This window comes from Carcharodon carcharias, chromosome 16 (genome assembly GCF_017639515.1).
Source record: "Carcharodon carcharias isolate sCarCar2 chromosome 16, sCarCar2.pri, whole genome shotgun sequence".
Taxonomy (NCBI): domain Eukaryota; kingdom Metazoa; phylum Chordata; class Chondrichthyes; order Lamniformes; family Lamnidae; genus Carcharodon; species Carcharodon carcharias.
In genome coordinates this window covers 1,228,047-1,372,225 of record NC_054482.1, presented here as the reverse complement: position 1 = coordinate 1,372,225, position 144,179 = coordinate 1,228,047, and the positions used below count along the sequence as shown (strand labels likewise).

Below are 144,179 nucleotides of genomic sequence, written 5' to 3'. Positions count from 1 at the left end.
GAAAGAGAGTCAACCTTTCAGGTCGATGACCTTTCATCAGCAACTTTTTGCTTCATGTTGACTGAACTGCTGAATGTTCTGTAGAATGATGGAATGATTTTTTTTTCAGTAATGGTAAATGAAAAAGCCTGCACCTCCACAGCATTGTTACATTGGAAGATGACATGGAAACGCAGGGGGGATCTGGACTGATTGGATAGCTCTTTGAAAGAGCTTCCCTAGGCAGAATGGGCTGAATGGCCTCCCCCGTACCATAATATTCTACAATTGGCCCTACCCTGATGTATGGTACTGCCCAATGCAAACCTCACCTGAATGGGAACTAGAAAGGAAACTCGTGCCTAGATGCTGCTTCCCTAGTCAGGAGCAATGGAAAATAGGTTATTTAAAAACAGTATTCAACAACTACAGTTCTTCAATTCTCTTTCCTTCTCACAGATCTATCCTGACATTTCCTGACAAACTTACTGTCTCAATCCTAAATTTAACTTTGACCAGTTTGAACATTTGACCCCTCCCCTCTATCCTATTTTTAAAAAATTAATTCATGGGACTTGAGCTCCACTGGCTAGTTGCCCATCCTTAGTTGCCCTTGAGAAGGTGGTGGGTGAGCTGTCTTCTTGACCTGCTGCAGTCCATGTGGTGTAGGTACACCCGCAGTGCTGTTAGGGAGGGAGTTCCAGGATTTTGTCCATGTGGTGTAGGTACACCCGCAGTGCTGTTAGGGAGGGAGTTCCAGGATTTTGACCCAGCAACAGTGAAGGAACGGTGATATATTTCCAAGTCAGGATGGGGAGTGGCTTGTCCTATTTCTCTGGATTGTTTTGTAGTGGTGTTCAAATTTACCTTTCCTATAGCATATAATTTTTTTATATTTCTCCATGATCTCCTAGCACTTGCTTTCTATCAAAGATGAAGAGTCCATTTTCTCACATTTCAATGCTCTGGCCTGTCCAATCAGCCAGGATGCCTTTCTCCCTCTCTACTGCCTCCAGACAGTTCCTGTCTATTCCTCTCACTGCAACCATAGACAGAAAGCTAGGGTCCCCTGCCGGTGGGTTTGTGGGAAAGGTGTGGCCGTAAAACTTTTCAGATGACCTTCCCATGGGGCTCCCACCTACCCCACCCTCTCCGTAATTTTACTCTGGGATGGGCGAGGCCTAGGACAACCTGCCTGCCCTTGCCCCAATTGAGGCCATTAAGTGGCCAGTTTCCCATCCAGGATCAATTTTGTGGCTGGCAGGAGGAGTTCAGAGATTGGGGTGGGGGGCCTGAAAAATAACCCTGTTCAGGCTTCGGGTGGTGGGGATAAAAGCCTCCAGCGACAGCCTCCTTTTACAATCGGGTCTGTCCCCTGCAGGCACTCCCTCTCCAGCAGCCTCTCCACCAACATCCCATCCCACCTCTGCTCACACCCCCAGCCCTCACCTCCCTACCCTGCCCTGAGGACCCTCCCCCACTTACCTGGACCTAAGTCCCGGAACTTAGGGCTGAATGTTACCCATGTCGGGCAGGCTGAACAGGGGCGCGCACGGATAGGCGCAGAGCTGGTCGCTGCCCGTGATTGGCTGCGCGCCGCCATTTTAAGTGGGCGGGCCAATTAAGGCCCGCCCAGCATAACATGCGGGTGGTAGTGCTCAGCGCTACCTGTGCGGGCTGGGGGTGGGGGAGGGAGAGTCGGGGCCTGCGCTCTTTTGCATGTGCATGCCGAAGAGCGCAGCAATCTACCTGAGGAATGGAGCTGCCTCAGGCAGATTAAGTTGACAGTAGAACTTAATTAAGGAAGAAAAATTATTTAAGCATGTCCCACCATGTGACAGTGTCACGTGAGCTGGGAAATGTTTGTACGTTTTGCAAAATTTATCCAATGACTTTATAAAACCTTCAGGAAATGTCATCCCGCCTGTGGATGAGGTTTTCTGAAAAATGCGAAGACTGCTTGGACTTTTCGCCTGCCCGCCAGCCTTAAGGTTAACAACGTCAATTACTTTCTTAATGGCCTTAATAGGCCTTCGACAGTTCGGCGGGTGCACAGCCACTTCTGTCACGTGCCCGCTGAACGCAATATCGAAATGACGCGCAATGACATCAGGACGTACACCCAATGCCATCTCGCATCATTCTACATGTCAGTGTGTTGGGCCCTCCCCCACATGCTGACAGTAATATTCTGGCCTTAGAGTCTGGGGACTGCTTGCAATCCCAGTCTTGTCCATTGCAGCTTCTGGCGTTGCAGAGACTAGAAAATTACTGGCCAATCACATTGATCAGCAGCTCTTCGAGGCGGGACCTCCTCCCAAGCGAGGGGCAGAATTCCCAGCTCCAGCCAATTAACGCATGTTGGAGCATTAAATGGCTGTCGGGCAGACAGTATTGGTGGGGACATGTTCTCCGTCAACTACTCAGGTGGCAGGAAGGGAAAGAGGGAAACCCTGTCATCCAAAAAATCTTGGCCCACGCTTCATAGAAACAATGCAAAGAGGCAATTTGGTATGATTTGCAGTCATCATGATATGTGCTTGCAAGACAAAGAAAATAGGAATAGCGAAGCACTTATTCATACAAATGGTCTCTCTTTGATAATAGAGCAATACTGGCAGTTCCCACATGTTCAAATCCAAATGCTGAAGATGACTGTGGTAAAATGAGGTATTTGTCCCTTTAAGAGAATACCAGTGTACTGATCATGTGACAGCACTGACGAATCACTGCACAGCGCGGGCAACTGGGAACTGTAAACCAGCTCTGGAGGTTTCTGAGTGAACACATATGATCTGGAGCTCTTCCCTATGTCTCAGTAAACCACCACTGTCTGTTCTTACATCAGCCTCTTCCCATTATTGATTGCAAGCAGCAACTGATGAGAGCATAGGAAGATATTCAGCTAGAGTTCAGTTGGCCAAGACATAAAAGTGGCAACAAGGATAAAAAACAAAAGAAAATAAATTTCAAGAAGGGTGAGCAAAGCATTAGAAAAAGCATCTGTACTTAACTTATAAAATAGGTGACAGCCAGAAATTGGAGCAGAAAGCAGTGCTACAGATTAAAATTGTTTTAAAAATCCCTGTAGAATTGCATTCACGGGGATCCTGCCAAAACCCGAAAAGAGCACAAAACCCAGCAGAGAAAAGCCGACAGCTGCAGAGATAGAGTTAAAAAAACGGTGACTGCTCTTAAAGTGGCAATACATTTAAAAGGGTAAATACATGAAAAATGGCTATGGACGGAAAATTATAAGAGATCCCAGAGAGAGGGTGACTCCGCAGTAAGCTAAACACCTAAATTCGCCATTACCTGGAAAGCCTATAGGAAGTGCAGTTCCTAGCAGTCGTTCACAATGCCACAGTTCAGGCGTGTCTATTCTTTCAACTCCATTTCAGATGACTGGTCTCGGTATATCGAGTGCCTAGAGTTCTTTTTTACCACTGACGATATCGCGGGGAAGAGAAGAAGAGGGCGATTCTTCTGTCCATATGTGCGAGCAAAACGTACAGAGCTGATCCGCAGCCTTACGTCACCTAGCGCCCGAGACTCAAAGGCTTTCGACAAGTTAATAAAAATTGTACACAGCACCTGAGACCAAAGCCCTCAGTTACTGTGCAGCGCTTCAAGTTCAATTCAAGGAACAGGCTTCCAGAGAGACAATATCTGACTATGTGGCTGTTTTAAAGGCCTTAACTGAGCATTGTGAATTTGGAATGTCCATTAGTGATATGTGGAGAGACTGGCTGAGATGCAGGATTGGAGATGATACTATCCAAAGGCATTTGCCAGGCTTCAATGAGGCATTAGAATTAGCTACCGCGATAGTGCGTGCTGTTAGAAATTCCCAAGTTATAAAAGATACACAAAACTGCATCGAGCGGGACAATCCGACAACAAAAGGCACGAAAACTTCAGACTCCACGGAAAGACGGGAAATCTTCTGTAGCTCCAGACCATTGAGAAACAATGTTACTGCAGTGGAAACCCACAAAGTGAACGAGGGAAATACATTCAGGCCTCCAGTGAGTGAACAACTGAAACAAGTTGAGTACTTTTTCTGCCTCCACATAATGTGGCACTGCAGAAAAAGGGTAAAACAACACTAAAGAGGCAAAAGGAAAAATCATGAAATATGCCTCATGGAAGAGTCAGAAGAAATAGAATCAGACACCCATTCATTGTGTAACCTCAAAGTGGGTAGAACCGAGCCAATCCAAGTAGTCATTACAGTTAATGGATAACCCATTAAGATGGAAGTTGATACAGGAGCATCGCTGTCTGTCATTGGAGAGCATACATTTAGATATCTGAGTAAAGGAACCCATCCTTTGAACTTAGAATTTTCGGACACAAAGCTGAGGACATACACGGCTGAAAGAATAAGACCGAAAGGATTGTATCATATCTCGGCAATGTATGGAGATCAATCTGAAAGATTGCCCTTGTTGGTGGCAGCTGGAGAGGGCCCCAGCTTAATAGGCTGCAACTGGCTCGAAAAGATTCAATTGAAATGGGCCGAAATCTTTCAAATTATAACAAAAAGCTTACAGGAATTGTTGCAGAAGTATGCTTCTGTTTTCAACGACGAGTTAGGAAGGATTTGAGGGCCACAAGCCAAGATCCATGTAGACCCAAACGCAACCCCCAAATTTATAAGAGCCAGACCAGTCCCTGATGCTCTATGGGACAAAGCTGAAACCGACCTGGACAGAATAGAAAAATTGGGCATCCTGCAACCAATACAATTTTCTGAGTGGGCGGCACTCATCCTATCTGTACTGAAGCCAGACCAAAACCTGCGTCTATGTGGTGACTATAAGCTAACTGCCAATATGGTGGCCAAACTTGATGGACACCCAATACCCAAGATTGAGGAATTGTATTTGAAGTTGGCAGGGGGCACCACATATTCAAAATTAGGCATGAGCCATGCCTACCAGCAGGTAGGGTTGGAAAAGGACTCTAGGGAATTTGTCACCATTACTGTGCACAGAGGATTGTATCAATGCACACGTCTACCCTTTAGGTCTCCTCAGCGTGTGCTATCTTCCAAAGAATGATGGAAAACTTGGGCCAAGGATTGTCCCATGTTATCGTTTACTTGGGTGACATATTGATCACGGGACTGACTGATGATGAACACTTGGCAAATCTAGAAGAGATGCTCAAACGCTTCACGCAAGTGGGGGTACGTTTAAAATGAGAGCAGTGTCTGTTCCAAGCTAAGGAGGTAGTTTACTTGGGCCACAATGTTGATGCGCAGGGCCTGCATCCTGTGGAAGAAAAAGTCTAGGCCATTCGCAAGGCACCTGCCCTGAGAAACACCACACAGCTTAAGGCCTTCTTAGGCCTGGTAAATTACTCCGGCCGATTCCTCCCTAACCTCTCGGCTGTGCTGGCCCCATTGTACGGCCAGCTTAAGAAGGACCAGAAATGGAGCTGGCAAGCCCCGCACCAGGATGCCTTCCTGAAATTGAAGCGATTGTTAAAATCGCCGACCTTGTTGGTCCACTTTGACCCCAAGAAGGAATTAATTGTAACATGTGATGCGTCCCCTTATGGAATAGGGGCTGTCCTTTCACATCGGATGCTGATTGGCGCCAAATGACCCATCGGTTATACACCTCACGCAGAGTGTCGCAGAGTGACGATATTTCCAGGTTGGAAAGGAGGGCTTATCTATTTTGTTCAGTGTCTGGAAGTTTCATCAATATCTCCACGGTCGCCATTTCCATATTATAATCGACCGCAAGCCCCTACTGGGATTATTTGGCGAAGATAAAGCGATGCCCTCTATCGCATCGGCTCACATCCAGAGATGGGCACTAATATTAGCCGCCTACGAAAACACTTTTGTTCACTGTTCGGGAACTCAAATCTCACAGGCCGACTCACTAAAGCCACCTTCCCCTGTCAGCTAATAACAGGGACGCTCCGATTCCCCAGGGACTGGTCTTAGTGCTAAATTTTCTGGATTCCTCCCCTGTTCAGACCAGACAGATCCGTGAGTGGACAAGCCGGGACCCACTACTGCCTAACTTCCAGGAGCAGGTCTTGAATGGTTAGACAGGTGGATCTAAATCCGAAGAGATGAAGCCCTATTCTGATCGCAAATCTGAACTCTCCTGCCAGGACAGCATATTACTCTGGGGAGCAAGGGTTATCGTGTCCCCGAGGGGTTGAAGGCCGTTATTAACCGAGCTACATAGCGCTCACCCGGTCATTAGCAGAATGAAGGTGCTCGCACACAGCTATTTGTGGTGGCCAGGCATGGACTTGGATATCAAAACTCTGGTCAAGAGCTGTCCTCGATGCCAGCAGGTGCAAAAGCCCCCCACCCCCACCCCTTTAGCTCCATTGCACCCATGGGAATGGCTGGGGCAGTCATGGGTGCACATCCACATGGGTTACGAGGGAACCTTCTTGACTCCCACTCCAGATGGATGGTCCATGAAATCTGGTTGCCCACATCAGCTGCCACCGTTTGCGGCAAAGCTTTGCAGTGCGTGGTTTGCCGGAGGTGTCCGATCATGGGACTGCTTCCACCCAGCATCGAGCGGCAGGGCTGGATGGGCAGTTCAAACATTTAAATCCGGGATGAAAAAGATGAAAGGGGATTCCACTGGCACGAGATTGGCCCGGTTTTTGTTCACATACCAGACCACGCCACAAACGAAGACTGGTGTTCACCCTGTAGAACTACTAATGAAGAGATGCTTCCACACCCGCCTGACCCTTACCTGGATGAATTTAGAGGGGAGGGTGGAGAAAAGCCAAGAGGTGCAGAAGACCAGGCCCGATGGTCATGGTCATGAAAGAACTTTCACGGTGGGAGATGTGGTCCTCGCGAATACTTTGGAGATGGGTCCAATTGGCTGTTAGGCGAGGTGAGTGCAGTAACTGGACCCCTCTCCTATAACATATTGGTAAACGGCCGAATAACTAGATGACACATGGATCATCTCCTCTAAAAAAACACCAGTCCCACAAGAAGAAATGCAGTCTTCATCGATGCTTGAGTTTGTGCCGCATGTAGAGGACAGGTCACGTGATTTGGAAGCAGCGGTGGGGCCTGTTGGACCCGAGGGGGTCAGGGAGACAAACCTGCCAATTTCCACTGAGGAACCCAGTGGACAACTGTGCCCTGAAAAGGGGGTCTCGGAAAAACCAGCAAAGGTTGTTGAACTGAGACACTCAACACGTCCAAGAAAGCCCCTTGAGACTCTTGACCTATAAATAGCTATTGTGTAAATAGTTAATGTGTTTAAGCTTGTTAGCTGTACTTTTAAGCGAAGGGGAGGAATGTGGCAAAGTGAGTTACCTGCAAGTGTACTGATCATGTGACAGCACTGACCAATCACTGGACAGTGCTGGCAACTGGGAACTAGCTCTGGAGGTTTCTGAGTGAGCACATATGATCTGGTGCTCTGCCCTATGTGTCAATAAACCATCATTATTTATTCTTACGTCAGTCTCTCCCCATTATTGATTGCAAGCAGCAACTGATGAGAACATAGGAAATCATTCAGTTAGCGTTTGGTTGGCCAACGTTCTCATTTACCCAAGACACAAAAATGACCATTTTCTATAAGCAAAATACTGTGGATGCTAGAAAGTTGAAATAAAAACAGAAAGTGCTGGAAATACTCAGCAGGTCTGGTTCTGAAGAAGAGTCATTTTTGACTTGAAATGTGAACTCTTGCTTTTCTCTCTCCACAGACGCTGCCAAACCTGCTGAGTATTCCCAGCACTTTGTGGTCATTTTCTACATTTCCACCAGAGGGCACCAAACTCATTTCTTTGTTCACAGTGAATGCTACAGCAACAAGAGGTCATGTTATTGGGCTACACAATCACCAGGAAGTTCCAAGGATGGGTCAGCATAACCCTGCATAAAGGTCACCGAAAACCCAGATACACCGCAGCTCCTGTCGAGGTTAGGAACATCAGGAACAGGGGTAGGCTATTCATCCCCTTTGGCCTGCACCATCATTCAATTAGATCACAACATGATCAAAGGTACAGCAGCTTGATGGATTGGATTACCCCCCTTTCTCCCATCCTGGAAATTCCAGTGAATTTTCCAGAAGGAAAAAAACAGTAAAACCCGGGAAATGACTGGTACTGGTCCCCCAATTGGTCTAGTATGCCTTAAAATGGAACTCCAGTTCAGACCAGTACCAGTTATTTGCAAGTTTTACCATCTTATCCTTCTGGGGAACAGTTGAGTTATCTTGGAACCGCGTCCCACTCATATTTCATCTGTAATACAGGTCCTCTTGAAGCAAAAAGAGCTTGGTTAATAAGAACCAAAAAACACATAAGAATTAGTAGCCAGAGGAGCCTGCTCTGCCATTCAGTATCATGGCTGAACTTTTACATCAACTCCACTTTCCTGCCCTTTCCCCATATTCCTTGATTCCCTTGGAAACCCTTCCCCCCAACTCCCACAAAAAAAAATCAGTCGATCTCTGTCCTTGAGTATGTCCATCAATCCACAGCCCTCTGGGGCTGAAGAATTCCAAAGATTCACAAGCCTCCGAGTGAAGAAACTTCTCCTTATCTCAGTCCCAAGTGGCCGACCTCATCTTGAGAATATGGCCCAGATTTTCATGGAGTCAGTACGACTCTGGATCCATTTAAAAATGGCGGACCTGACCCGATTCCAGGATTCCCAACACCATTCCTACGTACGAACATACGAATTAGGAGCAGGAGTAGGCCACAGGGCCCCTCAAGCCTGCTCCGCCATTCAATGAGATCATGGCTGATCTGATTGTAACCTCAACTCCACATCCCCGCCTACCCCCAATAACCTTTCACCCCCTTGTTAATCAAGAAACTATATAGCTCTGCCTTAAAAATATTCAACGACTCTGCTCCCACTGCATTTGGAGGAAGAGAGTTCCAAAGACTCACTACCCTCAGAGAAAAAGTTTCTCCTTATCCCTGCCTTAAATGAGTGACCCCTTATTTTTAAACAGTCACCCTTAGTTCTAGATTCTCCCACAAAAGGAAATATCCTCTCCCCATCCACCCTCTCAAGACCCCAAGGATCCTAAAGGTTTCAATCAGGTTGCCTCTTACCCTTCTAAACCCCAGAGGTACAAGTTTAGCCTGTTCAACCTTTCCTCATAAGGTAAGCCTTCCAATCTTTGTATTAGTAAATATTCTCTGAACTGTCCCCAGTTTTTGTTGGTGTTGGTAGTAAGCCTGCACCCTGCACTCCCAACCTGCCCGGCTCCACTGTGTAGGGGGGGGTGGGGGGAGAGAATGGGGGCGGGGATCTCCTGAGCCCTCTCAATTTTCATGGAGTCGAGCCAGCTCCTGGATGACTCCCGGTTCATGGCCTCCCAGAGGAGCCGTGAAACATAGTCTGGATTTGGGAATCTTTTGTTCTCGGTCCTTCCACTGATAGTAAAGGGATTTTCCCTATCTGCTTTGTCAAGACTCCTCATGCTTTTGAATACCTCCATCAAGTCTCCTCTCAACCTTCTTGTATCCAAGCAGAAGAGTACCATCTTCTCCAATCTATCCATGTAACTGAAGCTCCTCATCTCTGGACATATTCTTGTGAATCTTTTCTGCACTCTTTCTAATGCCTCACATCCTTCCTAAAGTGTGATGCCCAGAACTGGAGGAAGTATACCAGTTGAAGCCTAACTGGTGTTTTATACATGTTTAACATAATTTCATTGCTTTTGTACTCTATGTCCCGATTGAAAAGTTCCAGATCCCGTACACTTTGTTAACCACTCAACCTACCCTCCAGCTTCAATGCCTTGAGATCATACATACCCAGGCCCCTCTGCTCCTGCACCCACTTGAGAATCATACCCTTTAGTTTATATTGTCTCTCCACATTCTTCCTGGGGTGGTTCTCCCATTCCATCTTCTTCCAACCAAAATGAATTACTTCACACTTTGCTGTATGAAATTTCATTTGCCACTTTAACACCCACTGCACCAATGGACTACTGGGGTCCAGTGTAAAACATCCTCCAGTCCGTAAAATAACCGTTCACCATTACTCTGTTCCCTGTCAATCTTGTATCCGTTCTACTACTGTCCCTTTTTCTCATGAGTTATAACTTTGCTCACAAATCTGTCAAATGGCACTTTAGCAAATGCCTTTTGAGAATCCGTTCCTTTTGCTACCTTGTCAGGTGGGAGGTTGTGGCTCACGCGATAGGGTAGGCAATGCAGCTGTTGGTCAGTGGGTGGAGCGGAATTGGCAGGATGGGAGGGATGGAGGGCAGACAGAGCAACTGGTGCCTACTGGATGGGAAAGGATCTGGTTAGAGGCAGGTGGTGGTAGGAAGGAACAGGAAAGGGGCGGGTGTATGGGAGCAGGGCAGTTGAGTCCTTAGATTAGGATGTGGAAGGCACAAAAAGAAAGATTTTTTTTAGGTGAGAGAGGCAGTAAGCTTAGCATCAGGAATTAGCGAGGAGGAGGAAGACTGGATCCATGGCAGAGTGCAGTTGGATACTGAGGGCAGGAGAAGTCAGGGATGAGAGTGTGACAATAGTTGATCACCATTGCCCCATTCCCCTCACAGGAACGTTGTAATGTTGATTCTTAGTACTTAAAAGTAAATGGCTGCTCCCCACAAACTGCTTCAGGGACAGCCTTTCTCATCGTGTCTGACATCTTGGCCAAGGTTTCTCCCTAAACAAAACCATCAAAGCAACCAACAGTAAATTGCGTGTTTTTGAATGAAGAAAAATATATTAATCTGCCATTTATTTCATCGCTGTTTACAGAATTTTGCTGTGCACAGCAATACCACATTGACAAAATAACAAGTCACTGTATGTCAAAGAAATAGGTGAAGTACTATGGGAGTTTCAGAGAATTGCTAGGTGAATGAAGACTGGATTTATGTCGAAGGGTCATGAGGACTTGAAACGTCAACTCTTTTCTTCTCCGCCGATGCTGCCAGACCTGCTGAGTTTTTCCAGGTAATTCTGTTTTTGTTTTATGACACCCACATAGCTGAGAAGACATTGTTCTTATCAGTCTTGGTTATAAATACGTTGATGTCCACATAGAATGAAGCATTCTAACATTGCATCACAGGTAGTGGGCTGCAGGCAGACACTCATGAAAACTGACCTGTGGATCTCCATAGGTTTTTATTTTGAGAAGCCAAGAAAATTAGTCTCCCTGAGATGCTCTCAAATAACTTGCAAAAATTAAAGGTCACAGGGGTAGTCAGATCAGCGAGTAGTTAGGACGGGTTGTGGGGGGGGTGGGGGGTGGTTGGTGGGGTGGGAGAGAGATTCAGGTCAGGTCGGGCTGGGGTAGTCAGGTCAGGGAATAGTCAAGTTGTGTTGAGGGGGGATGGTGGTGGGAGAGAGTGTCAGGTCGGGCTGGGAGTCACCGGCAGGGGGGGGTGGTGGGGGTGGCGGGGTGGGGGGGGGGGGGGCGTGGTGTGGGGTGGGGTGGGGGCTCGATTGTGGTGCTCAGTTCAGTTCCACTGTTAATCACTGAGTTGCACCAGAGATTAAACTGTGTAACATTTTCAGGATAAGTATCCAGGTAAGTCCGATAATGAGACAATCACAGGCTCAGAAGCAGTGGAAATCTGCCCATTGGAAGTGTAAACTTCCCAGGCATTTACAGTGCATAAGTGTGCACCAGGCCCTCTGCAACATCTCGATGCACATCACAGAATTAAGTCCAGGTTTCGCTGCTCTGGACATCAGAAGATTCAGGCCATGGTCACCAAGGAGTCAAATAGGGAATTCAAAAGAACCTTTTTATCCCCCAAAGAGCGGTGAGAAAGTGAAACAAATTACCACAGGAAATAGTTCCGGTGAATAGTCTAGATGTATTTAAGGGAGGCTAGAAAAGCATTTAAGGAAGAAGGGAATAGAGGGTTACAATGATCGGGTTTGACGAGGGAGGATGAGGGGAGACTCGATTGGAGCATAAATGCTGGCCTGAACTTGTTGGACCGTTTGGTCTGTTTCTGTATGAAATATTCTGAATAATTCTAAATAAAATAAACTTAGAAGGAAACCTGACATGTGAATAGCTTCTGTTTGGGTTCTTTATGTTAAAAAAAAACTCAGTGGCTTTTAAGTCTTTTAACCATCTCCACGTGTGAATAATGAGCCAAGGAATCTTCCCAATTGTTAACACACCGATTCTCAGCTGGCAGTACCATCTTTTCTTCCTAATCCCATAGTAATGATTTATGTTCAAGTACTTTAATGTGCCAAAAAGGCTTTCATAGAATCACGTTTTATCAATTGACTAAACACAACTATCACCCTAAAGTCCTCCGACTGAAGTTACCATTATTGTGGTATCCACGCACACGACACATTTCAGCAGATGGATTTTCCAAATTACCTGACTCGTAATTTTAGTGGATTAATGGAGTTCGGTCAGGTGTTAACTTCCTCAGGATCCAATGAAAGGCTTGTATTTAAGGAGCACTTTTCCTAACCACCAGACTTCTCAAAGTCTCAAAGCACTTTTACTGCCGAACAGCAAAGCAATAATGACCAGAAAACTCTTTTTTGTGTGATGTTGATCAAGGGGTAAATATTGGCCAGGAGATCAGACATAATTTCCCTGCTATTCTTTTCAATAGTGTCACAGGGCCTTTTACACCCAGCTGAGGGGGCAAGCTGGGCCTCTAACATCTCACCTGAAAGACGCTACTGAACTCTGTGTTGCACTGGAGCTTTGATCTTAAATTTTGTGCTCAAGTCCCAGAGCAAGATTTGAACCTAGACCCTCGTGAATTGGAGGCCTAAGTGCTACCAACTGAGCCATGGCTGGCATCATGCCCAGAATGGATGAAGCATCATCAAGGGGCCAGTACTAGCACTTAGATGATAATAATCCTTCAAGCTCCAGCAAAAGCACCACATTAACTCAAAAAATAAGCATATTGGTGACTGCTTCTGTAGTAATGATGGTTTTATTTAGTGTAATGTACATTTAAGATCACATGATCTGTAGTAACCAATAGAAGAGTATTGCAGGCTACTTCCACAGTCAGTGAAGAGATAGAGTCGGAGTTGAAAGCACACGTGTAGTTGCTGCTGAGTATATTGTAAATAAACTTAATGTTTCTACCCAAGGAGTGTCTGCAGTGTCAACTCTATCACTAATGGTACAACTCGGCCACCCTACAACAACTTCCTTCTTCCCACGAGGTGTTCTGCAGCAAATCTCCATGTCATAGGGTGATGTGTAAATAACCCAGGACCAGAAATACAGCTGTCAGGAAGGCATCACTCAGGTAGAAGATGGTGGTTTACCAGCTTGCTGTAAGTTTGCCCTCATCAGAAGATCCAGGCCCGCAATCAATCAATTTAAGCCTGCATTGGTCCACAAGCAGTAAAATTTGTGCCACAATCAATTAAGTTGGAGTGTTGCAATGGGAATTTGTGCTGTAGAGTTAAACTGGCTCAAGAAACAGGTCTGACCTTCTGGGGGAGACCTGAACCACTGAGTTGAAAACAAAATGATGCCATTTTTGACAAATATAATTTTCTTCGGGAATAGAAAACTTGCTGAGTTATAATAAATTCAGGTTTTATTTGGCCAATCTCTGTTAAAGAATTGGAGGCGCATATGCTCAGAGTGGAAAGGGAGTGATGTTTCCATGGAGTTCTCCCAATCTCCAACTGTAACTTCAGTGGAATGTTAACAGAAATCCTGCAGAAATAGCAGGAATAACCATTCACACTTCTTCTGGAGTTCAGCCAATCTTCCAGCAAAGCTGGAGTTGAAAATCAGGAGCAGCCCTGAGGAAATTTCAAGTTGAAGTATCCTTCTACATATATACTGGAATTTGCTTACCTGAGTATAAGCTTCCCTGCTTGAATTCCACATGCCAAGAGAATGACTCCCACATAATGTCGCTAACCAAGTCAACAAAGTGTTAACAATTTGGTTTAGTTGGTGGACAGAGAAACAACTCCATTGCATAACTGGCTCAGCTTTGCATGGTGCAGCATGGTGTGCGAGGAGTCTATCGCTCCTCTTCAGGCTCCAGCTTGAGGCTGCATTCACACTATACCGTTTCTCACACATAATATAGGAATAGTTTGAAGGCAATGAAAGAAAGGGTAGGTACAGTGATGAGTCCTTGGATGTATATCTGCATCTCATCTCTGATAGTGGAGAGTTCAGTACAAAATCCAACATCCCAAGTAGTAACACTGAGGATGCAGAGATCTGTGCTCTGGTCACAATCAATTTTGCAAATACTTGACCTACAAGGCTAAATTAGTTCTGGTGTAGATCTATCCCCTGAAAGGCAAGCATGTCTGTTCTCTCCACAGATGCTGGGCTTTCTGTCTTTTGTTCTGCATTTCCAGTATCTGTAGTGGGTTTGTGTTTTCCTTTTTCATTTAAATCCAAAACGTTTTCCAAAAATTTCAAACTCACACAACTTATAACCACAAAAAATGTCAGAACGCCATAAAAACCATTCATGATACTTGTCAAAAGATGGTATAACAAGGGAGGCCAATTTTACTTACTGCAAGCAAAATGGTTGACTTACTTTAATTGTATACTTTAAAGAAAAACATTTCATACATTAGCATCACTGACCTTAAAAAATCTCAAGCTTACTCTAGCAATTTAGTTCTCTCAGCATTATTAAAGATGGCTAAGCTAGCTGGCCCTCATTCCCTATTCAGGATGCACATGGTTTTATTTATCTTGCTTTGTCTGCCCAGTTATATCCCTATTATACCAAGATGACTTCCTCTCATGTAATCATCAGGTGATTCATGTAATATTGGCTATTAGCAATGAAGAATCCTGCCTGCATTCTACAAAAGGTTACCCAGGCAACTGAATAAAGGCAGACAGGAAAAGATTCTCTCACTTCTTGGAAGAATGATTCATATATATTCACATCACTGAGAATTCAGGAATAGGAAGAGACCCTATTTTTTAAAATTAAAAACTGATCTGACACAATGCTTTTTACTGATCAAGAAGAGATTTATTCTCTTTGTCATTTGGTAGTATAGAACTCAAATATTTCTGAAAGGAGACATGTTAAAGCTTTTCATCTTGCGTTCATCAGAACACTTTGCAAGAATAGTAATACAGTGGGAAAAGAACAACTCCAGAGACCACTTGCCAACCAATCAGCACTCTCTTCACTTACAGTATAAATTGTTGTTTTCCCCTTATATTAGAAATTTTGTGAAGTGTCCTGATGAGTCCAAGACAAAAAGCTTTGACATGTCTCTTTTTCCAACAGTATTCTCTGTGCGTTGAATAAATGTGAAGAAAAACAAGCATTTATCTGATTCCAAACACTTATATTTGTACAATTAACAAAGAATCTCACCTTCTGATTCAGTAAGGCTAATACACAATCACTGCCCCTCGCTACCCACCTGTGCCTTTTAACTCCCCGGTTTGTCCCCTTTTGCTCTCTCTAAAGGTGCCAGAGGTTGTTCATATGTGACGGTATGGGAGTCTACTGTCCTCCAACAACTTGTGGGAGGCAAAGCAGCGAACTAAGCAGTCACTGTTTGACCATTTGAGGCTTCGCAACCTGAGATACCTATTCAGGTTCACTGCTCAGTTGTCCCAGCTCAGGTCTAACTCAGTCAGCAATTCTACAGCTGTGTGTAGTGCACCAATTCTCTGAATTTTGATTCCATAGGTCCTTTGGCCTTGGCATCATTACCTGTTAAACTTTTGAATGGTATGAACAAAATTCTTAACTCTGACCCTTGTTTAACCAAAATATTTCAGCTGAGCTCTGGTTGCAAGAGGTTCCCTGGTCACGTACAGTCCCTGGATGTTGGTGGGTTCTCCTGTTCCATTACTGACAGTCCTTCAACAGGAGGCCTGTGAAGTAGCCAGTGTCTTACAACCCACTTCCATTTGCTCCACTCACTGACCAGCTGAAGGCAAGGAGTCAAGGCCTACATTGGTGCTCACCACATAACTGTCTGTCTCATATCTCATGAGCTCACATAGCCTCAGCCTGACAGAATTTTGCCTCATAGCCTTCCTGCCTCCTCACATAACACCTGATCTCATTGTCTTCACGCTCCTAAGCGCTATTTGTCTGCCCCTTCCCATCCCCCTTCACCACCGACCTTTCTCCCATCCTCATCCAGGGTGGAAGGATCAGCAGGCTTGGTAACAATGCATGAGATGGTCTGAGCTGTTTGGTCTCTCATCTGCGATCATGAGGCCATGAAATGACCAGCAATTGTGCCTAACTGTTTGAGAGATTCTCCTGATCGATAAACAGATTCTTAAATCAGAAATTATTGCCAGAAATCTGTCCTGTGCAATTTACAGAGCCAAGACTTTTCAATTTATTCAGCCTCTTTCCTGACATATTAACCACATGCCTATAGTTTCCTATTGGTACTTTACAATTAGCCCACAGCTATCTTAATTATACTTCCTAACACCCCAATTCCTGTAGGGACTCAATTCCATTCTCCCAGTTTCTCTGTCACTGTTGCATCTGTTCTGATGGTGCCACCTTCCGTACCAATGCTTCTGCTAGGTTTTCCTATTTCTCAGCAAAGGATTCCCCTCCCCCATGGTTCACAGGCCCTTCAACCATGTCCATTCCATTCCCTGCAGTTCTGCTCTCACTCCTTCCCCACCAGCATCACTAAACCATCCACCCCACCAACTTCCACACAATGGGTTACCCTCCATCATTTCCACTACCTCCAGTGTGATGTCACTCCCCTCTTCTCTTGACAGCATTCCAATGGCACTATTCCTTCTATGAAATCCTGATCCACTCTTCCAATGTCCCCAACATCTGCCCTCCTTCCCATGGCACCTTCCCGTGCAAGCACAGGACTTGCAACATCTGTCCTTTCATCTCCTCCCATCCTAACATCCAGGGCCCCAAACACTCCTTCCAGGAGAAGCAATGATTTACTTGCACCTCTTTCAACTTGATTTTCATTGCCCACGTGATCTTGGCTACATTCGGGAGCAGAAGCAGTCCAGAAGTTAATGAGCAGCGCAACAAATGGGTCACCAAAACGAGAGGACGTTAGAGGGAACATCAGTCAGGACATCTTGCTATAATTATATATGGCTTTGAGAGACGACACATAAAGGAGGTTCTCTAGGTCAACTCCTGGGATGAGTGTGTTAACTATGGTGACAGCTTCAGTAGAATGGGCCTATATTTTCTGAAGTTTGGAAGAATGAGAGGTGATCTTATTGGAATATATAAATTCTTAGAGAGCTGGACAAGGTAGATGCTAAAGAGGCTGCTTCCCCTGGCTGGGCATCTAAAACTAAGGATCATAGCCCCAAGATAAGGGGACAGCCATTTTGGACTGGGATGAGGAGAAACTCCTTCAATCAGAGGGTTGTGAATCTTTGGCATTGTCTACCCCAGACACCCGTGGATGCTCTATATCGTTGATTCAAGGCTGAGCTCCATTTTCTTTTTGGGGTGCTAAAGGATTCAAGGGATATGGAGATGGTGGGAGGGGTGGGTTTGGGGACAAGTGGGATTGAAAAGTTCAGCCATATCCTTGTTAACGTTGGAACAGGGTCAACGACCACATGGCCTACTCTTGTTGCTCTTATAGTCTTAGATGTATATTGGGTCATCACTGAGTTTCCGGAGGCTTACCATTTTTAGCTCTGTCCCACTCCCACGCTGATCTCTGTCCTCGGCCTCCTTTACTATTCCAATGCAGCTCAGAAACTCAAGGAACACCACCTCATCTTTGATTGGGCAACTGTGCGATTTAACACCTGAAACATACAGGCAGACTATTTAAGAAACTAGCAATGACGCATGAATAGTACCAATAGGAAACTAAAGCAAAATACTGCAGATGCTGGAAATCTGAAATAAAAACAGAAAATGCTGGAAAGTCTCAGCAGCTCCAGCAACGTCTGTGGAGAGAGAAACAGAGTTAATGTTTCAGGGTGATGACCTTTCATTAAAACTGGAAGAAGTTAGAGAGTTAACTTGATTTATAAGCAAGTACAGGCACTTTACCGTCTCCTGGATAGCAGTTATTGGCAATGCTGTTGCACAGGTGCTCGCCCTATTACCATCATTTACCCTATTACCATTCCCTTTTTGCTTGTATCATCATCGTCCCTCCTGCCATTTAATTTTTCCAGCCCACCCTACCACAGGCTCTCTTTTTTTCTTTTACCCAATAGCATCCCCGATGTAAAGTATCACTATGATAACTATGAATCCCCGTCAAGGGGGATGGATTACATTCCTTCTGGCACAGTTTACACCTTTTCTTGAGCAGAGGCTGTTAGTGAGGCCACTCGATCTCAGCTGAGGCCTTCAGAGGCTCTGAGGCAACTCACTGATACAGACCCGGCCCTGCTGGTGGTCCAGAAAGATCACTGACCGAGCCTCAGCCCAGGGCTTTAAGTAGAGTCAGGGTCTCAGGCATGGGAGATAAGCAAAGGTCCAGCAATGCTGAGGCTGCATCTGTATAGGTGCTGGGGTTAAGTTGTCTCCCCAACACCGCCTCCCCCACACCCCCCTCCCACCCAGTCCTCCTGCTTTGGGCTGACCCTCACCCACCAATTTCACATCCATTCTAGTCAGATTCCAACCACCACCCACCCCGGCCCCACACCCCATTCCCATATTAATAAATAAGGAAGGAATTTTTCAATACTGCCGCTGGAGGGAGATATAGTATCAGGGTAGCATTCAGCTCTTAGTGGAGCCTGTAAGGGCCGACAGTATTGTGTGGACATTATTCCTAGCCAATATACTTACTCTCAACCGCATTACCTATAGAGGGTGGATATTGTGGCGATTAAGGATTGGGCATCTTTAGCTGGAGCCCAATAACTATCTCAAACAGGATGTAAAAATGCACAAGTAACTTTTTGCCACAAATGAAATCTGCCCGGAAATGAAGGTACATCTCCTACAACTTTACAGGTTCCTCTCCCAGTGATTAAAATGTATAGGCAGGAGCATCCTCTTTCTCAAAAGATAAATCAGCTTTGGGGCAGGTTTAAACAGCACTGAGGCCATGTTAATTTTTTAAAATCCAGGCTTGTCTCCAAGCTGGAGTTACATACCTTGTCTTTGGAGACTCTCTTCCAAGGCTTGCAACTGTCCAGGTCCAGGTCCAGGCCCAGGCTGCAAGGCTCCAACTAGACTCCAAACATTTACAAGCAGGGACTGCTGGACAGTCACTTCAACAACAGTAACTTTGGAAAAATAGGAAACCACACTCAAGTCTGTAAGCTTAGAGTAACCAAGGGCTTTATTTACACGCATATGCTGGAGGACACAGCCTGATTCTACAGGGTGTCTCTCCCCGAAATAAATATGTTACACAGCCTTTGTATCTTTTAGTTATCACATTTCACTATACTGCCTAGTACAACCTGCAGTTACATACTTAATGAGCAGAATTATTCAGGCTGCCAATGTCCTCTGGTTGTCTCACTGGGAGGCTGCGAATGCCTTGAATCGAATGCCTCCCTGTCTGTGCTCTTACCACCCCAACATTTGTTTACCCATCCTGTGAAAGTCATTACGTTTTATGACTTATGTTTGTTAACTAGGTTCCCACAGTACTGGCTATATACCCATCATGCCCACATTGTTGGCTATATTCCCCCTCATGCTTAGAAAGAGCTCTCACCCACATTCATCTGTTCTAAAACTATGAATACACGTCCATCCTCACCAATTACCCCACTTCACTGTATAATCATACTCAAAAATGGAGGTCAACTGTAGAAGTTATGATGTAGTTCATGAATGGTGATAAGTAATTCTCTTAAATAATTGCGAAATCTTCCTTGGATTGGGGGAAACGATCAGACACAAGCAAATTTCAGCAAAAGTTCTAATTTTAAAGGTAGACATTAATCAAATAGTGATTTGGGATCTTGCAAAGTGCTGCTCTGTTGAGGTTTGCTGTGCAGCTCAAATTCAGTGCACTTTATTTCCATGCAGGTGGTTTCATTATGACCAACAGCTCAAGCCTGAACATTTTATCATGAAGCTTCAAAGCAGATCACTTTGGGAAGATACAACAGTGGAGCTGCTAGATTTGCACACATGATGCAAGCGTTAAATAGTATCATTTGCTATCAATTCCCATCACAACATTTTAATTAGATTTTTCTTATTTTTAAATCTGCAGGATGTATATTTACTTCAAGGCTGTTGCAAAATAGACTTTTGTTAATATATTGCTTTAATCATAGGAATGTCTTTCCAGAGGAATTCACATGCAACTATACGAACATGCTTGCTACATTTAACATGGAGGCAAGCACCAGTTTGGGCACAGCAAGATTCCACAACAACATTGACCAATTCATTTATTTTTGGCATTAATGGTTGAGGGAAGAATATTGGCCAAGGCACCAAGAGAACTCTTGCTCTATTTTTAAAGAAAGCTTATGCAGATATACAGTGCTCGGAGAATGTCCCAGAGCTTGTTACAGCCAATGGAGTACTTTTTAAAAAAGTGTGGTCACTGTTGTAAAGTCAGAAACGTTGCATCAGATTTTCAATCTCTTCAAAACTAGCAGAGCTGGCCAATTGAGGTCTTAGTTTGACACCTCTGTCAGGACACAGCACCTGAACACATTAATCAGAACCCAGGTAGCAAACTCATTTCCCTTTTCCTGCAATTGGGATGCTCCTGAGTTAGTGTTCCAAATGGAATAATAGTGAAGTGGAAATGGAAACACAGCCTCACTCCCTAATGATGCAGTCTGTCACCTTCAAATGCTGCAGATAAACATTTCACAATAACATTCCTACACAATAAGTGAGTCATATTGAGCAGTGACTGCAATTCCAGCTCTGTAGAGATTCACATTCGTAATTAATATCTCAATGCAAATAAATGGCTGCGTCTGGTGTGCCAAGATAATGGAAGTGAGTGAAACATTTCTGTTGGGGAGGTGACTGGGGTACCAGTGACAGTACAGATGGAATAAACAATAATGGTTTTGTTTCCCCCCTCCTTTTCTCAATGCTGTTATATCCTCTTAAAGCTGGTGCCTTCTGCTCAGGTCCAGCTCTACTGGCACTGACAGATACAATGTCTATTTTGTGTGTGTAAATTTAGGCAGTAAAGTCATCATTTTAACCCAACTCGCCAGTGGGAGACCGTCACGATTGGGTGGAATACCAGCTTCACACTCCTGGCTTTAGTTTCCTCCTGCCCAGCAGCTCAGTTCAAATTTCTCCCAAGGTGTAAGCAGATTCTTTAACTACCTAAGGCAATTCTGCTGAGTCTTGTCCCTATCAGTCTCCACAGGTGTTGAATTTCTAATTGGGAAAAATGATTAGAGAACCCAGAGTCATTGTTCGCCACCCTAGGGCCATTCACTCATAAATCGATACAGATCTGGAATAATGTTCAGGGTTATCAGCCTGTCTCAATTCATCTCCTCTTCCTCCTGACATTTTGCTGATATGCTGCAGTGCTGTAAAAGTACTGAAAATTTGTGTAGGTTTCATTAAAAAGGTACATTAATTATAATAAAACAGCTCATAAATATCTATTTAATGTAACTCAATTTGTGTTTGAATTAGAACATCTACATTCCTTTTTGTTTAGTTTGTATAAATATCACAAGGGTAGTGAGGGGGTCGAATTGGGGAGAGAGAAGCCAATGCCTTTAACATCGCTTTAAATTTTGGTCCTTGCTGATTCTGAACAATAAGAGCTGCTATCTAAGCTTGACCAGCAGGTGGAGCACTTTGCTATTTATGCAGGTGGTGGGATCTGGATACACTGTTCAGGGCTGGTGAAACTGTTCAATCTTAAAAGGCAGCATTAACAGTCATGGTTAAAATTAAATAAAGAAAACAAATTACTGTGATCTCTTAATTCTTTTCATTCATTCTTCTGTTTTTTGAAATAACTTTGCTTAAGCAGCACAATCTAAAATACTGGCTTGAAGAACTGATTAAACCTGGCAGTTTGAAGGAACTGAATTTATAGCATAAATGTATTTACATTGTCAGTGACCTTATCACTTTTCCTGTATGTTTAGAAAGCAGCTCCCACACACTGCCATGTCCTGTAACTTGCCCACTCCTAGTCACAAAAATCGAAAAGCAAACTTGTCAAAATTAGTTCATATTTTGAAAATGGTTTCTAAAAGAGGATCTATTCTTCAATTGTGGTGAAATTGTGAAAAGCTAAAGTGTAATTAAGTCCATATTATAATCACATTAATTGCCAAGCAATAGTTAGAGCTGGTAAAGAGTTTCTCATGGTGTGACTGGTACTCCTGGTAGCGACTGCTTAATGTTGCCTTCAGCAGTTACAAACTAAATAGCATTGAAAGCATTCCCTCTCATCAATGATTCAAGTGCATAGCCTTAAGCACATAACTTTAGCTAGTGCACCAGTGCAGTGCTGAGGGGGTGCTGCACTACCAAAGGGTTCAGCTTTCAGATGAGATTTTTAAACTGAGGTTTGGTCTGCTTTCTAAAACTGAGGCTTGGTCTGCTTTCTAAAGTGTACATAAAAATTCCATGGCACTATTCAAAGAGCAAGGGAGTCACCCTGGTGTTCTGGCCAACATCACTGAAACAGATTATCTGGTCATTATCATAAATGATAACAATGCTGACATTGCCATTTGTGGAAGCTTAGTGTGCAAATCGACTGTCTCTTCCACATTACAACAGTGACTTCAAAAGTAGCTAACAAGCCATAAATCACTTTGCAATATCTTGAGGTGGTGGAAGGTGCAAGTCTTTTTTTAATCTTTATTTTATTGCTAAAGTGATCTTGCACTGGAGCATGAATGTTGTGACAGCCACTCAGACTGTGAACAATAGTGGGGGGCACCTTTTAGTTCAAGGCCATCATGACAGACACTACAGAGAACTTCAGCATCTGACTAAAGCAAACATACCTGGAAAACCTCAGGTCTGACAGCATCTGCGGAGAGGAATACAGTTGACGTTGAGTCCATCTGATCCTCGTATTCCTCTCCGCAGATGCTGTCAGACCTGCTAAGTTTTTCTAGGTATTTTTGTTTTTGTTCAAAATTTCCAGCATTCGCAGTATTTTGCTTTTATCAGCATCTGACTACCCTGGAGCTAAAAGGGAAGAAGGATAAAGGAAGGATCCTGTCACCAGTCCTGGTAAAGTGGTGTATTCAACCACAAACCCCATAACTTGAAAAGCGGATTCCATTAGCCAACAAAGTACAGAAATGCTATACTGTGCATATCGAAACTGAACTTTTCAGAGAACTAACATATTACTGATACCACATTGTGACTAACACACCAGATACAGCTGACCTCAAATGGCTAAAGTGAGGTGAAGATGCTATACCAATGCAAGTTGGTCTTGTAACAGATTTTGAGAAGACATTTGTGACTTACCGTCAAGATCAGGAACTCAGAGGATGAAGGCAATTAAACCTACCTTCTGCAGTGCTGTCATATCAATATAAGGTATCATAACTCTGGGGAATTGATTGATTGGACTATGGAATCTCTCAATCTCTGGTAGAGTGACCATCAATGATAGGAAGCTAGTTCTCCCAACAAGCGGATGTCAGATTAGCAGAATTAAGTATTGCAGGAACATTCTGCTTACATGACAACAAGTTTCTATCTCAATGCAACCATTACACATTTCTTAAGACACAAACAAAAATGGAGCAATAAACTGGGTATAGATGCTAGTCACAATAAGAGGCTGTGGTGGAAGAATTAATCCCAGCAGGTCTCTTGGTTAGAGGTATACAACTCCCCAATACCAGTAATTGCCACACAGTGTTCCAGCTGTATTTTTTTTAATTATATATTTCCTCCTTAGGGAGGGAGAGAGGTAGAAATAACCTCCCCTCTTTTACGCAGGAGAGGGGGGAGAGGAGTAAAGGACAGGGAGGCCTAGGAGGGAAAGGGGTAAAAAGTCCAGGTGGGTGTCTCCGATGGTGGATGGAAGTTGGGTGGGGGCCTAATGGTCTTCAGGCAGGGGGAGGCGATGTCTTCACCAGCTACTGCTGGTCTTACCAGGAAAGGGCTGGGTGGTGGCAGAAAGATGGTTTCACCACACACACACCCGCCCCTCTCTTCCTTCCCCAAACCCTCTGGCAGTCTTCTTGCCTCCCCCTACAAATCACAGTCTTTAAATGCCCCCACCTTAGACAAACAATAGTCTGGACACCCACCTAAGATGCTTTTTTTTTTTAAAAGACTCTGTCCTGGCCTCCTTGTCCTGTAGCAGCAACAGAAGCTGTTCTTTACCATCAATGATAGGAAGCTAGGAAGATAGTTCTCCCAACAAGTGGATGTCAGATTAGCAAAATTAAGTATTGCAGGAACATTCTGCTTAACTGACAAGTTTCTATCTCAATGAAACCATTACACATTTCTTAAGACACAAACAAAAATGGAGCAATAAACTGGGTATAGATGCTAGTCACAATAAGAGGCTGTGGTGGAAGAATTAATCCCAGCAGGTCTCTTGGTTAGAGCTATACAACTCCTCAATACCAACAACTGCTACACAGTGTTCCAGCTGTACATCCTTATTCTATTCAGTTGGGATAATTAATGCCCATCACCTGTTTAATTACCAATTCATTTTAACAAGATGATTGCAGTATTAACAATAGAAATGAGATGGGAACCATTCACTGCTTGTCCGCCGCCCGGACATGCCCTGGCGTGCCTTGTTGCCGTCCGGCGGCGGAGGCCCCCAATGGGAGGCCCTCTACGGAGGTGTCCTCCGCCTTTCTATTGGGGACCTGGGCTCGAGGGTGTTGCATGCAGCAGTCCCCTATAATAGGAGAATGCATAGGTTCACGGACTCCCAGGACACATGCCTTTTTTGCGGTCTTGTGGAGTCCATGGACCATGTATACATAGGGTGTTGTAGGCTGCACTCCCTTTTCAGTTATTTGAAAAACCTTTTATTGATGTTTTGTTTGCACTTCAGCCCCACACTCCTGATCTATGGGCACCCGGTGCGGAAGGGGGTCGGGAAGGAGGAGGACCTCCTCGTGAACCTGCTCCTGGGCCTGGCCAAGTTGGCCATTAACAGGTTCAGGCAGCGGGCGATTGACGGGGGAGTCCTGCCCGATTGTTTGTCCCTCTTCCGCGGCTACGTTCGTGGCTGGATGTCCCTGGAGAGGGAGCACGCAGTGTCTGCTGGCACTCTAGAGGCCTTCCGTGCCCGGTGGGCATCGCGGGGACTGGGGTGTTTTGTTGACCCCTTTAATCACATTTTGGTTTGAAGTTGTAAGTTTCCTTTAAATTTTGTCTTTAGTTTTACAGCTGACCTGAATTAGGGGCTGTGCTTGATTTGACCTCATTTTGTTGATTTGGTTTAATTGGTTTCACCTGAAAGATTATTCACTGCTAGGCTGGTATCTTCCTACTGTAGCCCTTTTATCTTACAGAGCAACACTCTCATCTGGCTGCAAACAAATGAGTCCTTTTTGTGGAGCGTTGAACAGGTATTAAAATCTTAATATAATAACATTTTTACAAATTACACAGGACCTAACAATCATCTTGGATTAAAACAATTACCCAGATGTGACAACTGTGGTGTTCCACTGAGTTTTAACAATATCGACAAGTGCCATATTACTCAACAGCTCATAGGCTATTGTATTTCTGAGGGCATTAGAAATTGGTGGATAGCATGTATAAATAAGTTGACCTACAGAAAAATGCCAATACACAGAGGTTCAAGAATGTCATTACCAAATCCTCATGAGGGCAATTAAAATGAGGCCTGGTCATTTCATTAAGCAGTTGAAGCTACACCAGAGGACCTGTTTATAACATAATACGTGACTTACAGCATGATCACTGATTTGTTCTCTCCCTGCACAGTTTGTATGAAATAGTCATGCTCAAAGATTATCAGAGCACAGACTGAGAGAGAAATAAAGATCTATCTACTATTGAAGCATTGAAACTGAATTCACCAAATCATTTCCAATTTATTCCCATATCATACAGAACTCTTAGTTCAGAAGTTGTCCTCTTGCACTTTATTATCTGGCTGTTCTCAGTTCAACACATAGTGCATGAAATTGTGGCAATGTGCATTTTAAATGAACACACAATTTTCTTGAATTCAAATGTGGTACAAGGCATAGGGGTAGGTGGTGGCCCAGTGATAATGTCCTTAGGCTGATAATCCAAAAGCCAGGCTAATGCTGTGGGTGAACGTGAGTTCAAATCCCAATACAGCCTGAGCCATTAACGCTGCTTGTTCCTCCACTGAGACTGCCAGACCTGGTGAGTGCTTTCTAACGTTTTCTGATTTTAAAAAAACCTGCTTGGATAATTGGCATAGAATATAATTCATTTTTTTTCAATAGAGAGATACCAAGGTAGAGCTCTCTTTGATAGGAGTATATTTTGTGTAACCAGCTCAGTGCAATCAGACCTCACAGACCTATCTGCTGATATCTGGTGTCCCAGAACAAAGCTGAGCTTGTGAAGGCATAAAATTTGCCCGATTGGAGTAGCGTAGAGAACTTTTCCAAACCCGCCTCATGCCATACAATGGCTTTTGATCCTGTGACAAAACTTCTACCTGCATGGAGAATGGATGTGGAATTCAAAGGCCGAGGGAGGGAAATATTAATGAGGAACACACTGCACCTTCTCTATAGAAAGCTACAGAAAAAGCTTGTTATTAATGATATATTTGTTGAAGTTTCTCTTCCACAGAGGAAGTCATACATGTTATACTGGAGATTGTGGTGTTCCATGTGCTGATGGTTCAAGTTGCATTTTATATTCTTGATTTTTTTCCCTCCACCTCCATGTTTTATTTGCAGCAAGACGGGACCTTATGTGTGCTCAGTCGTTGCTGCACAAAAATGTGTTTTTAAACTTCCATGTCTTGGACAAAGAAGCCGATACTCAGTTATCACCTCCCCACTCATCCATTTACACTCTCACTGGTTTCCAACTGTCAACAACAGATGGAGCTTTCCAATGCCTTTTCACTTTACTCCTGTGGACTTCGCATCTGCTTTTTCAGTTTATGCAATTTGTGCTCCAAACCATTTTGTAGATATTAATAAACAACCCCACCCGCCCCAAAAATGTGCACTAATAGCCTGGAATTGGAGTACATTTGTGATGTTTAACTTATTGTCCCTTTAAACCTACTTGTGTTCAATGTTTCCTGTGGGAATCCAGTTAATTGGAGTCACTTGTCAATTGTTAACCATTGTTGAGACTAATTAGAAGTCAATAAAATGCTTGTAACTTTCAAACTTCGGGCCAGGAGAACCAGAGTTGAAATATGTTGCTTTCTTAATTCTCTTTAAAATTGAATTCATTTGTAAAAAGGAATGACAGCAGGCCAGAGTCAAGAATCTTATTTGTGTAGTAATGAAGCAGTGCTCAGAGCGAGGTTATGTTATTGCAATGGTGACTGCTTGATTATGGAACTAGTGTACAGATTTGGAAAGGAGTTTGAGAGAGAGCTCCCTGTTAGCAGTAAAGCAAGGGTTTTTTTTTCATTCATTCCTATAATAAATAATATTTTCTTATTCTGTGCAGTGGGTAATATAAATGCCATAAAAACAAAAAACTTGCCATGTTTGTTTAAATGTTTGAACAACCAAGTAGAAATATAGACCATATTACAAAATATTGGTCTATCTTTCATGTTCCCTCTCCATTTTTCTACTGTCGATCAAAAACATTGCTTGAAAATAGGTTGCCTGTTAAAACTTACCTCTGGGCATTTCCTAAATTCACACTAAACTGCTTGATGCTGTTGGGAAAAACAAATTCATTGTTAATTGTTATAGCCTGTACTGCACAGCACAGGTCAAGCAGAGAGAATCATACCTACGAATGTTGGGCTTTCTTCATGCCCAATTAAAATAGTTTCTTCAGCTGGCAGTGGCAATAAGCCAATAAAATCAAGCCCGGGCATTTCAGAAAAGCTGAGATCTCAGCCAAAAGCATTAATGAAGGAGCTCAAAGATACAAAAGGCAATTCTAATAGGTAATGTTAATCAAATTGCTGCCAAGAAACATTTTCATGAGTTTATCTTTGAGATTTTTTAGCAGAATGGAGTTCAATTACCAAAGAAACAAAGATGCCAGACAAAAAACATTTCAAAAAATATTTGGAGCAATTTGTGAAAGTTCAGAAATATGCCTATCAATTAACTGTTTAGGAATTTTCCTACATTCAAATCAAGGGCATGTATGACACAACGATCTTGCCAAGGCATTTGCTTCTAATCAAGTATGATTCAGAGGTGTGGCACAGGAATTGCATTAAAGAGCATGACATCAATTGATTTAGTGTCATTCTGGGACATCTCAAGGTGCTTTACAGCTAATGCAGTACATTTACAATATCATCACTATTGTAATGTGTACTGATGGGTCCTCCAGTATAGCAAGTCAGATAATATTGTTTTATAACAAGGAAAATGGTGCATTATATACTATCCTGCTCTTAAATTGGAACTATTTGCCTTTAAGATCACAAAATCTACTTGTTGGGTGTTTAGGTCAATCAATTAATTGGTTGACAAAGGTCAATAAAATGTAATAGGTATAGACGTTCTGACTCTTATGATAGTAAAGTATTCTGATACTTGCAAGTTTCTCTGTATGTTCCAAAAGGTTAACTCTCCCTTTAAAGAAAATATTTGGGAAAACCAGATATCCACAGAAACGTACAGTACAGGAGGCCATTTGGCCCATTGCTAATGCAGTTCAGAACTAGCCCCACCGCCGTGCTCCCATGCTCTTTACCCCCGCAGCCCTGTATCTTTTCTGTGCCATTGGCAGTCTGTCTCAAACATTCAAACATAAAAGAGCTGATGGTCAGCACCTCAAAAATCTTGAGAAACTTGCAGGCAAGGCAAATCACTACCAGGAATCTGCCTGCAATAAACTTGCAGTTAATTCTTACACTTCCATGTTGTATTTGAATTATAACACAAAACGTGTGATGTGGCAGACAGGGTGTGTAGGGAGACGTACAATTTTTATTCCATTTCTAGGAAAGCTCCCATGCCCATGGTACATCTATAGAAAGTGAGGGTGTTATGACCTTCGTTACTGTACAAATATTGGCCCAGCTGTTCTGAGCCCAATAGTGGCAAACACTGTGATGTTTGCTAATGTTGAGGGTCAGAATAGCATCGGAATGGCTCCCTGGGACCCCTCACTGCTGCTCTCCTGAGACTTATGAACACGGTCTGGAACTTCCAAGCAGCAGCAAAGATCTTCAGATTGCCGCTGCAACTGAAGATTCCTTCGACTCAACCAGCCCGGGCCTTTCAAACCCGGCTTTCCCGGAAGTGGGGAACACTGTCAGAGAAGAGGAGGGTCAGGGGAAGACAGGACATGTCCCCTTACTGTATAGTAAGCTTAAAGGCCCAGTTTCAATGTTAGTGGGTGGGTAGGTAAGTATGTAAAGAGTGTGAGGTGACAGGGTGGGTGAGGTATTGGTTGAGCCAGGTGGTGGGTGTAGTTGGGTTGGGTGTGTTGTTGGATCAGGAGGGTATTTGAATCAAGTTGGGAGGTGGGTCTAGTAGTCAGGGGAATAGACAGGTCGAGTCAGGAGGGTCAAATTAGGTTAGGAAGATAGTTGAATTGGAGGGGGTAGTTAGGGTCAGGTTGGGAGGGTGGTTGGGTCAAGGGGTAGTTGGGTCGAGGGTTAGTCAGGTCACAGGATAGTCGGGTGGTGGTAGTCAGGAGCAGGGGTCAGTTGTTTAGTTACCCAGGTGTTAGAATAGGCCTTAATCTGTCTAACATTTCCTGGGTAACCATCTAGGTAAGTACCGTGGAACTGTCTGAAGTCTCCGACTTTAACTCAGAGTTGGAGACAATTGCCCAGAGAGCAGTTGAAACTTCCCAGACAATTCCCAAGTAGGTCTGTGCATCAGGACTTCCACAGGATCCCGACCAACATCTTTGGTCATACACTCGGTCTCTAATGGACTGGAACATTTGTGCCCACAGAAACTTGGGTAGTTGCCCCTACACTTGCCCTGGTTTTTATATTGATTTACTTAGAGCTGTTTTTCACTCTAAAAATGGGAAAGAATCAAAAACAAATTGAAAAGAAACCCAATGAGGAGAAACTACACAGATGCCATAGGCAAGTGACGGAGCAGCACAATACATAACCCATTATTTAATGGCTAGTTAAGGACATGTTGCTGTATAAAATGGGCACAAGAAGGAATTCCTGTTCGATATTTCAGGGAGGCTTCCTTCCAGAAGATAACAATGAACCACTTCTTCTGACAATTGTTGTTGGGTTCAATACAAGGCACAGTGCTGGCAGGACCAGTTCAAAGGTGTAAGGGATGATGGCAAATTTATAGGAATCCAACAAAAGCAGAAATTAAAATGAAACCCATAAAAATACACACTCCTCTGACTTTAGCGGGCTTTCGGGGGTTAACACTTAAGACCCATGGCATCATCCCCACAGAAACATCAGTAAAAAACTTTATTGGGGGGAAAATAGCCACCGAAAGAAGGGTTGCACAAGTAGGATACCTGTGCCTTTTAAGCAGTAGGGTTCAGAGTCAGAAGTGAATTATAAAGTCTGTTTGTACTGATTACTACTGACAAGGTCATGACCAATGCCAACTATCTTGCATGAGGTGAGTAGCTTTGTCATCATTCATTTCAGCTCTTGATGAAAGTGGATGTCCTTGTTGCTTCAATGAGACAGCTACGTTTGCTCACAGCTCTACTATGAACACCACAAGCCACTCGGCCCATTGAAGTTCGACTGTCATTGAAGCTCGATTGCTCTGACTCTGTCACAGTGGCCTGCATATTTGGGATATTCCTGATGCTCTTGGCTCTACTACCCTGATGCAACAATTCCTGACCAGTCACTTCCAATGCCCAATTTCCCTTGGCTGAAGCGATTTGAGCCAAGTAGACAAGGTTTCCTTCTGTCGAAGAATTTACTCAGGCAGATGTCGCAGGAAAACTGTCCAGAGGACTGAGTGTTCTGGGCGGAGCTGTAGAATTAACTATTACCTCAAAACAAATGGGTGAAGGAGGTGCAGGATTTAAAGCATTGGGCAGAGTGATTTCTCACAGATTCAAGGTACCAACTGACTCAGGTCCAGGTCATTACAATGAAGGCAAACGTGATGAGGTTGATAGCAATCTGATGAAATAATCATGAATGGCATTCTGGTGACGTGTTTCTAATCAGCACTGGTCTCCCTTAAGTCAATGTACCTTGTGCAGTTTGTGAGATTTGCAGCTGAGTATCTCAGTCATTAAGCCTCATGGGACAGGCCAAATCCCACTGCAGAAAATGAAACACATTGTCAGTGGAACTCTTTCAAATTGGTCTTCTGGAGTATATCCAGAGATGCCTCATGATAGATTCATTTGTCATAATCATGTTTACAGTTTAATGTTCTGCAGAAAATCAGTAATGAAGCTATAATATTTCTTCTCTATGATTTATTCAAACCAACATTGCAAAGGAGACATTCCAATGCTTTCTAACAGGGATTCAACAGCAACACAAAATATGACTGCCTACCAAAGGGAAACATGCCAGACATTGACTAAAGAAGCTCAGAGTTTGTGGAATTTATTCATCTGAATTGCCAAAATCCTTGTCTTAGAGAGCAAGTTATTTGTGCATGTTCTACTGTAAAGGTGCTATTTACTACAATTACTCACAAGAAACTACTTTATCTTAGTATCACTGCTTCACTGCCACCTAAACTATTCTTTTCAACCTTGCATAATGCTCTTTGGGCCTCCTGCTTGATTTCCCAGTTAAAATAAACATTGGAACAGGCTTCTTTTTTTTCATCAATATCCCCCTACAGTGACATTATGAATAGGAACAATGGGCTGTGTGCAGCACTTTCCAATTAGAGTCGCTGGACAGGATATTGCAATCTCACTGCAGGAGAATGTCGTACAAAATCTTCCCCTCCAACCTTTTGTTTCCTTTTATTGAGAAACTAGGCTGAAGGCCCATGGTGCTGAACACCACCAGAGACTGAAAAGAATAAAAGAGGCAACAAATGGTGGGTAGCATTTATACACTGATGTGGCAGGCTATGATGATTGCGGACTAGTCATGAGAAACAATTGCCTCCTTCCTGACCTTCAATAGCGTCACCACCACTGAGATTTCCAACATCAACATCGTGGGGATAGCCACTGTTCGGAAGCTTGACTGGACCAGTCATATCAGCACCCTTGGCTACAAAAGCAGAGCAGAATCTGAGTATTCTGTGCTGTGTGGCTCATGTCTTGACAATACAAATAGTCTCCATTAAGCACAAGGCAGGACTGTGCTGGAATGCTCACTAATTTCCTGGTTGGGTACAATCATAACAACACTCAAGAAACTCAACAGCATCAAAGACTGAGGAGTCAAATTTTAGGAACAGTGTATGTTAATTGTATTGTTAAGGTGTTAAAAATATACACATGGAGGGCATTGACTGATTAAGTATCTTGACTGCATATAAAGAGAGACTTAACAGTGGGTGCCATGGGCTGGAGAACACCCGGAATATTATTGTAATTTGATAAGTTTCTGTTCACGATATTGGTTTTCATATGAAAGCTCCAGTTTAAGAGGTTGTTCATTTGTACGTTGGTCTATTTGATTATTATTCTTTTCAAAAGGGTATAAAAAGAGAAGTCTGGACACTAGATGTTGGCTTAGTCGGGGTGTGGGGGGCAAAATACAACATTATAAATATCAGTTCTGTAAATAACTCTGACATTGAGCAAAAGAAAGGTGTCTAGTTTCCTACTTCACCACCTGGCTTCATGATAAATTGATGTGGTAACAGAAGATGATTGCCTAAAGGCGAAGGATGGAAATTGAGAAATTTATTTTTTCGATAGATTTTAACCTGAGTTACCCTTGTGAAGAATAACTGAAAAGCCAGTGTAAATTCGGGGATGATTACCTACTGATGTTCTCTGAATCTGGACCTCATGACCAGTGTAAATTCGGGGATGATTACCTACCGATGTTCCCTGAATCTGGACCCCATGACCAGTGTAAATTCGGGGATGATTACCTACTGATGTTCTCTGAATCTGGACCTCATGACCAGTGTAAATTCGGGGATGATTACCTACTGATGTTCTCTGAATCTGGACCCCATGACCAGTGTAAATTCGGGGATGATTACCTACTGATGTTCTCTGAATCTGGACCTCATGACCAGTGTAAATTCTGGGATGATTACCTACTGATGTTCTCTGAATCTGGACCTCATGACCAGTGTAAAAATGAAGTGGATATGTGGATGTAGTTTACAGCATTATCAAAGAGAAAACAAGGTATTGCCTTGACATTGTTGCTTCCTAACATAAGTAAAATCAGTAACCCAAGTATTTTCTGCACTGGATCCCTAACTATTGGACACTGAGGAAGGTTTGGCTCTTCTTGGAAATTTCATCCATGAAAGCTAATAGAAGATGATCTATTGGATCAGGTATGGTCAGACTTTGATAGATTTCGAAAGGTGGACAGTCATTCTACAGAGGAATATGTCATGGACTTTAACAGACATTTTAAGAAATTCAATTTGGAGATTCCTTATTCAGTGCTGACATTTAAATTGCTGGATTGCAATAAGGTGTCGCATATGGGTAGGCTCCTGCTCTTAACTGGCATTCAAGTCTCAGAAAAAGGATCACAAGTCTGCTGCTTTGAAAAAATTCCTGGGGGAGCAGTCATTTCCAGCAGCCTTGATGGTGAAAATGAGATATTCTGTCACAAAGCATGAAGGATGCAGATGCCAGCACATTAGAAGAGTTACAGACAAAAGGAATGAGGATGAGGGCATTTTTAGCAGATCTGGCAGGCAACAGGATTGGAGTAGCAATAACAGACGAATGAAAACCTGTTCTCTGACCGTTCCCGGTAATCAGGTGCTTCAGATGTGACCCAAAATATCCTTATGCAATGAACTGCCCGAAGCAGAACATAAGGGTTTTCGAGTGATGCAGGACAGAAGGGATTTGGAAGTTGATGTTGATGATGATGATCAGTCTGAGGGAATTATCCTTGTCACAAGAATCTTGAGATAGGAATGAGTGTATTAGTCACGGATTCATTTAATTCTGTCATGATAGATAGTGGTTATAGCTCGATGTGTGGAACGTAAATCATACTTTAACCGCTCAGAAATAAGGTCAAGGGAGTATGAAAGTTCTACTTGTTTCAGGTTTGGGGATGACAACACATTGAGGTCACTGAAAAGAATGGTGATTCCATGCAGAATAGCTGGAGTAATCCACTTTATTAGTACTGATACCCTTGTTGCTGAGCAAGTCTTCCATGAAAAAGGCACAAATTAAACTGCACATGGAACATGATAAAGCAATAATTTTTGAAAAATCAGTGGATCTGTAGTTTACCCAGTCAGGGCATTATTACATCCCTTTCACAAAACCAGAAATTTCTAAGCCGAATGATAAAGAAGTGTTACTGGCATCAGGTGATCAGAATCTGAGGGGGGAAATAAAAGCAAATGGTCTTAAAGCTACACAGACACTTTGCTCACCCTTCTTGCCACAGATTAAAGACCTTACTGAAGGATGCAGGTGTGGGAGATGATGAGTGTACAAGGGTGATTGAAGAGATTAGTGAAAGAAGTGACATAATGTAAAAGCTATCAGGGGCATCACCACGTCCCATTATAAGTCTTCCATTGCCATGAGACTTTAATGAAGTCGGATCCATAGATTTAAAGGCGTGGAACAAAGACACATTTTCATTTTACATTTTGTAGACATGGCAACCAGATTCAATCTTTCTACAGTAAAGCATGGTAAGGGCAAAAGGATGATTGTAGATCAAGTTATTTAAAAAATGGATAGTGATTGCACTGGGGGCGCTGGCTAAATTTCTGACAATGGGGGAGGGAAATGTACTAATGATGAGTTTAGAGATGTGCAAAAATATGAATATTGTAATTATGAAAACTGCAATTGAAAATCCTTTCAACAATGGACTCTGTGAAAGAAATCATGCAATTTGGTTCATCAGCTAAAATCTTATGGAGCATCTCATCGACCACTGCAAGTTAACAACTGCCCAGACTTGGGCAGTGCATGCAAAGAATTCCTTTAAAGATGGTTGAAGGCTATAGTTTAGCAATTGGACTATGGAGGAAACCCAAAATACCTTCTGTGCTGTGTGATAGTCCCCCTCTCCTAGAGGGCCCTACAATTAGTTCCATTTTTTTTGCACACTTTAAGTGTTTTACATACATGGAGAAGACGCTCACTAGCCTATCTGCCCTTAGGCCTATTGAGGCCCTTAAATAGTTAATCAATGGCCACTTAATGACTTCAATCCGCTTCTACTGCCTTAATATGCTGGGCAGTGCAAGGCAAGCAGGAGTAGGAAGGCAATCCAAGTTGGTGAAAAGGTGGGAAGTAAGTGGGGTACATCCTCTTGGGGTGCCCTTTGTGCACCAGGGGTGCTCCTCAAAGATCTTATCCCTCCCTTTGTGCCAGTCCCACTTCCCCACGCACACCACCCCCCCCTCCACCTGGGCTCCAAATCCACCCCCTCATCGTCCTACACACCCTCCTGGGGATGCCCGATCCCTCCCAGCCCAGAAAGGCCCAACCTACCTGTCTGATTTCTCCTCTCTCCACCCATCTGTAAATAAAACCTATTTTTGATTACCCCAACCCCTCAGTTTTGGCTTGATCCAATTCTCTATTAATAACCCCATAGCAAACTTGAGATAGGATGAACTAAGACGGGTTAATTTATTTGCACACACTCAAATGTAAGAGAACAGTGGCAACATGGCCTCCTCTTCATTCATACAATAAAGGTGGGATCGAGACCAGAAAGAGGTACAGGGAAAAGACCACAGACAAAATAAGAAATATTGTTTCATGAGAGTCCAGAATCAAAGTCCAATGATTTATTTTTTCATAGAGTCAACAGGCTGCAGACAGATGCTGGAGAACCCACTTTTCCAGTAGTAATGACTTCCACGATGGGATAGGCACAAAATCATGTCGGTGCTGGTACAGAAGATCAAACGTTCCAGTAGAAACAGTGTAGATGGGGGACAGAGCTCTGGTTCTGCTGCTGCTTGGCTGGTGGAAGGTGGCAGACTTCTTTTGCAGCTGCACAAGGCAGGATAGCTGGTTCTCCCAGCTAGTGGGAAGGCGGGCCAATCATGTGATATGACTCCTACTTCTCCACTTTGGTTTGGACAAAAGATGTATATTCCTTTGTCTATGTTCTTGAGACAGTTAGCATTTCAACCATTGTTAATTTCAAAAGGGATTTCAGAGTCCTTTGTTTTATCAGACAGCTAGTTTCCATTGGCTGGGTCTGGCCTTAGAAATGTAAATGGCCTTTGTACAATTCGTTTGGAGTTTGCTCTCTGCAAGCACAGGGTTGTTAGTGCCTCTTCAGCGATACAAGGTTCTTGTGTTCTGAATGCCAGGAAGTTCCTGGTGTTTGAGTCATAGCTATGAGATCTTAGCTCTGGGATATCCCTTGCTGCCTTGGGTTGGGGGGGTGGGTGGGAAGGTGCAGCCAGAGAAACAAATCCTATTTAATTTTTCGACGTTGTCTTAAGAAGGAAGAGTAGGGTTCTCTCAATATATTCTTTCTTTCATAGCAGCACATCAGACACACAGCTTGCAGGGACAATGGCAGTTGTTGCATTTCCTTTTTGAGGTTTAGACCTGGGACAGTGCATCAACAAAGACATTGCCTGGTCCTGGGATTTGGAAGATTAGGTGAATTGAGGGGATTCAAAGTTCATCTGTATGGGAAAGTCTCTTCGGGGTTGGAGTTCTGAATTACCTCTGCTGGGGATCAGGCATTCCAACCTCCTGATTAAATATCCTCAAAAGGGTCTGGGGGTTTTTCTGAGTGTTTGGCACTCTGGGGGTGTGTGATGGTCAAGCTGCTCTTGGCGCTTGCAGAGGAATGCTGGGCATCTCACCCCTGTGTGTGCCAGGCCCTGGGGTCATTGGGCTGAGCTGCTCTTGTCCAGTTTAGCTCCTGCCCTGTCCACTTCTGTAACCTGTGGGCTTCTGTTGTTCAGCCCCAGTGACTGTGGTTAGGCTGATTGTTAGGAGATTGAGGTGCTTTAAAGGAACTTTGGCCTCTTTAGGGAATTTCAGTTCAGAGTCTGGTTCGAGCGCTAGCACAACTGGGGAGTTCCAGCCTCTGTTGTTAGATGCTTTGGGTTGGCACGGCAACAGGTAGGCAGTTTGCTCCTGAACTTGGGCCTGGATGTTAGGAAGGTGGGCCTCTGGCAGGGGCCTCTCTCATATCCATACTGGATAGGGCTACAGTGCTGTGGCCTGGTGGGTTGTGATGGATCCTTTTACCTGAATGGGATAACCTGGTCCGATCACCTTGTGATTCTGCATTAAGGTGGGTGAGCATGGGGTCCCTCTGCTGGTCAGTCGGAGGAGTAGGTGTTGTCTTTTGAGACACTACTGCCCACTGGTGCATGGTCAGCTTTTACTGTACCTCCTGGTTGCTATTGAACTAAGTGAGGCTTCACCCTCCCCTTCCTGGACCAATTTGGGAACTTTTCTGGTCCACATTTAAATTCGCCATAAGGCTACTGGGCAGGATGATCAATGGCTTCCTAGCTGGGGGCTTTGACTTTGGTGGGAAGATGTGAACTTGTCCTCTCTGGCAGGAAGAATAGAAAAGCAGTATATACTGTTTAAATGGAGAGAAATTGCAAAACTTAGTGGTACAGAGGGATCTGGGTGTCTTGGTACATGAATCCCACAATGTTAGGCTGCAGGTACAGGCAAGTGATCAGGAAGGCAAACGGAATGTTGGTATTTATTGCAAGGGAGGTGGCATATAAAAGTAGGGAAGTTTTACTGCTGCTGAACAGGGTCTTAATGAGACCCAGAGTATTGGTTTCCTAATTTGGAAAAGGATATAACTGCATTAGAAACAATTTAGAGAAGGCTCAGTTGACTCAATCCTGGGGTGAAGGGCTTATCCTACAAAGAAAGGTTGAACAGGTTGGGCCTATACCCATTGGGGGTAATAAGGATGAGAGGTGATCTTATTGAAACACTTAAGATCCTGGGGAGACTTGACAGGGTGGATACTGAGAATGTTTCTTCTTATGCAGGAGACTAAAACTAGGGGACACAGATTACGAATAAGAGGTCTCCCTTTGCAGACGGAGATGAGAATTTTTTTCTCTTATGAGAGTCATCAATATGTAGAATTCTCTCTGCCAGAAAGCAGCTGAGGCTGGATCACTGAATTTATTCAGGGCTGAGTTAGATAGAAAGGCTCAGCGCTGCCAAGGTGGGAGGCGGACGAGTGCTGAAGTCAGCACAGGCACGAGGGTGCGTGGAATGAAAGCTCCCTGAAGGCAGAGAGCTGCCTCAGGGAACTGAAGAATTTAAATGCAATAAAGAGAGATTTTAAAATGCCCACGCATTAAAATCAGTCACCTGAAAATTCTGTCCATATATTCTGTCCATGCATCTGTCCATGAGTGACCACCACACAATCCTTGTGGAGAAGAAAACCACCTTCACATTGAGGATACTCTCCCTTGTGTTGTGTGGCACTACCATCGTGCTAAAGGGGATAGATTTCAAACAGATCTAGCAACTCAAGACTGGGCAAACATGAGGTGCTGTGGGCCATCAGCAGCAGCAGAATTGTACTCAAACACAATCTGTAACTCATGGCCCAGCATATCCCCCACTCTACCATTAACATCAAGCCAGGGGATCAATGAAGAGTGCAGGAGGACATGCCAGGAGCAGCACCAGGCATACCTAAAAATGAGTTGTCAACCTGGTGAAGCTACAACACAGGACTACTTGCGCACCAAACAGCATAAGCAGCTAGTGATAGTCAGCCAAGCGATCCCACAACCATCAGGTCAGATCTATGATCTGCAGTCCTGCCACATCCAGTCATGAATGGTGGTGGACAATTAAACAACTCACTGGGGGAGGAGGCTCCACAAATATTCCCATCCTCAATGATGGGGGAGTCCAGCACATCAGTGCAAAAGATAAGGCTGAAGCATTTGCTACAATCTTCAGCCAGAAATGCTCGGTGGATGATCCATCTCAACCTCCTCCAACCCCCAGCATCACAGGTGCCAGTCTTCAGCCAATTCGATTCACTCCACGTGAGATCAAGAAATGGTTAAAGGCACTGGATTCTGCAAAAGCTATGGGCCCTGACAATATTCCGGCAATAGTACTGAAGACTTGTGCTCCAGAACTTGCCGCACCTAATCTGTTCCAGTACAACTACAACACTGGCACCTACCCGGCTATGTGGAAAATTGCCCAGGTATGTCCCGTACACAAAAAACAGGACAAATCCAACATAGCCAATTATCAGTCTACTCTCCATCATCAGTAAAAGTAATGGAAGGGATTATCAACTGTGCTATCAAGCGGCACTTGCTTAGCAATAACCTGCTCACTGATGCTCAGTTTAGGTTCCACCAGGGTCACTCAGCTCCTGACCTCATTACAGCCTTGGTTCAAACATGGATAAAAGAGCTGAACTCCTGAGGTGAGGTGAGAGTGACTGTCCTTGACATCAAGGATGCATTTGACAGAGTGTGGCATCAAGGAGCCCTAGCAAAGCTGGAGTCAGTGGGAATCAGGGGGAAAACTCTCCACTGCTTGGAGTCATTGCTAGCACAAAGGAAGAGGGTTGTGGTTGTTGGAGGTCAGTCATCTCAGCTCCAGGACATCACTGCAGGAGTTCCTCAGGGTAGTGTCCTCGGCCCAACCATCTTCAGCTGCTTCATCAATGACCTTCCTTCCACCATAAGGTCAGAAGTGGGGATGTTCGCTGATGATTGCACAATGTTCAGCACCATTCACGACTCCTCAGATACTGAAGCAGTCCATGTTCAAATGCAGCAAGACCTGGACAACATCCAGACACTGGCACTTGTGTGGCACAAATGACCATCTCCTACAGAATCTAACCATCGCCCCTTGACATTCAATGGCATTACCATCACTGATTCCCTGACTATTAACATCCTTGTTGTTTCCATTGACCTGAAACTGAACCAGATTAGTCATATAAGTACTGTGGCTGCAAGAGCAGGTCAGAGGCTAGGAATCGTGCAATGATTAACCCATCTCCTGACTCCCTATAGTCTATCCACCATCTACAAGGTAGAAGTCAGGAGTGTGATGGAATACTCCCCATTTACCTGAATGAGTGCAACTCCCACAACACTAAAGAAGCTCGACACCATCCAAGGCAAAACAGCCCATTTGATTGGCACCCCATCCACAAACATTCACTCCTTCTACCACCGATGCACAGTAGCAGCAGTGTATATGATCTATAAGGTGCACTGCAGCAACTCACCAAGGCTCCTTAGTTAACACCTTCCAAACCCATGACCTCTACCATCAAGAAGGACAAGGGCTGCAGACAGATGGGAGCACCACCACCTGGAAGTCCCCCTCCAAGCCACTCAGCATCCTGACTTGGAAATATATTGCCGTTCCTTCACTGTCACTGAGTCAAAATCCTCCCTAACAGCACTGTGGATGTACCTACACCACATGGACTACAGTGGTTCAAAAAGGCGGCTCACCACCACCATGTCAAGGGCAACCAATGATGGGCAATAAATGCTGGCCCAGCCAGTGAATCCCATATCCCATGAATGAATTTTTAAAAATATTTATTTAATACCAGAAACCTGTCTATGGCCACACCAGTCTGAAAACGCCCGATCTCCTCTGATCTGGGAAGCTAAGCAGACTCAGGCCTGGTTAATATTTGGATGAGAGACTGCCTGGGAATACCAGGTGCAGTAGGCTTTAAAATATATAAATAAATAAATAAAGGAAACTTCATCCTGCCAGTAGATGAGGTTTCCTGAAAAATACAAAGGCAGCCTGGCTGATTTGCTCACTTGCCAACTGTAATGTTGGGCTGGCAACAAAAAACCTCTGTTAATTACAACTTTAATGGCCTTAATGGGCCTCACAATTGTCAGCAGTGCACTTCCAAATCTTGCATGCGCCCACTGACTGAAATATCATGCGAGTGTGCGATGACATCATCATGCGCTATTTGACGTTTGAGTGGATCAAGTGGGCCCCAAGCGAAACATTCTGCCCTTAAGTATGGAGACCAAAACTGTGCATTCTACTGCCCTGTATAATTGTAGCATTTGGTCTCTAGCCCTGCAGGTTATGGCACTTTAGATGCATATCCAGATGTTTTTTAAATGAGTTGAGGGTTTCTGTCTCTATGACCTTTCAAACAGTGAGTTCAAGACCCATCCAACCCTCTGGGTGAAAGTTTTTTTCTTCATCTCCCCTCTAAATCTTCTACCAATCTCTTTAAATCTATGGCCCCTCCTCACTGACATATCTGCTTAAGTAAATGGGCCCTTCCCATCCACTCTACCCAAGTCCCTCACAATTTTGTACATCTCCATCAAACCTCCCTTCAGCCTCTGCTGGTCCAAGGAGAACAATCCCAGCCTATCCAATCTTTCCTCATAGCTGCAATTTTCCAGTCCTGGCAACATCCTTGTAAATCTCCTTTGTTACCTTCTCCAGTGCAATTACACTCTTTCTATAATGAGGTGACCAGAACTGCACAAAATACTCAAGTTGTGGTCTAACTAATGATTTATTTGATTCCAGGGTAAACTCCCTGTTCTTATCCTCTCTCCCAGGTTAAGCTCCCTGTTTTTATCCTCTAACCACCTTAATCAACCTGTCCTGCTACCTTCAGGGACCTGTGGACATTCACTCCAAGTTCCCTTACTTTCTCTACACCTCTCACCATCCTCCCATTTATTGTGTGATCCTTTGCCTTGTCTGGCCTCCACAAATGCATCACCTCACACTTCTCTGGGTTGAATTCCATTTGCCACTTTTCTGCCCACCAGACAAGTCCATGGAAATCTCCCTGCAGTCTACAGCTATCTCTCTCGCTTTCAACCGCAGGGCCAATTGTTGTGTCGCCTGCAAACTTCTTGATCATTTCCCCCTACATTTATGTCCAAATCATTAATATATAGCGCACAAAGCAGGGGAGCTAGTCCTGAGCCTTGCAGAACCCCACTGGAAACAGCCTTTCAGTTGCAAAAACATCAATCAACAATTACCCTTTGTTTCCTGCCGCTGAGCCAATTTTGTACCCAGCTTGCTTTATTCCCTTGAACCCCATGGACTTTAATTTTTTTTAACCAGCCTGCCATGTGGGGTCTTGTTAAAAGCCTTGCTAAAATCCATGTAGACCACATCAAATACACTACCCTCATCAATCTTCTTAGTTACTGCCTCAAAAAATTTAACCAAATTATTCAGACACAACATTCTCTTAACAAATCCTCTTCAATAAAGGCCAACATGCCATTTGCCTTCCTAGTTGTTTGCTGTACTTGCATGCTAACTTTGAGTTCCTTGTATAAGTACACCCAAGTCTCTCTGAACATCAACATTTAGAAGTTCCACCCCTTTAAAAAAAATTCTGCTTTTCTAGTCTTAAAACCAAAGTGAATAATCTCGCACTTCCCCACATTCTCCATTGGCCATCTTCTTGCCCAAGCAACCGGTCTATATGTTTTCTTGCTCTCCTTTTTTGAATAGTGGTGTCACATTTGCTAACTTCCAATCTACTGGGACTGTTCTCGAATCTAGAACATTTTGGAAAATCATAGCCAGAGCATCCACTACCTTCTATCTATCCTTCTGCTCATCCACACAGGTTTTAAGCAACTCTATGCCTGTTAGTCAAAGTCAAGGGCTGAGGCTCCTCCATCACGACATGTTGGATCCCCATACCTGCAACTCGCAGCCACACCCTCCTGTCCCTGACCATCGACTGATTCAGAAGTTCTGCCTAACCTAAGGGGTGTGACTGCCTCCTGGAACAAAGTGTCCAAGTATAACTCTCCCTCTCCCTGATGCCTCACAACACCTGCAACTCAGACTCTAGCTTAGCAACTCTAAGCCGAAGTTGCTCAGGCTGCCGACACTTAATGCTCAACCACGGATATGGTTGTACGGGGGCTGAAGTGCATTCCACAGATTCCTACATGGTGCAGTCACAGCGTATCACAATCTCTGCCATGTCTGCATATCTAACCTTATTTAATTACCCAATGAGTTATTAATTTACACAGCTGAAGTAAAAGCAAGTCTTTTAGCTTGGAGACAAAAGAAGATCACTCACCAGCTCCTGGAGGTTGAGAGAGGATGTAAAAAACAGGAGCTCTTTCCCAATCTTGCGCTGAATTCCCGGCTGTACCAAATTCCTGACTTAGCACTCATTCCTCATCAAACTCTGCGCTCCCACCCCCACATATAGTACAAAATTTTCTATGTTTGATGAAGATGGAGGCTTAGCTCACTGAACAAGACCTGATGTGCCATTGTGAGAAGCTAACAATTTTAGGATTGCATTGAGGTGGATAGTGATTGCTTCTTAGCCCAAACCAGGGTCTTGATCAAATAATCCAGTTGAATACTTCAGCACTGTGGCAGTGCCACTTGTCAAGGGTGTCAGATGAGTCGTCAAAATCAAGGGCCTGTCTGCCAGTTATATGGATGCCAAAAAAGCTATGGAAGTCCCAGTGTTCTGGCCAAAAACCTTTCCTCAACCAACACCCACAAAAGAGTAACAGGTTTTAATCTGACTTGCTGTTTGTGGAATCTTGCTGTGTACATATTATGTTGCATTGATTTATGTAACAATAATGACTATACTTCAAAAAAGTAACTATTTGGATCTAAACCATTCTCTTCACGTCTTATATTGGAGCAAGTAATTTCTAATCAATGGACGGACAGATTTTTCCTTCAAAAGCAGGTAGTGTCTCAGAGCTCTTCGGTTCATTGATATTATTTGGAAAAGTAAGATTTCCTTTGAGCTCCATTATGTTTCTTTTATTTGGTGTCGAATAATGATATCATGTCAGATTAAGGGTTTGAACTCTGACAATGTCAACATCTCCACAGTGGCCATCTTTCAGCCATCCAGAGTTACACATTTTTTGCCTCGTTTTGTTTTTTCTTGTCCCCTCAGTGGTTTTTATCTGTACACCAGAGGTGACAGGACATGAAAAATGTAATTTTATAACTGGAGTTAATGTCCAGAGAGACTCAAATGGTATTTAATGTGGCAACGTGCTGTGTTTAAAAATGGTGGGATGTGAATACATGGTCATTTGATGGAACTGCAGTTATGAAATGATGAATACATCTTTTCCAGTGGATTCCACTCAAGAGAAATGGCCACCACAAAAAAATCAGTCTGGTTATGAAAAATTTTCAGAATCATTGAAATATCGCAAGGAAGATACCAGACATGAGAGAATGTCGATGTGGCAAGAGATTTGGGGAAAAACATGCACCAGGGCTGAGAAGATTAAGGGGATCTAAAAGGTGCCTTCAAAATTTTAGAAAGGTTTGAGAGTGTAAGCAGTGAAAGACTATTTCCATTGCATTTCCATGTTTGTGTATTGATCATCATTCTTCTGCTAAGTGCATAAGAAGGGTTCAGGAGTTCATTGCTAACAGGGTTTGGGGGAGATCAGGAAGCTGAGCAGGCAAGGCTCAAGGTTTCCTTATGAAACACTCTTACTCCTCCTGCCCAACAAAAAAACGAAAAATAATTAAAACAACTAAGTTCTCGAAAGCCCTCTGGCTCCAGATTCACATGTCATGAGGTTAATTAGAAAGACAAGTCACGATTGGCATCTTTCCACCTCTGGAAATGATGGACTGCACCCAGGGTTTATGTCACTGCTGTATCGAACATCATCTGTTTTGCCTCTAGAGACCGATTCATGAGTACCAGTTCCTTCCTCACCTGGCACTGATGAGTAGCATTGGCCTGAGGTTGACTGATGTTTTTTCCTTCTGGTAGAGTCTCGTTTCCACCATCTGGTCATTTCTATTATTCTCTGCTTGTTCTATGCCCTTCCTGTCTTCTTGTCTCCAGACACTCTGGGTCAGCAATGAGGACTTCCCATGCATCGACCCTGATCCCGGTCAACTTGAAATCTCACTTGCTGACATCCTTGTATCAAAGATGTGAATCAGCTGTTGGTCTCGTGTCAATAGCAAGCTCACCATAGAGCATGTCTTTGGGGATGTGGCCATCATCGATTCAGCTCACATGACCCAGCCAACAATGTTGCCACTAACTCAAGAGGACAAACATGCTGGGGATCCTGCCAGGACATGCCCAATATTCTTCTGAGGCAGTGGAGGTGGAAGCTGTCTGGCTGCTTTTCTTGACTGCATAAGTTGTCCATGCTTCGCTATTGTAAAGGAGGGTGCTGAGAGCACAAACCTGGTACACACATAGCTTTGTATTTTTGGTTAGTTTGCTGTTGGTCCACACTTGGTCTCTCATCTTTAACATGACAACTGGGGCCTTGGCAATCCTGGTGCTGATTTCGGCATCAAGGCACAGGTTGCTGCTAACTGTTAATCCGAGGTATGTGAATCTGTTGATGACCTCCAGAATGAGGCTGTCGATGTTGATGGAATTTGGAGTCTTTCTGTCCTGGCCCATAATTTTGGCCTTCCTGATGCTGATTGTCAGTCCAAACTCCTTGCAAGGCAGAGAGAACCGATCTACAAACGGTTGCAAGTGAACTTCAGTATGGTTTGCCAGAGTAGGGTCATCAGCAAACAGCTACTCACAAACTGGGACATTACACACACTAGTCTTAGCGCACAGTATTGTCAAGTTGAACAACGTGCCGTTGGCTCTGCAGGTGGACACCCTTGTTTGAGTCGCTGAAATCATACAATAGCAGCAGGGAGAAAAATATGCCAAAGTGAGTTGGCACTAGGAAGCAGCCCTACTCTACCCTGCTGCTGATCTTCAAAGTCTCTAACAATGCTCCATTGTAATTGATGAAACTGTCCATGTCCTCATGGAAAGAAGAAATGATGTCCAGGTGGGCAGCCTAGTTTCCGCAGCAGTCTAAAGAGTCCACCTCTGCTGACAAAGTCAAGGGCTTTGGTGAGATCTATGAAGGCTATGTAGAGTGATTGAAACATATAATATCCAGAGGCATCATGACAGGGTGGATGTGGAGAGGATGTTTCCCCTTGTGGGAGAATCTAAAAGTAGAGGTCACTGTTTAAAAATAAGGGGGCACCCATTTAAAACAGTGATGAGGCTAAATTTTTTCACTCAGGAGGGTCATGAGTCCTTGGAGCTCTCTCTTCCTGAAAAGATGATGGAAGCAGAGTCTTTGAATATTTTTAAGGTAGAGGTGGATAGATTGTTGATGATAAGCAAGGGGGTGATAGGATATCGGCAGCAGGTGGGATGCAGATTTCATGTTACTACCAGGTCAGCCATGACCTTATTAAATGGCAGAGCAGGCTCCGAAATGAAGGAGCTAAATGGCTTACTCCTGCTCCTTGGTCATATGTTTGCGGTCTGTACTGTTCACGGCATTTCTCCCATGACTGCCGAAGTGAGAAAATCATGTCAACTATCGATCTACCAGGTCCGAAGCCACACTGATACCCAGGGTGGATGTATAGAATCTGTAATTTGGTCAGAGCAACATGAGCAAAGATCTTCTCCACAATTCAGAACGAGGAGATGCTTTGGTAATTGTTGCAGTCACTGCGACTCCATTTGTTTTTGCACAAGGTGACAAGTTTTGCATCATGTATGTCTTGAGGCACAAATCTTTACTCCCAGCAGAAATGCAAACCTTCACAACGGCTTTACAGATCATGCACACTGCAACGTCTGCAACCTCCTCAAGCCCTTCAGTACGCTCTGGGAGCTCCCTCACTAAAACTCCCTTCAAATTCCTTGCTTCCTCTCTCTCCCCCCAATTTTTAAAAATTTCCTGTCATTCCTCCAAACTCTCCGACTGTGGCTTGGTCTCCATATCTGTGTCCCTATCTTTTCTACATAACAATGCTCTATATATACAAGTTAAAGCTGTCTGCATCAAACTGAAAAGCCTGTATCAACCATTTTAAATAGACTGATGCTAAAATTAAGTCAAGGTGCGGCACATTCCAGCCAGCTCTTGATTTTGCTGTGTATAGAGTGCTAGAAAATAGTTGCAGACCAAGAATTGGCCTTGCAAATTCCACCTTACTGGCATTGGTGGGGAGAAGTGAGGCAATGGTGGAATTCTATCCCATTGAGAGGAAGGAAAATCAGAGACCAGCCCTGCACTGCACGCGTGGAATAACAGTGTTTGATTGTGTTGGTGGCACTGACCATACAGGAGATTCAATGCTTGCCTCCCTAGCAATCGGGCATTAAACCCAGTAGAAATTTGAAAAACAGGAAACCACTAGACAAAAAAAGAAACCTATCTTTGCAGTTGCACAGAGAATAAACTCACTGCACCAAGTTTTACTGCCTGAATATAATGTTGATGAGACTGCAGAAACTAGTTTTCCTATTACTGAAGTTGGGATTTATAGCCGGAATATGGGGCTGCCTGATGACTTGAGTATCAGTCAGTATTCCAGCCTCCGGCTGATGAACAAGTTACAGGTATTTTTACTGCAGTGCAACCCTTTCATCAACTGAGTCAAAGAACAACACCTCCATTCTGAGCAAGATCCATCACTCCCAAAAGTGTTTCCTAAGGTTTACCCATCTAGTGGCCCAAGTAAGGATTAGTGAAATGAAAGCAAAATACTGCGGATGCTGGAAATCTGAAACAAAAACAAAAATTGCCGGAAAAACTCAGCAGGCCTGACAGCATCTGTGGGGAGGAATACAGAGGTAACGTTTGGAGTCCGTATGAAGAGTTCTGATGAAGAGTCATACAGACTCGAAACGTTGACTCTGTATTCCTCCCCACAGATGCTGTCAGACCTGCTGAGTTTTTCCAGCAATTTTTGTTTTTGTTTAAGAATGAATGAAACTTCTCCACTGATTTGCTGCCAGTGTGAAGGAACTGCCTTCAACATAAACGTCTCTTGGATTAGAGATCTCACAGGCATATTCGCACAGTGACTCCATTTACTGGAAATTTGGACTGTTTATCTTCTCAATTTCTGAGTCCATCCAGTTTTATTTCCCATCAGGCCACGCTTTTTTTTTAATATTTTTTGGTCAATGCCCTCCTTCCTTCTCATCCTTTTTGTCAACTATAGCCCCGCTGCAGTCTCCCCACTACGTCCTTCTTTTTACCTCACGCTTTTGATACCACCTACTCTGATTCTCCGTCCATCCCTGTTCTTTGCAGTCAATTCTTCCCCTATTTTCCAATTCCCTGCCCAGCTTCAATTTCTTCCCTCTGTTGCCTCTAACCCCATATTCTTCCTTCATTGGTTTCTATCTTTGCCAGTCTCCTTTCTCTGTACATTCCAGTCCTACTTCAGTGCTTCCTGCTGACATTGTGTGTCAGAGCTGTGGCTTAGTGGGTAGCACTTCCTGGCCCATAAGTAACTCCCAGATCCACGACAATATGTTTGACTCTTAATTGCCCTCTATAATAGTCTGGTAAGCCATTCGATTTCATTCAAGAAGGTGGTCCACTGCCACCTTCTCCATGGCAATTAGTGATGGGCAATGTTGGCCTTGTCAGTGATGCTTACATCATGTGAATGAGAGAATGAGTAAAAGAAAAGGAAGGGAGTTCCACGATTTTGAACCAGTGACAGCGAAGGAACGAGGAGAGAGCTCCAAGTCAGGTTGGTGTACAACTTGGAGAGGAACTTGTTGGTGTTCCTAGGTGCTTGCTGTCCTTATTTCTCTTAGGTGGCAGAGGATGTGGGTTTGGATGGTGCTGTCAAAGAATTCTTGGTGGGTTGCTGCAGTGTATCTTGTAGATAGTAAACATTGCAGCCATGGGAAAGCAGTGGTGGAGGGAATAAATGTTTAAGGTGGTCATTTGTGGTGTCAACCAAATGAACTGCTTTGCCCTGGAAGGTACCATGTTTCTTGAGTGTTGTTGGAGCTGCACTCGTCCAGGTAAGCGGAGAGTATTCCATCACACACATAACTTGTGCCTTTTTAGTTGACAGACAAGCTTTGGGGAGTTGGGAACTGAGTTACTTGCTGCAGAATTCCCAGCTTCTGACCTGAACTTATGGTCACAGTATTTATGTGGCTGGTCTAGTTGAGTTCCTCATCAGTGGTGACCCCCCATGGGACTGATGGTAGGGTAAGACTTATGCCAAGCCAAGAGGTTACAGATCATGATGCAGGACAATTCTGCTGTTGCTGATGGCCCTCTGCCCCATGGATGCCTAGTCTTCAGCCGATAGACCTGTTCTGCATCTGTCCCATTTAGCACGGCGGTAGTATCACACAACACGATGGAAGGTGTCCTTGGTGTGTAAACTGGAATTCATTTCCTTAAGTACTGTGCAGTGGTACCTCCTAACACTGTCCTGGACAGATGCATCTGCAACCAATAGATTGGTGAGAACGGGGTAAAGTAGAATTTTCCCTCTTTTTTGGTTCCCTCACCACCTATCACAGACCCAATCTAGCTGATATGTCCTTCAGGACTCGGCCAGCTTGGTTAGTAGTGGTGCTGCCAAACTACTTTTGGCGATTGAACATTTAAGTACATTCCGTGCTCTTGTTACCCCTCAATTCTTCTTCCAAGTGTTGTTCAACATGGAGGAGCACTGACCGTTAGGCGAGAATCAGCAGGATGTTTGCCTGCCCACATTTGACCTGTTGCCATGCAGCTTCTTGGAGTTCGGAGTCAATGATCCCATCTTCATTGCAATGAGCCCCCGATTTAAAAAATATATACAAAATATATCAGTCAACATTTGCAAAAGCCTTGCTTGGAGAAGGAAGGGAGTCATCTTGCATACTGGCACTTGTTAAAAAAGAACAGCTTGTTTGGCATCTTGCCCACACTTTCAGCCCCCACAACGGCAGGATTCAAGATGAGCCAGTTATGCTTCCAAGTAGTTGTATTTTTGCATACATAAATATATTAAAATGAAGAGCATCACAGTGCTTGGAGTGATGCATGTTTTCCAATCAAATAATTCAGCCGAGGTACGGGTTTGCTCTCTGTATTGCCCACCACTGGGTTACTGTGATCAGGTTATGTTCAATGTAACTTCCGGTAAACCAGTTTTCCACCAATCTTTCCCCCTTTGTAACTAAAAAGCTCCTTAACTGAGCACAGTTCCAAAAGTATTAGTCGCCCTACTGCACCTCACCTAAAATAGCCACAAGAGGAATTCTTGGCAGGCTGGCCTGCCTTTTAGGGGCATGGAAATCACAATCAAGCTTGATCCTGGAAGTCCCTGGAGCTCAGCCCAAATGTACTTCCAGCAGAGCTCGGTTGGGACAGAGCCATGAAGTGATTTAATCGCAGGGGTGAGAATTTCCAATTTGTTAAACCTTGCAGAATTTACCCAACCTATTTCAAAGGGAGCATGGGTGAGATGTAATGCTCCTGCCATTAGCCTGGCTGAGATCAGCTTAAATTAGCAAAGGCTGGGTTATCAAACCTGGGGAATTTTGTGACACATGTGTAAGAGTTGAATCTGATTGTACTTAGGAGATGGTGATTTTGAAATGGTTTGGAATGTTTTTCCAGATATTTTATGAATAAAGTATATTTTTCAAAAAAAAAATCTTTTTCAACTTTGCTGTCCATATCCTATCCCAGTGAGTCCCACTCCCCCATCACTCCTGTCCTTGCTGACCTGTGTTAGCTTCTGGTTTTCTAATGCTTCAATTTAAAAGGCCTCATCCTTGACCGAGACTTTCTGGACTCGCCACACATCGTGGACAGGACAGAAAATCCAAACCTCTGTTGACTCTGGGCGGAAATTTACGGTCCAACAGCAGGCTGGACCAGAAAATCCCAGCCCTTGAGTGTTAAGGAAGGAAAGATTTGCATTTACATAGCACCCTTCACGACCTCAGGACCTCTGACAGCACTTTACTGCCACGTACTTGTGAAGGGTAGCCACTGCTATAATGTAGAAAACATGGCAGCCAAATTGTGAATAGAAAGATCCCACGGACAGCAATGAGCACTGTCGCTGGGTCAAAATCCCGGAATTCCTTCCTTAACAGCACTATTGGTGTACCTACACCACATGGACTGCAGCTGCTCAAGAAGGCAGCTCAAGGGAAGTTAGGGATGGGCAATAAAAGCTGGCCTAGCCAGTGACACCCACATTCCATGAAAGAATAAAAAAAGAGCTAATGACCAGATGGATGTTCTTTTTTAGTGCTGCTGATTGATAAATATAAGGACACCCGGGATAGCTCCCAGTTCTTCTTCAAACTAGTGCCATGGAGCATTTTATGTCCGCCTGACAAAGCAGACTGAACCTTGGTTTAATGTCTCATCCATAAGACAGCACCTTCAACTGTGCAGCACTCCCTCAGTACTGCACTGGAGTGTCACCCTAGATTATTTTTTAGCTCAGATCACTATAATTAATCACTATAGTTAAACCACTATACTAAATCTATTGCCATAAAACTGATTGCCCCAGGGTGAGCTCCTACAATCTCTTGCTTCCCTTAATGTCCCCATTAGTACATCCTTTAGATAATATCACCACCGTCAACGCCCCTTTGTCCTTTTGTCTATGACACCTTTGGCAATCTCTTCTTGGCCTCCACCTACCATTGGCCCCCGCTTGAGCTCTCCTGTCCCGCCCCCTCTTACCAGCTTATACTTCATCTCATTTCTCTATGTCTTAGTTCTGATGAAGAGTCATACGGACTTGAAACGTCAACTGTATCCCTCTCCGCAGATGCTGTCAGACCTGCTGAGTTTTTCCAGGTATTTCTGTTTTTGTTCTAGAGTTCCAGCATCCACAGTATTTTGCTTTTAGCCTACAATCTCTCTCTCTGATTTGGATAAAAGATTTGAAATGGGTAGAAGCTGGAAGAGATGCTCATGACCCAGATAAGTGAAGGATCAAGTCAGATGCCAGAAAAGGATCTCCTCTGGAGCAAGTTACTGGAGAATGTGTGAATTTGCTTCTGTTCTTTGAGAAAGGAACCTGAGAAATTCCTGAAGAGAAGAAAATGTGTATTGGGCTTCCTGGGTTACTAAAGTTGCTGACTGATGTGTCACGAAAATTGTCTGATTGCCTTATGGAACCAGGAAGGAATTTCCCAGAGCTGTTCCTAAAATGAGCCAGAGCCAGAGGTAGAGTGAGCACTGATGTTCGTGAAGATTTTTTTCTCTTATTCACTCCCCTACCTTGTGAATGCATTTATTTTCCTGGCCCACCTGTCATGCTGTTGTTCACTCGCTTCCCTCAGGGATTCATGCTAAAATAAACACACAGTCACTCTGACCTCCACCCTCAACTTAAAGCGAATGTGAAACGAGCAGCTCAGTTTTCAAGTCCTATTTAAATTATTTAGAGTTAGCTTAGTTCTGGACCCTGTCTTTAAAATCCCAATTATTTATTTGTTAACAAACAAAGCGACCTCACAACCAACGGACCAGGTCAAAGTTCTGCAATCCTTCAGTTGTGAATGGTGGTGTACAATTAAACAATTAACCGGAGTGGGGAGGCTCCACAAACATCATCTTTCTCAATCATGGAGGAACCCAGCACATCAGTGCAAAAGACAAGGCTGAAGCAGTTGCAACCATTGCTGTCCTTTTTGACAAATAGAAAGATTTTCTTTCAATAAGAGGGTTTGGTAGCAAGCTTATTGAAATTCAGCTTTCTCATTCTTGGGATTTGAGTTGAATGAAGTGCAGAAAGATATGGTTTGAATGACCAGTGCACAGTCCTTGTGGAGACCAAGTCCTGATTTCACATTGAGGATAGCCTCCACTGTACTGTGTGGCACCATCACACTACTAAATAGGATGGATTCAGAACGAATCCAGCAGTTCAGAATTAGGCACCGATGAGAATTTGTGGGCCATCAGCAACAGCAGAATTTTACTCGACCACAACCTGTAATGTCATGACCTGACCTATCTCTGACTCTGCCATTACCATCAAGCCAGGGAACTGACTCTGGTTCAATGAAGAGTGCAGGGGAACATGCCAGGGTCGGCATCACCTTGATGAAGCTACAACACAGGACTACTTGCATGCTAAACAATGAAAGAAGCATACAAAAACAGTCCTAAATTATCCCATAATCGATGGATTAGATCACAGCTCTGCAGTCCTGCCACACCCAGGGATGGTTTGAATGGATAATTAAACAGTAAGGAGATTCTACAAACATTCCCAGCCTCAGCGATGGAGGAGGCCAGCATGTCAATACAGAAGACAAGTCTGAAATGTTTGCATCCACATTCAGATAGAATTGTTAGGTGGCTGATCGATCTCAGCCTTCTTCTGAGAACCCCTGCATACAGATGCCAGTATTCAGCCAGTTTGATTCACTCCAAGTGATATCAAGAAATGACCCAGCACTCTGCAAAGGGTATTGGCCCCAACAATATCCCAGCTGTGGTGCTGAAGACTTGTGCTCCAGAAATAGCTGTGCCCTTAGCCAAGTTGTTCCAATAAAGCTACAACACTGGTATCTACCCAACTATGTAAAAAATTGCCCAGGTATATCCTGTGCACAAAAAAGCAGAACAAATCAAATACAGCCAATTGCTGCCTCTTCAGTCACTCTCCATCAGCAAAGTGATGGAAGGTGTCATTGATACTGTTATAAAATGGTACTTACACAACAATAACCTGTTCATTGATGCTCAGTTTGGGTTCACCAGAGCTACTCAGCTTCTGATCTCAGTACAGCCTTGGTTCAACCATGGACAAAAGAGCTGAATTCAAGAGGTCGATGAGAGTGATTGATCTTTATAACAAGACAGCATTTGACTAAATGTGGCATCAAGGAGCAAAAGCGAAGACAATGGGACACATAAAGCACAAAGGAAAATGGTTGTGGTTGTTGGAGGCCAGTTATCTCAGCCCCAGGACATCAATGCAGGGCGCTGTTCTAGGACCAACCATCTTTGGCTACTTTCCTCTATTATTAGATTAGAAATGGACATGTTCACTGATGTTTGCTCAGTACCATTCAATGTTCAGTGCCATTTACAACTCCTCAGAAACTGAAGTACTCTGTTCCCACACGCATGACCCCAACAACATTTGAGTTTGGGCTGATAAGTGCCAAGTAACATTCGGGCCACACAAGTGCCAGGCACTGACCATCTGCAAGGAGAGAGAAGCTAACCACCACCACCCCACCGCCCCCACCCGCAAAATCCGATCTGTCGGAAATGGGGGTAGGTCTATGTCCTAATTGCAGAAATTTGCTTCCTGTAGTATCATTGTCTTTTCCATTCAGTGATTCTTTTTATGGGGGTTGGATTGAGGGGGTTGGGGTGGGGGGATGGGGAGAGGGGGGGGATGGGGGGGTGGTGGTGGGGAGTGTGTCTATTCTGTAAATTCCAAAATTGATCAACAGACTTTGTGTCCACCAGCACGGATGTTGCAATTGTTCATCAGTGCAAGTAAGTCAATGGAACTATAATGCCACATGCAAGATATCATACAAAGAGAAGGAAGAGATTTACAGACCTTGGCATGTCTAATAGCATTGCTGTATCATAACTTTTCATTCAAATCAGAGGGGAGAAAAGATTTACGTTGACACAGAAGTCAGTATGAAGAATTGTGTGTGTCTAATCCTACATTAAACCTTGCTGATTAATGTTTCTTTCCCATTACATTTTGTAAAATCCTCACTTGCGTGATTCTGTGTAGACTGATACCATATGAGCAAATTTTCCATTTGTTGCTCCAGTGCACATTGGTACAATGGATTTTCGATTTTGTTTTGAACTGTTTAAAGTCATTTTCAGGACGTGGGTGTCACTGATGAGGTCAGTACTTATTGCTCATTTCCAACTAGGCCACTTCAGAAATGAGTTTAGAATCCATCTCATTGGTGGGCTCACATAGGCCAGATTGGGAAAGTCTGACAAGTTTCCTTCTCTAAGGGACACTAATGAACCTTTTTTAGTTAAATATAGATATGCACTAAAGCAATCACAGACAGTTAAGTCCTGTCATTTCAAGTGTAAGTACAAGTTTTAAATAATTTATCACCAAAAACTAATGGATGTGTTGCTGACATGTGACATTGACAGTAAAGATGTGAGATTTATCCAGACTGTATATTGGTACTAAATAATGAGCATCAGGCTAGAAGAGGAACAATCAGACATGCTTCAAGTGAAGCGAGGAGCGCATCAAGACGATGTACTGTACCATGATCATCCAATCTGTACATAGAGAATTGGATGTGCTTTCAGGGGTAAAAATTGGAGGCAAGAACATAATAAACTTGCAGTACACTGATGACACAGCACAACACACAGTATCAGATGAGGCCCTACAAGATATTGTAGATTAAGCAAAATTTAGAAGTTTAGAATATGGATTGAGTATGAACACCAAAAAGATAAAAACAAAGCAATTAGAAGGAGTACATTAGAAGAAGCAAGAGTGAAGACTGAAGTCACACTCATACAAGTAGATGAGTTTGTCTATTTGTGACAAATGATAACAAAATTTGGTAGATGTGATGCTGAAATTAGAAGGATGGAGCTAGCCAGAAGTAATTTTGTGAAGGTGAAGGATGTGTTAACAACAAGAGAACTCAAGCTTGTAATGAGGGGAAAAAAGTCATAAGATGCTACATTCTATCCACTTTCCTGCATGCCTCAGAAACATGGACAATAAGTGAAGATCTGTGGAAGAAAATAGAGACCTTGGAAATGTGAGGCTAAGACATATGCTAAAAATTCCAAATACAGACCATAAAACAAATGAAGAGGTACTTGAAATGCCAAGAGCAAAAGGAATCTTAAAAAGGGACTTCCAGAAAGAAAAAGTCAGTATTCCGGCCATTTGATCAAAGCTGAAAAGCTACAGAGATCTCTCTAGAGGGCAAAGTGGAGGGCAACAGAAAGAGGGGTCAATCTAGGTGTAGTTGGGTGACAGATATCACAGAGCGCTTGCAAGAGGATCCAACACCCTGCCTGCCTAAAGCTGCCAACCAATTGGGCCAGCAGCTCTTGCACTTGGCAGCACCACAGAGGAGGCCGTGGGTATTGCTGGAACAACACCACCTAGAGTCCCAGGATCATGGAGCAAACCAGGAAAAAGGTAAGCACTGGGGGTCTCACTGGGTGGGGTCTTGGGGGGAGGTGATCCATGGGAGCCAGCAACAAGGGCATGGGTTGGCTGTCAGCAATCACCACCCCCCCACCCCCCGCCCCATGTCCATCCTGTCGATCATGCACAGATTAGTGCCGATCGAGGGATTCTCCCTCCACTTGACATGCAGCCCACACAGCTTTACCAGTCATGCAGGCCACGTGTCGGCAGGCCCCTTGGAGCTGTGAAAATTGCAGCAGAGGCAGGAGGAGGCCCTTAAGCAGTCGTTAATTGGGTGGGAAGGTCAGACACGGGCCATCCCACCCAGAACTTACTACTGGTGGAGGCAGGAAAGTGTCAGGTATCCGTCCCGATGGCAACTCACCTCATTTTCAGGCCCACTTGTGTCCTTCGTTGTCTCCTTCTGGGGGATACAATTCTGCTCATGATTTCTCATCCCTTCAAGTTTTTTTTTTAATTTATCCTTTCATGGGATGTGGGCATCACCCTAGCATGGTTGCCATCCCTAATTGCCCTTGAACTGAGTGGCTTGCTAGGCCATTTCAGAGGGCAGTAAAGGATCAAGCAGATTGCTGTGGGTCTGGAGTCATGTGTAGGCCAGACCTGGTAAGGATGGGAGATTTCCTGCCCTGAAGGACATTAGTGAACCAGATGTGTTTTTACGACAATCGATGATTTGTTTTTCTTGTCACCATTACTGAGACTAACTTATATTACAAATTTATTAATTGGATTTAAATTCCACCAGCTGCTGTGGTGGGATTTGAACCCATGTCCCCAGAGCATTAGCCTGGGCCTCTGGATGGCTAGTCCAGTGATAATACCGTATGCATCTCCCCCTAAATTTCAATTTTAATTGAAGACTGAGATTTTTAAATGGTCCAATTTAATTCTGATTAAATTTCATTTTTCCTTTCTCTCTTGTGTCTTGTCTTCCTCAATTCAATCTTGTCCCACTCTACTTATTTTCCTGCATCTGATTTGACATTGAATTCACCAACTCTAACTTACATTATCATCTCAGTCCTTGCGCTATTAATTTCACAGTCCTTGAATCTGATTGGCTAAGGAGATACACAATTGCTTGCCATGTTCACTCAAGTCCCAGATGCCCAGTTTTGCTCACTACATTATCAGCTTGCACTTCCAGCAACTTGTTATGCCAAAAAATAGCTAAGTGCGTACTGGCAAGTCTAACTAATGACATTAGATGCCCTACTAATGCAAATTATTGTGTGTAGTGACCACAACTTTAGATTAACGTCCTTGAGTACGAACCTTCCAAACTGCAACCTCTACCACTTAGAAGGACAAAGGCAGCAGACACAAGGGGACAGCACCAGCTGCAATTTTCCCCCAAATCGTTCCTGACTTGGAAATATATCGCCGTTCCATCACTGTCACTGGATCAAAAAGCTGGAACTCCCTCCCTAACAGCACTGTGGGTGTACCTACACAGACAATGCAGGGGGCTCAGCACCTATTAAGAATGGACGACAAATGATGACTTTTCAAGTGACATCCACATACCGGAAACAATTACAAAAGCAAAATCACGGTAGATTCACCATTTCTCACACTACATACCCTTTTCACCTCCTGGAGCATGATTGACAAATTATATTTTCTTTTGAGGCCTAAAGCCCACCAGGAACTGAGCTGACTTCACCCAGTTTCCCAGCAGCATGTTAGTATTGAGGTAGTGGTCTAATCATTTACAATGTAACCGATGTCTGTGTCTCTGTGAAAGGCCTGCACAGGTACAGCTATTTTTAAGATCAGAAGACAATCGTGGACTTTGTGAATTGAGCTAGTTGTTTAGTTTCAGGAGGAATAAATAGCGATGTGCTCAATTAAAGAATGACTTGGATGATTGACGCGGTGAAACAATACTTGCAATTTGAGCAATTGGATTCACTCTTACAGTAGATTATGGCCCAATGTACTACATTATGAGCAGGCAACCTTCATGGTGGTAAATCTTTCCTCAACGCAAGATGGCATGACCCTTAACTATTCATCTGAAAATATGATGCCTGTGCCTCAGTTTTAAAAAAGCATCATAATGAGGGAACTATCACTATTATCACAGTTCTGAAGTTTAGTTACTTAGCCTCAGAGCTCTCCCCTCCCACTCCAGTGAAGTCCCAGGAGCTGAACATGACTGTTGAAAACACAGTTCTGTTCTAACCTTGGAAGTCTAAGATATCAAGGAGTTTTTTAAAATTTATTTATTCATTTTTTTTGTTTACAAAATTATCGAGGGGGTTATTAAAAACACGAAAACATAAGAAATTGGAGCAGGAAAAGACCATTGGGCCCCTGGAGATAAAACACTTTAGATCCCTATCCTAAAGTTTTTCTTTAATAATTTCAAACTGGATTGGAGTTTGAGATATGAAATTAATTTTAGTTATACTTTTTTTTAGGCTTGTGGAATGTATTTTAGAAAGTTCAACTCTCCCTCACAATGAGGTCCTGTGGTTTTACTGATTGAATTGATTTTGCCAATCCATCAATTTACTCCTTCTGCTGACTATAGATGTTGTGATGGAATCAGTGGGCAAACTTGTAATTTTTGAGACAGACCCTAATTGAAAAAGAAAACTGAGAAAGAAAACTGACTTTCCTAGTGGCTAAAGAAACTAAAACTGAAACTGAGATTGGAAACCAAAACTCCTGATTGAAACTATGTGAAAGGAGACTGAGCCATCAGAACTCAGTAGATGATGAGTCCAGTGGTACAGTACAGGCAGGCTGAAGAGGATAGAGGCTCGATCCAGAAGCTGAGAATAAGCAAATATAGTTGTTGTAGTTGTTTCTTCCCAGGGTTTTCTGGCCCCGCCTTGGGGAAGCGTTGTGCCAGCCAAAAGTCCATTGACTTTCAGTGGGACTAGAAGATCCCAGCCTCTGTTACTTGAAGATAACATTGGAGAATCTGTGCCATCAGACCGGTATAAACAGAGTTGAGGATGTTCTGTAGAAGTGCGCTATTGTTGGTAAAGACCATGCCTGTAGAACTTGAGTTGGTTGTGCGCTGCAGTCAGCTGAGGATCAGGCTAAATCCTAGAAGAAGAGCTGAATTTCTTTCTGAGGAATACAAGGTGTTGAAGGACTTTGTGACTGAGGTTAGGACCTACATGCTGATTCAATTCTCAAGATCTGTCTTATTTGTATCTGCCATTTAATATGAAATTTATAGTTTATAATTGACCATAATTTGCCTGTTAATTCATGTTTAACTTAAGTTGTTTCTTGGCTTTAGTGTGTAGGAGGTTATCTTGTGTTTGCTTTGTTTGACTATTGTATAGTAGAAATTATTTCATTTTGAACAGTGGAAACTTGTGGCTCCTTTCTTTCAGTAAATAATTGGGATTTCACATTTCTTCTTTTTCAAAAAAATTGTTACTGGTCTCGTCTGGGATTGTAACAGTGTAAATAATGGACATTGCTGTCTCTCGATAATGGACTTGAGGCAGAGTCATGGCCCAAGAAACTGACCAATTAAAGCAACTTGGGCCTTGGAGTAAATTAAGTAGGGACGGTCAAAATGGGAATTTTGGACATGGTGCAAAAATGTTGCTGCTATTCTTAAAGTGGGATTGCCTTGTTCTCCATGGGGACATGGCTGCACACTAAAGATAGATGTGTTTAAGACAGAGCACAGCAAAGAAGACTATTTTAGCTTGGGAAGATAAACATTATCTGCCTTCTGTTTTGGCTTGGGCATGAGTATTCCCAGACACAGGGATCATTGACTGTTTTATGCTTTTTATATGCCTATCAAGATGGATTGAAGTCAGTCACAACATTTACAGCAGGTGATAAAATACCAATACATTAGATTTTTCTACCTCATATTAGATATGCCATTCAATATGTCTCTATCATTTTATCCTTCTCTAGTGAAGCTTTGGTGAGGAATACTATAAGGGTATGCTCCTCTGGAATCATTTTATTCATTTAGCTTTCACACAATTGTGAAACACGTTTGTGAATTTTGTAGGTTGTTTTTCGGGAATCTGGGGTGAAGTGGGGATCCCTGTTCCTGAATGGGGGAGGTTCAAACTATTCCCCTCCCCCCCCAAAATTATTGGGCCTTGGGCCTCATTTCCATTGAGCCGGCCAGCTGTGGGTAATAACACGCAGCTCACCATGGAAATGAAACTGAAGAACAGGTCGCTGTGACACTAGCAGCAGTCCTCAGGAATGTAATGAAAGGAGATGACTGGAAAAGGGGGAGATCCATGGTATGGAGACAGCAAAGCATGGAAGCAGGTAGCAATGGTCTAGGTGGATGGGGAGAACACAAGAACACAAGAAATAGGAGCAGGACTAGACCATATGGCCTGTCAAGATGGTCTGCCATTCAATATGGTCATGACTGATCTTGGGCTTCAACTCCATTTTCCTGCCTGCTCCCCATATCCCTTAATTCCCTGCAAGGCTAAAACTCTGTCTATCCCATCCTTAGAGGGAGGACTGGTGGTGGTGGGTGGGGGGAGTTTATGCAGGCAGCAATGTGTTCCAAATTTCAACTCAGCAAGCATCCAGGCCCAAGAAAGGGATTTTGTTAGTGTTGATATTTCAGAGGGTCTGAGAGTGTGAGGGTGAAGAATGACCATGTCAGGATGTACAATCGACACCTGATTAATCAATTCAGTAATAACACAGAAAAGTAAAAAATTACGACTAAAAGAGAGTTGACCATTTGAGTTAAGAGGAATAGAATGTTGGCATGACAGTCAATTCTGGCCATTATGTTGGGGCAGGAAGTTGAGGATTTTATAACTAAGCTGTTGAATGTAGGATTGGTTCTATCTGTAGCATCCTAGTACATAATGGGCCATAACTTTCGAGCTCCAGGGAAGTCTAACTGGGGTGGGGGGGGGGGGGGGGGGGGGGGGGGGGGGGCAGTACCAAAAAGATGCTCTGGAAAAACCACCACCCCACCTCCACCCCCACACCCACTTCCCCCAGTTCCCAGGTAAGGTTTACACAGCAATTGTCTGGCAAGTGCAAACCTCCCATGGGCAATAACCCTGCACTGGGAATCATTCAAAAATACGATTTAAATCGCAAACTTCAGATGGTTCTGACTATGTGTTACATTAATAGTTATCCAGAAAAGGTTAGAAAGATTAAGACCACTTCTAACTTCTAGGTAGCTATTGTACAAACCCACACCAGCCACCCCACCTCTTTCTCCTGGCCCACACCTCTGAACCCCCTCGGGACTCCCCAACCCATGAAGACTCCCCAGCCCCACGGGATTCCACCCCCACCAGGATTACCCCCAGGACACTTCCCCCAACTGCCCCCCACCCGACCTCCGTTGGGACTCCTCCCACCCCCCAAGGCCAGGCTTCTGATTTTCACCGCCACACCACCCCTACCACCACCTCCCATCACCACTGAGGCCCGGCACAACCTGAATCCCCGAGGCCTGAACAAGCCCCCAGAAAAAAGAATCATGGGGTGGAATTTTACAGCTCTATTTTGGTGAGGGCGGGGCCATAACATACGGCCAGCTATTCAAAAGTGCTTGACTTTGGCGGGACCGTAAAATCCCGCCAGCATAAAATTCCACCCATACTGACTAAGCTTGTTGAGTCTTGCACTCATCTGGACAGATTTGCAAGACTACCAAATCTCAAAGGGAACACCAATCTATACTGCATGAGAAGAGGATGCTGATTGCTTGGCAAGGGGACTCTGATTGGTTGAGGTATTGCCATGGAGAATGCACCAGGAAACAGTTAAGTGCCAAGCTTTCGTTTAAATTCAAACCAAGCAGGCTGACTCTGGTCAAGGCAATACAATGAGGCTGTCCCTCAAGGCTTAGTTGAAAAAGACATAATGCATGGACATGTTCTTTCTGTTCGTGAAGGAAAAGGCCCTATGTGTGAATATATGTGGCTTTTAGCTCACTTAAGTGAGCCACACTGTGAGCCCAGCTGAATCTTAAATTGGTTGTTAGTGTAATTCTTAGCACAGTCAGGATTGTTTAGTAAGTTTTTCCAATTGCAGAATCACATCCAATGTTGGACACTGTTCTTTGTTTTGCAAGAACAGGCTGCGTGAGTCTGGTTAGTACTTCGCCCAAGGAACGTGCTGTTGATACAATCCACCAGTCTTTAGGATGTGCAGCCTACCTACCTGACATCACACTGGCACTGAAATTCATATACCACATTTCTTGTTAATGTGGTAGGCAGAACGTCTTTTTGGCTTGACCAGAATACCAGGTTTGGTATCCTTGCGAAGCTATCCTGATGGGTGCAAGACGAAGTGCCTTGACAGCATGTCTCTTTTTTCAGCAAAATGTCATTTGTTTTTCTGAGGCTCTGATAGTTTGCTGAGCGTTACATGTTCTCTGATGAATCTAGCATAATTTTAATTTTGGATTATAACTCAGTTCTTTACCTACTGAGAGGTCAGGTCGACATATGTACATTTATTAATTGTAATGGGCATGGAATTTGTATCCCTTAAAAAATTTAGGTCTACAATTTTGTTTTGGTAATGACTGTGGGAAAACATTTTCACTTCACACATCTGGGCAAGTTTCTTTCTACTGCAACGCTTTACAAAGCTGTGGGCGTAGGGGTCAAATCAAACGGTTTGGATTACGGTAATCTCAGAATCTTTGGCATGGTCTATGAAGTCAAGCTGATCCCTACTGAAAGCAACAGTTGTTTTAGAGGGTTGAAACACATGGCAAGCATTAGTGGAATGACTTTCTAAGCATTGACTTTGGTGGAGCTTTGTCCTTCTCCAAATTATCGTTCTGAGAGGCTTTTTATATGTATGTCGGGTGTGACACGGAACCAAATGGGAAATTGATACTCAATTTTGTATGACATGGGGAAGAGGGGGACAAGACACTTACTGAATAAATGGAAGGAAGGAACAGATTTGCATTTATATAACACCTTTTACAACCTGGGGCCATTCCAAAGTGCTTTGCACCCAAAGCAGTACTTGAGTTTAAATAATAATTTCATTTGCGATTTAGTAATAATAATGATATAATAGGCACATAATATTGGCTGGCACCTCATTGCAGTACTGAGGGAGTGCTGCACTGTCAAAGATGCCAACTTTCAGAGGAGATGTTAAACTGAGGCCCCAACAGCCCCCTCGGGGGATATAAAATATTGCATGGCACTTCAAAGAACAACAGGGAAGTTCTCCCCAGTGTTCAGGCTAATATTCATCCTTCAACCAACATCAGTAAAACGGGTTATCTGGTCACTATCACGTTGCAGTTTGTGGGAGCTGGTTGTGTGCAAAATGGCTGCTGCATTTCCAACATTCCATCTACACTTCAAAAATACTTCATTTGCTGTAAGCGCTTTGGGATGTCTTGAGGTTGTGAAAGGCATTACATAAATGCAAGTGCTTCTTTTTCTGTAACTTGGTACTGCCTCTTGTGGCAATCTTTATAATCTGTCCAGGTTTAGACTCTGAGGGATGGCAAACTGTATGACCACATGACCACAGCACTTTTAAGCTAAATTGTCTTGGTTTGTAGTTCCAGAAGAGACAGGAACATTGAGAACAAGTGATGGTTGTTGTGGAGTTGTGTGTATTTCAGAACTCTGCTAAATAGTCCTGCCATTCATGCCTAAGTTACCTCTAGGTTTGGCTATAGCAATGTTTTCCTAGCCAGCAGAAACCACCATCCTCAAAAATTTGTCCAAACCTCTGCAAGTTAGCGTCCAGACAGCACAAGTCCTGTTTACCCTTTACCCCCACGCTCACTGAACAACATTGACTCCCAATTTGGCAACGTTTCACTTTTAAAATTCTCAAACATTTGTTTTCAAATCCCCCCATGGCCTTGCTCCCTTCCCAAACTCTAGAACTTCCTACAGTCCTTGAAGACTGCTGGGTTCCTCCAGTTCTGGTTTCTTGCCTCTCCTCAATTTTCTTAGTTCCACAATCGATGGTCATGCCTTGAGCTGCCGATGTCCTAAGCACTGACATTCCTTCTCGCTCCCCTATACCCATCTACCCCCTCGCCCCCATCCCCCCGCCCCCCTTCCCCCTTTAAGATGCTCCTTGAAAACTTTTGGTCCCCTGTCCTAATATCTCCTTAATGGCTGAGTGTAAAAAATTTGTTTAATAATCAGACCTGTGAAGCACTTCGGAACTTCATTAAAGGTGCTACATAAAATTATGCTGTCGGTGTTGTCTGGTGGAGGAGGAGATGCTTGTGGCGATGGCAACTCGGGAACAAAACACACTCTTAATGTACCATATCTGCCTGGTCAAAAGATAGTATACTAAATTTTACAGTGCTCTGGTCAAACTGGGATATTAAGGAAACATCTAAGTTCTAGAGATTGTTTTATACATTACTTGCATATTGGTAACTAAATACACAGTGACCCTCTGATGGGGTAAGCACACTATATATAGCTACTACACTCAAGGTCTGTCTTATGGTACTTTGTTATTGTTTTGTGGAATGTTCTTTAATTTCGGAAATAAAGGCACATGACACAGACAAAAGAAACAAACCTCAAGGCTCAACAAGTGTCCCAAAGTGCTTCACTGTGGCGTTGGGAAATAAAATTTGACATCAAGACTCATAAGGAGATAGATACTAGGGCACTAGACAAAAGCTTGATCGAAGAGGTTGGGTTTTCAGGATTGTCTAATTGGAGGAGGTTGAAGAGATGAAGAGGTGTAGGATGGAATCCCAGAGTTTAGGGCCTAGGTAGCTGACGGCACAACTGCCAAAGGCGGAACATTTAAAATTGGGAATGTGCAAGAGGCCAGAATATGATGAGGGCCTCCTCGGTACCTTGGAGGATTGCGTGAATGGAAGAGGTTACAGAAATGGGGGGGAATTTGAAAACCAGGACGAGAATTTTAAATATCAAGATAGAAGCAAAATATGGCGGATGCTGGAAATCTGACATAACAGATGCTGCCAGACCTGCTGAGGTTTTCCGCATTTTCTGTTTTTATTTGAGAAATATTAAAATTGGCTCCTGGCTAAGTAGCACCTCAATGTTAGTTAGTGAGCACAGGAGTGATGGATGAACAAAGCTTGGTGCGAGTTAGGATAAGGGCAGCAGAATTTTAGATGAGTCCAAGTTTACGAAGGGTGGAAGATGGGAGTGCAACCCTGGTGAATATTTGAATTGTCAAGTCTAGAGATAACAAAGACACAGATGAGCTAAAGCATGGATGAAGTCGGGTGATGTTACAGAGTTGGAAATAGACAGTCTTAGAGGTGTCACAGTTCTGTGCTAGGACCTTCATCTTGGGGTGAAAAATGACACCAAGGTTATGAACAGTCTGGTTCAGCCTCAGAGTGCTGCCAGGGAGAGGGACGGAGGTGGGAGCTAGGGAATGGAGTATGTGGTGGGGACCAAAGACAATGGCTTTGGTCTTCCCAATAGATAGTTGGATGAAATTTCTGCTCAGCCAGTACTGGATGTCAGATAAGCAGTTTGATAATTTGGTGACGGTAGAGAAGAGGCGTTGGAGAAGGATAATGTGGTCAACTGTAACAAAACCTGCAGATAGGCCAAGAAAAGATGGCCAAACGGCATTTAAAAAATATATATATTCTTTCAATGGATGTGGTAGTCGCTGGCCAACATTTGTTCCCTTCCTTAATTGCCCTTCAACTGAATGGCATGCTAGGCCATTGCAGGGGGCATTACTGTATATCTGGGGGTCACATGCTGGTCAGACCAAGTAAGGATGGCAGATTTCCTTCCCTCAAGGATATTAGTGAACCCAATGGGTTTTATGACTGAAGTGGTGTATCATGGTGAATCATGGGATCACCTAGGCTTGACCAAGTTGCTGGTTTAAGTTTGCAGTTAAAAGAAAAAGAACCCACTAGAGTGAATGTATTAAGGAATGTGAGCTTTGGGTCAGGCCAATGAGCCAGTCCATGATAAGCTAAGGAATGTCACCTTTAGGTCAGGATAGAATATGTTGGTGAATGATCTGCGTTATACTGTGATAAGCTGATTGCCCAACCTCGGGTCCAGGCTAAGATACGCAGATAACTGGGCAATGCATTAAAGTGTCTGGATAGATAAGCAAAGTTCATGTTTTTGGAATAAACTTTTGGGCATCGTTTGTGCTAAAGTTCAGGTCGTTCTGTAATTATTTTGAAAACTCATCTGTAATTGCGAATGTACCAAACTAGACATACAAGATAAGAACATTGTAAGTTAATGATGAAGTAGCACAAAGATGGTATAAGTAACTGACGGAAACTGTAACTTTGAATTGTCTCTTAGAGCTTCCTGAGAGAGCATCCCCATGTTTGCATACTTGTATTGCATAAACTGCTAAACTGCTGCTTGATTCGCTTACAGCTAACTCTGTCAAGTGTCTTTAGATACTCCACAATAATTGACTCTCTGAGCAGGGTCTCCACCAGCAACTAAGGAACCAGTTGGTTGAACGCACCAAGTGGGTGAGTACTGTCCATAGTTAATGTTTAAGTCCAGCATTTGTGTGACCCAGTTCACGGAGACCCCAAGCTAAGAGTTGGCTGAAAGTGAGGAACCAGGAGCCGCATGGTTAGCCTTGAGCCATCGGCAGGCAGGTCAGAACCATTCCTAGGCATCAGGCCAGGTAGATCCGCACTGGGAAGCAGGCAGGAGAGAACTCCCGGAGCGCAGGCCAAAGGTGAGGTGCCATGTAACCGTGCCGGACTAGATGAGAATGAATGGGGACCGGAAGGGTCGATAACCAAATCTATGATAGATAAGCATGAGGATCTAATAGAAAAGATGAGAAAGAAAGGATGGAATCTGGAAGACGCCCCCCCCACCCCAACAACCACCCACACCTGGGCTAAGCAGAAGGAGTGGTGGGATTTCCAGAACAAAGTCAAAGTAGAAAAAGGCAAGACTATAATTATCTGTAGCCTCTTAGGACTCACCAAGCACGTAAAACGGATGTTACAATTTAAGCATTTTTAACTTTACAGCTGCAAAACTAATTTGTTTAGGTATCTTTTCTGTACAAGGAGAAGGTGAGAAATAAAGTAAACTTTGAAGTTAAAGGTAATGGTTAGAGTAAGTTCATTTGGAAATAACCCACAGCGAGTTTTGCTGTGTGTGAAAATGAGAAAGGGAAATTTTGTGTTCATCAGCTATAGGGATATTTGCAATACTTGTGTCTGTCTGATTTTCTTTGTGTGTTTGTAAGATAGCGGCCACATGTTTGTCACTGACTGATTAACCCTTTGTAGTCTGGTTCTGTATGTTGTTTTCAGTTGCTGATTAGGGAGTGAATGCAATTGTTTTTTTTCTGAGAGAGATTTTGGACTCCTCTGGGGATTAGTGATCAACGGCATTTAGGGGCAGTGTGGCTGCGATTGTAAACTTTGTCACTTTGATTGTTCTGTAAGTGAACTTTCGAAGATTCCCTTTGTATTACCTATGCCAAAGGAGGCTGCTGTTGAAGTTCATAGATTTAAACGTGTCGAAAAGTCATTTTTTTCTTGAGTCTTTACTTACTGTTATTTGAAAAGGTACCTTGAAGAAATCAGAGCTGATGAAGAAAGAACTGAGACTCCGGGTTTAAGTTATTCCTTTGGTTTCTTTTTTTTAAAAAAGGCACATGCTAATTACATTGTTTTGATTTAGTTTTAAGAAGTTAAAGTGGAGAACGCAAGGTACAATGTGGGAAGCTTCTGGAGAGAATGTTTTTGTGTGTAAAAGAAGATTTTGTGTGCATATGTGTGTTTTAAGTTTAATTTCAGCTGTTTTGAGTTTAAAAGGAATTTCACGATAAGGATTGTTATCTAGATCAAGGGAGAAATAATTGAAACAAACTAAATGTTCAAAGTTGTAAATTTGACTTGACATTTCTGATCAACATTGCAACTCTAATTTTATTTTGTTAAACCTGTGGGGATCTTAATCCGGACATAGTGCAGAATTGTCCTAGATTTGCACCAAGCGCAGTGGTGTTCGGGAAGAGAATGTTTTACCCGCCGGCCACAGTGGGGGCTTTTCACACTGTATCATCCCAAGCCTGCCTCATTAATCAAGCATTCCCAGGAAACACACCGTTTCCATAGCAGGTGGGCATTCATTTGTCCGCCACGCTGTCACCTCACCACTTCCTCATGCTGGGTATCATAATTAAAGTACAACTGCACACACCTCTCAGTGCTTCCAGCCCAGGGCTGCTGCACAGAAGACATGGCCTCGAAAGGCAAGAAGACTGCAGCCCCCCATTTCAGTGATGCATCCCAGGGATGCATTTTAGAAGCTGTGGAGGCTCGCCATGATGTCCTCTATCCCCACTCTGGCTGCAAGGGGGCAGCAATCTCACCACTCCAGCTTGGTAGGCAACAGTAGTGGTGGTCAGTGCCAATGCTGCCAACCAGTGCAGATAAAGGATGAATGATCTCATCCGTGCCACCAGGGTAAAGCAACCATCTCTTCACTCTAAACTCTCACACTCAAGCCCATCACACATTGACTGGCATCTCACTCACTGCACCTTCAACATTCAAGAATGTAGATGAGTCGATTGAACATCTCAGCCTCAATCTTACACAGTCAAGAAAGAAGATGACATGACCCAGCAAAGCATGTGAACGAGGTGTCTGCCACAACAACACTTTACACTGAGGGTGAGGCATCACTGATGTCATCAATGAGCTGGGAACTGACACACACTGTGACAACAATGAACAGAAGCACATGGTAATGATGTCTGTGATAAGTGGAGGGAGGGACCATGGTGTTACACCTGATTGACTACAACACAGCTCAGCATAAAGAGGAGACAAACACAAGAGGGGATGTGACATGAGTTCTATTATATTTACAATGGTGAAAAGTATTTACATGTGGTGAATGCCCATGCCACTGTTGTGCTCCTAATACTTCTTTCTCTTCTGAACCCTACCACTACACCTTGGTGCATCCATGAAATCCACAGTGAAGGTGGGAGGCAGTCTGCTGACTACTATGCTCTGTTGCCTGTGATGGTGGGCGTCCTCTGGTTGGCTGAGACATGGGGTGCACCGACCTGCTTTGGGTCTCCTGCTATAGGGGCAGGTGTACCCTCCTCAGCCTGCAGAGCTGGAAGTGATGGGATCACAGGAAGAGAGATTGGAATCGGCTGGTCACTCCCAGAGTTGACTGGGTGGATTTGCCCTGGGGTGTCCAGCTGCTGGTCCTCATCCCTATGGGTGGGAGAGAGTCCCTGGCTGACTCCTTGAGGGGAATAGGCAGCTGGAGTGAGATAGAGGTGCCCTGGCCCCCTCTCACGTAGCCACTGCTGGACGGCATCAATGCCTCAGCTGCAGGAGTGCAATTCCTGCAGCAGCACAGGTACTATCAATGCCCAAGGTCTCCATGGTGGCTATCATCCTACCAGAGTTGACCTCAGTGCGCTGGCATGCCGGTGCTATAACCTCAGACTGAACGCAGTCAGACTTCTCCATCGTCCGTTGCAATCTGTGGAATGATATTCCTGATATTCCCCTGTCACTGCAGCTCCACCAACTGAGTCCACAGCCTCGTCATCTGACTCCGGCAGCAGAATCCTGGCCTCCAGCGTTCCTCCGAGCGCCGGCAACCTTGGATGTCTCTGTCTCCGCCTGCTGTGGACACAGATTGTGTGCTGTGCTCACCAGTTTGTGACCCTGAGCCTGCTCTAGAACTAGGTTACACTGAGGTGTGTGTCTCTGTGCTGGTGGAGGGTGTGGGTGAGCGCTGTGACAGGTCTTCTCCATCACTTGTTCAGTATCCTCTTCCGAACTGTCCTCTGAGCTGGAAATGAGGGGCTGACTCCTGGTTTCCCTGAGGCACTTTCCAGAGGTGCCTATGAAAGAGATTGGAATAAATTAGCCAAGGCAGGTGACTCATGAACAGGACAGTGGACTCACAATATTATTGTCTGAAGGATCAGCTAATGCAGGGTCCTCAATTGATGTGCGCCACTGACCTCATCATCGCAACACCTCCGGCCAGCTCAATAGCTCACTCCTCAAAGGGAGTGAGGGACTTTATTTCAGCCATGGCACCACCAGTTTGGGACCTCTCCCTCTTATTCTGGCCAAGCTTGTCTTGCATAAAGACAGATGGAGAGAGAGTGAGCAGGACACATGCCAAGAGAGAGGATAAGGATGCCTGCCTTGTGTGGGTGGTGAATGGAGCCGTCTAAGGGATGAGGACATGAACTGTAATGGATATGAGCTCAGATGGAGGCATGAAAGTGTGTGTGAGAGTGAGAGTGGTGATGTCTCTTGAGCTGGAAGTTTGTGAAATCCATGGGGAGTGTCATCCTGTGAATGTCTGATAAGCTTGTGAGTGTGTGAGTTGAGGGTGATGAGATGGCTGACTTACCCTGGTGGAATGGATGAGATCATTCATCCTCTTTCTGCACCGGATGGCTGACCTCTTCTGTGTGGCATTGACGGTCACCGCCTTCCAAGCCTCGGTTGAGATTTTGTAGACCTTCTCTGACTATTACAGGGGTAGAGCACCTCCCCACAGGCCTCTACAGCATCCAGAAGGCAGCCCAGCGGGGTGTCACTGAACTTGGGGACAGAATGTTTCTTGGCCTTGGGGACCATCTCTCAACTGGAGCAGTCCTGGGCCGCAGGCTGTGAGAAGGTTTAAATGTGGCGCCCGGAGCAATGAACTGCTGAGGTCACAGTGGGACAGGCGAATCGGAGGCCACTGACCTGGGTTACAACATCTTTCCTGCTGATGCATATTTAATGAGGCAGGAAGCGGACAATACGGTGTGAAAACCTGCCATTGAGGCCAGCAGGAAAAACACCGCTTTTCCCACCCGCTACCACAGTTAGGGCAGAATTTTCTGCCTGTCGGATGGGAGGGCCCGACCCAATCTCCAGCGGGCGGGGAGCTGATCCCCGCCTGAGAAGCGGCCCCCACCGCCATTTTAAGTGGGCGGGCCAATTAATGCACACCCAGCGTGATGTCCAGCAGGAAGCGCTATCCTTTCCCTGTGTGGGTGGGGGGGAGGGGGGGGATTCCCCAAATGCGAGAGTGTGGTCTTTCACGCATGCGCATGAAAGAGCACACATTTTCCTGAGGTTAAGTGCAGCCTCAGGGAGGTCGCTTACACTTTGAAAAATAATAAAAATAGAGAAAAATTCCCTAACATGCCCCCCTCATGTGACAATCACATGAGATGGGACATGTTCATAATTTACAGAATAAGTTTATTAAACTTTTTTAAAACCCTACACGAAGCCTCGTCCCACCACTGGGTGAGGTTTCATGTTTTCTCTACTTCCCGCCGGGACTCCTGGCCGACCCGCTGACCTTAAGGTTGGACGGGCAGGTCCTTTAATTGTATAATTAATCCTGTCAGTGGTCTCAATTGGCCATTGACAGGTCAGGGGGCCCACAGCTTATCTTGCTGCGCCCCCGCCTTCCTGAAAATTTAAATGGGGCGGGATGACGTTGGGGGTTCTGCCTGACATCATCCTGCATCATTTTAAGCATCGGCGAGCAGGGCCCGCCCCCCCCTGCTCACCAACAGCAAAATTCTGCCCTTAGAGCGCAGCAGGGAAAATCCCGCCCAACGTGTTTGTAACTCCGCTGTAGGCGGCTTCCCTACATCTGTGAACACCGTTGCCTCTGATAAGTTAATTTTCAAGCCACCAAGCCTGGACATTTTTGAAATTTAAATGGAAATGAGTTGCTATTCCATGCATTGAAAGGAAAAGGGAATTTATTTGAGTTTAGAGGAATAAATTGGATGTTTAATTTCAAAGAAAAAGCTAATAAAAACAGTCTAGGCATTTCAAGAAAGAACCTTTTTTATTTGATGATTTGATTATTATTAGAATTTGGGACAAGTTATATAGAAACAATATATTGTAACCAATATGATCTGGTGGGTTACCTCATAAAATGTTGCCGAAAGTAAAGAACAAGCGAACACTTATAATCTGTTGCCTTAATTTTATGTACTTGAATGCTAATAGCTTGAGGATGAACATTACCCCTGTTAGGATAAGGATGTTGTTGAGTGAGGTGATTTGCAGTGAAATTGTATTGAATAATAATGGGTTTGGGGTTATGGAATAGAGACAGAGTTCTTTTTAAGGTAAAAAAAAATGTAAAGTCTGTGCAGATCACAACACTCAGGAACCAGAGAAAAGAATTGTCCACAATAACGATGAGACGATGGTAAGATCTTGTCCTGCAGGAAACTAGAGGTTCTAAGAATTGTTTTTTTTTGAATGGTTAAAATAATCCTCATGAGAATTAAACATTCCTCTATCGTATGAATGCGCAAAGTTTGGGTAAGAGTTAGACTATAAGGAATTCTAGCTCCTGCTTTAAACTAGCTTGGATCTACACAGCTGTGACAATGAGGAAACAAAGAATTATCATCCAAGAGTTAACTGAAAAAATGAATAGGACATGTTAAGGCCTGGAATCAGATGGAATGTTTGATCTCGTAAAAAAAGTTCAATGTTGTTGTTGTAGAAAGTAAAGTTTCTTCAATGCTCGTGTATGAGATGGGATAATAGCTAATGGGATGTATAAATTGTATGAGGAAGGAGCGTTTGAGAGTAGGAGACAGATTTAAGGAAGAACACATAATGACAAATTGGGATTAAACATGGTGGCTGTTTTAACCTTACATATGTATCAACTAGAAGCTGGCTCACGTTCTCTTCACCCAGTGACCAAGGGGACTGGGAGATATGTGCCCAGACAGGGAGTGGCAAATGGAGGTACTCCCACAACCATGACCACCCACACTACCCCAGTAACACCAGCCCCTGGAACCACAACCATAACCACTGAGGAGCCCTTAAGGTGCCCGCGAGCCCACCCTGGGCCCCAGAGTGGACTTGTGGAGCGGGACTCCACAGAAACTTGTTTGAGAATACACATCGCGAGATAATCTCAGTCATGTAAATTTTAGTCAGATGGAGCTGCCGGAGTGGTGTGAGACACAGATGAGGTCCTTCTATCTCTGACTCCTCGATATGGAAGTCTCCAATGCCCGCCAAGATTGCACAGTTGAATATGTCCTGCCATATTTGAAATCTAATTAATGTCGTAGCCACCCTCTATGGCGCAGGGACATCTACCGTTAACTCCCTGGATAAAGCAGGGATAGATGACAAGGTTAATCACTTGACATCCACATTATGGGACCTTATATTAAGAGCCAATGAGTTGGAAAGGCAGCAGGAACAGACAGAAGACAGCCTGACCGAAACCTTATTGGGATCCATGCAAGTTTTAGAAGACCACGCCCACACCATTAATCAGGTGTTAGCATCCCTACATCAGTCCTTCACATGTACAGGCAGGACCAGCCTATCACATATCTTATCCAACTCCAGAATGGGGATGTGCTGGGGGACTGGATCACGAATGGCAAATTGCAGACCTGGACGCCCGAAGGTGGAAATTGCTCCTAATGTACCCTGAGAGGACAGATACAAACATACCCGACAGCCAATCACTGTGTTACTGCCCACTTGCGATTAATAGGAATGGTCCTGGCCATACTGAGTTTTCAGGAAGGAGCATCAAAACCCACTACGAGGTAAAAGAATATCATAAGAGATAGCCTGTACCCAGATATGTAACCCAGAAGGGATCCCTACTTACAGGAATCTCGCTGCTTTAGGTGTAGGGAGAAAGGGAATAATGCTGTCTGCTCACATCCCATAGGAATGGGGACAAGAGCCGTGTGCAGTTTTAACACCACCCTAAATTGTACCATTGAAATTTCCAATGCCCACCACAAACCAACACAGGTGGCATACCGTGGAGAAGGTGAATACTGTGTGACCACCAGCGAGCCTCAATACCAGTGCGGTAACATCCACTGCCCAGTGGTCAACTCAAGTCTCTACTCCCACTCCGGGTTCCAACAACAATCGGATATTTGGCAATAACCCACATCTAGCCTCCTCATAGGGAGTGGATAAATATAATTGATGATCCAAAGGAGAGCTTACTGAGGTACTGCTTCCCGAGTGGAAGCAAATCCCGAAGTGCCAGAACATCTACTGAAGTTGTGGAAAGAGGCCCAGGCAGCAATGAAGCAGTATTGCCAAATTCAACAGGAGGTCAAGCAACTGGGAGAGGATGTGAAAACCAAATTGGAGGACGTACCATGGTGGTGGGTGATTTGGACTGGGGTATTAGGGTGGACATTCACCCTTGGATCAGAATTACCTCCCATATACTGGTGGTAGTACAACTGCTTATTGCTATTGGACTTATGCCAGTGGTACCTGAACCAAACCATTGCTAGAGGAGTAGCCAAAGCACTGTTCAAGCCTGGGGAGAAACAGAACATGCTAGATGTAGTGTAGGAAAAAGCAACCATGCGAATCTAGCCACCTGCCTGGCCAGCAGCGATGGAGTGAGAAGCATGGGATTGTTTAGCGTTAGTTGGCCATCTTGGGGGTTAGTAGCCAAGGACCAAAAGGGGAACCGATTTAGTGAATCATGTGATCACCCAAGCTTTTGACCAAGTTGTTGGTTTACGTTTCAAAAAAAGGACCTGCTAGAGAGAATGTATTAAGGAATGTGACCTTTTGGATCAGGCTAAGAAGTTGATGAATGATCTATGAGTTATACTGTGATAAACTGATTGCCTGAAATCAGGCAAAGATATGCAGATGACTGGGCAATGCAGTAAAATGTCAGGAGAAATAAGCAAAGTTCATGTTTTTGGAATAAACTGTGAGGATTGTTTGTGCTAAAAGTCAGGTCATTCTGTGATTATTTTGTAAACCCCTCTGTAATTACAGACATAACGAACTAGATGTACAAGGTAAGAATATTATGAGTTAATGATGAGGAATCACAAAGATGGTATAAGTAACTAACAGAAACCGTGTAACTTTGAATTGCCTCTGAGAGCATCCTGAGATGGCATTCCCCTGTACTTATAACTGTGTTGAATAAACTGCTAAACTGCTGCTTAATTCACTTACAGCTGATTCTGTGTCGAGTGCCTTTAGATAATCCACAACAACAATCGAGGATGATAGTTTCATGGAAAAGAATCTTCCCCCCATCGGCGGGGGGAAATGCAGGAGAGGGCACGTGCAGACGCACCTCCGATCGGCACCCCATGCACGCATAAGAGGGCACTCATCTCCCTGAGACTCGGTGCTGCCTCAGGAAGATCGGCGCCAAATTTAAAAATGGTATATGTACAATAATAACATTTCACTGACATGTCCCTTCATGTGACACTGTCACATGAGTCGGGACACATCCATCATTTTTAATCAAACTTTTATTAAATTTTTAAAAACTCTCATGAAACCTCAGCCCGCCCGTGGATGAGGTTTTGTGCTTTTTCTGAAGCCCGCCAGGGCTCCCAGCTTGCCCGGCCTGCTCGGTCTGCCTGCCCGGCCGGATAGGCAGGTCCATTAATTACTTGAATCAGATTTTAAATGGCCTCAATTGGCCGTTGACAGGTCAGCGGGCGCACAGCTGATTCCACTGCACCCCCACCGACCTGAAAATTCAAATGATGCGGGATGACGTTGGGTGTTCCACCTAACATCATCCCACGTCGTTTCACGCGTTGGTGAGTGGGCCCCGCCCCCCCCGCTCGCTGACCTAACTATCCTGGCCCTGGTCACTGGTGCTAAAACTAGCTTTCAATTCCAGATTTTATTAATTGTATTTAAATTACATCAACTGCCAAAACATTACATCTGGATTGCTACTCCTGTGACATTGCCATTATACCATCATCTTGCCCTGCATAAAGAATAGAGAAAACAGCATCAAAAAGATCACTCTTTCAAGTTGAACCATGGCAACAGATTAGAGGCACATGTTCAAACTCGTGAAAGACAAACACAAGCCTAAGGTCAAGAAATGCTTCTTCACACAATTATCCCTGTGCTGTAGGCCTTTGAGTTAAAAGATTATGAATTGAAACTAGACCAGGATTTAAGCACATAATCCAGGATTATACTTCAGTGTAGTATTGAGGGAATTAAATTTATTGATTACATGTTAAACAGAAGCCTTACCTGTCCTCAAAGAACTCTTGACAAATTTGCTAGCGTACTTTGAGGATATAACATGCATAGTTGATAAAGGGAAACCTGGTAAATGTAGTGTATTTGGGTTTCCAGAAGGCATTCGATAAGGTGCCACATAAAAGGTTATTACTCAAGATAGGAGCCCATGGTATTGGGGGTAATGTATTAGCATGGATTGAGGATTGGTTAACCCACAGAAGACAGAGAGGTGGATTAATTGGTCTTTTTCAGGTTGGAAAGACCTAACTAGTGGAGTGCCACATGGATCAGTCCTAGGGACTCATTTATTTACTATCTATATTAATGACTTGGGGGTGGGGGTGGGGGGAGGGGGGGGTGTGGTGGGGGGGAGTGTAATGTATCCAAATTTGCTGATGATACAAAAACCTATGGTAGGGCATGTTGTGATGAGGACATAAGGAATCTGCAAGGGGATATAGACAGGTTGAGTGAGTGGGCAAAAACTTGGCAGGTGGAGTTTAATGTAGGAAAGTGTGAGGTCATGCACTTTGGTAGGAAGAATCAAAAGGCAGACTATTATTTAAATGGAGGGAGACTCCAAAAAAGTGCAGCACAGAGGGATCTGGGTGTTCTTGTGCATGAAACATAAAAGGTTATCATGCAGGTGCAGCAAGTAATTAAGAGGCAAATGGAATTTTGGCCTGTATTGTTAGGGGGTTGGAGTTTAAAAATAGGGAAGTCTTGTTACAACTGTCTAAGGTGTTGGTGAGGCTGCACCTGGGGTACTGTGTACAGTTTGGTCCCCTTATTTAAGAAAGGATATACTGACATTGGAGGCAGTTCAAAAGAGACTCACTAGGCTGATTCCTGGGATGAAAGGATTGACGTATTAAGAACAGCTAAACAGGTTAGGCCTTTATTCATTAGAGTTTAGAAGAATGAGGAGCGATCTTATTGAAACGTACAAGATTCTGATGGGGCTTGACAGGGCAGATGTTGAGAAGATGTTTCCATTGGTGGGTGAATCTCAAACGAGGGGACACAGTTACAGAATAAGGGGACACTCATTTTAAAACTGAGATGTGAAGGAATTTCTTCTCTCAGTAGGTAGTGAATGTCTGGCATTCTCTACCTCAGGGAGCTGTGGAGGCTAGATCACTGAGAACATTTAAAGAGGAGGTAGACAGATTTTTGAAATATCGGGGAGTTGGGGTCTATGAGGAGCTGGCATGAAAGAGTTGAGGCCTGGGGCAGATCAGCCATGATCTTATTGAATGGTGGGGCAGGCTTGAGGCTGAACGGCCTACTCCAGCTCTTATTTCCTATGCATGTCTATTTAAGGTGGAGGGATAATTCCCTTGGCACATTTTTAAAAAAAGAGCAGAGAGTTTTCCCGGTCTCCTAGCCACAACACCAAAACAGATTAGCTAGAGATTTAAAAAAACCGAAATGCTGGAAATACTCAGCAGGTCGTGCACCGTTTATGGAAAGAGACATAAAGTCATTGTTTCGGGTCAATGAGCTGTCATCAGAAGTGGGAAAACTTGACAGTTTTGCCAAGTTTATATTTTCTGGGATGCCTGTGTATGAGGTTAGTGTAGCCCAGTAAATCTGGTCTTTGTGGAGGGTGTAGAGTTCTGAAGTGTTATGAACGGAAAGGTGAGTCACTCCCAGTTAGAACTGTTTGACAGGAAATGTTCAATTTGTAGTTACTGGAAGAACTTCTCTCTCATTTTGCAGTCAGCTTTGAAGACTCAAAACCCTTTAGTGTTTTCAGTAAAATAAATGTATCCACAATGAATGAATTTTGTACCTACTGTAATTTACTACAAACACTATTACCTAATTTGTTTCGAACATAACGAGCTAGAAATTGGTCTGCATCTTTTTATTTCTGGTTGCAGGAATCAGATTCAGGACCTGCAAACTTGATGCTACCTCTTCACTTATCTGATTATAATGCTGGTGCAAGTGGGGCCCTCGCTATTAGCTGCCTGAGTAGTGGTTGGATCTGTATTCTGTGCCCAATGGGTTAAATTTGACTTTGTACGACAGTGTGAAGCAGGAAAAAGTGAACATCCCTCCTGATTTTAATTTTTATTAAATTCAGTGGAAATAAAAGTGGAGAAAGATGTAAAATGAGCAGTTAACTCACCATCAGGTTTACACAATGGTACAAAGTCAATATTACCCCTAGACCCCTAATGATCCCACCTGAAATTCCAGTGTAGGAGATAGAGAAATTCAAACCTGGAAAGAACGAGCCACTGTTAAGAGCTTACTTTTATAAGATTGCAGTAATACAATTTGACTATATTCATATAGATATCATGTTAGCTGTATAAAAAAGCTTGGGTGCAACTTTTGTGTGAAATTAATAGTAATTAAGAGTCTCTGAGGTACTTTGTGGTTATAAAATAAATTGAAGTCAAATGCATAATCATAGCAGTAATAAGAATTAAGTCTGTCTTCATTTTTTGACTTTGAATTTAGCAGTTTACTGTACATATTGATAATACATACTTGCAGCTTTCTGCCACAGTCTAATTTATTTTTAAAAATTCTTTTATTCTATCCAAGACAATTCCTCAGACAGCTGAAATGGCTTGCCAAAATTTTAAGAATGCGGATACTCCCACAAAGGAACCTTTCAATGCATTTCTCAGCAAGAGATTGGGCTTTTATCTTCAGAATCAAAATACTAAAATAAGTGGCTTTTCATGTAGACCTTTTCAATTCTGTCCCTCTCTTATCTCTCAGCTGCATGCTAAACCACCTTAGCACAAGCAAAAAGCCTCCCTTCCTCCTCCTTTCCCCCTTCCCCCTCCCGTGCCAGATGAATTTTGTATGTTTTCTAGGGCTCTGAATGCATTACTGTCTTGAGCAAGGACGCAGAAGGAGCTTGGTACAGGCTGTGCCCTCAGAGACTGCAGGAGCCAACAATAGCTAGAGCTTTGTTAGGATGCAAGGCTGGCATACGGACAGTTCCCCCAGTGAGACTTGAGCAGAGACAGAGTGAGCAATCTGGCTTCACACAATCTGATGTACCAAGAGACACCCGACAGTTTTATTCAGAGCATTCCTGCTCCATTGCCGACCAGCGACTGCAAGAAAAGCCATTTTAGAGCTTCATTTACATTGTTTGCAAGTGCCAGAAAGGTAAGGATTGTGCATTGTTAACTGCCTTGTGGTCTCTAAGTATGAATTAAAATGCTATGTTACCATGGGAGATAGTCCTTTATTAATATGAAATAATCTATAAGAACAAACCTTTCCAAGCCTCTGCTTCTCCTATTTCACCTTGCTTGGTGAGAATGATTTCTATTTGTTTTTCAATCTAACATGGATGAATGTTGGAAAGTTGACTTTGCTTATTTCCCTTGATCTTAGATTTGTGCACAGAATGTAAAAATTATTATTAAAAGCAAATTAATCGACAGTTTGAGGGGGTTCTTTAGAGATGTTGAATCTTAAGTAAATATCTTTCTTTAAGAAGACAAAATAAAGATTTTATGCCTGAATTTTTTTTCATATAATCTTTTGGGCACTTCACTTCATTCCATCCCATGACAAAAACGCACGGAAGTAGACCACCTATTTACTGGCCTTCCGAGAAGGCAAGAAGGCTACACATCTAAAGTGAGGCTACTAAACCTGAATATGCAGCCAGGCATTACTTGCCTGTTAACTAGAGCTGAACAGCTGGACAGAATCGTGTAATGTTTTCTTACTGATGCTATTCCCTGGATAAGCAAATACCAAACTTGGTGCACAGTGTACTGTATATCATGACTGAATGTGACTTCCATTCAGGGGCACAGTTGTCAAGGTCTTCATTATATGTGCTTAAAATGTTGAAGCGTCGACATATCCTGGGCATCAGTCAGCACCTATAATCATTGTTATCAGGCGTGCGTAGGCTGCACACAGATAGCTACAGCCAAACTTCAGGCTATGGTTATATTTGCAGTCTCTAAAAGAGGCACATACCTATGGATTTCTAGGAAGCAAAGAACTTGCTTCCAGTCCCTTTCACAAGCTCAAGATGTCTCAAAGCACTTCACAGTAAGTCCTTTACATCTGTAAGCACTGTTGTAATATCGGAAATGTGACAGCCAGTCTGTGCACAGAAAGGTCCCAGGAACAGCAATGCAATAAATAAATTAATGCTGCTTGAGTGAAAAATATTGGCCTTGCCATTGGGAAAACTCCCTGCTCTTCTTCAAATATTGGATCTATTACATCCAGGGACAGTTTTCTAGAACAATGTGTTGAGGATCCAAGCAGGGACCAGGCTATTTTGGATCTGGTAATGTGTAAAGAGGCAGGTTTAATACATGATCTAAGAATAAAAGATCCCCTAGGAAACAGTGACCATAACATGGCAGAATTTAGCATTCAATTTGAGAGTGAGAAACTTGGGTCAGAAACAACTGTGCTAAACTTAAATAAGAGTAACTATAAAGGAATGAGGGTAGATTTGGCTGGGGTGGACTGGGAAAGGAGTTCAGTAGAAAAGACGGTTGATGAACAATGGCAGACATTTAAGAAAATAGTTCATGACTAACAACAAAAATATATCCCAGTGAGGAAGGATTCCAGGCAAGGGATAAACCAACAATGATTAACCAAGGAAGTTAAGAATAGTATCAAATGAAAGAAAAAACACACAATGTGGAAAAGGTTAGTGGTAAGCAAGAGGATTGGGGAAGTTTTAACAGACAGGACCTTGGTTTAACTTCTCTTCAGAGAGACGGCACCGAGGACAGTGCAGCACTCCCTCGATATCGCACTGGAGTGTCAGCTTGTATTATGTGTTTAACTGTCTGCAGCAGGGCTTGTTCTACCTCAGGGAAGAGAATGCTGCCAACTGAGTCTAGGCTGACACCTAGAAGATGGAAACACGTAGAACTGGATCAAATACAGGTCCATATTTATCAGGCTTTCCTTTCAAAATGCTTCAGCTTCAGCTATCATGTAATTTTACCCTATAACTGCCAGACCACACTCTGTCAATACAGACAGATGCTTAAATACGTCCCAATGAGATCTGAAAAGAGCAGACCTCCTTAACACCTTTTAGAAAAAGTAAATGAATGATCTTTGGGGAAATAATGGGCCGTTTGGTAGTGATTGACACCAGCAATGTTTATCAATAGGGCTGCATTGGAAAAAAACTTAATTCCAACATGGTTACAGAGTATTATTTTTAACATCAACACTACCCTCCCCCCCCCCACCCTCAAAAAAAGAGTTGACAAAGTGAAATTGCTTCACAGCTAAAGTATTACCACTATGCAAAGATAGATTGTATTTGGAGGCAGTGCTTTGGCAGACTGGTTGGGCTGGAATAAATCCCACCCGTTATAGCCCTAGGCTTTTTAGCATTCTTAGCTCCAGTTTTCTCAAAAGGAAAACAAATGGCTGACTTTCTGAGTGATGGAGCATATCATCGCTAAGACATCTGCACAGCATTCCATCCCGTAGCATTTACAGAACCTTTTCAACCCAACTCTGATTGCATTCATTGCAATTGGTCCACTGCCCGCACAATGTGCACATTTCAAAGCAAAAAGGGAAGCTTTGATTCGGCTTTCCCACAGATCATTTCTACCACTCTTTCAAGCTGTGTTACTTCTAGCAGAGGTCCTTTCCTTCACACATTTATCCCCAGCCCCTGTCTTTTCTGTCAAATTTTTCAAATATCTAATGCTTTATGCTGAAACTTGAATTGAGTCACGTGGTTCGTTGAACTCGTTTTGCTACCTTCAGCTTGTATTTCCTTGATCTCACACAGTGGCAGCAGTGTGTACCATCTACAAGATGCACTGCACAAACTCACCAAGGGTCCTTAGGCAGCACCTTCCAAACCCATGACCTCTACCATCTAGAAGGACAAGGGCTGCAGATTCCATCACCTGGAAGTTCCCTTCCAAGCTACTCACCATCCTGACTTGGAAATATATCGCTGTTCCCTCACTGTCACTGGGTCAAAATCCTGGAACTCCCTCCCTAACAGCACTGTGGGTGTACCTACATCACATGGACTGCAGCGGTTCAAGAAGGCAGCTCACTACCACCTTCTTGAGGGCAATTAGGGATGGGCAATAAATGCTGGCCCAGCCATTGATGCCCAAATCCCTTGAATGAATTAAAAACAAACCTCTTCAACTCCCTCCCTTGCCATCAAAGACCATGCATAATTCTTCATTGAGGATGGTTTGAACAGCCTCGATCGCAATCCTTCACCAGTGCTGCGCACTAACTTGATCTTTGAAGCTTACACAATGTTAGCCTGGGGTGACAGGCTCTCCAGGTTTTTTGCTGTCTCTTATGGGCAGAACCAAGGCTCTGCTGGATGCCTCACCTGAAAGGTGTGACAGGTATCAAGAGCTTATGATATGGGAAATCACGAGAGTTCACCATATTAAGGGGATGCATCACGCAAGGTGTATTTACGAGAGATGAAGGAAACATAGATCCTCCGGAGCATCTAACACAGTGGATAACAGCTTAGGAAAAAAACCTTATGGATGAACCTTATGACAAGATGCCTACACAAATACATTCTCCAATTCATGAGGCTACATTGCCATTTTGCTGTTAAGTTAACACTAGCTGTTAATGACATCTCTGCTGGCTCAGCCACAATCATTGGATGGATGCCGACTGAATACCCAAAGGCCTTCTGTACAGTGAACTGGCCCTTGGATTACGGCCTACTGGGCATCCATACTTCCACTGCAAGCACACCTGCAAGTGAGATATGTAGATGCCGGACATTGACACTGATGGTTCGGGGACAGTTGCTGATGGCCGTGACCTCTGGAGGCTAACTGTTTGGAGGGGCGTAACTGGAAAAGGTGAGCAGAAATGGAAACTCAGATGATCAAGAAGAGGGCCCAGAGGGAACAGACATCAGTGAATCCTGTACCTTCTCAGCCCACTGTCTTCCCCTGTAGCAAATGCAGCAGAGACTGCCATGCCAGAGTGGGGCTCCTGATTCACACTAGACGATCTTCAATAGATAGTTGACTACCATGGCTCGAGCAATCGTCTTGGGATGGAAGGCTTTTATTTTGTTCGTTATTTTATTGATGCAAAATTATTTCTGCTATCAACGTATCTGCAAACTGTTTCCTCTCTGGCCAGTTCATGATTATATCGAGGTGTAAAGAACAATAAATACACCTTAGGACTAAGTGCTTCACTTGCTCTTTCAACTGTTTATGGCTGTCACCCCATCTGAGTGCAAAATCACCATGTATTATGTACTTGGAACAAATTAATGAATACAATCATATGAAACTCTTTTGTCTGAGATGTTAAAGGCCAAAGTAAACCGGCTTTGTAGCCTAAATGTAAATAGCAAGCAGAGAATTTTCAAACAAATTAACATGTGTATTAGTAATATTACACAATGCAATTTCAAACCAATTCTACCCATCAATAAAAAGGGGTCAAAGTCAGAACACAATAGGTACTAATTCTATGGCCAATCATAGAAGTTGTGAAACCTATAAGAAGTGATACTATCAATGTGAATCACAAACCTGGAGCAGTTCCCCACAACATTGGCAAAATGATATATTCCATTCTCTCTGATCTTCTTGTTGTATCTGTGACTTGTGAAACTTGATGTTCATCTTTCTCAGGAGATGCAATCATTAACTCACAATGAACAAATGAACACTCAACTTTATAGTGAGATATTATGTCATGTAAATGGACCTGGTTCCATGCTTCATTGAAGAGCTCATCAAATAATAAAATTTGCTTTACCAATAACAATCCATGTACAGAATGAGAAGTCACCTTTCTGAGAGATAAGCAGCAATTGGATCACAAGGATAATTGGACAGGATCGAACAAGGTAAAAACCTTATCAGCACCAGTGGTAATCTCTCTTGATAAAGTTTTCCTCATTCTGTCAATAATGTCAACTCTACTCAATTAGAAATATTCAACTCCTGGTCGTATTGATCATAGCTGCAATGTATAGTAAAGTATACGAGTGCAAGCATATGTAGAGATCCTCCCAGGTTAATGAGATTTCAAACATGATCCCAGTGTCACAATTAGTCACTTTGCATTGTATGAAACCTAAATATGCTCAGTGAGCAGATATCATTCTCTGCTTGATAGAAAAAACCTCTCTTTTCCTTCCTTATTGTCCAAACCCATTCAAGATCTTGGGGATATTAATTTTCTTTATTCATTCATGGGATGCGGGCATCACTGGCTGGGTCAGCATTTATTGCCCATCCCTAGTTGCCCTTGAGAAGTTGGTGGTGAGCTGTCTTCTTGAACCGCTGCAATCGATGTGGTGTAGGTACACCCACAGTGCTGTTAGCAATGGAGTTCCAGGATTTTGACCCAGCGACAGTGAAAGAACAACGATATATTTCCGAGTCAGGATGGTGAGTGACTTGGAGGCGGACTTCCAGGTGGTGGTGTTCTCATCTATCTGCTGCCCTTGTCCTTCTAAATGGTAGTGGTCGTGGATTTGGAAGATCCTGCCTAAGGAGTCTTGGTGAATTCCTGCATCTTGTAGATGGTACACACTGCTGCCACTGTGCATCGGTGGTGAAGGGAGTAAATGTTCATAGATGTGGTGCCAATCAAGCAGACTGCTTTGTCCTGGATGGTGTCAATCTTCTGTGGGAGTTGCACTCATCCAGGCAAGTGTGGATAATTCCATCACACTGCTGACTTATGCCTTGTAGATGGTAGACAGGCTTTGGGGAGTCAGTAGGTGAATTACTCATTGCAGGATTCCTAGCCTCTGACCTGCTCTTTTAGCCACAGTATTTATTTGGCTTGTCCAGTTCAGTTTCTGGTCAATGGTAACCCCCAGAATGTTGATAGTGGGGGATTCAGTGATGGTAATGCCATTGAATGTCAAGGGATGAAGGTTAGATTCTCTCTTGTTGGAGATGGTCATTGCCTTGGCGCGAATGTTACTTGCCACTTGTCAGCCCAAGCCTGGATATTGTCCAGGCCTTGCTGCATTTGTACACAGACTGCTTCAATATCTTGGGAGTCACGAGTGGTACTGAACATTGTGCAATCATCAGCGATCGTCCCCATTTCTGACCTTATGATGGAAGGAAGGTCATTGATGAAGCAGCAAAAGATGGTTGGGCCAAGAACACTACCCTGAGGAACTCCTGTAGTGATGTCCTGGAGCTGAGATGATTGACCTCCAACAACCACCTTCCTTCGCGCTAGGTATGATTCCAACCAGTGGAGAGTTTTCCCCCAATTTCCATTGACTCCAGTTTTGCTTGGACTCCTTGATGCCACTCTCAGTCAAGTGCAGCCTTGATGTCAAGGGCAGTTACTCTCGCCTGACCTCTGGAGTTCAGCTCTTTTGTCCATATTTGAACCAAGGCTGTAATGAGGTCAGTGGTCTTGGCAGAACCCAAACTGGGCATCAGTGAGCAGGTTATTGCTAAGCAGGTGTCTCTTGATAGGACTGCTGATGATCCCTTCCATTACTTCACTGAATTAATGAATTTGAGAGTACACTGATGGGTCAGCAATTGGCCAGATTGGATTTGTCCTGCTTTTTGTGTACAGGACATACCTGAGCAATATTCCACATTGCTGGGTAGATGCCAGTGTTGTAGCTGTACTGAAACAGCTTGGCTAGGGGTGTGGCAAGTTCTGGAGCACAAGTCTTCAGTACCATTGCTGGAATATTGTCAGGACCCATAGTCTTTGCACTATCCAGTGCCTTCATTCTTTTCTTGATATCATGTGGAGTGAATCGAATTGGCTGACGACTGGCATCTGTGATGCTGGGGACCTCCGGAGGAGACCGAGATGGATCATCCACTCAGCATCCTGGCTGAAGATTATAGCAAATGCTTCAGCTTTATCTTTTGCGCTGATGTGCTGGGCTGCCCAATCATGGAAGATGGGGATATTTGTGGAGTCTTCTCCTCCAGTGAGTTGTTTAATTGTCCACCAGCATTCACAACTGGATGTGGCAGGACTGCAGAGCTTAGGTCCGAACCATTGGTTGTGGGATCGCAGAGCTCTGTCTATCATTTGCTTCTTATGCAAGTAGTCCAGTGTTGTTGCTTCACCACCTTAACACCTCAATTTTAGTTATGCCTGGTGCTGCTCCTGACATGCCCTCCTGCACCCTTCATTGAACCTGGGTTGATCCCCTGGCTTGCTGGTAATGGCAGAGTGGAGGATTTTCCAGGCAATGAGGTTTCAGATTGTGTTTGAATACAATTCTGCTGCTGCTGATGGCCCACAGCGCTTCATGCATCCCCAGTCTTGAGTTGCTAGAGCTATTCAAAATCTATCCCGTTTAGCACGGTGGTAGTGCCACACAACTCGGTGGAGTGTATCCTCAATGTGAAGGTGGGGCTTCTTCTCCACAACGACTGTGTGGTGGACACTCCTATCAATACTGTCATGGACAGACACATCTGTGACAGGCTGGTTGGTGAGGATGAGGTCAAGTATGTTTTTCCCTCTTGTTGGTTCCCTCACCACCTGCTGCAGACCCAATCTAACAGCTATGCTCTTTAGGACTTGGCCAACTTGGTCAGTAGTGGTGCTACCGAGCCTTCCTTGGTGATAGACATTGAAGTCCCCCGCCCAGAGTACATTCTGCACCCTTGCCACCCTCAGTGCTTCCTCCAAGTGGTATTCAGGAGCACTGATTCATCAGCTGAGGGAGGGCAGTACGTGGTAATCAGCAGGAGGTTTCCTTGCTCATGTTTGACCTTATGCTTTCATGGAGTCCGGAGTTGATGTTGAGGACCCCCAGGGCAACTCCTTCCTGACTGCATACCACTGTAAGATATGATTCCATGAGGATGACTATGTCAGGCTGTTGCTTGACTTGTCTATAAGGCAGCTCTCCCAATTTTGGCACTAGCCCCCAGGTGTTAGTAAGAAGGACTTTGCAGGGTCAACAGGGCTAAGTTTGCCATTGTCGTTTCTGGTGCCAAAGTCGATGTTGGGTGGTCCTTCTCGTTTCATTCCTTTTTTGAGGCTTTGTAGTGGTTTGATACAACTGTGAGGGCCACCACATTGCTGTGGGTCTGGGGTCACATGTAGGCCAGACCAGGTAAGGACAACAGATTTCGTAAAGGGCATTAGTGAACTAGATGGGTTTTTACAACAATCAACAATGGTTTTATGGTCATCATTAGACTTTTAAATCCAGATATTTTTTATTGAGTTCAAATTTCACCATTTGCTATGGTGGTATTCAAACCCAGGTCCCCAGAGCATTACCCAGGATCTCTGGAATACTAGACCAGCTACAATACTGCAAAACCATCACCTCCCCCTCTTGGTGCGATTCATTCTAAAACCAAATGATACACTGATATCTAGTCAGTTTGTTAGGTTTGCAGATTAATGCAACTGGAGTAATAGCAGGTGCCCAAGTGCTTAACCAAAATTTCCATAAGGATAATAGAAACACAAGAACAAAGAAGCAGCGGCACTTTGACAATCAAGCTAAAAGTTTGACTGTTTTAAAAATATCAGTGACAAATTTTCACAAACCACTTCAGATGTCTGTGAAATGCTCTCTCAGATAAGGTCATTACCTGGAAGTCTTTCTGTTGTATATACAGTTAAGCACCTCTTGCCCAGTCAGGATTGAGAAGTGTATTTTAGGCTATCCAAACCTGTTAGGACACACCTGCGGTCTGTCCGCAAGAATGACCCAAACCTCCCTGTTGCTTGCCATTTTAACACTCCACCCTGCTCTCTTGCCCACATGTCTGTCCTTGGCTTGCTGCATTGTTCCAGTGAAGCCCAACGCAAACTGGAGGAACAGCACCTCATCTTCCGACTAGGCACTTTACAGCCTTCCGGACTGAATATTGAATTCAACAACTTTAGGTCTTGACCTCCCTCCTCCAACCCCACCCCCTTTCTGTTTCTTCCCCCTTCCTTTTGTTTTTTCCAATAATTTATATAGATTTTTCTTTTCCCACCCATTTCCATTATTTTTAAATCTTTTATGTTCCCCCCACCCCCACTAGAGCTAAACCTTGAGTGCCCTACCATCCATTCTTAATTAGCACATTCATTTAGATAATATCACCAACTTCAACACCTCTGTGTTCTTTTGTTCTTTTGTCTGTGACATCTTTTGATGATCTGCTCCTATCACTGCTGGCTTGTCCCTTCAACAACACCCCCCCTCCATTTTTCTCCCCCCACCCAATCCCCACCACCACCACCCCTACCTTAAACCAGCTTATATTTCACCTCTCTCCTTGGATTCACATAGTTCTGTTGAAGGGTCATGAGGACTCGAAACTTCAACTCTTTTCTTCTCCGCCGATGCTGCCAGACCTGCTGAGTTTTTCCAGGTAATTCTGTTTTTGTTTTGGATTTCCAGCATCCGCAGTTTTTTTGTTTTTATATCTGTTAGGATTGCTGGGCTAATACTATTTCTCCAAGTCCTCCTGAGACTCCAGCAAACACCAATGGCTCTACTTCATTGTTGCTATGTCACATGGAGCAAATTTTAAAAATACTTTTAATAATACATTGCTGAGTAAAATCTAACCTGGGAATGATTGACTAATTTCATTTTAATTTGCATAATACTTTCGAAAGGAACCAATAAAAAGAATGAGAACAAAGTAACCTTCTGAAACAAGCTTGATATTCTTAATAAAAGCAAAATACTGCAGATGCTGGAAATCTGAAATAAAAACAGAAAGTGCAGGATTTTCTCAGCAGGTCTGGCAGCATCTATAGAGAGAGAAACAGTTTCGAGTCGAATTATGACTTTTCTCCAGAACTGAAGGAAGGTGAAAATGTTTATGCCATTGAAAGGGGGAGGGGGAGGAAGAAAAAGTGGGGAGGTCTGGGATAGGGAAGAGGGCAGAAGAGATTAAATGACAAAGTTTTTCTTTCAGATTTCCAGCATCTGCAGTATTTTGCTCCATGTTCCTAATGGTCAAGAGAAAGAAGCAAAACACGTTTACTTAGTTGGCCCCCTATCGAGCTCTCCTGTCCCACCCCCTTCAACCAGCTTATATTTCATCTCATTTCTATATGCCTTAGTTCTGATGAAGGGTCATACAGACTCGAAACATCTGCTGTATCCCTCTCCGCAGATGCTGTCAGACCTGCTGAGTTTTTCCAGGTATTTTTGTTTTTGTTCTAGATTTCCGGCACCTGCAGTATTTTGCTTTTTACTTAAAATCAATGTGTTAGTGTCTCATCCTGAAAGATGGACTAATGTTCTAAAATAGGCTCTATCTCACCTTTCTCTTCATTTTCTTCTGCCTCCAGTTACTAGTTAGAAAAAACACAGTAACAGGTCTTTCAGATCAACTGGTCTATGCCAGCATTTATACACCACATGAGCTGCCATCCACCCTACTTTATCTAATCCTATCAAAATATTCTTCTATTCTTTTATCCCTCATGTGCTTATCTAGCTTCCCCTTTAAATGTGTCTATACTATAAGCCTCAGCTACTCCTTGTGATAGTAGATTCCACTTTCTCACCACTCTTTGGGTAAAGGAGTTCCTCCTGAATTTTCAATTGAATTTATTATTGACCAACTTATATTTATGACCTCTAGTTTTGGACTTGTCCAAAAGTGGAAACATTTTCCCTACATCAAGTCTATCAAACCCTTTCTATCAGGTCACCCTCATGTGTAGAGAAAGAACTCTAGGCTATTCTGCCCTTCCGGATCCTCTGAGTTCTGGTATCATTCTTTATTGCGCCTTCTCTTGGTGGCTCTATACCATGAAGTTCAGAGCTGCTTATGGTACTCCAAATGTACCTCCCTCTTCCTGGATATTCCTATCCACTGCAGTTTCCATGGCTATCATGCCCTTTTGCACCCTTCTAAACTAAGCATTGCTGTTTTTGGAGATTTGAAGCGTGCAAATTGGCCACTGCGTTCCGACATTACAGCGCTCCAAAGATACTTCATTGGCTGCCAAGCACTTTGGGGCTTCCTGAGGTTGTGAAAAGCGCTGTATAAATGAAAGTCTTTCTTTTTCTATTTTCTTCATGTATTCGTTCAGCAGTTAATGTCAGCTATCTATTTGACAGCAGGGAGAACAGCCAAACCCACTCCTGTCCTCCAGCTGTAGGGATTCTGGATGACAGTCAGAAGTAGGATTAGTGACTGACATCCCTTCCCCTGTCCTGGGGTCACTGCAACCAATTACAATTACGGATGGGAGCAAATAACTCCAGCAAAGACTTGAGATCATACTACCTACCTTCCAGAATTGGGTCTGAAATCTCTTATCTTCAATTACGACCTTGGACAGTGAGAGTTAAGATCAATTCTGTTTTCACACATACACATGAGAGTCACTGAACATCAATCTGAGGCAGAAACAATGCTAGAACTAAAGTTCAAATTTCATAATAGCAGTTGGAATGTAATAAGATTTGAAGTTAAAATACATAAAAAGTGCTGACTGATTTGCAACACTGTCTTAAAGCATCTGAACGCAAGTGACCAAATGAATATTAATTGCAGAGCCAGGATACATACGTTTACTTCATATCGAGGTCATACTTGCATGACAGAAACATAAATACATTTTTGATGCAGTGCAAATGGAACTACACATTATTTCCTGTGCATTGTAAAGCATTGTAGACTCTCGGATTTAATTAAAGGGTTGAGACCTTAGACCTTCAATACCAGGTAGTGTGGTAGTAGGATTCTCCAATTGGTCTCTGACTGAGAAGGAGGATGAAGAGGGGGAAGGGAACAGGGGGGAATAAAAGACTTTCATTTAGATATTGTTTTTCATGACCACCAGGCATCTCAAATCAATTTACATCCACTGAAATGCTTTTGAAGTGCAGTCACCTTTGTAATGTAGGAAAAGCACAGCAGCCAATTTGCACACAGCAAGCTCCCACAAACAGCAATGTTTTAATGACCAGTTAACCAGTTTGTGAAGTTGTTTGAGCGGTAAACATTGGCCAGCATACTCAGGGGTAATTTCCCTGCTCTTCTTCAAAGTAGTGCTATAGGATCTTTGACATCCACACAAGCAGGCAGATTAGGCCTTGGTTTAACCTCTCACCTGAAAGACAGCATTGGCGATAATGCAGCACTCCCTCAGTACTGCATTGAAGTATCAGTCTTTATTTTTGTCCTTGAACCTAGAATCTTCCAATTCAAAGGCGAGAGTGCCACCAATTGAGCCAAGCTGACAGAGAGAGAGAGAGAGAAAAAAACACCCAAAATTATCTTCCAGTCCCACCATCCTTTCCTCCAAATGTTCTTAGTAGCTAGAGCTGGAAAACATGCAAATAGCCATTCAGCCCATCATGCCTGTGTTTGCTTTCTGAAAGTGCAATCTAATTTCTCCCACTTCTACAGACCAGAGGAATTGCTTGATTGGGATGTTAAATTATTTGCTGCACTGTATGAATAAAAATAAGTGACAAAACAAGGAAGCAGACCTGAAGAAGTAGAAAGAAAATCCTCAGTATTAAATGAAAGAAATGTCTAAGCTCACGCAAACATGCCAGCAATTTGAATCAAAGATATTCTATATTGTAGCTTGCTGAAACGGGCTGTCCTCATTCTCACAAGACAGAATGTTTTGGCTGCTTATTTTTTGTTGGGGGTGTAAGGGAGTTAGAAAATTGTTAGATGAGTAATGATCTCACAAAGGCTGGCACCATTACAGGCACACTCATCATGACCGAATGATCCAGTCTGCAGATTGCCACTTAATTCAGCCTCGAAGAATATGGATGATTTATTTTTAGGGAAAGCAATTTGTTACCACTCAGAAACAGAGGTGGCCTCTGGGATGTTACTTGTGGACAATTGCGCCATGCCGCACGGTTTTGTACCATCCAATGGTGCACTGCGTCAAGGCATTTGACCTACTTTGTCCATCTGATTATCATTGTGGAAGTAGAAGGACCAGCATGGGCAGCGATAAGACATCTTCTCAAAGAGACTGCCTAAGCAGTGCCATTAAAACATCAGAGACCAAAAGTGACTAACAGATTGTCTGTGCACTTCATACTTTCAGCATTAGGAGGTCAGGTTTAATTGCTGAGATCAATACAGTTAACCACATTTTCATATGGAAACTGCAGGAAGGGCACAGCTATTTATACACTTAAAAATAAACACTGCACTGGTCTATAATGCTGACTGTGCACGGGGATGAGTTCGATGCAGAATACCTCTCCAAACAGTCTTGTTAAGAATTGTGTTGTACTGTGCATTCATCTTTAGATAAGGAGCTCTTTCTTTCTCATTAGTAACACCTATTCATCATTAGGGGAACACGATGAGAGATTATGCAAATTCTAAAATCCCAATGGGTTTGTTAGTGTGGCACATCTGCAAGACTCAATTCAAATCTCATGGGAAGATTTATTTAATTAGCAGTGTTTGGAAATGTCGATAGATTCAGCTGCACATTCAGATATAAATTCAGGTTTAAACTGCATGCTGCTTATCCAATCACCAATAAATTAGTAACTCTGGGAACATTAACTAGGACTATCACTTGTGGTTTACCAAAACTATTTTCAACAACAAAGGTATAAAGCCAGCTGATGTATTATTTTAAATTGATCTAAAGTTGGCTGGTTGTGGTTTGAAGCAGTTAGAATGAAGTGACAAATTGCATTTCCTTCAGTCTTCATGTTACCTGCAAGGGTTCCTTCATCACAGTGGCAATATCAACAGTATTATGCAGGCATATATCAGGCTCATGCCCCCTACCATATGCAGCACGGCACAAGAACATAGGAAGAAGAGCAACATTAGAACAGATCCTAAAAATCTCATTACCATAGGAAAAAACAAGGCCCTATAATTCCAAAAATTATAAATATTGTTCTGTCACATTTCTAAAAGAATATTAGATCAGGAGTTGTCTTCCTGGATCTGTCATTTGAACATCCTGCATCAGCAGTTCCCAAACTTTCTCGTTGGTGGAGCACTTAGGCAGGGCTAAAGGGGCCTCAGACAACCTACCGGTCCTACTCCTCCCAATTTTGCTTGCCACTGAAAGAAAACTTATCAGGTTAATGTAAATTATGAAAAATGCAAATATTTTGCTGCTTTTTCACTACTAAATGTAATAAATTTATGTGCATTCATTATTAAATATCATAAGTAAATTAATAATTCATGTCAGAAACAAAAGCATTGACATTTTCATATTACAAACATTAATACTGCAAGAGAACGTGTTTATTTGAAACATTCTAATGTGCGTGCTTATGTCAACTCATGCTGCTCATGGGAGCCGGTTTGGTTATGTGACATCACACAACTGCTGGGGATGAGGGTTCTGGTCCATTCTCTCATTGGGCCTCATGACTTGCATTTTGGGCCAGCCTGCAGACCACCTGGAGGACCCTCGCGAATCATCAGTGTTCCTGGGATCATCCTTTGAGAACCACTGCCCTACATGGGTCCGACAAAATGGGTAGAAGCTCTGGCATTTCCAGGAGGAGAGCCAGCTTAATCTCCTGTTAAACACCGAGCAAGGGTGGGGGACTGATTCTATTTCCTTCCATTCGTGTAGAAACAATAAGAAACAAAGTACCCATTATTTGACCATTAAGTGCACTGAAGAATAAGTCAAAACAAAGAGAGCAACTGAAAAAGTTTCAGTGGCCCTAAAGGCCTTTGATCAACTTTCCATATCAGGCTTTATGTCTTGCTACTGCGTTATGCAACACATAGTAAGATCATTTGTTTTGTTGGGATTAGTCATTTTACTTGTTCACAACAGCCACTCTGTCTAGAGCCCTACATGGAAAGCATTTCCTTTCACCTCTTTGTCAGAGGAGCGTTATTGTGTTAGGACACCATTTTGGCAACGCGCCTTGCCCTCTCCAACAACGGATAACTGTGCTCAGCAGCTTGTGGTTGCAGATTTTGTGATTGGAAACATTAAAAAACACATACACTCATTGAAATAATTAGTGTTTTTCACTGCCATGTCAAAGAGGCCATTCCAAGGATTTAATCACCAGAGTCTCTAAAAATATAACTGCTTCAAACAGCAATAAAACAATTTCATGCAGATCAAAGGATGACTGGTCTGCCCAAGTAAAATTGCTGTTTCATTTGAAATTGAGTATCTGATTGAAGATAACATGTACTGTTTTCCCCTACGCAGTTAAGCAACCCACCCTGATTAAACATGTCTTCCCTGTATTGTCTGTTGTATTATTGTTCCATTATACAATGGAAGCCATTTTTAGTAAGTGTACCCCAGCTTGGCCCTGTCAGGACTCCATCCATTCTCCTAGTTTCTCCATCTCTATTGCATCTGTTCTGATGATGCTACCTTCCACACTAGCGCTTCTGATATGTCTTCCTCTTTCCTCAACTAAGCATTTCCCCCAACACCAATCCCCCAGCACCTCACCATGGTTGACAGGGCCCTCAAATGTATCTGTCCCATGAACCACAATTCTGCTTTTACCCTTTCCGCTCCCTCCCTGAGCCATGATAGGGTTCCCTTATCCTCACCTCCAATCGCCCCAATCTGTTTTCAATCGATCACCCTCTGGCATTTCTGCTGGCTCCAGCGTGATGTCACCGCCAAGCATATCTTCCCATCCCTTCCCCTTTCAGCATTTCAAAGGGGCTATTCCCTCTGTGACACCCTCATCCGCTCCTCTATCACCCCAACACTCCGGATCCTTCCCATACCTTTCCATGCATGCACAAGAGATGCAACGCCTGCCCTTTAAACACCTCCCAGCTCATTGTCCAAATCCCCAAATACTCCCTCCAGCTTAAACAGCAATTTAATTGTACTTATTTCAATTTTGTATTCTGTATTCAATACTCACAGTGCTGTCTCCTCTACACTGAAGAGATCAAATGTAGATTGGTGATCACTTTGTGGAACACCTCTGTTCAATTCTTCAGCTTCTGATTACATCTCATTTGAATTCTCCACCTTGCTACCACTCTGACCTCTCTGTCCTTGGCCTCCTGCCGTGTTCCAATGAGGCTCAACGCAAGCTCGAGGAACAACGCCTCAACCGGGCACTCTACAGCTTTCTGGGCTCAACATCGATCTCAACAATCTTAGATCATAACCTCCGTCCCCACTTGGTTTCCTATTTCTTTGCTTTTTTCCCTCACTTTTTGCTCTTTTTTTTCCGCTTTCAGACAGCAGATGTCCATTAATGTACCGTTCGCTCCTCCGCTGGACAAGTCTTTTGTTTTTTTACTTATTTCATTACCACTGCCTTGCACTATCAGCCCTTTTGTTATCTCTTCTCTCCTGCCCTCCAGCCTATCACAGGCCTTCCCTTTTGTTCTTTCACCTACCCTTGCCTCTTTCACTTGTTTAAAACACAATTAGAACTGAGGCCAGTAGCAAGTCAGTGCTGCACATACGCAGAGCACAGCGCAGTCTTCCATATCACCAGAAAGAACCTGCTGGCTAACGCTTAAGTGGAATAAAAGCAGAAAATGCTGAAAATACTCAGCAGGTCTGTCAGCATTTATGGAGAGAGGAACAATTAATGGCCAGGGTTTTTCAGTTGGCGTGCGGGGACAGGCCCGACACACTGGCACATAAAATGACATCGGGCGTACATCCTGATGTCATCGCGCCATCTTGCAATGTTTCGTTCAGCGGGAGCACGCCGGAGTCGGGTGTGCGCCCGCCGATAACTGATAGGCCCATTAAGGCCATTCACAAATTAATTAATGTCATTGTTTACAAAGCCCATCCAACCTTAAGGTTGGCGGGCAGGCGAAAAGGCCAAGCGGCCTGCATGAGCGGGATGAGGTTTCCTAAAAGCTTTTTCTAATTAAATAAAAACATGTCCCATCTCATGTGACACAATCACATGAGGTGACATGTCTCATTCAATTTTTAATTTCTGTGAAAATGTTTTCCCAACTGCTTCAATCTCTCTGAGGCAGATCCGTTCCTCAGGGAGGTTGAAACGTTCTTTCGCACGCATGCACAAAAGAGCGCTGGCCCCGACTCTCCCTCCTCCCCCCTGCCCGCACAGGTAGCGCTGAGCACTACCGCTTGCATATTACACTGGGCGGGCTTTAATTGGCCTGCCCGCTTAAAGTGGCGGCACGAAATCCAAGCCAATGTTTTTGGTCAATGACCTTTCATCAGAATTGAGAAAAGTTAGTAATGGGTTTTAAACAAGTGAAAGAGGCAAGGGTAGGTGAAAGAACAAAAGGGAAGGTCTGTGATAGGCTAGAGGGCAGAAGAGACTAGATAACAAAAGAAGATGATAGTGCAAGGCCAAAGGGAGTGGTAATGAAATAAGTAAAGAAACAAAAGACTTGTCCAGTGGAGGAGTGAACGGTACATTAATGGACATCTGCTGTCTGAAAGCGGGAAAAAAAGAGCAAAAAGTGAGGGAAAAAAGCAAAGAAATAGGAAACCAAGTGGGGACGGAGGTTATGATCTAAAATTGTTGAGATCAATGTTGAGCCCAAAAGGCTGTAGAGTGCCCGGTTGAGGCGTTGTTCCTTGAGCTTGCGTTGAGCTTCATTGGAACACGGCAGGAGGCCAAGGACAGAGAGGTCAGAGTGGTAGCAAGGTGGAGAATTCAAATGAGATGTAATCAGAAGCTGAAGGCTGAACAGAGGTGTTCCACAAATGATCACCAATCTACATTTGATCTCTTCAGTGTAGAGGAGACAGCATTGTGAGTATTGAATACAGTATACAAAATTGAAATAAGTACAATTAAATTGCTGTTTAAGCTGGAGGGAGTATTTGGGGATTTGGACAATGAGCTGGGAGGTGTTTAAAGGGCAGGCGTTGCATCTCTTGTGCATACATGGAAAGGTATGGGAAGGATCCGGAGTGTTGGGGTGTTAGAGGAGTGGATAAGGGTGTCACAGAGGGAATAGCCCCTTTGAAATGCTGAAAGGGGAAGGGAAGGGAAGATATGCTTGGCGGTGACATCATGCTGGAGCCAGCAGAAATGTCAGAGGGTGATCAATTGAAAACAGATTGGGGTGATTGGAGGTGAGGACAAGGGAACCCTATCATGGCTCAGGGAGGGAGCGGAAAGGGTAAAAGCAGAATTGCGGTTGATGCGACAGATACATTTGAGGACCCTGTCAACCATGGTGAGGTGCTGGGGGGTGGGTGCGGCAGGGGGAATGCTTAGTTGAGGAAAGAGGAAGACATATCAGAAGTGCTAGTGTGGAAGGTAGCATCATCAGAACAGATGCAATAGAGATGGAGAAACTGGGAGAATGAATTAGGGTGTGAGGACATGCAGTCAAGGTAGCTGTGGGAGTTTGTGGACTTATAACAAATATTAGATATAGAGCATAGCCCCACATGGAGATAGAGGAGTCAAGGAAGGGAAGGGAAGAGTCAGAGGTGGATTATATGAAAGTAAGGGAAGCAAAATTGATGAAATTTTCCAGTTCAGGGCAAGAGCAGGAAACGACACCAATACAGTCATCATTGTACAGGAAAAAGAGGCGAGGGAGGGGACCTGAAGAATATCCATATATCCCACAAAAAACATACATACCTCGGACACATGTGGCTACCCACAGCAACACCTATAATGGGATCAAAAGGCTTTATTAGATTCTACTTAAATATCAAAAACACTAACTGGTGATACAAGTCCCTGGAGTTATTCCAACAAGCACATTACCATTCCAGTGGTGGTACTGAGTTAACCTGTAGCACTAAAAAAAGGAGAACATCTCTACAGTTCCTGGTGTCCATTGACTATTAATTTTATCCTACTCCTTGCAATTTAACTCCAGTCCTTTTACCATGCTCCATGACACTGTGCTGGTCATTAATACCCGTGGTCCTTAGGAACCTGACCTAAGTGGTCATTCTTCCAATATGAGTTAAACTAGTGCTAATGCTAAATGATATAGCATTTATATCACAACTTCAGGATGTTCCAAAGCACTTACAGCCAATCAAGCATTTTTCAAATGTTTGATGGAACCCACGGTTCCAAAGCATGCAATATTTGAGACAGACCCTAACTGAAAATGGAAACTGAAAAGGGAAACTAAGAAAGGAAATTGACCCTCCTAGTGGCTAAGGAAACTAAGAGTGAAACTGAGAATTGGAAACTAAAACTTCTAGTTGAAACTATACAAAAGGAGACCGAGCAATCAGAGCTCGATAGGTGGTGAGTCCAGTGGTACATTACAGGCAGGCTGAAGAAGACAGATGCTCAATCCAAAAGCTGAGAATAAGCAAAGATATAGGCCAGGATTTTCCCCTTAGCGATTTGGGGGCGGGGCCCGCTCGCCAAGGAGAAAATGATGCTGGATGACATTGGGAGGAACCCCCGGCATCATCCTAGTCCATTTAAATATTCAGGAAGGCGGGCGGACAGCGAAATCAGCTGTCCGCCCGCCGACCTGTCAATGGCCAATTAAGACCATTGACAGGCTAATTAAACAAAAACAAAAACAGAATTACCTGGAAAAACTCAGCAGGTCCGGCAGCATCGGCGGAGAAAAAAAGAGTTGACGTTTCGAGTCCTCATGACCCTTCGACAGAACTTGAGGTCGAGTCCAAAAAAGAGTACAGGCTAATTAACCTTGTTAAAGAACTGCCCGTCCAAGCTTAAGACTGGCGGGCAGACCAGGAGACCCAGCGGGCTCCAGATTATTCATGAAACTTCATCCACTGGCGGGATAAAGTTTCATGTCCGTTTTTAAAAAAATTAATAAACTTTATGTCTTTCTTATTAACATGTCCCATCTCATGTGTCATTGTCACATGAGGGGGACATGTTAATAATTTTAATATTTCTCTGTTTTTTGCCTTTTCTTACCTGTCACTAAACTCCCTGAGACGGGACATTGCCTCAGGGAGACGTGCTCTCTTTCCTGCGCATGCGTGAAAGATCGCACTTTGACAGATGGGGAATCCCTCCACTCCCCGCACAGGAAGTGCATAGTGCTTCCTGTTGGGCGGGCCACTGGGCGGGCCTTAATTGGCCAGCCCACTCAAAATGACGGCCAGCCCGGTTTTGGCGGCAGAGTTCAGCTGCCCGCCCACCGCCAAGCCAGTGAGGCCCACCCGCCATTCGAGGGCAAAATTCTGCCCATGGTTGCCTCAGCTGTTTCTGCTACTTGAAGATAACACTGGTGGGTCTACACCATCCAGACTGAGCTGAGGAGGTTCTGCAGACGTGCACTATTTTTGGTGAAGACTGTGCCCATGGACCTTGGGTTGGTTGTGTGCCACCTTCAGCTGGGGATCAGGCTAAATCCTAGATGAAGTGGAGCTGAAATTCTTCATGAGGAAGATAAGCCTTTGAAGAGCTTTGTGAAAGAGATTGATGACCTATATGCTGAGTGGACTGCTGAGCCAATTCATAAGATCTGGTTTATCTGTTACTTACTGTCTAGTTTATAGTTTAAAATCAACCACAATTTGCCTGTGAATTCGTGTTTAAATTATGTTGATTCTAGGTTTTAAAGTATAGGTTGTTAACTAATTTAGTATTGAGTGTTTGCTTTATTTGACTCTTGTATAGTAAACATTCTTCTGCTTCTAGCCATGGAATCTTGTAGCTTCATTCTTTTAGCAAATAAATGGGATTTTATATTTCTTCTTTTTTAAAAAAAAGTTACTGGTCTCTACCGAGAGTGTAACAAAGGGTTGTCATTGTTGTAACATTGGACTTTACAGAAAAAGGTTTCTGAATCATAGGCAAGAGTTTGATATGTTGTATCCTACATCTGATTGGTTGAGGCCAATTGTTGTGAGACCTACAAACTCAGCACTGATCCACTGATCTTGGTTTTAAGACTGGCAACTTTTTAGTCTATTACTCAATATTGCAACAGGCAATGACTTTACTGACTTCTTATCATGTCCACGGACAGGATATACATGGCCCATCCAGAACTGGACACATTCTTCCGCCTTGTTGTTGAATTTGGCAAGATCTGCAACAGTACAGAGTTCCTCTAGCGATAGGCATTGCAGGAGATGTTGCATAGTCTGTGGCTCAGTTCCACATTCACAAGTTGTCGGGCTGGTTGTATATCCCCATTTGCTTAGTGACACCTTTGAACGACCTACACCAGCCCTAAGTCTGTTAAGGCACTTCCAGGTTGCCCAGTTGCAATTAACTCCTGGGGGAAGGCTTTCACCTGGTAGAATTTCCATCGCTGGGTGTTGTTGGAGACTGGCGAGCCGGTCTTTCCACAAGGCAATGCGGGCTTCAGATGGGGTTGGTTGAAATGGAACAACACTGTTCATGAAGCTCTTCCTTGACTTTAGGCAGCTGGGTGTAGGTGTATGACCATGTAGAGGGTGCCTCTCATCTGATATTTGACGGAGTCACTCTTTCTTGCTGGCTACCATTCTTCTTAACTAACTAAGCCATAGGGAGAAGAACGGAGGAGGAGTTACATTGATCTGTTCTTAAAAATTGCCAGTTAGAGGTAGTCTGTAGGGAGATATCATGTTCCACTCTATTAATGTGCAGGATATCATCGACATTCACAAAAGCCACTGGAACAAAATATGATCACTTCACACCAAAGTGCCCTCTATCTCATAATCATAAACCGGCACTTCAGTCGCAACAAGGGCTGAGGCCCCAGCAAACATCCCAAGTTTTCCTTGTATATTGCTGATGTGTTATGGGGCAATTCATTAATTCCACTCTCCTGTCTAAGTGCAGATGAAAAGAATTTGAAAGATGCACCATCTCGATATTGGGTAGGAAACAAGTGAAAGGTTTGCACGTGCTTCCCTTTACACTATAACACTGTTGCAACGAAATTATGGACTTTGATGCAAGTTTCAACACTGCATCACTATTTTTGGGAGCACATGTAAGAGGTTTATGAAACACTTATCATAAAGGCAAATCAATTAATTATTCAAAAGAAAATTACCAGCACTGTCGACTTTTAGGGACATAAAAAGGCCAGAACGAAACTGTGGAGTAAAATAGTCAAATTCACAAAAAAATAATAAACAGGAATTGTTTGGGATTCTAAAGGCCTATGATCTGAAAGCTGTGGTTAGAAATAGCTTAACAGGTGTGAATTTTTATGGGACATTAATGAACATTTTAGAATAATAAATACTCTGGGATGAAGTAACTTTGTAAACTTTTCAAATTAAACAGTGACTTGAGAATCTAGGAACAAATTATGAGGAAATGCAGGTTCTAATTGCAGGCTGCAAAATGTGGATGCATAGCACCAATTTTGGGGGCACTAGTGGCCTTAGAGATCCAAAACCATCTCCAGTGCATCTTTCTGTTGTGAATTGTGCAGTGTGCCATATTAGTGAGGGCATTGGCACACATGCAGTTAGTGTCTGCCAGAAGCATGTAGAATAGGCAGATTATTATGTCAATCAGAGTGCAACAGTCAGGTACAAGCTCAATAATACAAAGTACAAAGTACATGCAGCATCTGCACCTGAGCTCGTGGCTGTGAGATGAGAACAAGTGTGTTTTTTCATAATTTCTGTCTTCTTGCTTTGAGTGTGAGGTGAAGCATATAGATTTTCAGATTAAGCCTGATTAATAGAGATTGTTGATAAATGACTGATGGGCTGTGGTGAATTGAGCAATTGTCGAGGTGAGTAGTACATTTGGTGGGATATGGCATTTGAAGATGCATTCACTGACCTTTACCACTCATATGAGGTTGCTGAACCTTTTGCAGCACGGTATCCAGGTCCTTGGATCTTGACTCCTGGCATCGAGTGTCATAGCTATTAGGTCCCCACTGCCTTCTGAATGTGTGTTTGGAGGACCTCCTGCTCCTCTGCGGAGATGACAAATTTCCACTTCTCCGTATCTCCTTGATCAAGACCTGCAACGCATCATTGCAAAATCTTGAAGCTTACTCTTTCCCATGTTGTGCCAATCTTGTGCCTTTCCCAGGCCAGAATCAGCTGTGGCTTCACTTCCAGTGCCTGTTTCAGCCACCATCCAGCTTCCCTGTAGTATAGGCAGACTTTAATGAATGCAGCCTTGCTTTAACTGGTGTTAACCTCTCATGAGTTTGCCACCCCCGCACCCCCCCACCCCCCAACCCCCACCCCACTGAGGCATGCCCCCACTACAGCCATGATAATGAGCAGGAAGAACAAAGTTGACATGCTGCCTGAATTGGAAGCAATAACCATGGATTACTCCCACCATCATCATCCAGTTTTTTGGGGGCTTATCAAATTTTGTGGGTATAATTTTGATAAAATATTGAGTAGAATCTTCCAAGAAATCACTGGCATCAAAAACCATCCTCAGTACATCAAAAGGAAGCCTTGGAAGATGTACAGCAATTAATCACAAAACTGGACAAGATTTCAGAATTAATGTGATTAAAGAGCATCCAATTAGGATTAAGAAGAACTGAAAGTAACAGAACCGCATTTCAGTAGAGACTGGGAAGTCCTGAATTTGGGGAATGAAATAGAAAGGATGTTCAGCTGAAATTATTGGCTATGGTGGGAGAAAGAAGAACAAGTCCATGCAGAAATTGAATCTGGAAGCACTTCTGCACACAATGGGTGGTAGAAATTTGGAACTCTCCCCAAAAGTCTTTGGATGCTGGGACAATTGGAGCATTCAAGACTGAGTTAGCTAGTTTGTTATTAGGTAAGGAGCAAAGGTGGGAAAAAGGACTTGATATACAAGTCCACCAAGATCTAATTGAATGAGCTCAAGAAGCTGACTCGTCTATTCCTGTTCCCTATGCTCCTATGAAGGCAATCAAGCTGACTGAAGAATAAGACAGGATACATATCAACTTTTATATAGTAAGATATCGGGACCACCTTTGTACTGTGTGTAATTTGATATCCCCCATGGGCATTGCAATAAAATGGAACAGTTAAATTGCCCAGCAGTTCCAATCTAGAGATCCAAAGAAGTAGGGGTGACATGAAGCAGAGAACAAAATGTAATTTGGCACAACAGGTTAGATCAGTGTGGTCTACTCAGGAGAGTCTTCTACAAGAGCATGACTTCTGTTAGCATTGATTCCAGGTCACCAATGGTCCCTCCTGGTTAACTGAATCACTGTCTTCTGATGGCATGGATGTCTCCCTGATTCTGGAAAAATATTCAGGAAAAGAAAGCCCCTGCAACAGAGAGACAGATTGGAGGGGGGCTATGAGCACATTTCCCACCTTTCTGTTATTTAGAACAAAAGAAATTCTCTTCAGCTGGAAAGCAGTGCTGTGTAGAACATGATAACGTTTTTGGGCCAATTATGAGAGTTGGACACAGTTGTCTATTAAATAGATATTTGTGAATATACAAGGTTCATGAGCAGCAAAGGCTTCAGTTTACCTCATGATGAGTGAAACAATTCCTATATACCTACAACAACAACTTGTATTCAAGTAACACCTTTAAGGTTCCAAGGCACTTCACAAGAGCATTTTCAAATATAATTTGACACTGAACCACTTAAGAAGATATTAGGGCAGATGACCAAAAGCTTGGTCAAAGGGGTGGTTTTTATGGAGCGTCTTAAAAGAGAGAGAGGTTTAGGGAGGGAAGTCCAGAGCTTCTGGGCCTAGGCAGATGAAGGCATGGCCAACAATGGTGGAGCAGTGAAAGCCTGGTTTATGTAAGAGGCTAGAAAACCCATCCATTTGAATTATAATTCCACTCCTTCGTGATCCACAACCCCATTTCAGTTCTTAGTCGTGTCATACAGCAAAGGGCCTGCCACAACTTATAGGAAATAGGTTGCCCCAAATAGTAAAAACATTCTTAGTGACCACCTGGTGTGTGACACTAATGTGAAATGGCAGTTTTATTAACATTGATGCTTTCTTCAGCATAGCATACCTCCTTTATTAACAGTAATGCTTTCTTCAGCATAGCATACCTCCTTTATTACCTGATGGTAATAAACCCATGTGTGGTCTTGCTATCCTAAAAGTCCCCAAAAGCCCAATAGCATTTACAGCTCATCAAAAAATGTTTGTGGCTGGTGCCCCTGTGTGCTTGCTGCAAACCATTTTCCATCAAACCTTGTATGTGTTATTTATGAATCTCTCTTTAGAATATAATCTGGGCTATATTTAGCTGGTGTTTTTATCTGACTGCTTCAGCCTTTGGGGAACAGTGATGTGAAGGTTAACTTTTTGCTTAATTAAGAATCTACTCCCCACTGCCCCTGTTTCTTTTACTGATGACATTCCACAGTAAAGCGGTGTTATCCTGTACCTGATATGAATCCCAGCAAAAGGCACAATAGCCTCAAAATAATAAAGCTACATTTTATTTCTGAAACAGGACACAGAATGTTCTTGCTTTGAATACCGCAGGAAACTAAACTATCTATTTTGGCTAGTGTGTGAGATGCAGCTAACTTTTTGGAGTCTGGGCCAAAAAATAAATTATTCATGATTCAAGTTCAATTGTATTCATCCTGAGAACCACTGATCAAAACAAATTATTCCCATCCAAGCTACTGTCAACATGGCTGACCATATCCAGTCATTTTCAGTAACAGTAGAGGTAAACAATAAATAAGAGATGATGCGCCCTTGTAAGATAAGCTGCCCATAGTTTCCACCAGCTGAAAGCAAAAATAACAAAGTCGTTGGAATGGTTAATGGAGGGATGACAAATATTATTGTGTTGAAGACAAAAAGAGTGCTTTCCTTTTGTCATTCGACATTCTGGCCGAGCAGAAAGCATTTCAAAAGAATTCCGCAAGAAATCGTATGTCGATGAGTGAATGGGTCTGAGAGAAATCACACAGCCTGCTTCTCCTGTCTTCACAGCTCAGCTTGTCGCAGTTTCACACAGACAGCTTGTCCGACTGCAGAATTCACAAAGAGAAACCCGTCGAGAAAAGGACCAGCACTACACAGTGAGTTTGTTTTATTTTGCTTCCGGCTGGCCTTTCACAATATGACAGTCCAGTTGCAGGTGCTGCTTTGGTTGGATTTGCCGCCCCATCTCAATTGATCCTCCCCGAGCCAAGAAAGGGAGCCTTCCTATAGGAGCTAGCATAGATTTGACTGTGAAATGGAATTCCAAATTTGGTGTGCTTCCCTCATTGCTGCTGTGCTAGCATTAGCCTGATGTCAGAGATTCAGTGGGAGATATATTCCTAAATCTGCCTTTTTCAAAGCTATCATTACGTGGATGATTTGATGATTAAAAGGCCAGAGAACACTAATCACTCGGTGCTTTACTCAGGAAAATAAGAAAGTGCACAAACCAAAAACTTTAATTTTACATGCATTTGGCGAAGTCATATGTCACATAGCAACAGGAGGGTTTGATCCCCAGTTTGAGCTGATCACAGCTGGGGTGACAGTCAGGATATTTCAGTTGCCTCAGCACATTGGGACTCAGGGTAGCAATGAAGATCAATATACAACCCCATACTGTTCCCAATTGTAATCCAGTGACTCATGCTGTAAAGTGTGGAGAACAGAATTGGATTCTGTCATGATACCTCAAGATCAAATACCTGCTGGCACTCGATGTCAAGATAGATACATGGAGAATAGTCCTTTAAAAATGGTGAAAGATGATACTGTCGGAGCTGCACCCCACTAAGACTCCATGCAGTCAGGCTATAACCGGGGAAAAAAATATCTTGCTAGAATTTCAAGCACAAGCTCTTCAGAGATTATTGGAGGTGATTAAGGAATATCGAATTAAAAGGAAACAGCAAATTGGATTTAAAACTATCTAGAAGGGAGCGTAGGAGTTAAGGGCACTTTCTCAGAGTGATTGAATGCAATGTCCCACAGGGTTCTGTCCTGTGATTGTTTCTGTTCATTCCGTGAATCAATCGTCTGGGGATAGGCTGATGTGCTGCCCAAGTTTGCAGATGGTGTTAAAATGGGAGGCATAGAAAATCATTCTGAGGACCAACAAAAATTGCATGATACGGTAAATAAAAAGGCAAAAACTGCAGAAGACAGAATTCCATGTTAATCAATTTGAGATAGTAATTTTTGGTAAAAACAATAACTAGTAATTATACCTACAATGAGGGAATCCTGAGTGACATGAAAGATTAGAGAGATGTGAGAATTTAAATTCACAAAGCTGTTAAAAGTAGCACCTTAGTGCATGAGGCCAAAAAAATGGATAATGGAATATTGGGTTTTATAGCAAGAAGCATAGGATATAAAATCTCAAACTAATGGTGAATTTATATAAAACCTTAGTAAGACCATATTAGGAGTGTTGTGTCCATGCTTGGTATAGGAAAGATGTTGAGAAAATAGAGAGTGTACAGCATAGGTTCATTAGGATGCTGTCCGCTATGACAGAAGACAAGTTCGAAGAAAGATTTGAAAATTGAAAAGATTTGAAAAATAGTGGCTGTTTTCAACTCCAGCTTACTTACACACACCCCCACACTCACACACACACACACCCACACACACACACCCACACACACACCCCCATACACACACACCCACGCACACACACCCACACACACACACCCACACACACACACACACCCACACACACACACCCACACACACACCCACCCACACACACACACCCACACACACACCCACACACACACACACCCACACACACACACCCACACACACCCCCATACACACACACCCACACACACACACACCCACACACCCACACACCCACACATACACACTCATACACACACACCCACCCACACACACACACCCACACACACACCCACACACACACACCCATACACACACCCCCACACACACACCCCCACACACACACACCCACACACACACCCCCATACACACACACCCACACACACACACACCCACACACACCCCCATACACACACACCCACACACACACACACCCCCATACACACACACCCACACACCCCCATACACACACACCCACACACACACACACCCACACACACACACACCCACATACACACACCCACACACCCCCACACACACACCCACACACACACATGCTCATTTTAATTAACACTAATAAGTTTTGCTTCAAATAAACCTGGTCCCAAAACAACAGCCACTTCTTTGAATATTAAAGCTGCTTTTCCCATTTTACAATGTCTTGCTTAGCTTTATCGGTGATGCTTTGTTAGACATTCAAAGCTGAATTATACCAACCCCATGACAGCGAGCTTGGAGGTGGGCGTGGGGAAGAGCCCACCATCCTTTTGTCGTTTTGTCCAGTGGGGGGAGATACTTTCACAAGCTTGATTGTTCTGGCAGCTTGCTCGGCTGCCATGAAGTCATGATCACACCACTCGTCTCTGCATCTACTTATGACCAATGGCCTCAGCCAGTTCTGACCTGTAAGACATGAGTTCTGGGGGTGTTAAAATACTGGAGACTGGGAAAAGAATAATCTATCCAGTAACTGCCCCTCACAGCCATCAAAAGCCTGAAAAAAAGCTTCTTTTCCTACTGTTTGCTTTCACTTGTGATATGAATTCCAGATGGTATATTGGGAAGTTGAGCTTCACTTGTAATTGATCTTCAAGTGTTGACCATAAATTATCTTTTGAAAATGGTTGCCAGACATACATGATGTGTTCAGTCTGTGGAAGCCGTAATTGCCGATAGCAATTTTAATTTTTATGTTTTGTTTATCTGGTTCAGAATTATTGAGGTCCAGAAAACATTGCTTGATGCATTGTTGGAACAAAGTAAATTCAGGTAGGAGATCCATTGCCTTCCAATTGAGTGTTGGAAATTTTCTGGTCATCTTTTAGCTTTTCACACGATTTTTAATGCTATCTGGAACTTTTTACAGTTATCAGGTTTCCTCCAGCACTTTTAGAGTAAATTTGGCTCTGAGTTACAGTACCTTTAGTGGCTATTGCCTTGGCTGGTTGCTGTTTGACTATAATGGTGGCGCTGTTGAGCTCTTTCTGATTTTTCCTGAATTTAGCTCTAAGCTCCGTCCACAAAACAATGGGAAAATGGCTGAACATTTCACAAGTGAAAGCAAACAGAAAAAAAAAAGAAGCTTTTTTTCAGGCTTCTGTTTGCTGTGAGGAGCAGTTACTGAATAGATTATTCATAGCCCAGTCTGCAGTATTTAAACTTCCCCATAAGTAGCAATAATGGACTCTCTCCTGTCTGTGAGATATACTTATAGTGAGATCCTCCAGACTCTGCTACTTACTTGCTTTTAAAATTTGCAGCACATAGACTTTACTATTTAAACTCTCCCAAATTCAAACAATTTTACCAGGACCCAATCTCTTCTAGCTGGAGTGAGATTGATCCCAGAATGGGGGTACAGTGTGTAGAAACCCTACACAACTGCAGGATCCTTAGACACAGTGCGTCTTGATAGTTGTTTCACTTTAACACCAGCTCTTTCCTTCTTTTGCATGTGAAGAGTTGAGGCTGTTGTAGAATGTGCTGGGTTAGGATTCTAGCAAGGGAGAGCCATAGGCTTATCAGGGCATCTACTTAGATGCTAGTTTAGGATTTTTTTCTACTTAAAACCTCCCCCCAAGTACACTCTCTTCTTTTTAACAACCATATGAAACTTTCTTTATCTATTCTAATGACCTTTTATTTTTAAGCTATTAACATTGCTGCCTCCTTCTCTTCCCCCACCACTACCCACACCACCACACTCCCTCCCCCCCACCCCCCACCCCTCCACCCACCCACCCCTCCACCCGCTGCCCGCCAGCTACAGATTGCGTGTCTGGGGAGCCTTCACCAGTCTTCCTAAGCGTGTCCTGGTGACTGCTCCATAGGGTTGCGTGACTGAGAGTGGGTCATCATGCATCGGAGCATCTGGAATGTTCTCCTGTGGTCTCCTGTCCACATCTCATGGTAGTCGAAACCCTGTGGTCTGATGGGAATGAGTGTGATGAGGCCTCGTCTGTTTCTTTGGATAGTACCAGACAGCATCTGGTCCAATTACGAGTATGGGTGTTCCTCCTGGTGAGAATGAGGCCTTTGGCTTTTCAGTGCTGGATCCACATTCGCTGGCCCAGCTTCAAAGGTGGCAAACCTTTTGCTCCATGTCTGGTATTGTTTCACTGGCGTTGTTTTTCCCAGAGGTTCAATTACTTCAATCTCACTGCATCATGGTCAGCAGGAGTGATATGAGGCTGAAGGCTGGCAGGCAACAAGAGGACCTACGTTTTGAAACAATGGCCCACAAGGAGTTCAGCCAGAGAGAGAATCTGTTGGCCAGGAGAGAAGGCTAATACTGCATGAGAGCTGCATACCAGTCCAAATTCTTGGACATCACATCCTAACGAGTGCTGACTGCTCACTCAGCTTCCCTGTGGGCTTGCAGTTAAAGAGGGGAGCTGGTGACATGGTAAATCCCATTATCAATGGTGAACTGCTGAAAATGGTCATTGGCCAATTGGGGCCCATGATGTGAAATAATTTCATCTAGAAGCCTGTCAGTATAAAATATGGTCTGTAGCCTTGATGGATAGACTCAAATGTGGCTGTATGAAGCCTGGTTATCTCTAACCATCGAGAATAACAATCAGTAACCATGAGGTATGTCTTGACAAGGCGATTGAGCCCTAACTTCTGCCACAGGCAATGAGGAAAGACAGATGGTACCGGCAGAATAGGACAAGATCCTGGACTACTTGTGTGATACCCGGTCACCACATTGATTGCAGGGCTCTCTCTCTGTATTTAGTGATGCTGAGGTGACCTCCATGGAGACTGTGAAGAATATCTTGTTTCATGGGGCGTGGAATGACCAAATGATGGTTGTAAACTACGAGGTCGTCTATAATAGTCAAATGACCCCTTTGCTCATTGTATTTGTGGGTAAGATGGTGAGTAGGGTTGTATTTGGACCACCCTTGGAGGCAGAACTTTGGCAGTTGAACACATTCGACAGCTTTTTTTTGGATGTGTCAAACATTCTGGAGCTTTGTGGTGGATATGGGTGGGAGGCTCATGACATTGGAGGAAAATGCTTCTCCCTGCGTGACACCAATGTAGAATCGAGGGCGACAGTGTGGTTGACCAGGACTCTGAAGAAAGCATCAGCCATGGTTTGTGACATGCCGGGGCCATCGACAGCTGTATATCAGTACCTCATCAACCAAAGGCGAAAACATTGTATATGGACAGGCATTTAACCACTGTGGATTGAGGAGTGTTATGAGGGGCTTGTGATCTGTTTAAACATGGACGGGTAACCCCATCAGGTAATTAGATAACGCTCAACCACCCGTGTAACCGCCAGTACCTCTCTCTCAATAGTGGCAAACCTTCGTTCAGTTTCCATGAGGGCTCTCGAAGCAAAATAGACAGGTTTTCTATCACTGTTCTTTTGCAGCTGGATGAGAACATCCGAGTGGACTAGTCAATCTTTCATTGAAAGGCCTTGATTTGTTCCACGCCCCAGAACCACTGTTGGCCTTTTCTCAGGAGGTCTCTCAAGGGTTCCATGAGTATGACCAGGTTAGGAATAAACTTTCCCACCACGTTTAACATCCCCAGGAAACATTGAATATCGGTGATGCATTGGTTTGTTGGGAAACTCAGTAATGGCCTATATTTTCTGTGGATCGACTGTAACATCATGCATTGGATGATGTATGTTGGGAATTTCATGTTGGCCCTGGCAAACTCACTTGTCTTTCAGCGTGAGGCCTGCTTCCTGGAGTGCCTTGAGGACCTCTCTTACTCTATGGTCATGTTTGGCTCTTGTAGACCCATGTATGAGGATGTCACCCACATGGCAGATAACTCTTTGTGTTCCCTTGAAGATTGTTGACATGTTATGTTGAAATATCTCAGGGGCAGCCAAACTGCTGAAAGGGAGGCGGTTAAAGAAAAATCATACAATCATGTTAAAGGTCATCAGAAGCCTAGATTTCTTGTCGAGGGGTATTTGCCAAAACCCACTGTTTGCATTTAGCAAAAATGACACTTTGGCGAGCTTGTCTAACCTGTCATCTACCAATGCCATTGGGTGGACTTCCCGCTGCACGGCTTGGTTAAGCTGCATAAGATCCATACAAAGCCAGAGGTGACCACTGAACTTAGGAACAGTGACCAGACCAGACCACCAGCAGGTTGGTTGTGTGACTAGGGAAATAATGCCCCTGTGTAAAATGCAGTCAAGTTCCTCCTTCGACAATAGGGAGTGCGTTACCCTCCTGGGGTGAACAGACAAACTGGCTTGGTGTCTGGGAGCAGAGAAACATGATATTCAGTCTTCAGCTTCCTCAGCACTTGAAAAAGTTGTGGAAATTCCTGTTGGAAGGTGGCCTTGGTGTCAGGTGGAAGAATCTCATTGACTTTTTGCATGATGTCTAACACGCATTCCTGCTGCGTAGACAAATGGCTTGGTTGCAGATGACATAAAGGGTTTCAGTGACCTGTCAGCCTTATGGCACAGTTTGGTGGTAATTTGACCCTTAACATGTAGATTTGTTCAACCCAGCCCCTAGAGATTCATACTGGAAGGCTGAAGGGGAATTGTGTGGAGCCATGCAAAGTGATTAGCCAGATACCCCTGCACCAAGTTTGAAGCATGTTGGGAACCCTCTGACCTCTAAACTGATGGACCAGAAGTCCTGGGAACACAGGCGAATTTTGCCTAGGATGTCTGAGATAGGCACTAATTTCTGGCAGTGTCGTCGTTTGCCCCGTTTGTTGGAGACTCTGACCGAGCAGAAACACTGGAAATGTCCTGTCCTGCCTCATCTGAAACACACAGCATCCCCTGCTGGGCAATCCTGCCATTTGTGCTGTGGTCTCGGGCCACATCTCAGGCATTTCAAAACGGCGGCAGACCTGCTTCCCACCTTTTGTACCTTTTTGGCGGACTTCGGCATGGGTGGAGTTACCGAGTTTGGGCCCTGGAGTGATCAGGAGCAAATGAGTGGTCCCTTCTGATGCACAGGAGACATGGTTTTTGATGGTCCAACTTGCATCCAGCCCCACAAAAGAAAGGAAAGAGCCCACTTGGATTGGTTGTCAAAATGTTTCAGGGCATGGCTTCCAGCAGCAATCTCTGTGCAAGTCTTCAAAGCTTGAAGACAAGTGGGGTAGCACCCATGACCATTCTTGCAGTGCGCCATCACTACCCATGTATGGTGAGAGTGCGTCACTGGGATGCTTGACGAGACGTCTTTCCTAAGCAGGATCACAGTCGCCTTGGACCATGGGTATTCATTGCCTGACACCAACAATCGATTAGAATGGTTCCATTACCACTGCTATCATGCTGTAGAATGTGCTGGTCTAGGATTCTAGCAAGGAAGCACTGTAGGCGCATCAGGGTATCTACTGTCATGAAGCTATTAATGTATATTATATTTTGGAAAATATTTTTCTTTTAAAAGAGAGGTTTAGTCTGTGGGTGTGTCTTAATTGGATTAAATCCAACTAGTCTGGGTGCTTTGATATGTACTAGTTTTGAGGTGTAAACAGAGAGGTAGAGTGCATTTGCATTTTTTGAATAGAGCGTTCAAGAATTGCGCTGAAAACTGACACCTATCTAGCAGCTACCAAGCGATATGTTTATATTGCTAATAAAGTTGGTACTATAAAAGGGGTTTCATTGTTACAAGGAGTTCCAAGAGGCTGGTGAGACAATGAGAATTTGCATTCAATCAGTGGTGGTAGGTATAACTTTAGCAGTTTAAGTGTGCAGAACATAGGCAATGTAAGCTTCCAATTGTCTCCACAGGAACCAAAGTGAAAAGAACCTCATTTTGAACTTGTAAGGTAAAAATGCTTTGCCTGGTGTCTGGTCAAGTCTATGGGTTGTTGTTGCTTTAATGGAGATTGGTTTGGGAATTTGTTAAAAGTTATGATAGTAGTAATTTGTGACCATGTGTATATATATCTTAACCTGTGAAAATTAATAAAATGTTTCATTTAGTTTAATGTAAAACCTCGAGAACTGGTGGTCTAATTCCTGAATTTAGAGTTGCATCTCAAACATAACATTTAAAATTATAGGTTATGACAGTTGTTTAAAATTTCCCTTGGGATTTTTAAATAATTCAGCTTTACCAACTGCATCGGTCATAACACTACTTAAAAACTAGTTTACTTACGCTATTTACAGTGTGTACATTGTGAGTCACAGGGAAGGCACATTTCACTTCAGTGCTGCCTGTCTGCTCCTTACAGTACCTAACACACAACTGCCTGACATCAGCACTACATCATCATGTGCCCCATAGATTAGCATATCCATTCTGTTAACCCTTTATACTACCGAAGCTTGTATATTTTGCAGTCAAATCTTCAAAAACCATGCTGCCAATAACTGTCACAATGTTACGTTCCTCTCTTCTTCAACTTAAACATACAAGGACTGGTGAAACAATAATGTGCGTTATTTATTTGAAGATAAGATTATACACAGATAATGTTCACTGGGAGGCTATGAGGTACATCTCTGACTGCAACCATAGGTGTTTGTAGACGAATTAGTCCTGGGACTAATACATCACATCTTGTCAAGGTGTGTAATAATTGACAGTAGTTTAACAACCGCACCCTTAAAGATACATGTATATCATATTACAATAGAGTCTGCCATACAGACTTCCTGATTATTCAGCAAGTGTAAGAACTGACTCACAATATAACAGTTGTAGTGCCACATGGGCCAGTCAAGCCAAAAGATTAATATCAATTCACCTTCATCATCACCAAGGAAAAATAAGTTTTTAGAAAAGGAGACAGTGCAATTTTTTTGCGCCTTTGGCTAAACAGCTTAGAATATAACTAACCAGCTTAAGCGTCTCTTTCCTTCAGCTTACAGTTTGATTGGCCCAATGTTGGCCTTAAAGGAGTATTCTTCCAACCTCCTGCTTTCTGGCTGGGATTCTCACCACTCAGTAGCACCTATTAGGAATGCTGCTACATGCAGTGTTCAGATTTTCCAACTATTATTTTAAATGGCCAGGAAATCATGCTCAACGCATTCCTGGACTTCCAGTACGTGCTGCCATAGCGACATGCCTCCTCACTAAGAAGCTACTCCGCTCTAAGCTCTGTAATTCCACCATCCCAAACCTTGTTGCCATGTTTCTACCTTTCTCCTTTTTTAAGGCACTCTTCAAAAAGTACCTTTTTGCCCAATATTTTAATCAGCTATCCTAATATCTTCTCATGTTGGAACAGTGTTGAATTTTTTTTCCAAAACACTCCTGTGAAATGAATTGGGGCATTTTACTACCTTAAAAAGCACCATACACACTGTAATTGTAGGAGTTGGAGAATGGCCCCTTTAGATGAGAATCATTTATATTGAAAGACATTGTCACCCTGATGAGAAATGCTAGAGAAGTAAGAGAAAGGACAGAGATCCTCTGTCACTGCAGTCTGCTTCTTTAGTTCATTACTAACATCAGCGCACTCTGGTTTGTGCAGGTTTTGAAAATAGCATACAACCACAGGGGTCCCTGCACTGCTCTGTTCATATCTAGTCGAACATTTTTGTTCGGCCAGCAGGGTGTTGAACAGATACAGAAACTCATCATCAAACTGAGTCTTCAAATCGAGTTATCCAGAAATCCACGCCAGTAGACTTGTTGTTACACTTGTCACAACCTCTTCCCCATTAAGGACACAGTTTGTTCCAGTCTGAAGATTTTAGGCACATGCTGGCAAAAGCCAAGGCCTAGAGGGCCCGTAAATTCCCACAAGGGTTTATAACTGAAATGCATGTGGTTTCTGAACGGAAACCAAAAATTTGCACAGGGCACAGGTCAACTTCCTACGAATACTACACTCTGTCTACACTAAACATTCCCATGAGTTCATTGACACATTGATCCAGGACCATGTGATGATGATTCTGCTGCTGCTGTATAATTACTATGTTACCGGCAGTCTGAAAGGAGGTCAGAATCAACTTGCTGCACGACAAAGTAATAGGCTGACCACTTGGATTTCCCTTGTATCATTGCATTAACCACTGCGATTTGTGTTACTAAGTTATGCACAGTTCAGTAACCACACCATGATATTGTTACCAGGCCTTGACCAACTTCCTTTTAATATCTGTCCTCATCTGACGTGGGCTATCCCTATTTCGCAATTATGTCAAATAATTGGTGACCTCTGTTGACAAATTCTAGCACAGTACTCAGAGTGGTTTTCTCAGTTTCAATCGCCTAACCATCCCCCCCCCGATGCCAGTTCTCAACTGTCTAGGTCCAGACTCCCTGCCTTCCCTTGTGCTCTCTCTATCTGCTCAGTGCCCCGGGCTTCTTAGTGCTGTAACTTTAACTTAGTTTGCAGGGTGGAAAGTCCTCAGTTATCAGGTGGATTGTTGGTTTTATAGCCCACCCAATACCAAGGTTGCACCTGATCTCATCAGGTTCCAGACTGTTGAGTTGGGTTAAAATTGACTCCTTGGTCTCTGTCATACCACATGATCATGCTCCCAACTACCCTCAAGGCTGGCTCTTTGCTCGTTTGGCCCACTTGCCCCCGAGACTCGCTCTTTGATTGTAATGACATCGCACCTGGTATCTGGATGCAATGCACACTCAGCTTCTCACTCTTTACATTTTCTTATCCTTCCTCGATGCTCTCACCTCTCTTCCTCTCTCTCTCTTTCTGTAGTTTTGCTTTGTGTTCTTTCTTGCTCTGGCTTGCCTCGCCATTGCTTCTCCTGGTCCTCCTCTTCCCACATTTGGACAGATCCATTGTTTCAAAAGGTACGCTGAGGAGATCTGGAGGATATGTTGCCTCACTGCACTGCAGCAGTGAGCAGCTGGGGATGTGCTCACTACAAACAAACCAAGTCCCAGTAAGGACAATATGGTAGGAGGTGCTGAGACCAAGGCAGTTTTCATTCTACTGTCAATGACTGCCATTTAAAAAGCAGCATTAGCAGAAGCATTGGAGATTCCTGATTGGGAAATGTACATGGCAAACGGGGGGAAAAGGCAGAAAAGGGGAAAATGTTGCATCATTAAGAAAATAAGAAAAATGTTCCCAGCATTCATTTTCCAACACTGAGGCGCTCGCATAAAATATAACAGCTACTGTTTTTTTTAATTGCTAAGAGGAAATGATATGTTACATAAGTCATGGCAGGATACACACCACATGAAGCACATTAATGAAGGGGAATTTGGGCCAACGAATGCCAAATAAACTAAAAAAGAGAATGTAAACCAAATTCAATCTGAGGCGTAAACAATGTTTCATTGTTCAACTGTCTTCAGAATCTCTCCAAAGATTTGTTTTTACATTATATCATCATGCTTGTCACAAGCTTCAACTATTTCCATTATTTTCAATGTGAATTCTCAGCCACTTTGATTCCTCAAGGCGGGGCCAAGGGCGGGGCTAAGAAAGTGCACAGAGTTCATGGAGAAGCCAGTCATTATCAACTTAAAAGTAAATGAAACGGAGATATGAATATTTGCCATTTTCACTCTTCGCTGTTAGCGAGCAAGGCACAGCCAATATGAAAATACAGCTTCCACCCACATTGCTGCTCCACTGACACTTCAATATGTAATTAAGTGACTATCTCTTTTATACTGCATCCCACATGCAGTTCATTAATCTTCCAGTGTTCACATTTCACATCCACCTCTGTCATCTAGCCAGTCTCTTAAAGTTTTTTCCCTTCGCTTTCCCATATTTCATGGAATCTGATTTCTGAAAGTGTTCAGCACATATTTAAAACAACGTGGCACAAAATTCAGCCTCCAAACTCTCCTATTATTGGTGCAATGGGTGCTATTTTGGTTATATGACTTGACATCAGAGTTGCCCTCTCTTTCAGCAGCAGAAAGGATCCCCCCCACCATCATTATCAAACTATTTTCAGTTTAGCTGCAGATTAATTTCTAATGGCTCTGTCCGAGCTTGTAAAGCTATTAAGAATTTTCTACTGCTGTTTTAAGTTGGTTAAGTCAACAGGGAGTGTTGTGGAACATGGTGAACGTCTTGGTTATGACTTCAAGGATTCTGCACAGACTTGCAACCAGTCATGGCTGCTTTGGTTCCCATCTCCCTTGGCCTGCCGCATGACAAGTAGATTCAGCAGAGGTCCCACAGAGGAGGACATGCTGCTTGAAGAGGGAGGAGGGACAGAGAGAACTGGGATCTCAACCCGAGGCCATGTGCACACAGGATCTTCAGTGAACACTTCTCTAACCTCAGTCTCACCAAGGAACAGTGTGTGCGGCATCTCTATTTTATGAAGGAGGTGCTCAACGAAATCTGTTACCTCTCACAAATAGGCCTGCAAACTCAGGACAGATCACGGACACCGTTTCCAATGGTTGTGACCCTGAATTTATTTGAGTCGAGATCCTATCAGATTGGAGGAGGTCACATCTGTAACATTTCAGTTTGCTGGTCACTGCCCTATAAGGAAAGAGACTGACTCTCTGTAGATACCAGGAGAGAGAATACATTGCATTCCCTCTGATCAGACAGAAGTAGGTGGAATGCACAAAGCTTCACTGAATAGTGGGCCTTCCCCGGTACAGGATGCCATCGGCTATACATATGCAGCTTTGCAGGTGCTCAGTTTACATTCAGAGATGTACCACAACCACTGAGTGGCTTTCTAGGCCATTTCGGATGGCATTGCTGTGGGTCTGGAGCCCGCAGATGGTCTTGCAGGACAACCTCTACCAGCTCTCACCCTAAAAGAGCTTTCACAGCATGGTCAGGAGCAGCCGGGGCTAGGAGACTGCCAGGCAACAGCAAGAGTCCTGGTGCAGTTTCAGCACTGGGAGTTCCAACGTTGTCATCCTACCAGAGGACAGCAGTTGGGTGCTCTGCGAAGCCACTGTCACTTCTCCAGACAACTTCTCAATAAACCTAGCAATTTGCTGGAGGATAGACTGCAGGACTGCCAGGGTATCCTGCAAGCCCCTTTGAACACTGGTATCAGCGGCCACGTTGGCAGCAGTCTGAGCCCGCAGAGCGGTAAACTGTCCTTGTGTGACTCCAGTCTGAGCGTCCACTGCAGCATTCAGACACTCTGCTTATCAACTTAGCAAATTTTTTCTCAGGCCAGAATTTTCCGGCTGACGTGTGGATGGTGGAGTCAGCACGTCAGCGAGTAAAATGTCGCACGCTGATGTCACACGAGCGTGCCAACGTCAGCACGCGGCATCGCGATATTTCGGTGGGCGGGCGCGCTCAGTTCACCCGCCAGTAATTGAAGGGCTCCCTTAACTTGCCAATTGTCGATGATTTTGAGGGGCCGGTGCAAACTTCGGGCTGGCGCACGGACCCAACAGGTAGGCGGGTAGGAGATTATTTAAGAAAACTTTTGCAGTGTCGGGACATGTGGACTCAGAGGGGTTGTTCAAGCTTTACATGAAGTTATAATCAATGAAAGTGTTTAAAACTTGCCTGTGTGATTGTCAGTAGTTCACATCGATGTCCAAGAGCTTCTTGTGTACGTTGAAACCAGTCTGCAGACAGTAATCTTTATCGGGCTTGCAGCTTTCCGTAGGCCTCCATTTAGCCTGGGGGTATGGGTTCTAACATCTCCACTGGAAGCAGCTCTCCTGAGGAGGAAGGGAGGGATAGAATAAGGAGGAGGCCAGGAGTGGACAATCAGCCTCCAGGGGCGCCACCTTTGGGAGGCCAGGCACAGGCACAAGGGGCGCAGGACCAAGAGGTTGTCCAAGGCGGAAGGGGCCACAGAAGACGCCACTATCCTGCTGTCAGGGTTTACAGGCGGTGAAGCAGCTACCTCAATATGACTGAGGTGCAGTGCCAAAGGAGGATCCGACTGTCAAGGGAGACAGTCAACTATATCTGTCAGATGATTGGCCCTGAGATCTCCCCTAACTGCGTTGGTGGACACCCCATTCCAGTAGCTCTGAAGGTCACAGTTGCCCTCAACTTCTATGCCTCTGGCTCCTTCCAGGGCTCGGTGGGTGATCTTTGCGGTGTCTCCCAATCAGCTGTCCACACTTGTGTCAAGCAGGTTCCAGACACTCTGTTCAGACGGGCATTGACCTTCATCCACTTCCGCTGCGACCAGGCCAGTCAGACACAGCGAGCCAGAGGCTTCGCGGCCATTGCTGGCTTCCCCCGTGTCCAGGGTGCTATAGACTGTACACATGTGGCCATCAAGGCGCCAGCAGGTGAGCCCGGTGCCTTCGTCAACAGGAAGGGCTTCCACTCCATGAACGTGCAGATAGTGTGTGACCACAGGATGCTGATTCTACAAGTCTGTGCAAGGTACCCAGGCAGCTCCCACGACACCTACATCCTCAGACACTCCCAGGTGCCGGGGCTCTTCAGTGCTCCAGCCCGGCTGGATGGATGGCTGCTGGGTGACAAGGGCTATCCCCTCAGAAGGTGGCTCATGACGTCTCTCTGCCATCCAAGAACAGAAGCTGAGCAGCGGTACAATAGGAGCCACGGCTCCACAAGGGCTGTGGTGGAGGGAACCATCGGTCTTCTCAAGATGCACTTCCGATGCCTGGACTGCTTGGGGGTGCACTCCAGTACCCCCCAGATCGTGTCTCTGTGATAGTGGCAGCATGCTGCGCTCTGCACAATCTTGTGCTGGAAAGGGGGGATGCAGTTGATGATGAAGATCTTGACGCAGTGGATGAGGCTGCACATGATGAATCCAGCAGTGGCTCAGAGGATGAGGAAGCACAGGGCGATGGTGAGGGGCAGAACGATGACCCGCATTTACACCAAGGAGGCAGGGACGCCCGGGACACTTTAAACCAAAGAACCTTCACCGAGCTCCACACACATGGATCAGCAGGAGCAGCATTGCCTGGAACTTGGGTGCACATCTTCCACCTGTTCAGCTGCAACTAAGGGCTTAGTACAGAAACATCAATGTCCGCTCAAACACTCATGATAAATATGTGAAAAAGAAAAATACACCACGATCAAAAGGCCCTCAGCCATGGTACAAAGGCGGACTTTATTTTGTCCAAAACAAAAATACACACCACTTGTTAGCGATCACAAAAATATGGGTCCCTATTCTAAGGCCAACACAAAATCACCAGTGACATACCCGTGGAGTGCCTAACGTGCCTTATGCTTACGTTTTCAGGTGCTACGTCTTGGTGCTTTCCCATCACTCGGAATGGCTTGAGAGACAGCTGCTGACTCTGGTATCCTATTGGGCTCAATGACCTTGGCCGGTGTCCTCTGGCCCATGGAGCCTGTGATGGATGGTCAGTTCCAGAACTGGCACCTCCCCAGTTGTCGCAGCCTCAATGGAAGAAATGTTGACTGGCAGAGGGGCGGAGGAGCTGCTGCCCTCATCTGGAGCGCCCTGAGAGGAGCTCACAGAGACAACAGGCAGCTGCCGTGCCAACATGAGGATCCTTTCAACCTCCCTGCTCATCGCAGATGCATGGGCACCGAGTGCCATCGCTTGGTGCCCACAACATCTCCCACATTGGGAATGACCACCCCTGGCCAGTACCACTGTGAGGGGTCACAGGTCAGAGCCTATCCCAATCATAAAATGTTCCATTCGATTGAAGCCCTTCTCTATAAGAGTCGCCAATGTCTCATTGGAGGAAGCCTGAAGCTCTGCCCTGAGGTTCATGCCTTCACGTGCACTCTGCCTGGACTCCTCCATCGCAGAGAGCAACTGAAGCATAATCTCATGCAACCCTGCCAGATGCAAATGCACTTCCTGCCACCTGTCCTGCAGCTGCTGCAATGGGGACAACTCCAGAGGCACGTCATCAGTGCCGGACTCAGCATGTGCCTGGTCCCCTGCAGCCCTCCGGCTGCTGGAGCCATCGGCACTCTCTGCCCCTTCCATCTCCTCCAGCGATCGTGATGTGCCCTCTCCACTGTGACCCGGGCCACTAGCCGACGGTAACATTCCCACCGAGGTGTGTGTGTCTGCGCTGGTGCCTGACTAGCTGAAATGATGTGCCACAAGTTGCACATGTTGGCCCTCAGGTGTGGAGGGGGAGGCTGTGGGGTCGAGGTGTGGGTCACTCCGGTGGTGATGCTGAAATTAACAACAAGGACAGTGCATCAGTTAGTGTTCAGTCAGTTCAACCTTTCATCCCTTTCCCCTCCCAGCCTCATAAGTCGCTCACCCTTCAAGACCCTAAGGAGATGAACATTGGTGAGGTGGGAAAGAGTCAAGAGGAGCCCCAACCATGAAACGCACATGCAGACAGGCTGGTCAGATGGCCTCAGGAATGCCACGTGGCTTGTTATGAACCATAGGAGTGGGGAGGGTGCAGCGGTACCTGACCTGGATGCACTGTGGCCTGGATAGTTGTGGGACTGAGGAAACATCGCCAACAGTAGCGACATTTGCCGTGGATCACAGGAGATTGAGAGGTCACATTATTGGCCTTCATTCTGTAAGGAGGGGCATAGACCGGATGGGCAGAAGGCAACATTTCCCCTTGGCACAGGGATGAGTAACCCAGTGGTACTTATCTAAGTTGAGTGCCATGATGTTCACAGCTGAGATGCTGAGGGCCTTTTGGACAGAGTAATGTGGGGCTCACTGGCTGAAAGGGTGCTGGAGGTCCCAAACCCCTTCAGATGGAATAAGTCTTTGGCTGTGCAGCAGCGATCCAATGGCATGTTAGACCATGGTGATAGTGGTCACAAATGGGATAAGGTGACTTTGGAAGGTGGTGGAGAGGCGAATCCTCAAGGGGACGAGGGTCTCTTCTGTATGATCCACACGTCAGAATGTCTCAGTCTGTGAACGAGCAGTGTTTCAGTATTAACGATTGCAGCAACCATCAGTGGTTTGGATGGTGGGCAGACAGAGTGGATGGGACTGTGGACCTCAAATACCTGCCCGCTGGACCCCAGCCTCGCTGCCCCCAGCTGCCTTGGCCCCCTGCCTCCTGCCCAGCTCCATGGCCTGTTCTTCAAAGGTTGTGAGGCGCTGGAGGAAGGCGTGTCCACCTCCAGTCCTCTGGCGCTCCTGGGCATTGTGGTGACTTTTTGCCTGCAGAACAGAGAAGAGGATTTATTGGGGCTGATCGCTCATGTACTCTGCACACACACGCCGCACCCCAACCACAGTGGCCCATCTGAGGCCTCCAGCAGCTCCTGTCCACACCACTGGTGATCAGTCCCCAGAAGATAGTACGGCTGCTCCCAACCCCCTCCCCCAACGGACACTTTGGACACATTCGCCGTCCGTCACTTTGAATAACACACGGCTCTTAGCGCCCATGGCAAGGAGGCACAACTAGGTGTGGCGCCAAGGCCAGCAGATGGCTCTTGGCCATGACACCTTGAGGCTCCCCCTCTATCATCTCATCACCATGAATAAGACATGTGTTGGGGTTCTGAATATGTGTCTAGTGGTCTCCCCTGCAGGTTGCCCCCAGACTACTCAAATGCCACAAACACCAACATATGCTGCAGGGAGAACCCATCTTCTCTTCAACCACTAAGGCTGGTGTAAGCATGGTCAGTACCCATTTGCCCTGCCAGCTTGAGCCAGATGCCCTATGCATTAACGACATCAAGATATGGTGGGGGTGGGGGGTGGGGGGTGGGGGGCGGCGCTCAAAGGCTAAGGCTGCCTTTTGGGTCAAAAGGCCAAGACAGACATGGTACTCACCCATCCAGAGCGCAGCAGATCATTGAATCATTTTCTGCACTGGGCGACACATATCATCATGGGCACTGACAGCATCACCCACCTCCTCCAACGCCTGGCTGGTGACATGGGGGGGCCCTCCTCCTCCCATCCTCAGGATACAGCAGGTGCTGACGGATAGACACCTATAGCAGAAGGACAGCAAGGCAGGCATCGGAAAATCAGGGGGCACAGTGAGCCCCCCCCGACCCCCATCCTCCTGCTCATGCTGCTGTCCACTCGGACCTCCCTCCCTCTCTCCCCGAGTGGCCATGGTGCACTGCCTCAAGCAGGCTGCCTGGCCACTCTTTATACAGGCCGCCAGCTCCCCATTGGAACCGGCAGTCTGAGCACGCCCGTCCCCGCCACTATTTTCCTGTTCTCCACGGGCGTCGCTAACCCGCTGGGTGGGCCTTAATTGGCCTGCCCGCGGAAAATGGCGGCACGGCCCGTTTCGCCAGCCGGCTGCCTGACCGACCAACCAGCAAATGGAAAATTCTGCCCTCAATATTACTTTAACTCAGGAAGACAAGTAGGAAAATACTCACTCATTCTAAAAAAAGTATTTCAGAATGGATAACTCCCATTATTTTCACTCATCATCACCTAATTCTTTTCTGTATTTAATATAAACTTAGAACTAAAGATATGTGACTTCACAACAGCAACTTTATTTAGTAGGTTTATTAAAATAGCACAACGAATGTCCACAGTTTTTCTATGTATACAGCTGCCTATGTAAATCGTCACATGGAAGATACACTTACACATCTCTTCAGAGCAGTATTTTTTTTTTTAATTAAAAGTGAACTTACTCCTATCCAACCCCCCAAGGTCAGCTGTTGAAACAGATGTTGTCAAAAATTAACCTGCCCCTTGTTTCTTCCCTCACACAGTTTTCGCACACTGTGTAGCTCATTCCTGTGACACTCAAAAAATTCAGATCCCTGCCATAAAATGCATTTGGATGAACTAATGAATATTAATCATTCAATTAAGTGACAGAAGCATGAGATGAACTGAGCAAATTCAAACCGCTTAAAAGTATTTCCAGGCACAGCACATCCTAAAGAGCACAGGTCACTATTGAACAATAAAGTTCAGCCCTGCATCAATGAGCTTCACCAATAAGGGGCAGAAAATTTATTTACAATTATGATGTTGATTTAGTTTATGAGTCCAACTGGTAACTTTACTGACTACCATGCGGTATATCTCAAAGGAGGGCCATAGCTATGTCCAAACCAAGTATCTCTGTAGTGATAGTGATACGTCTTTAACTATGACTTTATCTTTCTGTTAAAATGATGTTTATGAACATTGGCTACAGTGATTTTAGATGATTCTTCTGTACGTAATATATCTGTGCATTCCGTTGCTGATTTAAATACTATTTCTGGCTGACTTGAGCAGGGGTAGATCATGACTTTGCAGAATAGTAGAAAATTACAGCCTGCTTTACATCCCTCTCCATTTTTACTTCCATTGCAGTCAGCGGAAATAAAAATAATAGGGACTGATGTAAAATAAGCTACCGACTGGCTCTAAGCTCTTTTACGCAATGGCACAAAGTCAAAGTCTACCCCAGCATATTTCTGACTTTTTAATAATTCAGGATCATTGGTGTTCTGAAGTAATCGTCATGGTGAACCTTGCAAAGCATATTTGCTCACTGAAGGTAGCACACTGTGCAGCCCCAGGAATACCTCTTAAAAACAGATTGTTGCTATGTCTTTCCACAGGTCCAGAGCAATGAAAACCCGACTGGGCTGCTTATCCCAGAAATCCGACTCCTATAGCGATTTCAGCACATTTCTCCCCAATAAGCTCGAGAAGCCAATTAGGTGCATGAAGTAAGTGATGCATTTTCATGGGGGGCAATGACAGAGAATAAATCAACGAATCTAAGTGTTTAAAGGGGCATGGCATTCATGAAAAAGTTATTTTGCCAAACAGCAGAGAGAAAGAAGCAAGCATCATTCTTAATGCAACATCATGTACTGGTGATGACAAGACATTGTCCAACCTGCTTATTTGTAAATGGAATGAGGAAAGCCTTGCAAAGCCGTTAGATAGTGTCTTTTTAAAAGTAACTCAAGCCAGTAATTTATAGTCACTTGTTAACAGCTTGTAATTTATAACAGTAAAGCTGGTCTCTTCACTTCAATCAAAAGCCCATCATTTTATTTGGTATTGAGGTTGTACCTGGAACTCTCTCTCCCTATAGGCTACACATTCTGAGTTAATTGAAATTTTCAAGGTTCAAATCGATGGATATTTGTTAGGTAAGCTATTGGGGGATATGCATCCAAGGCAGATAAATGAAATTAAGGTATAGATCAGCCATGATCTGATTAAAAAGCAGAAGAGGTATGAGGGGCCGAACGGTCTACTCCTGTTTCTATCCTATTATTCGTCTTTTGAGTGCAGGACCGATTTTTGTTAAAAAGCTTCAGTTTGGGGTAGGCAGAGAGGAATGATAAGATAATAAAATCATTCAGATTGCAGGTAAACAAATTCTGGACAATTCTAAATGCTATTGAATCGGGTTCTTCAGAATGGGTGTTTTCTCTGTTTCATCAATCATTGCTGTCTGCGATGAAAGGCAGGACTGTAAAAAATTAATCAAATGAGTGTCATTTTTCCTTCAGTGAGCAGAAGCAGATGTACAGACAGCGATAACATAACAATTCCCAATCATTAACCTTTTCAGCGACAACACAAAAAGCAAACCTCCACCTGGCAGACCACACACTATATAACGTTATATGTGAAAGATGGTGGGATAACCAGTTAACTGTTAAATTCAGCGGGTAGAGTGTATTGGAGCAGAATGGAGTGAAGCAGACTCAACTCCACAGTCCATGTCATTCCTAACCATGGCCATACCACAGTGGGGAGGTTTGTGGGAGAGGAAGGGCCAGGAGCAGGCCGTTTAGCATCTAAAGCCTCTTCCGCCAATCAGCAAGATCACTGCTGATCTGTGACCTAACTCTATATACACACGTTCGCCCTGTATCCCTTGATAGATTTTTGTTACAGGAAAAACTATCAATCTCATTTTAAAATTAACAATTGACCTAGCACCAACTGCCATTTTCAGGGAAGAATTCCAAACTTCTACCACCATTTGCATGTAGAACTGTTTCCCATTAGGCCTGGTTCTAAATGTTAGGCTATATCCTCTAGTCGTAGACTCCCTAACTTTCCCCAGGGGAAATAGTTTCTCTCTATCTACCCCATTGGCTCCCCTTAAATATCTTGAAAATTTCTATCAAGTCAACCCACGACCTTCTAAATTCAAGATAATATAACTCTGGTTTATGTAATCTCTTATAATTTAACCCTTGGAGTCCAGGTATTATTCCAATATACCTACACTGCACTGGCCCTCCAAGGTTATATATCCTTCCTGACTTGTTGTGCCCAGAACTGTTCACAATACTCCAGGTGTGGTCCAACTAGGGCTTTGCATAGCTGTAGCATGACCCCCTTGTATTCCAGTCCTCTAGAAGTAAAGACCAACATTCCATTATCCTTTTGTTTGTTTTCTGCACTTGTTCCTGACATTTTATGGGTCAATGTACGTGGATCCCTTGTCTCTTTGGACCTCCACTGTTTCTAGCTTTTCATCATTCGGAAAGCACTCAGATCTATCGTTTTTAGGTCCAAAGTGGCTGACCTCATGCTTGCCCAGATTGAAGCCCATTTGCCATGGCTTTGCCCATTAATATCCCTTTGTAATTTTCGGCTTCCATCTACACTGCTTAAAATGCCACCTATCTTTGTGTCATTGGTAAATTTGCATATGTGGCTTTTTAGCCACAGTGAATATATCCATGTTGAATGCCATGAGCCATCCTGTCAGTTAGAGTGCCTTACCATCACCTCTACACTCAGGTCGGGATTTTCACTCCTCCCTCTGTGGTGGAATGGAGGTGGAAGGGTTTTAAAAATGGTGGGTAGTACCCAATTCCAGGATTCCCGCCCCATTCCCGTTTTCAGTCATTTTTGACAGCGCAGGGCAAGGGTGTGGGTAGCGAGCGGAAGTGGACGTTTCAAACCCCCAAAATTTTGATGGAGCTGGGCCTGTTTTTTAAGGAGGCATGGTTCATGGATTCACAGAGAAGCTGTGAACCATGGGGGACTCCTAGTCTGGATTCGGGAATTAAAAAACAATCAGGCATTTAACACTCTCTTTGAAAATCATTTCCCTCTTGCCTTCTCATAAGACTGCCAATCAAACAAAGGCAGTGCAAGTGCCATTGAGGAAACCTTTAATCCACTTCACACCTCTTAATCTTGCCCAAACAATCACAGGCATTGAAAACCCACTTCAAAAAAAGATCAGGTTATTACAAGGTAATAAAGATGTCAACCCGACAAATCTAGATATGTCCTTTGTAGCTGTGTAAACAAACTCCTGCCAGGGTGAGTCCATTAGTCATTCTTGGCATTCATCCAAACATGGGCTGATGCCCCAGTAAATGGGGGTGGGCCTTCTAACCTGCTGGCCTCAGCATCCGCCTGTCTTTGCTGCCACCTCAGGCCTTTCTTTGGAGGCGACGGGCCTGTTTCCAGCCCATGTCCATGTACCCAACTTGAAAATAGGATGGGCAGGCTCCTCCATGATGGAGACATAATGGTTCTACTAGCTTTACACCCCCCCCTGGCAAGGTAAGCCGATTCCCTCAAACTATTGCTAGCTTAGGGTCTCAACTGACAGAAACTTCCAAGCATTAAACTAGCATAGCATCAAGAATCATTCCAGACTGGGTCCTAAAATACAAGGGCATTTCTCCAGGAGTCCCAAAGCTAACAATGTTATCTTAGTATGGGACACACATTGAGGCAAGTCTTCGTAGATCAACTTCTTTGAAGGTTTACCAATACCAGTTCTTAGAAATCTAGCCAAGACTTCTAGGGTAACGTGCTTATGTGTAGAGTCTCAACATGATATATACTTTAGACTATGCCCCTAGTATGCATCAAAATACCTTTTATTGAAGCCAATTATAGATTACAGCTTATACCTTAAGTTATATATAGTAACTAAAGCTAAGTATAACATGACAATAATGTAATAAAGGTACATGCAATTTTTAATTCCACCTTATCAGCAAAGTTATTGGATAGTCAAATGAATATATGAGAGAACATTATGCTCACAAAATCCAATATGGCTATATTAGTCTCTCTGTCCCAACCAGGGGGACATCGACAAGGAAGTCAACCCCTTATGTGGTTCAAATATGACTGACTGTATAACCAATAGTCAAGTTTTTTAAAGAAATGTGTTCAGCTGTACTTTCAGCATCTTCAATTGTTCATTGTATTTGTGTTGGTGAAAAACATTATGTTTTCTTGAAAAGTGACCTTGGTTCATAAATGGCTTCATTCATAAAGCCTTAGACTCTAGACAAGCACCTGGCTCTTCTGGCAATGTTCCAATTTCTCACAGTCTAAATGACCTTGTTTACTTTATACATGTTGGCAATAATTCCTTAGCAGCCATTTTCATGTCAAGGTAGCTTTGATGTCAATTCTGCCAATTTATAGTACTAGCTGAGGATTAACACCTTAAAGTTCTTAGGTTCTCATTATATTTGTGAGTTCCTTCACAAGATGAGCTTGCAGGTTTATGAAAATTGCCAACTCCTGATACCTGCCTCCTTGACAAAAATCCAGCCCTTCCATTCTCCTGCCACTCAGCCAATTTCCAAACTAGGTCAATGGTTTGGCATCAATTCCACGAGCTTCAATATAGCCAGTTTCTTCTGGGGGACTTCATCAAATGCTTTCTGGGAATCTAGGTCCTATGTTCGTCAGTTAGTATCTGTATAAATAACATCCATAGACTTTCCCTTGCCCACTGCTTTAGTCACCTCTTCAAAAGGAAGAAGCAGTGTCAGTTGCCACCACCAGGACATTGCCAACTCTGTCTTAACAACTTGTGTCTTAACAACTGTGTCTTAACAACTGTGTCTTAACAACTTGTGTCTTAACAACTGTGTCTTAACAACTTGTGTCTTAACAACTGTGTCTTAACAACTTGTGTCTTAACAACTTGTGTCTTAACAACTGTGTCTTAACAACTTGTGGAGTGTGAAGTGTGATATGTAAAAGTTGTACAGACAGCCTAGTATGAAGCATGTGAACAGGAAATGTTCTTTGGAAAGTTAGAAATCAAACCAAAAAATTTAAGAATCACAAAATACATTCATAGATCTGCATGATACATACTATAGTTTTTAGAATGCATTGCAATTATTGATAACAGGAAAGCATTGACATTAAATGTTATTAACAAGAGTAAACAAGTGATTTAAGTAGCAGATGTGTTTTTCTTTGCATTAATCCAAACAGACAATCAATGTTCAGACAGGTCATAATATTTAATGCACTTAAAGTGGGGCTCGATAAGAAAGGACATGTTGATGAACTGAGATGAAGTAGGATGGGAGGAGGCTTGTGCGGAGCATTAATACCAGCTGTTTCTGCGCTATTGAACTCCACGTAACATCTGGGGCAGAATTTTACAGTCCCTTCCTGGTGGGTTTGCAGACGGTGGGGGCAGGGGTGTGTGGGTGCCGGTGGTACGTAAAATTCCCTGGATGGCCTTCCCAATGCCCTCCTGTCTGCCCCAACCCCTCCACAATTTTACAGGGGGCAGGCGAGGCCTAGCTGCCCTGTCCCCAGTTGAGGCCCTTAAGTTGTCAATGAATGAATGACCACTTAAGGACAGTTTCTCACCTGGAAAAGCTCAAGGGGGATGGGGGGACAGCCCAGCAAGTCACCCTGCTCAGGCCTCGGACTGGAAGAAGATGGGAGGTGGGAGGTGGGAGGGGGGAGGGAGGAGGAGGAGGGGGTGGGGGTGGTGGGAAACAGCTCCTTCAATGGCCTCCCTTCCACATGGGAAAACCCCCTTTCCTCACCCTTCAAGGTCTGCCCCACCGCGGGTGCTCCCTCTCCATCAAGACCTCCACCCTTCTCTCCCCATCTCCCCAGGCCTCACCTCCCCATCCCACCATAAGGACCACCTGCACTTACCTGGTCCTGGACACCTGGCTTTTGAATCTGGGGGACTGCTTTGTGGTCCCAGTCCTGGCCACTGCTGCCGCTGGGGATGCTGGGACTACAGAGTTACCAGCCAATCAGGTTGGTCAGCAACTCTAAGGCGGGGCTTCCTCGCGAGCGACTTTCTGGGATAATCATAATTATTCTCTGGATTTTCAAAGGCTGTCCACGGAGGAAGTTGTGCAATGGACCGAATCATTCAGTATACTTCTGGCTAACAAGTGTAAGTACAAGAAATACTTTCATATATCAACTGGAACAATAAGTGCAAAGGCAGTGGTGATAATCAAAGCATCACTCTAGAACTGTTTACAACAACACAACGAAAAGAAAACAAGAACTCAGCCGAGAAAAGATCATACTTAAATACACTTACTAATTTAACTGCACATTTCTGATAGAAATTATATTAAAAGTGTTTTTACTTTTAATTCTTTGTTTTCTAATTCAGTGGGTCCCACTTAACTGTTCTGAGTCGACGTTAATGCCCAAGGTGGGTGGGCAGGGAAGGATGGTTAAATCTGAAACCTGACTGCAACCAGGAATAAATTTGCATCAATTTCCTGTTTAATCTGGGGGGTGGGGCTGGGGGTGGGGTTTGGGGTGGGGGTGGGGGTGGGGGGTGGGGTGTGGGGGTGGGGGGTGGGTTTTGGGGTGGGGGTGGGATGGGGGTGGGGGGTGGGGGTGGGGGTGGGGGGTGGGGTGTGGGGTGGGGGGTGGGTTTTGGGGTGGGGGGTGGGGGTGGGTTTTGGGGTGGGGGGTGGGGGTGGGGGGTGGGGGTGGGGGTGGGGTGCAGTGTTGGGTGAGTAATCTGTACTCAAGAGGCAGGTCAGCAATTTAAATATGTTAACGAGGCTCAGATTTTAGCAGCCATGTGGATTTAATGGCTGTAGTCTGCAGGTTTCCCAGGGCTTGGGAGCACAATCAAGCTAAATTTCGGCCCCAATCCCTGCAATCACTGATGACCCTCCCCTCCCCCAACCCCCTCCCCTTCCCTTCCTTCACCGAGCGATCTCACGTCACAGCCCCAGTCACAAGCGATGTCCAGGCTGAATCCCCCCCGCCCCCATCTCCCCACCCCACCTCCCCACCCCAACCCAGCAATCTCCAGTATGGCCACCCTTTCTCCACAATTGTCCAGACATTCCCACCATCCCCCATTATCTCCACGAGGACCATCCCTCCCCCTGGAATACCCAGGCTGACCCCCAGTGCCACCCCTGCCCTTCCCATCACATTCTCACTCAGCAGTAATACAGAGAACAATCACATGGAATAAACTCTCACTTGAAGTTTATGCAAATGGAACAACAACAAAGGAAGTTATGCAAATATAATCCTTTGGGCCATAAAATGGCTAAACGTTATGACAGCACAGCAGCAGAGTAGGCAAATAATTATTGCCTCGTTCAATTTGCATTAAAAAAAAGACAGCCAATTTTTTGTCCTTAAGTCGATGTCAGTTCCAGGCAGAATAAAAGCCACACAAAAGCTCCAGTTGCACTCCATCTTCCAGTTTAAGTGCATTATCACAATTACGGACAACTTTGCTGGTCTCAGATATGTCCAGGGCCGGAAGCATCAGTGAGAGAGGGAAATTGGTTGTTCATGAAATTTAAAAGGGATGGGGCATGAGAGAGGAGTGTCACAACATGGCCAAAGGTTTCTGGAGAGTCTGCAAAGGCATCACAAACCCTTTGGCAGCCTTTTGCCAAGGCTGAAGGGCAGGGAATTAAGAAGTAGCAGTTCAGGGGAAAGAGGGTGCTGAGGAATGACCACGAGTTTATGGAGCAGCCCAACGCCTGTTACCCGCTTTCTCCAGCTTGCTGTCTGCTGAGTATGATGCGTCACTCTGTGAGCTGCTCGCTAGGAGGGTTACCTGCTGTGCCCCTCTGTAGCATCATCGCATGGGTCGGCACCATAGTGTGCCCAGGAGGAGGTGCAGCCCAGTCTTAGGGTCACAGTTGTCTATTACTGACTGATGCCTGTGTGAACTCTCTGCTGTAGCGTGGCTGCAGGTGTGTTCTTGCACCTCCACAAAGAGGCCTGGAAAAGGCACTTGCAGTTCCTGCTTCCCTCTAACTATCAGGTTTCCCAACTCTCAGAAAAACCAGGCACCAGCAGCAACATTTAAATCAGGCACCCAAGTATAAAACTAGATGCCACTAAGTCTTCACTTTAAAAATAGCACCAGACACAGATTGGGATTCATTCCCTGCTTATTTTTTTTCATTTTTATTACCTCCTCCCGCAACCCTTTCCCACTCAGTGTGGGGGGCTTAATATCAAGACCATTATTTTGTATAAAAGTTTTATAGCTATTGCAGTTAGTTTAATTTGTCTTTTATTTTTATTTTAATTTAATATTCATTATTGCTTGAGAGATTCTCTAGAGTAAGAGAAGAAACGCTTGTATGTGTACATCAAATTATCACAACCTCAGGATGTCCCAGAAAGTTTTACAGCTACTTAAGTCATTTTGAGTTAGAGGGCAGGAGTTTTAGGCCGGCATGTGGGCGCGATCGGCCAGCCTGGGAGCAGCCAGGGAACAGAGCGATCGGCTTCTGGCCAGGATTTCACACTGGCTGAGGATGAGGTTTCCTGAAAAATGCAAAGGCAATTTGCCCACCCGCCAGTGATAACGTTGGACGGGCTGCGAATAATCCCAATTAATTGTGCTGTTAGTGGGCTTAAAAGCCCTCTTAATTGTCGGCAGGTGCGTTTCCAACTTTAGTGCGTGCCCGTCAACCAAAATATTGCGCAAGCACACGATGACTTTGGGATGCTCGCCTCATGTCGTCACGCGCTATTTTACACTCGAGAAGGGAAAACTTCTGGCCATAGTCACTATTGTAAGGTAAGAAATGCAGCAAACAAATTGTGCACAGCAACCTCCCACAATCAAGAATGCTTTAATAACCAGCTGCTCTGCAAAACCTGGATGCGTTATGCTCAATTATTGGGTGCTACAGTTGGCTTTAGAGTCATGGCGGGCGTCATTTTGATAAGCGCATACAGTGTGTGACCATCGGATATATGCAGACCAGGCAGCTCATGATGTCAGGCAGTGTGCAAAACGGATTTGACACCTACTGCTGCCATTTTGGATCTCAACACTCCAGCTGATACCATCTCTTCAAAACACACAGACTCGCACGTTCAGCAGTAGGAAAGAACATCTTCCCCTCCCACCATCGTTCCCCAACAATGAGCACTATTTTTCCATCAACTATTTATGGGTTAGTTGCTAGTTGACTTCTTATGGCTGCATCTGGAGCTTGTAAATCAGAAGAGATTGCGGAATGAGGGAGAACTGGGATTAGAGAAAGAGAATTAGGCATGAGAATAATGCCATCTTCAATGATTTTAGCCCCTCTGCTGGCCACAGCCCAGCAATGATGGCAGGGGCTGTCATCCCCATGGGGGTTTAAGGACACGCAAACAGGCCTAACAGCCGCCAGTCAGGACCTCCTGCTTCTAGTTGTGTGTCATCAAGGGAGAGGACAAGGTGTCAGTGAGCGTAGTGCAATCTGTTGGGTGATATCACTATCATGGTTGATTCACTGGTAGCGTGTGCTGGCTGTCAGGTGCGGATGTGAGGCTTGCAGTTAAGTGTATGAGGGTGAGATGAAGCTACAAATGTTCAGCATGAATCGTGATTTGATGGAGGTATTTGGTAGGTGAGTGATGGGAGTGTAGTGCATTGAGCAGTGGCTGAGATTAGTGGTGAGGCCAGTGGGGTACAGAATTTCAAGGTACATTCACTGAGCTTGACCACTCAAATGAGTTCCTTGAACTTTTTCTGTCACTGCGTCCAGGCCTTCAGTGGCATTGACCATCAGGGAAATCTGCTCCCACTACCCTCTCAGGGCTTGTCTGGAGAGTCTTTTGGCCCCCTGTGGACCTCTCCTCCTCTCCACATCCTCCAGTAAGGCCTCCAGCGTAGCAGCAGAGAAATTTAGATCTCACTCCCTCTCATGCTGTACCATTATTGAGCATTTCCAAGGTCAGAATCAGTTGCAGAATGACTTCCAGCACCTGCTCTGGTCAGAAGGTGAAGGTAAGAGGTGAAGGCTGGATTTAAATAGAGCAAGTTAGCTTGCTAACCTCTCATGATTTTGGGCTGCACTCAACAGCATGGCTAGCATGGGCTGCACACTGCAACCCCAATCATCAGGCAGCAAGGAGTGGGTGTAAAGCCGGCAAAGGGAAACAATGGTTAGATCCGGAATTGCAATGCTCTCCCGTTTTCAGCATCCATTGGATTCTGCCCCAAACAGTGTCTTCAAAATAGTGCCATTTGTTCTTTTACATCTCAACTGGAGTGAAGGTAATCAGTTAACTACTGGGTAGGTTACTTCCCCTCTCACCATCCCCAGCCCCTCCCACACTTTGGACAGCAATTCTTTCTTGCATTGGCTATAATAGTTCAATACACTTGAGCATAGTGTGAATCTTGAAACTGTACAGAACAGGAAGGTACAAAACATTATTGCATCCTAATATTTTTTTTCCCTGGCAGGGAAGCCTGTGTTTCTCAATGAAGCCATCAGTGGTTCAATACAGTTCCAGATAGTGTACAGACTTTCATCCAAAAACAACTCCAGAAATTACAGCAACTGCGAAAAAGACATGGAAGTTTCCCCCCATTACTGGGTAGTGCAATGATCCCAGAAAAAATCATGACAAACTATATTGAAAGTTCAAGTCTGTCAAAAGTATACCTTGCTGTGCAAGAGCTTTAGGTTAAAAAGTATTATGGTAGAACGTGTGGCCAAGTCCCCAAAAACCCCTCTGTTCATTTCCAAATATTTTAAAGCCAGCTGGATAATCTAAACAGAAGCAGAGTTGCAGAGTGATTGTAAAAGACAGAGATGTCAAGTCACTGGGGCCTGTCCCCTTGCCCTTGAATCCCAAAGCATGGTTCAGAAACAGGGTCAAACCGAGGTTGTGTTGCCAGGATTAGGCCATGGGAAATGTACTCTTGTCATGTGCTCTGTTACGTTTCTCATGAATTCATCTTCTCATGCCTCTTAAATAGTTACTATGCGATCATTATTTGAATACGTGAAGATGGTATTTAAGAGGATATCCTCACAAGGAATATCGAATGTCAAAGCTGAAACTTTCTGCATGTGCAGAGGAGCCTTTTGAGTTTAGTGACTATTTCAATTACAAGGTAGCCATACAAAGATATTGGCTGAGATATTCAGCTGTCAACACATGTTTTTCAGGTGTTATTTGGCCCTCTGTATCTCCAGTATGGCAGACAGTAAACGCACGCACATTATGAAGCAGGCGTTCGATCCTTTGAACATGCAAAAGTCAGGCGGCCCGTCAGGCCCCGTCTGCAAGGTTGGCTTGCCCTGAGGCCCCTGGCGGCACTCAGGAAAACCAGGTCAGATTTGGTCAAAAAGGCAGGTCTGCTCTTCCCTATTCCACATTCAAAGAATGGGAGCTGTTGCTGATCTCCCCCTTCCCACAATCACCACCAGCACCCTCAACTTCTCTCCACCACTATCATCTTCCTGACCTAATGGTCCCCATCCCTGACCCCCAACCCTGAACCACCCCTGCACCCCCCCCCCCGCCCCTCAAACCTCTGTCACTGAATTGATGTTAATGAAACCCAAATCCTGGTATCAGGTGTGCCTGGGGCCTGACAAGGCAGGTGCAGCAAGTCCTCTTTTCCTGAAGTTCTAGTCCATTATCTTTTACACAATTTGTTAAAAACAATTTCAAAGAACAGTTAATAAAGTATTCAAATCTAAATAATATAATTGTAACTATAAAGGTTCTCAATCATTGAAGTGTTGGATTTGATTTGCTTGCAATATAGCATAGCCCAAGCTTAAAACCTAAAATGTAGGGAGGGCGTCCAATGGAAGAAGAGGTAATTGGGCATATACTAAATTACAAGGGTTAAAGGAAAATGTTTCTTTTTTGGGAAAACTAACAAAATTGTCATAAATGTGATCAATGCAGGACTGGCAATATTTATTCTTTTGTACACGGCCCAGCTTAAGAGTAATTTTTAAAATTTTCTTTTTAAATAAAATGCGGCAAGCTAAATCACAAGTCTGCTTGGACAAAAATTCCTACCACTCTCAGCCTGACTCAATTAAGACTTGAAAAATGGTTTTGACATCTCCAGTCATACCTGAGAAAACAGATCACAAAAAGGACCTCATTACCAAGATAACAGTGTTCTCATATATATATAAAAACTAAAAAACTGCGGATGCTGGAAATCCAAAACAAAAACAGAATTACCTGGAAAAACTCAGCAGGTCCGGCAGCATCGGCGGAGAAGAAAAGAGTTGACGTTTCGAGTCCTCATGACCCTTCGACAGAACTTGAGTTCGAGTCCAAGAAAGAGTTGAAATATAAGCTGGTTTAAGGTGTGTGTTGGGGGCGGAGAGATAGAGAGACAGAGAGGTGGAGGGGGGGTGTGGTTGTAGGGACAAACAAGCAGAGATAGAAGCAGATCATCAAAAGATGTCAACGACAATAGTACAATAGAACACATAGGTGTTAAAGTTAAAGTTGGTGATATTATCTAAGCGAATGTGCTAATTAAGAATGGATGGTAGGGCACTCAAGGTATAGCTCTAGTGGGGTTTTTTTATATAATGGAAATAGGTGGGAAAAGGAAAATCTTTATAATTTATTGGAAAAAAAAAGGAAGGGGGAAACAGAAAGGGGGTGGGGATGGGGGAGGGAGCTCACGACCTAAAGTTGTTGAATTCAATATTCAGACCGGAAGGCTGTAAAGTCCCTAGTCAGAAGATGAGGTGTTGTTCCTCCAGTTGTTCCCAACGCAAACTGGAGGAACAACACCTCATCTTCCGACTAGGGACTTTACAGCCTTCCGGACTGAATACTGAATTCAACAACTTTAGGTCGTGAGCTCCCTCCCCCATCCCCACCCCCTTTCTGTTTCCCCCTTCCTTTTTTTTTCCAATAAATTATAAAGAATTTCCTTTTCCCACCTATTTCCATTATATAAAAAAAAACCCACTAGAGCTATACCTTGAGTGCCCTACCAACCATTCTTAATTAGCATATTCGTTTAGATAATATCACCAACTTTAACTTTAACACCTATGTGTTCTATTGTACTATTGTCGTTGACATCTTTTGATGATCTGCTTCTATCACTGCTTGTTTGTCCCTACAACCACACACCCCCCCCCTCCACCTCTCTGTCTCTCTATCTCTCCGCCCCCCACACACACACCTTAAACCAGCTTATATTTCAACTCTTTCTTGGACTCGAACTCAAGTTCTGTCGAAGGGTCATGAGGACTCGAAACGTCGACTCTTTTCTTCTCCGCCGATGCTGCCAGACCCACAGTGCTCTCATGCCGCCCTTATTGTTTCCACATTCCGCTGCAGATGATCAGTGGGCAAGACAGAAATTCCGGCCAAAATTGTCCCTTTGAAATGTTACTGCCCACAGAAATTTATATTTACAGTTTGTTCTGGGAGGACTTTTTATGTGACATGTCTGGATAATATTGATCCTAGCAACAGAAACAACAAATAGAAAAATAAAATGTTAAAGCCATGGTAACCACTTGGCACACTTTCCCCTCGCTAGGTGGTCTGGCAGCTTTCAGAGCATTCCTCCGCTCCGAATACAGTGAGGAGAACATTGAATTCTGGCTGGCCTGTGAGGACTACAAGAAAACCAAGTCACCTACAAAACTGGCTTCAAAGGCAAAGAAGATTTACTCAGAATTTATAGATGTCCAAGCTTCAAAAGAAGCAAGTATTTGATTCTTTAAATAAAGTCATGAGATCGCGGTGAAATAAAGCATTTAAAATTCTTACTTTGAACTGCAGGTGAGGTTACACCAGAGCTAAGGGACTTGTTGGAATTCAGTCTACCATACAATTACAATGCCCCAAACCAGGCACAATGCAAAAGTACAGCACCTTGAGGCACTTAGTACTTGTTACCGAGAATGAGCTTAAAAAATGCTTCATTGCTTGCTGTATATTCACAAAAAGGTAGCTTGTTTGCCAGTGTACCATGATGGCGACATGACTTTAATGAAAATGCATCATAGAACAAAAGACTCACAGAATCATCAACATTTCTATTCATTCATCATGTCCACACTGGCTGACAAGCAGCCATCCAGCCTAATCCCACTTTCCAGCTCTTGGTCCATAGGTTACGGCACTTCAAGTGCAGATCCAAGTACTTTACGAATGCTTTGAGGGTTTCTGCCTCTACCACTTTTCAGGCAGTGAAATCTAGACCCCTCCCACCATCTTCTGAGTGAAAGAATTTCCCCTCAAATCCCCTGTAAACCTCATAGCTCTTATCCTAAATCTATGCCCCTGGTTAAAGAACCTTAAATAAGGAGACTAGGTCCTTCCTATTCACTCTATCTAGAACCATCAGCTTCCTTTCTTCCAAATAACCCTAGTCTATCCAATCTTCTTCATAACTAAGATTCTTCAGTCCAGGCAACATTCTTGTCAATCTGCTCTGTATCCTCTCGAGTACATTTGCAGCCTTCCAATAATGCAATGACCAGAACTGCATGCAGGTGACCACTTGGATGCAATCTCATGGTGACAATGCCTGGAGAGAAAGTCCTGTATTTTGTATATTGCCTTTCACCATCTCAGGACATCCCAAAGTGTTTTACAATGGGGTACATGGCTCTTTTTTTGCCCCAATCCCCTACAAATGGTCAGTGAGGACAAAGTCCAACTCCAGGCAAAAACATACCTTCCTTGAATGTATTTTTTCCAACGTCAGTGCATGTCCTAAGCAGCCAGTGTAACCTTGAGTTGGTTCCCATTCTCAGGTAAACCTCGACTTTCAAACACGGGAGTTGACTAGGAAAGGCCTGCTGGAGCCAGCCCACACCTGCTTTAACGATGCACAAAAGAGAATCTACAGCCTGATGGAAAGGGACTCTTATCCCAGGTTCTTGAGGTCAAAGATTTACTTGGATGTGCTAAACCAGACACAGAGCAACAGCCAGACACAAAGGAGGTTCAGCTAAGAAAGGCTACACTGTATACGCAGAGTTCTCATACTGCATTGTCTGCACCATACCAGTCATGAATTTTACTCTGCTGTTATAAATCATTGTCGCAGTGAAAGTGGGATCGATGGACAACCTTCCTCATTTTGCTCCCTTGTTCTTGGTTTCCAACCATTACATGGAATGCAGTTTCATTTGGCAGCAAGTCTTTACCCAAATGGACTTATCCCAGTGCCATTCTCCTGTGCCCCAACTTACCTTTGCTGTAAAATTATTTCATGATATTTCTGTTTTTTAACCATCCAAGGGCATGTCGAAACAGCTTTTCCTACCCTTATATCTTTGAGCTGTAAAAGCGCTAGAAGATCAAATGTACAACGTTTTAGTGCATATGTATTTAAAGTGTTCGAAGTTAAAATAGTTGTTTTAAATCAAGTGTTTGTGACACAATGGACATTAGTTGATTGAACGCTGCGTATGTGAGAAAGATACATTTTATTAGGTGCATACCCATTTGTATATTTATCATCCCCACCCACTACAGTCTGTGTGTATTTATTAAATGAGATATTGAATAAAATGTGATTGTGAGGAAGAGTTATTGTCTTCAATGGGATAACTATGTTTCTGGGACCTGTGCAACCTTTATTATTCAGTGTAAAGCTTTGAACAGGAAATATTGTTAATTCCAACTGCAGCAGGTCGCATAACAACAACATATTGAACTGCATTTTAATACATATGACATGCAAAGTCATGGGATATAATAAATTCATTATCCGAATGATTGCCTTGTGCTCTAATTCAGTAATCTAGTCAGTACTCTTAACAGGACAGAAATACAGCAAGTTAGAAGCTTTTACTTGTTTTTCTGTTTTAAATTTTTCTTCAAAAGATGTCTAGTTATCTTATCACATGATCCTATTTCCACCCCCCCCTCCCCCCCACCCCACCTTCAGAAAATGTTGACTGGTACAGGTGTATGGCGCCTTAGGTATTTTAATTTGTTCTAATACATGACTCAAGTGGCCATTCTTCATGCCTATAAACCTAAACAATATCTATTGTTGTGACCAGTCCCCCGGCGAGGTCCCGCAAATTGTTATGCTCCCGGCTGAAAAGGGATGAACTGGCTTCCTTTCTTTATTCAACCCCCTTGACTGGTCACAACAAGGTTCATTTAAAAAGGATCCCTTCCCTTGTGGATACCTTTTCCCAATCCAGGGCTAGTTATGTTTTACAGGGAGCCAATTTAACCAGGCTGTCTTGAGTCAAAGAAAGAGTGAGTTTATTAGTTACTAAACGCGAGAAAAAATAATAAAAGTGCAACACTCATACAGATTAGAAATGCGAAACTGAGTCCAAAAATAAAAGTTAAAAAGATATATGAATCAGTCCTTTGGCTTGTCCGTGAGGACTAGATGGTGAAACATGTGGCCGTTAAGTTGAGGTGATTCCAGAAGCGCTGTCTTCGACAGTTGAGCAGTTGGGTTAGAGATTCTTGGGTCTACAGGTTAACTGAATCCTCTCCTTTTCAACTGTAGCTTTGCTGACTTGTGATTTGCTTCCAACAATCAGAGAGAAAGGACTTTTTTACCTGCAGGTGCAGGGATGCCCAGTTGGTGTTCTTCAGCTGTGACCTTCACAGCACACACGCACCAGAACAGAACACCAGGCTAGCACACAGAACTAGGGTTGCAGTTAACTTTTTGAAACCCTTTTCCTTGTGTATTCCTGGAGGGGAAAAAAAGATACATTTCACCCAGATCTGTTTCTTTTCAACTCATTTCATGTTCACAGTCTGGGATATAATTCAACAGGGGGTGGCTTTTTGCTGAGATGATAATCATTTTCCATTATCTCTGCAACCACAGGAGATGAAAGTTTAGTTTACATTGTATCTTTTCCTTTGAAGTGCATCTATCATAAGTAGGCCATGTTGCACCTTTTAGATATGACATTCCATTCTCTCTGAACTATTTGGTCAAGTAATCTACAGGGGAACTTCTCAGCAAGTGGTTATCTTACAGTCTCAGCCAGCTTTTGCTTGTATGTCCTTTTTAAAAAGATACATACCTTACTTAAAAGTTCAATATGTCCACAAGTAAGTTGGGGATAGGATCCATGATCATGACACTATTCACAGGACTGTTGAAGGGTCATGAGGACTCGAAACGTCAACTGTGCTCTCCTCCACCAATGCTGCCAGACCTGCTGAGTTTTTCCAGGTAATTCTGTTTCTGTTTTTGTATCAGTTATCCAAACTTGGGCAAGGATGGAACCTAGCTCCCTTACTGCTATCCTGAGTTGTGCCCCTTCCCACCAGGCTATTTTAATGGGACTCGCAAAGAAAAGCCACAGAAACCTGAACATAATTGCACAGAAAATATTTTCATCATCTGTTTACTACAGGATAAAATATTGTTTATAGTGGCATACTGCATCTTCCTTCCCCCTTGCCTTGTATTTACAGGACATCACGTTCCCTCTTTCAATAACACGACTCTGCTGCAAAACATACTCTCATTTCCTCTCAGGAGGCCTTGCTCTCCAGCTGTTTGATGTCACCAGAAGGCTAGAGAGCAAGTTCAGTGTCTGGATCATATCTTACTGACAAACAAGTCTGATTTTCTTGTTGTGAGTTGTTTTGGTTGTCCATCACTCTCTTCTCCCAAGGCAAAAGGGTGAAAATAACAAGGTTTCATTCCCATGCTGCCCTCTTCACTGATAGGCTTTGAGTTGAAGTGTTGTGCAATAAGATCAAAGTCATGTGATGTCACTTAATTTACGAGGACTAGTCCTGCAGTTTAACAGAGTTGTTGGTTAGTTTTATATCTGAAGGAAGCTGCAATCAATCTGATCTGACCAGTGGGACACCATAAATACAATAGGGAGCCTCCCCCGACCCCACAACCACCACCACCACCACTTGCACCGTTCACAGTGAGCACGTGCAGCTGCCCATATCGGGCAAATAATTCTACCTGGTTGGCATCATCTTATGCATCACTTACAAAGACACCATTTACAGCATTTTAAATGAGCCAACTGTTTCAGGCAGTTCGACTCCAAAGAGGTCTTACCCCGTACTGGCCGATTTCAAAAGCTCTGCCAATTGTAACCTAAGGCTGGCATTTTCTGGCTCCATTGGTGTCATGGCGGGTGTGAGTGGGCAATATGGAGAGAAGGCCAAAAATCGATCTTCCGCTGTCGTGAAACCAGTTTGTGATTGTCCACTCTGCCCATCAGTGGTGGGCTGCATTTCCCACCACCGCACGTCGGGAACCTAATTTCAACAATTTAGATCTCATTACAAGCCCTGTTCACCAGAGTCATTCCCCCCACGCTGGGTCATCTGGGCACATCAATGTGTTTCACAACTGGACATAAGCAATGTGCACCTAGCGAGCTACACTTCACTCGGGACCTGGAGGTTTGTTTACCTACCTTGCTTCAGTCAGCACTTGCAGTCATTAGCGCCAGGCTTCACAGGCAGCACCACATCACTTTTAAGGGGATTCACGGGTAGATTTCTATCTACCAGACCAGCTGTAAGGCAGGAGTAGCTTTTCAACGGCTGCAGGGCTAGGGCTTGCTTGGGGATGGGGGAGAAGTGGCCTCAGGCCAGGGAAGAGGCTGCAAGGTGAGGTCTGTACTGGGGAAGGAGGGGAAGGGATATCCCAGGGTGTGTGTGTGTGGGGGGGGCACATGTTGATCTGTGCAAGTGGCCTCAAGACGTTGAGGGCTGAGGAGACAGTCTCCAGAGGAGATGAGGCCAGGTGGAGATGTGAGGGTGTGTGAGAGAGAGTGAGTGATGATGTCCCTTGAGCTGGCAGTGAGTGAGATGCCAGTGAAGGTGTGATGTCCTTGTGAGTGTGTGAGTTTAGAGTGATGAGATGGTTGCCTTACCCTGGCAGCATGGATGAGATTACTCATCCTCTATCTGCACTGGATGGCCCGCCTCTTGCATGTGGAGTTGGCACTGACCACCTCTGCCACCGCCTCCCAAGCTGAAGTGGTAAGACTGATGGGCGAGGGTAGAGGACATTGTGGCAGGCCCCCACAACGAAGAGAAGGCACCCCAGGGATGCGTCACAGAATCGGGGGGGGGGGGGGTGGGGAAGGGGGCGGGGGGGGCGCAGGGTTGAGAGGTTTTTGGGGCCATGCCTTCACTGGAGCAGTCCTTGGCCGCAAGTATCGAGAAGTGTGCAGGCGGCTGCAGTTTAAATATGGTGCCCTGCGTGAGGAAGCAGTGAGGTAATGCTGTGGTGGGCAAATTGGAGGCTGCTTCCTGTCGCTGCATAATTAATGAGGCGGGAATGGGACGATACGGTATGAGAGCCTGCCATTGCATCTCGGGTAAAACGATTTATTTCCCACCCGCTACTGCACTTTGTGCAAATCTGAGACAATTCCACCCTAAGTCAGATCTTCAAGTAGGCTCAATCAAATGTTCTCACTTTGTGAAAGCTCAGTCATTTTAGAACTGAGAGTGTGGAATCAACGACTGACCATTAGCAGAGGCAGCTGCTTGTGAGATTTCTTAAATATGCTGGGTACTTACCTTTATAGTTTCACCGTCTGCTACTTATATCAGACAAATCGCATTAGCACTAATGGCTCAGGCACATATAGTGATCATTTGTGCAATAAGGAATAGCACGTCGTAAATGAATTAGAAAAGGGGAATTCAGATTTTAAAATAACTGGGGATTAAAAAGCACTTTTTTAAACATAGGAATTTTCCATTAAAATCATAAGTAGAAACCATTTTACTTCTCCACATGAATATTTTTTAAATGGTTCAAAAACATAAATTGATCTCTGGGATGAGAGAGTTATCCTATGATGAGAGGCTGAGTAAATTGGACCTACATTCTCTAGATTTTAGAAGAATGTGAGGCAATCTCATTGACTGGGTCACGGTCTGGGGCATACAGGGTAGACCATTTATGACTGAGATGAGGAGAAATTTCTTCACCCAGAGAGTGATGAGCCTGTGGAATTCGCTACCACAGAAAATAGTTGAGACCAAAACATTGTATGTTTTCAAGAAGCAGTTAGATACAGCTCTTGGGGGCGAAAGGGATCAAAGGGTATGGGGAGAAAGTGGGAGCAGGCTATTGAGTGGGATGATCAGCCATGATCATAATGAATGATGGAGCAGGCTCGAAGGGCTGAATGGTCCATTCCTGCTCCTAGTTTCTATGTTTCTATATAAAGTTCTGAAGGGACTTGATAGGCTGGACATTTAGGGCAGAGTTTTCAGTTCGGCTGGGCAGGTGCAGTCGGTAGGTCTGGGATCGGCCGGGGAACTGACCAGCCAATTAATGGGCAGCCAGCTTGAAACGCACGCTGAAAGGCTGAGTGGTGCCGGGGTGGAGGGGCAGGAGGAGTGTGAGCGCTGAGGTCAGCGTGGGCACAGGGACGTGCTCACTGAAACCTCCCTGAAGGCAGAGAGCTGCCTCAGGGAGCTGAAGACCTGGAACAACCTAAAATAGGGGTCACAGAAGCTGGAAAAAAGT

At 44.1% G+C, this 144,179-nt stretch overlaps 1 protein-coding gene and 1 pseudogene across 3 annotated transcripts; both read left to right on the top strand.

The window, feature by feature from the left end:
- Nucleotides 1-40,680: 40,680 nt before the first annotated feature.
- On the top strand, nt 40,681-40,799 carry LOC121289473 (annotated as a pseudogene).
- A 36,883-nt stretch (nt 40,800-77,682) lies between these two features.
- Nucleotides 77,683-139,249, top strand: LOC121289344 (regulator of G-protein signaling 8-like). 3 transcript variants are annotated; one of them, XM_041208703.1, is made up of 7 exons: nt 77,683-77,721; nt 104,812-104,900; nt 107,641-107,697; nt 124,309-124,419; nt 129,805-129,866; nt 137,247-137,413; nt 138,472-139,249. In XM_041208703.1, exons 1-7 carry the CDS (start codon nt 77,710-77,712, stop codon nt 138,670-138,672), a joined length of 699 nt encoding a protein of 232 aa, XP_041064637.1. In that variant the 5' UTR covers nt 77,683-77,709; the 3' UTR covers nt 138,673-139,249. The 3 variants fall into 3 exon arrangements, with proteins under 3 accessions (XP_041064637.1, XP_041064635.1, XP_041064636.1); XM_041208701.1 differs by lacking the exon at nt 77,683-77,721 and adding an exon at nt 78,834-79,221; XM_041208702.1 differs by lacking the exons at nt 77,683-77,721; nt 107,641-107,697 and adding an exon at nt 78,834-79,221.
- The last annotated feature ends 4,930 nt before the right edge of the window (nt 139,250-144,179 follow it).

Excerpts from the sequence above, each read along its gene's own strand:
- LOC121289344 (XM_041208701.1), top strand. The coding sequence starts at position 79,105 with ATGTACCAAGAGACACCCGACAGTTTTATTCAGAGCATTCCTGCTCCA. Across the intron at positions 79,222-104,811 it reads TGTTTGCAAGTGCCAGAAAG|CTCAGCTTGTCGCAGTTTCA; the intron begins GTAAGGATTGTG and ends CTGTCTTCACAG. Across the intron at positions 137,414-138,471 it reads ATGTCCAAGCTTCAAAAGAA|GTAAACCTCGACTTTCAAAC; the intron begins GCAAGTATTTGA and ends TCCCATTCTCAG.